The following is a 121,896-nucleotide window of genomic DNA, read 5'->3' as shown; positions in this document are numbered from 1 at the left end:
CACGTGATATCTCTGGGTCGTCAGCGTGGGAAAAAAAGGATAAATTGCTGAGATTGATGGTAAGTGCCTGGCAATGACTTGTTGTGAAGTAAATGCAATGGACAGGGGGAGGGAGAATGCAACATCTAATGACTGCATGTTATCAATGTTATCAATAGCACCTTTAAGGGACAGAGCAACATTTTTTTCTTTAGATTTCTGAAGACCTTTTTGTCCAATTCTCCAAACTATTTAAAATACATGTTCATACTGTTTGCGCAGAATCTTTGCTTTTCTAATGTAAAGCAGTAATAGACAGAACCCGACAGCAGAGGTGATAATCAACAGAGAACATCTACTGCCATAAAGTGTTCATTTATTTCACCAACTTGTTCCGCTTGTCCTCGCTCACTTCCACTCACAGATGTAATAGGTACTTGAATTGCCTAATGTCCCAGTATAATCACCGTGATATATTAAACATAACCAGTTATGCTAATGAGATAATTATTTAAGACAATTAGCGCATTCATTATCAAATAGTTCTCCGATCGACATACTTTATCTTCAAATAACACACGGGTGGTATTAATGAAGCATTGAGAGTAATAACAGTTGGCAGAAGTTGGAACAATTTATTTAATATGCACATCTATGCAGCACGGTGGAAATCTAATTAGACTGTCTACATTATGAATTGTCTATAATGCACTGCTATTAAGTTACTGTGAGAACAATGTCTATACAGAAAGACAAAGTAATGTCCCAAATATAACAGGAACTAAATACTTCTCCAAACAGTCAATTGGTTTAGATCTGTGACAGGAAGTGGCCTCGGACACACAGCGGGGAACAACTTTATAAAACAGAACACACTTATCTCTTTCTCTGCTTATCTGTATCTCGCCGATTCCCTCTGAGCGTAGAGGTCAACGGTCCTATCTTCATCCTAGCTGGGAGGCAGGTTCTGCGGTCCTGACTGAGGCACACAGGCTTGCTGATGTCATCCGTTATTGCCAAACTCATCAGATGACCCTTTTTTTTTTTTTACACAATAAAAAGTAGAAAATCAACTTGGATCTAAAAACCACCAAACACTCACACACTCATACACACACACACACACACACACACACTCGCATCCAAAAAAAACATCTGCTCTCATGTGATGAGAGTTTTAGGCTGGCAACGATCACTGAGGTTGAATGTAGGAAGGCAGTGCATGGAAAAAGGCAAACTGGTATCAAGGGGGTTGGTTAGGTGGACCTGCTCTCTGACTGGGACTCACTGTGGCTCACGGGGACGTCTTGTTGACTGACTTGTGCAGGGGGAGACAGTGTGTAGGGGGGCGGGGCTTCGTTTACGCTAATGGTGTCTCCCTCGGGAATGAACGGGGCGTGATGGGAGGGACGAGGAGCGTCGGCTTCGTCGCCGCGAGCACACTCGCTGTAGGGAGGGGGCTTCAGATCGTCCTCTGAAAAGGAAAGGAGAGAAGAGGTCAACCAGTTGATCAGCGGTCTAAAAAAATACATGCATTACCTCACAAAAAAACATCACAATTTCAATTCATACCTGCAATCTAATTTTTACTCCACAATGATTCTGCCATGTTTGCGCTAGCGTCATTGCATCAAAACAAACGGTCCCAATTTGTCCCTATAAGCTGCATCACCAAATGACACGTGTGTGTTACTCCATGAGACAAACAGTGTGCACAGGAAGAGAGGGGAAACTTTTACGTGTGGGAGCAAAATGTAGTGATAGAAAAAGCCTTTTAGGAATAACAGAAATGTCACAACCTCCGAAACCCAGTGATGGTGAGGAAGAACAGCTTATAAAAAAAACGTTTTCTGAGAAAACTGACCCCAGAGCAGTGGTATCCTGAGTCCTTCTCCGTCGCTCTCATCAAAGAAAAATGTTTGCAGCACTTCTGTTATGAACTTTGACGCCAAGTTGTTATCTTAGTCTTCTTACTATCCGCTCAACCATTATCCTTGTTCGCCGTACTCTCATTATGAAATTCACTCTCTTTTCACCAACTCTTGATGGTGTACCGTATTTTTTTTTATATATCCGATATCTCAAATGGTCACAGAACTATAATTTGATAAAGACACACTTAGGGAAGTGTAAGAAGCAATGCTGCAAAACCTACCCAACGGTACTTTTTATACATTCAAGCATTAACACAGTTACAATATTTATATTAAAGCAAACCCTGAGACTCCTTCTGGTCTCTTTGATAGGAAAAAAGATCATATGTGGGGGCGAGAATGAGATCATGTAATACAATTAGTGTTGAAATGTCACCACTCATCCACCCACTCTAACCACATCCTGCTGTCAGACAGGACGAGCACTTCAGATCAAATTAGATGCCATCTGTAAAAGACGAGACTCTGAATCTTAATGCAAAGACTCAACAGCTGATCTGGCTAGCTGGTGCCCTCTTTCATGAACAGACAATGACATGTTGAGAAACATAAATAGGGGAACACAGAATAAAAGGAACTCAACATATGGTAAGATCAGATTGTTCCCAATGCACCATGTTGAGTACACAAGCCTCTCTCAGTGGAAAGAGTTAGACTATGTTTTTTTTTCCCACACTAGCTTTGCTTCTGTCAATACAGCTAAAAACAGACAACAGAAATGAGTTCACTCTGACACATGAGCAGAGCACATCAATGCACGTCTGTCTGGTGTACAAAGAATACCTTGAGGCGGTTGGTTTCGTTATGATTAAGGAACTGACAACAGAGTGTACTTTGTCTTTTTAAAGCAAACAAAGTGCCCTGTGTGTGCACACATGTGAGAGCTCATTTAATATCAGAAGTACTGATAAGTACTGTACTCTAGAATAGCACTTCAAACTCCTCCTGGTGATAATTTGCAAGTTGTGGCAACAACCCCTTCAGTCAGTAAGGAACATTCATCTCCAAGCTGACAATCATTGCACTGACTCTGATGTAATAATAATGCTGGTTGTGTTAAGGATGGTGGTGGCCGTTTTTTGTCATGAGTAGTTCCCATAGACGGTATATAAGTGGACGTAGTCACCGTGACGTAACCCATTGGTTTGTCGACTGCCGTTTTGAAGCCTCGAGTTCGGCATTTTGGTCGTCACCTTGAATGTCTTGAGAACATATACTCATGTTTACAATGTTTACTGAGGTAATAAATCAAGAGAGAAGTAGGCTCATTTTCTCATAGACTTCTATACAATCTGACTTCTTTTTGCAACCAGAGGAGGCGCCCCCTGCTGGCTATTAGAAAGAATGCAAGTTTAAGGCACTTCAGCATTGGCTTCACTTTTCAAAACCAGAGGTTGCCCATTGGTAGTTCCAACCTGTGCACAACAAGTGCAGATAACTGGATTAATAAACTGCGCTCTGATCAGTGAAAGGTTTATGTGTGGGTTAGGTTGAAGGAGGAGTCGTTTTAGGCTTAAACTGGACTAATACTTCTGTGTTAAGGGGTTGCGCTGTACCCAAGGTGGCAACGTCCATAGGCCCTGTAACACTGTAGGCTACGACGTAGCTGACATGCACCTTGGGTTGCTCCTGTTTTATCTAAATTTCTAATGCCAGTAGAGATTGTTCAGATTAGAGTTGACCCCTCTTAGTTGACAAGATTTCTTTAGTGGATTAGTCGTTTTTTTATACTTTTTCATGCTGAATGTCTCATTCCCTCTGGTAAACACAAGATTTAAAGTGGTGCTTTTGTGTGATTCATTGTGAAGAAAGTCAGTTTTACTCATCTGTTGACTAATCGATTAGTCAACAAAATCGAGGGAGTGTTGGTCGACTAAGAATGAGGACAAGAGGACAGTACTATAGCAGAGTGAATACAACATGAAACATGTTGACACAAAGGCTTGGTTTTCTTCTCCTTTTTCAATAACACACATCTAGCAAAGCCATCTCTTCTGATAACCTTCTTCTCACAGTGATCTCTGCTCTGTATCACAGCAAGTGAAACTATGTAAATACAGCGACCGCAGGGAATAGTCTGTCATGAAACAAGCCAGACTTTCCCCCGTACCGTCTTGCTGTGGTTTACAGGAAATTATGAATGAAGAAGTAAGAAGGGGTAAAAATAAGAATGAAGCAATCTTTTATGGCTCAACTTTTCATCTTCTTGGTGAATGAGGAAGCAGCAGACGCATGGTACTGTGTTAAAAGTGTTTGTGCGTGTGCTACCTCCAGAGACTGCCTCATATGGTGGTGGCATGTCCAAGTGGGAGAAGGACGCAGCTGGTGGCAGGGCTGTGGATGGCTCTTCTATCGACAGGTCGTCCTGAACACCATACCAACTGGGCCAGACAGAGGTTTGCTACAGAGGGAAGGAAACACAGAGAGAGTTAAATGATATATACCAAAAAGCAGAAGAACACATAAATACACCAGTGCACACAAATTTATCAGCTAGAGCCAACAATGCAAATGTCAACACTATTAGGATACTAACTAAGCTAGTTTTAATGTACACATCTCTAGAGAGAACATTGCTGCGCGTTATGATAATATTGGTCTTCCTTTAAAGTCTTTGCTCGAGGCCTAGATTGACAGGCAAGTCTACGCTGAAGTGCATACATCATTAAACAAAGAGCAATATTCTTGGGAGGAATAAATGATACTGTAGGTGTTCTGGGCTGCCCGTATTACATCTCTTCTATGTGTTTAAACTGGTGTTTTCCAACGTTGGGGTGGAACGTTTTGAGCTTGAACCTGATGAACCGTGTCAACCTCCCATAAAGTCGTTTACACAAAACGCAGCAGCGAGACATCCACCAGTGAATCCCATAAATGGGTAGTGAAACACATTACGCCAGGCTGTGACACTCGCTGTGTTAATACCATTATTCAAGATATATTTTTAATTTCAGTCCCTTTTTATGATCAGTACGACTAGTTTGGTTCATCGGGTCCTGTCTGATGAACCAAACTAGTCGTTCTGATCTTATCTGACTATAATTGACCCTTCTCTCTCGTAAGGACTGAACACGCACACGCTCTCACACACCCATACATACATATATTTTTTGTATTTTACGTTTCTGCTTGATTAAAGTTGATTACTTTATGTTTGCTTTTAGATTTTATCTTTGCTTGTTTGTTTACTTCTGTTGATTTTACGTCTTTTGTATTTGCTTATTGAGGTGAGGTTCCTTCTATAAGCCTCTTGGTTTTTTATCTCAGTTTTTTCTTTAACTGTTGTATTTCTGTAGCTTGTTTTATTGTGCAAACAACAAATAAATCTCTCTAATCTCTCTTTAAATAAAGTAAAACTGAGATGATAGCCTACAGGATTAAAATCACACAAATTGAAACAGCGGTGAATTATTTTTTTCCTCTTGATGGCTCTAACAAAAGATGACAAAGAGAGCAAGTATTCACAGTACACTGATGAGTTAGAGGGGATTGTAAGTACATCTAAGGTTTGAGCATTATAATAACACACATGATAGCTATTTTATCTCCTTTACTGCCTGTGAGGAAGCTCTCAATGATTGATGCCTTTGCTGACTGGTTTAAATTACTTCAAATTTGCCATCCGGCTATTGTAGGCGTGATAGAGAGTGATGAAGAAAGATGCAGCACAAACAGACCACGCCAAGTTCAAGATAATTACTGCACTATAATAGTCACCTCTATTTCTGTAGGCTTAAAGAACTGATGAATAAGATGAAGTCTAATAATCTATAAACAATTAATCTTCCATCTCTCTCTAGGGCCTACATGTATCAAAAGTTTTTCCTCATAGCTCTTCAAGGTTCACTTTCTTCAGGTAGCCGTGAATAAGACTGTCCAAGAGGCTTAGTTAGTGAGTGATACTACATCAAGTCTCCCCGCCACACACTATGTTTGATTCATTTAAGCCCAGGACTCGAGTCGTCTTGGTGTTTCTCCAGAAAACTTTCAGGGTGCCGGGTTATGGATGACCGTGGGGCCTCCCTGCTGCACATTCCATTAAAATCTAAACAGGGAACATTATACACCAGAGACAGCAGAGGGAACAAAGGGGAGAGGAAGAGGAGCAGAAAAAAAACACGCAGAGGAGAAGGATGCAGGAGAGGATTTAGGAGCAAACAGAAGAGTTGTGGAACAAGGACAGATTAGGCACAGGAGGAGAGGAGGAATAAGAAGCAAAAATAGAAAAAGTGTGTGCGAGGAGGTAGGAAGGCTTCTGGGGTGGTTAGTGGACATTTAATTAGAGCCAGTATAAGCACAGTTGATGCCGTATATTTAAATACACCTGGGCTTAAGACATTCAAACTCAAATTTTCTCAACTCAACATTTATTTACTAGAACAAATTTTCAGTGAGTCAAATGTTTAAATACATGGTTAGTATTTGGGGACACTTGAATCAGCTTATGCCAGGTACACACTACTAAACTAGTACATTTAACATAAGTCGTTATGTGTTGGGTCTCCCACATTTTCAAAATCTGTTCAGATTTGAAAAATCTGTTAGTGTGGGCCAGCCTTTAGTGTAGCCATCCACAAGCTATATGGCTTCAACTGTATGTCTGATAAGACACAAAGAATGGGAGTTATAAACCGGATTGAACTTCCTCTAAAAATCAGACAAACATTTCAGATAGAACACAGGATATTATAACTAGCCTGGGGAAACCCGAGACCAAAAGTCCGGGCAACTCTCAGCTTTCAACCACATCATTTTTTTATTTATCTTTTTTACAACTGGGGCATTTCCTGTTGTGCAAATATTTCAAACAATGCTAAAAATATCACAGCCTGTGCCTCTTTGATGTAACTACTGCAATGATAAATATCTCAAAAGCTGGTGCAGTGTCAAGATTAACAGGAAATTGACTTTTTTTATGCAGACTTCCATTTAAATGAATCTTTTCTTAGAGAAATGCATTGATAACCTTTGTCTTTCACGCAGCATCTTTCGCAATAACTACCAAGAAGAAGTGGGTGAAGTGGGAGAGAGTTAGAAATTAGTTGGAAAAACGTCAGAGAGACCTGCTTTATATGATTCACAGAGCATATTTTGGGAAGGTACTGAATCATGGAGATGGCTTCCAGGTGTTTTAGAGAGGCAGTAAAGCAGAAAGGCCCAGGGGGGAAGCAAGATGGAATCGTGATGGCTGTCTAAACCTGTGGCACAGCCCACAGACAAGACTCCATACAAACTGATGTTGAGGAAAGACATTATTATTCAAGACATATGTCTGAAAACATCAACACCAATAAAACTACATTCAACTAGCACTTGAAGGCAAGAATAAAAGATAAGCCTGCATTTTGTAGCCAATTTCATAATATGTATAAAAAGCATGCGTGTCAGCAAAATGTAAGAAGTTACAAAGAAACCAAACAGAAAAACAACTATGAAGGTCACCCCAGTGATCAAATGACTTGTAAAAAGCAGCTCTATCTAACCACATACTATATTAATCACAATCTCAAGCAAATTAAACAGTAGAAGAGACCATCTTTATCCTCCCATATATCTTATGATTTACATGGGACAAGAGATAGAAACTGTGAGATTACAAAAAAACAAAATTGCGTGCAGCACAAAGAACATCAGTGACTGACAACTGGACTTTTTCAGATGTAGGGTGATAACAAGACCTTCGAAGAGGTGTACCTTGCTGTCTGTAAACCAGTCTACTCCCGCCTTGCTGTCTGTGTCTATACTGATGGTATTTGCACAAAAAAACTCACATGCATAGTTGAAATTTTACAAACTTGTTTAAAAAAAAGGGTCATGTCCCATTTTCTAAACCGACTAACTGTCAAAGCTGTGGCCTGACCCTTTCGACCTCTGCTGTCAACTAGGTCAAACAGAAAAATGTAAGCATACAAGTACATGCAAACCAGCAAACCAAGAGTGTGTTCCTATTTATACACATTCACACACTCGCTCAGTACGCCACTGAAAGTGAAATGTAGCCGTTCTCGTCATTCTACTCGAAGTGAAAGCGACTCACTGAAACCCGCATGTCCTCTTTAGAGAGCAAACAACTCCTCTGCAAAAATGTAACACAAGTGTGACCTTATTTGACTTTCTCTTACTCCAACAAACTCCAGTTGGATGGACAGTTCCGAGAACAGGGCCGGACTTCGCTTTGTGACGCACCACTTTGTGTGTATCTGCTACTGGGCCAAACAAAACTAGAGTAGTTAAAGAGGTACAAGAACTACACTGAATGTTTTTTTTTTCCAATAGATTCTTGTTGGCATATGATGGTAACATGATTTTTCCCGACAAAATTCATACTATGTGTAAAAAAAACAAGCCCTGCTTTTTCTGCTCAAAATTAGCTTGTATGCTTCTGCTTGGATTTGAAAGTTAGGTTCAGCTGAATTATCTGATGAAACAGACAAGACTCCAAGGTCTATTACGTTTGTTACGAAATAATAGATATTTGGGGAATACGAACAGTTATGTTTACTGCATGACTACGGCTATTGACTGACACTCGCCCACAAAAATCACACACTGGAGAGCCTCTCGTAGTAGAGCTGCTAGCCCAGCTACAACACAGGTACCCAAACAGTGACTCTCTCTCTCTCAAAGGACCATAAATGTGCTTCTAGTGACTGTCAAAGCTCCACCAGACTTCAAATCTCTGACTACCAGCTCTACGTCACTGTTCATGCGGCTGAGTGGTGGTCAGTCAGTGTCCCCCTTGTCCCCTGACCGTCCGTGTCACACACCATGTAGCCATACCTCCTACAGTCATAGGCTTCGTCCGAAATCACATACTATGCACTACATAGCCAATAGGTGTACTATTGTCCAACATACATTTGTAACCATAGTAACACGTGCCAACCTTATGTGACCAAAATGACAGTTTGTAAGAATCAAAGTCTGAATTAATTTAAAATATATATATTACGCCAAGCAAAGTTAAATCTTATACTTACAGTTAAATTGAAGCGTTGTTGATGTTACAGAGCTGTCTGTCAACGTCTGTTATGAACGTTGTCGTCACTACCGCATTTCATTGTGGGATATTTATGCCACTGTAATGTCCAGCGTTGCATATTGTAATATTTGCAATTTGCATGCAATTGGTTTCATATTAAGCTTTTGGAAATACTAAAAAATCTCACACTTACTGTTTTAGCGTACTAAACAGCATGCTAGTATGGAATTTTGGACACAACCAAACCCCTCCCCATGTAGATAAAAAATATTTTGATCCACACAAATCACAAGGGTGCCATATTTGTCATTCAAAATTGCAAATTTTGCCGAAAGGACACGAGTTTGCTGCTACGTTGCGCACTCTTTTTGCTCAGTGTACCCTACTCAAGTCTCTCAGCCAACATAAAGAGATTCTCTTTAATACCAAATCCTTATACTTAGTCTCAGCCATAATAGACATATCCTGGAGGCACAAAACCAATTCAGTGGTTGACAGCTAGATTACACGTTTCAAATGTAGGACATATGTGTGCGTGTGTGTGTGTGTACGTGGGGGTCTGCACTTACACTCTGTCTCTCACACATCTGATGAAGGTAGGCCCTTCCTCCAACAATGACTATCTGAGCATTGCGTGGGTTGCTCAAGTATGCTGCCAGTTGCCTCTGTCTTGATCGGTACCAGCACACATAGAAGAATATCTTGATAATGATGAATATAATAACAACTCTGTAAAGGAAAGAAGGGAGGGGAGGGGGAATGAGACAGGGATGAGCAGCTTGACACATCAGTTTTAAACTCCACTTTTATCTAAAAATTAAATGATATTCTTTATATAATTATTATATATAAATATATATATATATATATATATATATATATATATAAATAAAATAATAAATGTATATATATAAATAAATAAATAGATAAGATAAGATAAGGTAAGATGATGAACCTTTATTAATCCCCGGAGGGAAATTCAGGTGTCAAAGCAGCAACATCAGCAAACAGAGTGAAACACCGGAGAGGTAAAGGTATACACAAATTATAAAAACAATAATAGAGATATAAAAGATACAGAGTGAATGGGTGAACATAGTGTGTACAGTCCTTCAATAAATAAATGTAGTATGTACAATAAATAAATGTAATATGTACATATATGCAGTCTATAAAGTGGTATATAGGATGTATAGTGTAAAGTGTAAAGTATATATATATTATATATTATATATGATATGAAATTATACTCACATGTACCAGTACAGCTCCATGTTTGTGAGATGTCAATCAGTGAGTGGAGGCTCTCATAGCTGGGGAATAATTTCCTGATCCCTGACCAATACCACAATTTGCCCTGAAAAACAGTAACAATATAGAGTAATTACTCCCTCAGAGACTCTATTCATCACCTTACGTATAATAACACAGGTTATAATTAACTTTAATAAACCCTAAAGCATCTCATGGATTGAACTAGGCTGAATAAATAAATGTTAAGAGCACTTCTTCTTTCTGTAACTTAAAACAGATGGTCAGTTTAGCACCACAGCTCCTCCTTTAACTTAACTAACAATGGAAACACATTAATAGGAAGTTGAACTTACTGTATCGTGACAACTTGGCTTTGTGAGTTAGCTTGAGAGGTGTGCCATTTCCCTTTTCGTTTCGGGGATGTGATGTTGAGAAGAGCTCCAGGAACCAGCTGAGGCTAGCAGTTAGCTAGCAGTTAGCTAGCAGGCCACAACAACAACAACTACTCTTATTTACCCACGCTGCGAACAAAACAACTTAAATTAACCTGCTTTATGCCCGCACACCTCTTGGTATTATATATACAAAGGTTACTAGCTAGTTACTCGTTAACTTAACATTGAAGAAACAACTAAACTAGTCCCTACAGAGTCTCAGCTAACTGGCTTTAACGTCAACTGGCTTACGGTGAGTTCTAGTGATGGGAGTTCACGCTCGTTTTAGTGAGCCAGATCATTTAGCTGAGCTCACCAAAGAAGAGCCGGCTCTTTCGGCTCCCAAACGGCTCTTCGTTTTTACCACTTCTGCCTTTTTATAATTCAGCCAAATTTAGCGCCATTTGACCTATGATTAGTATATGTGCACATATATCACTTAACCCTCCTATTATCTTTGGGGTCAATTTGACCCCATTCAATGTTTAACGTCTCTAAATAAATGATTGACATCATTTTTTTTTGCTTCATATTTAATGACTTTTCCTAATTTAATGGGGACAACTGGGTAAACATAAAATTAAAATGATGATATGTTTTCATTGTCCTGTACACATGCTGTACACATCGGTGTTTTTTGGGGTCAATTTGATCCCAGGCTGTTTTAGCTGTATAAAACATATAAGAAATATCAACATTTTACACACATTTGTTTTGGATGATATTGAGGTCACTATAACATGCAACTTTATAATCTTCAAAAAGCTTTAGGGCCCTAACCTAACATAACCATAACTGTAGTAGTGCAAGAACCACTGATAGTTCACACGACATGGGGGAGGGGAAACATCATTCTCGCGAGAACTTTGATATTTCCCCGCGTTTTGGGGGCGGCAAAATATGGTTCCCGTGAAGATATTGATTTTATTTAAAGGGCTATTTAGGTAGTCAACAAACAAACATAAAGTACCTGACACATAAACTTGGTTAACAATTTTAATTATAATCATTTTCTGGAGGTTTAAATTGCTGGGGTCAAATTGACCCCAAGGATAAAAGATGTTAGTAAATTTGAAGGTAACAGGAGGGTTAAATTATTCAATATAATTATACTAAACCTTATAATTAGGTCACAACCTGAGGCACCACAGGCCAGAGAGCATCTCCTCTCACAGAGCACTACATGGTTTCACAACAGCTTCTTCCCAGCTACAATAATGGTACGTGTCCACAGGCTCCGTGCTTTCCACGCTCCCCATTCATTGTCTATGTAAGCAGCCGCGCAATGCATTCTGGCAGCATGGTGTCGCGATTTGAGAAACGGAGCGTCACGACGCCCGCTCCTCATTTGCATAAAGTGGAGGGCTCGTCTTCTTTATGCAAATCACGGACGTCCGACGCGACTCGCTGCCTCTCGAAACTCCCGAGAATCTTTTAAAATAAACGTTGTCGATCCAAAATAAAGACAAATTCAGCAACTGCACGGCTTATTTCTCGCCTCAAATGTTTTCAGAAACGCATTTCGGTGAACTATTTTCGTGAAATAAGAGAAGAAAGTTTCCAAACGACCCTCCATACTGGTTCCGGTTTGAAAGCTGGTAGCAGCAGCCAACGGCAGGAAAGTGTTCATCCAATCAGGTGGTGTCTAGTGACAGCCCACCAAGCGTCCAATGTTGGGAAGCGTCGCGTCCCCTCGCGATAAAAACGCCCCTGTGGTCACGTACCATAAGACTGGTGGCAAAGGACATTAAAGAAGGACACAAATACCCCGCACCTCACCTCCATACCATTATTGACACACAGTACACCTGAACTGAATGGACTGTAATGCTGTGCAATATGCTGCCTTCCACTGTGTAATTGTCTGAAATATATTAATTATTCTTTTTTTAAATATTTTTGAGAGTTACAAGTTCTTTTAACATAGTCATGGAGCATATATACTGTATATTTGTATTCTAGGGGTATCGTTCCTATGCAGAGGGTAGTTTAGTTTATTTATTGACTACGCTGAGGGCTTTTATATTTTAATAATTTAATTATTTATTGTGTTGAGTTGAATGTGCTACTTATTTTGTACTGTAATTACCTTGTGCCTTTTCTACCTTTTTTCTTTTCTTAAAGCTGACTCGGAAACTGCTCAGAATTCCAATGTACTTATAGGTGCAAATGGCAAATAAAACTCTTGAATCTTGAATCTAGAATAATTTCCAGAATACCATAATTTTACATGCTGCTTCGTTTCCGACTGTCACTCATCTTGTCTGCTATTCCCGCACCGCACTTCTCTCTCTCTTTCTCTCCTCCTCTCCCTCCTGCTCTGTACCTGTAGACTGCCCACCAAGCGTCCAATGTTGGGAAGCGTCGCGTCCCCTCGCGATAAAAACGCCCCTGTGGACACGTACCATCACAGTCAGTGCATGGAGTGCCCGGGGTGAGGAGAAGATCATCATATCATTCTGCCTTGAATTAATTAAAGTAAAAAGAAAAAAAAAACTCTCTTATCGTTCACTTAAAAGAGCCGGCTCTTTGAACCGGCTCGTTCGGGACCGACACATCACTAATGCGTTCAATGTTGCATTGGGTTTAACAGTGGGCGGTGTTCAGAGGACTGTTGCCTTTAGTGCTTCCCGTAAGCTGCTCCTCTCTGAACACAGATGCAATAATTACAATTAATGGATTAGTTTTTTGCGTTCAAGTGCTGTTGTTGCTGAAAATGTATTTCGATTTTTCTTTGTGACACATTGCATTAACTGCACATAGCTCGTAGGTAGGTTCATAGGGTTCAGATGTTTTAATTATCAAAAAAGGGTATAGCCCCAAGGAAAGTAACTTCAATTGTCAGAGTATTAAATAGCAATAACAAGTTATCAGCCCCCACGAAGATTACATCTCAGGAGCACAAAAAAAAGTGATTAAATAAGTGATCTTTCTCGGGCTATTGTGGGCGTTTCATTGAGGTCCATCATGAATGTTAATATTTCCGAGGGTCATGGAAGGTAGCATAGGTTGACAAAACAAAAGGATTACAATTGGATTAAAAATACAACATATCTTCATTAATAATGTCTTTATATTAAACATATATATCAATGTATTAACAAATACATGTCCCAAGAGGCGAATTTATTCCAAATCCCATGAAATAGGTGTTCATTGTTTACAAATCAGATGTTTAGTAAGTGTTTCTATGTGATACCTTCCGAAATGTATTGAAAAAACTATTCAAAATACCCATTAAAATACATATACAATGTAAAGGAATAATAAGATATAAAACTAAAGGTCATATCAGGTTGCTCCTATCTCTCCTCAACTCTTTGCCTCCATCTAGTGGTCATTGTTTTATAGTGCAATCTATCATTTCAAAAGGACAACCAAATACAGACTTTTACAGTAAACAAAGACTGAAAATGGTAAATTGAAAAGAAAAGCAGACCTATCAGAATTTACAGGAAGTGTGTGTGACTGAGGTAATTTCCAAGCAGAACACAAGGAATCTGCAATACTTTCAAGATCTCTACCTGACATAGCATTAAAAAAAAGACTTTACAGGTAAAAGCTTGTTAAAATAACTGCCAATGTCCCAATTAAACCATAAATCCAATTCAATAAAGCTGAAAGATCAATCTTGACATCCATACCATAACATTCTCAGAAAAAACAAACATTTACACATATAACAAACATTTTTTATTACAATCTAAAAGCATCTTTGATTACAGGTTATTTCAAAATTCACGTCATCCTGCAGTCTCTTAGTAAAAAAAAACCCAGATTTGTAGAACGTGTATTATTTATAAAACAATAACACATAAGAGCCGATGATCTTTCTTTGTGCAAAGCGCTTCACCAAATGCTCCATTGTTATGGCAAAGTTAAACTAAGCCCGAATTGTTGATGTTTAACATATCAGCTTTTAATATTAGTAAATCAGTAAATCTCCAGCAATTTGTCCAATAACACAAACACATTCTTTACATTTTCATGATGCTTTTTCAGTGAAGCGACAGTTTCTGAGTCCATTCTCTTTCTTATCGGTTATCTTCCACAATGATGGTTCGTCTTGGGTAGGTGTCTACTTCCACAAATATGTAACGAAACTCATATTTTCCAGTTTCAGGATTCTGTGAAATGAAAGTTAAAACAGTATCTCAATTTAGTGAATATCTGTATACACATTAAAAAATAACAGTCTAGTTTTCACCTCTGTACATTTAGTCTCTGGTGTCACATGTTAAATTACTTATGACTTACAGTATGTATAATTCTTAAATATTAGGATAGCTACACATGAGCATGTCAATTTGCTCATGTGTAGCTATTTAACAAAGGTAAATACAAACCTCTTTTGACTCCGAGTGTACAGTTCCTTTGAGACCTGGCTCAGAGCCTTCAATGTAAAACTTAAGTCTCATATACTTCAGTCCGTCCTTCAGGTACTCATGATGGCTAAGGTGGAAACAGACAGACACACATAAACAGAATAAATACTGTAATACATCAGCACTACAACCACACAGATCCTTCTGTATAATACAGTCTAGTCAACAGCTTATTTGGACGTAGTAACAAAAGTCCCACCTGACTTGCTGCCTCCTTCCTCGACGGGTAGTCTCCCCATAACACTTGATCGGCTCCCCAAATGCACCAATCACCTGCATTTTCAATAAACAAAAATGTTTTTTTCACTTTACTTTTAAACAGGAGATGACTTTAAGATTTGGTAGCAATACAATACAACATACAATACAATAATTGTTACAATAAATTCACGCATTCGGTGTTAACACTGCAAAATGTACAGTATAGTCGTGTACTATCAGATCTCATTCTTACCTCTGGGTCTAACCTGAGTATGTTGAAGGCTTTCCCGTAGACTTTATTTGGACTTGAGGAAGAAAACAGCTCCTGGAACACCACATATAACAGCCCGCCTGCACACAGAACAACACACGTTAGTGCCCATATCCATTATTTGACTTGAAAGGAGGTGATAAATCTGCTTGAAATCTTGAAGATGTAGTCACCCGTCACTCCAAGTCCAATCAGTACAACTATCAAGTAGGTGAAGTCTCTGCCAGCTTCTTTCACTGGAACATATTGAAAAGTAGGAGTGATTAGACAATCAGTCAACTGTTTGATAACTAACAGTTTGGTATTTTATCAAGTAGACTTATCAAACGGTTGCAGTCTCACAAATGCAAACAGGTGCTTGAATTATTCAATAAATAAATGCATTATTTGGCTCCTAGATCGGATAAGACCATTTTAAGACATTAGACTCCGGTCTCTTGTGATGATTTGTCACGACTCAGTTACTATTTATAGACTCAATCATTATAGTGATTGAGTCCATCACATAAAATAAATAGATGATAATCTATCAGTCCATAAATACGAGTAATAAAAAAACAATCTTGCAACCTCAACTAACCATGTTATGTCTTGAGCTGTGCATTTGGACAAATTCCACCTGTTTTGAATTTTTATGCAATACCCGTTTGACAGTGTGGACAATATGTTATTGCACTGCTGCTGTTATAATTGCATGCAACTTTTTTTTTTTTTTAAAACATGGGCATATCATCTGTCTGCCAATATAAATCCTACACACAGTACATATAGTATATAGACATGTATACATGTACATCCTGTACATAATCCAGTCCATGTATATCCATTCAGTATTTATGTCTTTGCACTATTTGTATTGTTTATACTTAAAGAACAATTGACTTATACATGCCGGTGTAAGCTCTGAACCCTATTTCAGAGCTTACACTGGCCAGCGCTGATCCAACCGGACTGGACAAGGCCTCAGACTTTGGACTGGAGTTAGAGGTCAGGGCAGAAAAACAGTTAGATTTAGGCAATAAAACTACAACTTCTTTAGGTTTAGGCAAAAAAAACCCCACTTGGTTAAGTTTGGGGAAAAACATGGGGTTTGGGGTTAAAATAATAATAGGAACACGACTACATATTGTTGGTTTCACAAGGGATGCGATCTCCAGTCTCCTGGGTGCACCTTTCATAATTCCTACGGTCACTAGAGGTCGCTGTCGTGTTCTTTTATACCTTCTTTCGGTGATTTACCATGTGATTAGATGATAAAACCTACTAGTGGGTGTAGTAGGCCCCTACTGACCCACATCTATGGGGCTTGACTGATAACGCCTAATTAATAGCCTGACAACAGTCTAATCGGCTGATAATACATACAGTACATGAACAGAAAATAATGTACACGTAGATGGTAAATACCATAAAAAGTGACATAGTGAGAAGAAAATAGGAAGTCGAATAATGACAGAATGTATATGTATATGAAGCAGGATTTGTTTACAAATAGAGGTCAGGCTAACCGGTCAGAGGTCAGTAAGTGGATGAGGATGTTTTCTATATATATATATATATTTATTGATACATTATTTATATAAAAACCTATTTCTCCACTAATTGTGTAATGTTTCATAACAGTCCTGTCTATTTCCTCACCTTTATTTGTCCAGCTTTGTTGTCTTTGTCCCTAGCTGTTTTTTTTTTTTTTTCTATTTCTGTCTTTGTTTAGAGAGATGTCTAAAAGCCAGAGTCAAATTCCTTGTATGTATGTTATTGGCAATTAAAGTGATTCTGAATATCTGTTCATGCAATTTAGTGCACTCAAATGAGAGTCCACAAGGGAGGACACTTGCTTACCTTTCTGTGTAGCTGAAGGCTTCGGGCTCCCACTCTGGTACCTGGAGACAGATCTGTCTCTGTCTTCGGGCTTGCTCTGGTTTCTAACCGCAGAGTCGAGCCACACACCTCTCCGTGTCCGTGTCTGTGTCTGTGACTGGATGAAGCAGCTCAGCACTGGGACCGCAGAGGAAGGAGCCTCGTCTCTCCTGAGGAAGCTCAGTCTGGCTACTGTTGACGCCGTCCTCTGCGTGTGGATGAGCAACCTGACATGTGTGAGTTTGCATTGCTGTAGATTCCGGTGCAGGGATTTCAGTATCTGCGTGTAAGCCATGATGTCCTCTGTGAGAGAAGTTACCTGCACAACACGCTAGCAAACCGAGTAGTTAAGCTGTAAAAACTGTCATATAAGCTACTGCAGGCTAAACTAATATAAAGTGACTTATTATACATACATTTCATATCATGCAATGCACAACAAACCACTAACTAACATACTCCTGTGCTATACATGGGCGGCCTCTGTCAAGAATCAAGTCGTGGTATTTGTGTTCATGAGGCGCACACGTTTGTCGTCACGCACCCTAGGAATCATGGGAGATTGAGTTTTTTAATTTAACACCATGTATGAGGCCCTTATAATAAACAGAAACACTCTACACACATTCACAGACTGGTAAGAATACATTCATTGTATTAATGATAGCTAATAGTAATATTTAAATGAAAGGTAGGCCTATAAAAACTTTTTTTTAACCCTCATCCTACTAACGTAGGCTATTTAACCTACAAGGACTACAAACTGGGGTCCTTGAGGACCTCAAGAAAAAAACAGGTTATTATAAGAAACAACCATCATAACAAAATGTTAAGTTATTTCTTCTCAAAAAATTATTCGTCAAAGCCAGCTGAAGAAAAGTAAAAAAATGATTATTATTATTATTTTGGGGAAAGTTACAGTTAAAGGGACTGTTTGTAACTTTTTAAGCGTATAAATGTAGCGGGTCGCCACACATGCGCGCTCGCATATGCGTGTTCGCGTGTGGCCGCTGCCTCTCCTCCTCTGCCTGCCTGCCTTCACTCAGACACCGCGCGCGCGTTCTCGCTCAGCTCGCGCAACATCTAGACGTGAACGCGCGCTCACTCCACACTGCAGAAGAGTTAGTAGCTCTGAGAATATCTAGTGAATGTACAGTGGACGTTTGTGCAGAAACAAATGCTGCAGCTCCTCCAGACCAACAGAGGTTTCCCGTGTCTTGTGAAGTGACGGAGCTCCTCAGCGAGTATCGTTATCGTCTTGTTACCTACCGGGTGCTGGTGTCTCCCTGCTCTCTCCGGCTGCAGGTGGAGTCCCAAATAGTCCCTTTAAAGGGATTGTTTGTAAGAATTAGAAATGCTTCTTAACAGCGACACCTGAGGCCGTTAAGTCAACGAAAGTCAGTGCTAAATGCTCCACTAAAAGTGACACTAAAGTGTAATTTTTTACATTTTATGTTTTCTTATGTTCTTATGTTAAATGTTCAGTTATATTTTCTGTAAATTTAACTTACCAACATAAATGGGGAGCTTCACTGCTATAGGAATTCTGGTGATGTAATACTAAAGCCTTTACTTAGGTATTTGTTTACTTGCCTAGCATTTTAGCATTTAAGTATAAAGTATACCTAATCTAGTCTAATCTTAGTCTAATAATACAGGGATCAGCATATAAAATATTCAGAAATTATTTAATATAAACTCCAGAAACCCAGATATTTAAAACCCACAAATTTCCCAGAAGAAATATTGAGTACATGAGGTCAGTATCCTCAAGGTCCCTGAACAGAGCAGAATAGAAAATATGATGTTACTGACAAAATAAATCATCACAATAAAATCAGTAAACATTAGTTTATTGAAAACATTCTGTCCAGCATTTTCTGTTATCAAATAAATATGCAAACGGGTTAAAAAAAACAAAACTACAATGAAATGAAGTTTAACAAAGACAAAGGAAGTAAATAATGTTCAGACATCAGTGAAAGTGTCAGTAAATAAACATTAGTTGATGGGTCAGTAGAATCATGTTTATGCACCCATTTGTGAAGTTTAACATGACTTTATTTCAAACATTCAGTTTTTTCATCTTCTCAACAAGGCTTTCTGTACTTGTCTGGATATAAAAACAACCTGATATTCTACTGTTTAGGAATGACATCAAAATAAGAAATATAATGTGAAATCAGCAGCTGAAATATGCAATTTCATATTTTGATGTTAACACGAAAATGATTTAAAAAACCTGATTCAGTTTTTTTTTTTCTCCAAGAACAACTTTACATTAAAGGTACTCTATTTAAAAAAAAAAAAAAAAGTTTCAGTCCCGTATCTGAAATTACTAGTGCTCCGTGTCAATCCCAGCCACTTGTGGAGCACAGGTATAGGGGGAAAATGCACCTCTGCGGTCCCGAAGCAAAGACGAAAAACTTGCACCACAAACTTTTTTTTTCTCATCACAACACTCTACATTGGTAAAGTTGCTCAGGGCAACAAGTTCACTCAAGATGCAAGGGAGAGAAACCTTAGCTCCGAATGCTGTCAAACGTGGCAAGATGCAGAGGAATGATGCATCTGTCTGATGTATCTGCAGAGAAATGAAAACACTATTACTTTGAGTCTGTTCTGGGCCCTACACTTTTCTCATCTGCTGCCTGGGCTGCTTGTGATCGAATTGATTCAGACTTCTTTAATTACTGAGCTGTCTGCCTCTATCTATATGCTGGCAGATGAGTTTGTGACTGTGTGTGTGTGTGTGTTTGTGTTCAAGAGAGAAGAGAGAGGAATGGTATTCGTGTGAACGCTTTTCGAATATCTATGACAAGTGTTGGCAAAATAATAAAACATAGAGACAACAGACAGACATGAGCGCAATGTGTGTATAGAAAAGAAACATTGTATTCATGTGCAGAAATATGGGTCTGTGTATGATTGTGTGTGTGTAGGAAAAGGGGAGAGCATGGATGTAAATAATAGCACATGATTCGACTGTTATCAGGCCATAGGCGTTATCAGTCGCTATAAGCGCCATAGATGGGGGTCATTAGGGGCCTACTACACCTGCTATGTTGTAAAAGTGAAAATGAAACTTAAAAGCAACACATTCTCACATGTTGTAAAATTTAATGAAACGTCACCTTTTAAATACAAACAAAAAGGCTTCTTTAGGTTTAGGCAACAAAACAACAGCTTCTTTAGGTTTAGGGGAAAAAAAAGTTAGATTTAGGCAATAAAACTACAATTTATTTAGGTTTATGCAAAAAAAAAAAGAAGTTAGGTTTAGGCAATAAAACTACAACTTCTTTAGGTTTAGGAAAAAAAAAAGTTAGATTTAGGCAATAAAACTACAATTTATTTAGGTTTAGGCAAAAAAAAAAGTTAGGTTTAGGCAATAAAACTACAATTTATTTAGGTTTAGGCAAAAAAAAAGTTAGGTTTAGGCAATAAAACTACAACTTCTTTAGGTTTAGGCGGAAAAACATTGTGTTTTGGGTTAAAATAATAATAGGAACACAACAACACATTGTTGGTTTCACAAGGGATGTGATCTCCAGTCTCCTGTGTGCACCCTTCATAATTCCTACGGTCACTGGAGGTCACTGTCGTGTTCTTTTATACCTTTTTTCTGTGATTTACCATGTGAATAGATGATAAAACCTACTAGTGGGTGTAGTAGGCCCCTACTGACCCACATCTATGGGCTTGACTGATAATGCCTAATTAATAGCCTGACAACAGTCTGATCGGCTGATAATACATACATAGACAGAAAATAATGCACACGTAAATGATAAATACCATAAAAAGTGTGGAATAATGACAGAGTGTATATGTGTGTGAATTGTTTGTCATTGTGCTCACAGCTGATCTACTATTCTTACCTTTCTTATATATATTGCAGGTTGTTTTTCCTACAAAAGCAGCCTGCCAACAGTGAGCGTTATTAGAGTGTGAGGCTGATCCGTCCCCTCTGCAGTATGTAAGGGGTTAATCTCATCAGGACAAGCACAAAAAGTCAATTATCTTGTCTGTCAGGTACCTGTGATTATTTGAACCGTTTGGGTCTCATTTTATTGTCCTGCTTGGTGAAACAAGTCCTTTTGGTTTCTCTAAAGCAAATCAGCTGCAACAAATAAACCAACATCTATATATTATGAATGTGAGACATGGACAGTTTGAGGACACACTAAAGGGACAAAGGGAATGTTGACCAAAAGCCAATAAAACAAAGAAAGAAAAGGTGAAGCTTTATTGTTATTTATTTTACAAAGCATCAGTAAAATCAGCCCTGAAAGATAATCTGAGTAACTGTAAAAACTGTCATCCTTTCAGTTTGCCCTACAGTATAAAAGTCTGTTTCAATACAAATATATTAAGCTCCTACAGTAGAAGAGAGTTAGAAGACAAACAGACTTGAAGTATTTGCCAAAATAACAAAACAAGTATTCTTTGTCCAAATAAAAATGCCTGTCCAAAAGTTATATTTAAAAGGGAGTTTTAAAGTGTTAAAATGAAAATGGTGAAATTCATTTGCTTAATTCTCTTTTACCTAATGATTTGCAACAACATGCAATGCAATTAATTCATTTTGAAGATGCTTCTATTTCACTACTCTTTATGTCCTATGACTTATGTATTAGTAGATTGGGGCTTTTCATATTTTAATGTTAGTATGTTAATGTTTGGATGGATATAAAAGAAGCATGCACAAACCACACAACTCGGTCTCAAACTGTTATCCAAATTAAACGGCTTCTGGTTATTCCAACAGCTTTAAATTTAATTAGGTTAGTAATTAATTCCAATTTTCTAATGAAATAAATCTTCCTAGATTTGACAAACAGCAAGCATCTATTATTTGCTATAAAATCATAATGTGTATGCTACTCATTTTAAAAATGCATGCTTAAAAATTAACTTGAAGATGTTTGATCACATTAATTTAGTTATCAGTGAGGAGTCTATGACAATGACAGATATGTTTCTGACTAACATCCCAAATTGAATGTTTAATAATGAATAATCATGATCATTCTAAAGGTCCATTTCTTTCCAGTGAGACAAAAAAAAATCTGGATTGTGTTCATCTCTTAATACATATTCTGTATCCTTTCGTCAAAGTGTCCCTTCATCATCATCATCATCATCATCAGCATCATGCTGGTGTAAATCTCCGCTCCGCTTTTTCATATGTCAGTGACGCCCGTTCGTACTGATCCAGGATTGCACTATTCTCAAGAAGTCTACATGATGGAGACAATGCAACATAATGTAGAACATAAGCAGACACACACACACAACAGGACAGCACATTTTTCACACTAAAAAGACAAAACAATAGGTAGCACTTTATGTGACTGCTCCATTATGTGCGAGCATAAAGCTGCAAGCGTGAACTTCTAGAGCTCTGCATTGAAAAGTAACTTTTTAACAAACAAATTCCTCTATATCTGAAATGTATTGATCTAATTGTTTTTATTACTGTATCATCATCATTGTGCTTATTGCAACCTCATGAAAGCACAGTCGTGGAGCATACACATGAACTGTTACACACAGGCATAACTACTATGCTTCACAATTAACCAAACACAAAATCAAATACTACAAGTGACAGAAACCATGCAAAACTACAGAGGAATTCAATATAAGTGTGTGGTCAGTAAAGATTTGTAAATTACAAAGAGATGTCAATCTCAATGTGCTTTCTTTAGTGTGTGCAAAAATCCCACTGGTCTAATGTAGATTGCATCTGCTTCACAATTTGTGCTTTTATGTGGACTTAAAGGAACAGTGCGTAGCATTTTGGGGGATCTATTAGCAAAAATAGAATATAAAATTCATAACTATGTTTTCATTAGTATATAATCTCCCTAAACTAAGAATCACTGTGTTTTCGTTAGCTTAGAATGAGCCCTTCATAGCTACATAGGGAGTGGGTCCTCTTCACGGAGTCTGCCATATTGCTATGTCATGTTTCTACAGTAGCCCAGAATGGACAAACCAAACAGTGGCTCTAGAGAGAGCCTTTCACGCTTTTACGTTACCTGAAGGCCACCGTAGTTCTCCGACACACTAGTGAAACTGCAGAAATATGAGCCGCACAGTGCAAAACCGTTGTACCGCCAGCCACCGTCTGACTTCCGTTGCTCCTAAAGTAGTGTTATTATGGTACGGATGGCCTCTGAGCAAGGCGGCTCAAGTTACTGCAGTCTTGGAAAGGGAGGAGTGAGCGGAGGGGTACTCGGTTGCAATCTGCAACCACACCACTTGATGCCGCCAAATCCTACACACTGTACCTTTAATAAGTGACTTTACATGATTGATATGAATTATTGTCTGTAGGCCTACTGGGAGAAAAGTGCAGAGGTTAGACATATCATTTGATAACAGCTTCAACTAAAGATGATTGAAAAAGTCCATGCTAATGAATATCCACTGAGTGAATGTATGTCCTCGGGAGGGCATACAGTAAACTTGAGCATCACAAAGACTTCAAACAAACTCACTGGGAGGACAAGATGGCCGCAAGCAAGAAAACCATCTTGGTGAAAAATGAACAAATAAAAAACATCAAAAAATATAAACCCGCGCAAAAATCACAGAAAAGGAAAAAAAGAACTTACATAGAAAGTATATACTGACTGGGCAAAATGATGACTACACAACAACATATAAAGATTGTGATTGTTGGATAAGGGTGCTTACCTTGAGATTGTCTCTTAGACCCTAGTTGTGTTGTACTCTGATTCATGTTTGCTCAAAGAGCCAATGAGGCAGAACCTGAAATGTCACGGCTCTTTCGTTTAATATCAAACTCCTTTTGCATAGAGAGGTCAGAATGCATAATGTGCTACACAACAGCAGTAAACTTCATTAGTGCTTTGCTAGTCTGTGGGAGCCTCGCATGCAGACTTGTAGAAAAATGAATAAACAGTCAAGAACACTCTGGAAAGAGCACATAGAAAGTGCATGCAGGAAAGTATTTTCTCCAAAAAATGTACCTTCACATAGTGTTTTTGTAAACATATACAGTTACTTTTCAAGCAGTCAAGGTGCAAATACACAGTAAAATACTTTTTTTTTTTTTTTTTCTAAAAAATCTTGTTCATGCCAAAATGTTGAGCTTGTAAGTCATATATTTTCAGTATCACAGTTAGGAGTAGAAATGCATATTTTATAATAATTTGCATCCATGTCAATGAAGTTAGTCGTCTCTATGAGGCACCGATTCAAGCCCTTGTGTTAACAGTCAAAACTGGACTGATTGAATTATTATCTTCAAAAAATGAGGTCTGTATTTGCTTAAAGAGCTCTGACAAAACCTCAAAAGTACAGTAGAGATTAAGCTTTTGAGGGCAAAACTAGCAGGGGGCGCTTGACATGTTCAAGGATGAGCATGCAAGAGAGGGCAAATTTCATCATAATTTAGCCCTTTGTGGAAAAAAAAAGTTTTTAATGATAAAAAAGGGGAGAAAGAACAAGGATCAATGCAAAAAAAGAAGCTTATCGTAATTTTAAAAAAAAGTAATGAGAGGAAGAACGCTAAAATAAGAGGAAAACAGAAATAAATGTAGGCCTAAGTATCCCACACACATTTCCCCATAGTTAACTCTACGGTTGTTGTTCTTTCCTCATCAGAAATCTATGGATACTGACCGCTGTACTGCCTTTTCGTGGCGTGAAAGCCGGTGGCTGGTGGTGGGAACTTCTTCCAGGTCGTCGTCCAGGTCGCACCCATTGTCCGCCGCCTCTTGCGAGTAGCTGTGCTTCATGACCAAGATGCTCCTGCGGTTTCCGGTGGACGGCAGCAACGGCCGCACTGCCATTGGCGGCTGCGGGAGGTCTGTGAGCAGCGTGGCGGCCGCCGCATCCCTGGCGGCGCTCAAGTTCCCGCGACTCCCTCGTCCACTGAGCGACAGCTGGGATATGTGGGCGGAGCCGGGGTTGGAGGAGGAGCCACAGTGGTGGTCGTGGATGCAGCGCGAGGAGGCACGGCGAAGGGCGTGGTAGTTCTCGAAATCTTCCGCCAGGTCGACCAAGTCGGCCGAGGCCCCGGCGGCTGTGGTGGCGCTCCGTAAAGTACACAGCTCGTAGTGAGGCGGCTCAAAGACCTCTTGGAACATGGTGGGGTCAAAGTCCTCGCGCCGCAGGATGTACTTCTTGCGCGGCTGCTTGATCTGGACGATGACGGAGACGATGAGGAGGATGAGGACGATGCAACAGGTGACACCGATTATGGTCCCGTTTGTGTTGTTCAGGTTGTCCAAGATGTTGGCTTTCCTCTTCTCTGTAAGGTGGTAGAGAGACAGCACAACAGAAAAGGAAACTTTAATGAGAATATTAACTACACGGACCAAGATGCCTTGCAGACACGTGTGGACGTAACTATCACAATGAGAAAACAGAACTATGATTACCAACTCTATTCCCAGAAAATTGGTCATTGACTAAACCGGTTGTGTCTAGATTGATTGAAGGGGCAAAGGGGTTATTGAATTGAATTTGTTAGTCTAGTCTGCCTGACTCATTGATCCTTTATCTGACTGAGGTTTGTGCAAGTTAGTAGCCTCCACCAGGCTTAGCAAATGGTCATAAAGATTTCCTTAGAAGCAGCTCAAAGAAGGAGATACCATAGCTCACATGTAAAGAAATCTCTTACAAATGGACCTCATCATATACAGTATTAAGGCCATGACTTTCATCAGCTATCAAAAAAATGGGCAAAAGGTCATATTGGGTCATAGGTATCGTCAATTCATCACAAGGGAAAACCACAAAGACTGACTAACAGCGTGTAGAGGGGCAATCTGTGGGGAGATCTGTGACATTTAAATGCTGGATGAACATGTAACGCAGCACACCGAGCTTCAATGACAGCAAATGGTTGCATTCAGAAGTGTAAAGGAGGAAGGAAAAAAACTTGACATTTTCCCACTAATGAGGACAAATGTGGGCACTGCGGTGGCACTATGCATTGCTACTAGAGCGGAGAGAAGGCGGAGGAAGACGGAGTAACGGGGCTGAGAAACATGGCCTCTTCTTGCTGAGTTCTGCACAATTTCAAATGCAGACTGTAGGGTGGAAAGGTATCTTAGTCTGAGTGAGGAATAGGCCATGCAGGATTTAATTAATTGATGCAATTTGTCATTCGCTCTGCTTAAGAGAGAGTTACAGTACTGTGGCGTCTCTGTGTGCAGCTTTTCTATCTGATCTAAGGGAGGGAGGGTAACTGTGGGGCTGGAAGAGAAAATGACAAATCTTAACTGCAAGCCAAGCACAACAGCGTAATGAACATCAAAAACACATTCTATTTATTGACGTGGGAGTTTCAATGCTAGAGGACTCATGGGAGCCACAGTATAGATCTCCTCTTACAGTATGCACTTGGAACACAGTGATGGCTCATGAAAGGTCGAGGAACAGAAGACTAATTAATTGGCGATATAATGCAGAAGAAATTCTGGCTCGTCCCCAGAGTCCTCACACATCTCAGCTAATTATTGGAATGGCATCATATAGCAATACGGAGATGCTGCAATAAGAAAATCTCAGTTCGAGGTGTAGATAAATTACGGAGCTGCCAGCAGCGAGACACTGGGGATCAATGTATAGATCCAGTGGCTTTAAAATTCAGAGTGCATAACAGATCTAACTACAGAGGAAATGAAAAAAATTGATGGTATCACAAAGTCAGGGAATACACAGGACCGTGCTAGCCTTAAGAAACAGCAAACATGATCAAATAAGACCAGGAAAACAAAGACCTGGACCAAGAACAGGATCAGTAATTCATATAGTGACTTGTCACTTTTCTAAATTATATATTTATTAAACATCACAATTATATAATTGTATAAGATATTAAATAAAGTATTGTTATTAAATAGTGAAAAAACAACTACAACTCGAAGTAATTCAGATTAAGTTAACTTGCTTTGTCAATCCAGGAATTTTCCAATTCAAAATACAAACACACTTCAAAGCTTGGCTTAACATTTTAAAGGGTGAGTCCATTATTTTTGAGTTTTTTTGAGGTTTTTACATTTATTATTTTCCCAAGCTCTTCTAAAAACTTGGGATCTGACATTTTTTTAGTGGCTAAAATATGTTTTTCTGCGGCTCCCATCCACAGCCGCTTTACCTTGCCATCAGACTGCCCTTTCTGACGGGTAACTGTCGTGGTCTTTAAGACCAGATCAGACTCTATTCACAACAGTCATTTTACCTCGCAGAACATGGGAATATACATACAACTCCACTTCAAAAAAATCCGATAGCATAGCTAACTTTGACTCAGCTTGTGCTAGCGTTGACACTATATACACATTATTCACATGAGTGGGCGTGTCCACACAACAAAATCATCAACAATCAGAGTTAAAAAGGTATTATATATTCAGAGTTTAACACACTTAAAAACTCAACTCAATAACAATAGCTGAATCCTGATTGGTGCGCAGACGTCCAATTAAGCCCCGCCCCCCTTCAAAACCAGTGAGAAGAGCAACAAGAAAACAGAAATCTCTAAATTAAATAACCAAAACTGTTCTAACTTTGGCAGAAAATAGTGTGTTCATGTAGGATCCCGTCACTAATAGTAAGAATCTGATAGAAGAAAAAAAAAAAATTCAGTGACTTTAAATAAAAAAGAATATTGCTAAAAATGGTATATAAAAAAAGAAAAACAACTAAGACTAACAAAACGCTGTGTAAAAACCATCATCATGTTTAATGCCTGAGTTTAAGTGGACTATATTTCACCTGGGGTGCAATATGTGTTCTATTGATAGGGCCTGTTGCAGTACCAGTGGTGTCATGGAGGCAATGCTAATAATGCCTCGAGTAATATTAATAGCAGACCCAGTAGTGACACAGGAAATACTAAAAGTACCTCTGTGTCACAGCACTGCATAGCAACTGCTATCTACTATAACTAACAGTAGTAGTGACAAGTAGTAGTAGGAGTGTATCAGGCTCATACCAGAAGTTCAGTACTGTTCAAACCCACTCTGTTTCCCTGTCGCTCTCCGTGGTGCTGAAACACTCAAACACACCTCTCCCAGTGTCTCTCTTCATGATGCTAAAAAAGTAACATCTCACCTTTGCATTGGTTCTCATCCCAGGGGTAGACACAGTTCTGCATGCCATTGCACACCAGTGTGTTGTTTATGCACATGTTGCTGTGGCAGAAGAAGGCATCTGCTTCACATGGAGCTGGAAAAGGACAGAGCAAATGAATTACAGAAACATACTGTAGTGCGTGAAACATTATCCTGTGCACTTCTACGCAATCTAATCAGAAGCCACAGTAAAAAGTTGGTGAATTTCTGCTCATTAACAACAGCAAACATGTAGGACACTTTAGATATGCTGCAGCACAAATTTACAGCTGAAGAGATGTTCTAGTGTGCCAGATTTTCAGGAAATAAATTTGGACGGGCATTACTCAAATCAGACCTGTCCCCTCCGTCCCCCGAACCCATCTGTTCTTCATGAATTTTCATCCTCCTCTTCAAACATTTGCAGAGACACAACTTCTTGTTGGATATGAATGAGTTTCTTGAAATGTGTGTGCCCTGTGTGTGTGCGCTTGTGTGAAAGATAGCCGTGACATTTCACAATCAATCAAGGCGTTGTTTATTATTTCTCCTTGGTGCACAGCCCCAACACAAATTCAAACCAGGCCATAAACATGAGCATGTCCTCGGACACATGATCCATCACGGCAACCTGTCCTCCCAGTTTGGCCCGGGACGCGGCACCGCCTTATAATGTCACAGGAGATAGAGCCACCCATCAGCGAGACATGACCGTAAAATCAGTGTGATAATAATACGGGCTGAATCGTACATATGACAATGGAGCTACATAAACCAAGTTGCCCTTTGCTTTCAACAACCAATAACACTAATACATAAGACAGCTGATTGGCCAATTCATACTGTCAATCACAGTGAGAGAGATAGCTATCCACATGCTAAAAGTTTGTCCTATTTAATCTACAGTGTAATTTTACTGTCACCTGCCAGATAAAAGTAGTTCAGAGTGCTCTCTCTCTCTCTCTCCTCTCACACACAACACTGGCACTGGGTACTAAAAGCAGCTTTCTAGTAGTATGGCAGAGCTGGGGACTATTTGACAGTGTTACCACTGTGATGCATGGCTGTTTACATCCCAGCACTCATCCCAGGTGAATAATAACACACCAAATTAGAGTGACTTATCTCTATCTCTCTGTATTCCATCCTGTCTGGGCCTTTGCCTGCCTTTCCTGAGTCATATGGCTCTCTCTGTGTGTGTTCTGATACTCCTCATTTTCTCCCCCTACCTCTGTTTCCCTCTTTCTCATCCTTTTTTATTTCATACACTATATGCCAAACAGTTTTTTTTTTCTGTTAATAGCCAGCAGAGGGAGCCCACACCTTCTCCTTCAGCCTCCTCCACACACCACAGGGTGAGACCAGGCGATGTAAGGAGCGAGATCCACACTAATCTCCTGCGAAATTAATTTCAAGACGTTCTGTAATAAAAGTGCCCTTTTGCCCACACAGAAGCATCCCCAGTCACTGCTGGAAGCATAAATTAACTCCTAAATGAGTAGCTGATGAAAATGTAGTCTGGGTTTCTCTGCAGAGATGCTTCTGCAGTGAAGTGCTAGAAGCAACACATGGTTATCATGAATGTTTCTAATCAAATAACCACTACAGAGCTGCATTTTTCTTCCGTAGGTGTGGAGTTCGGCTATTTCTAGGAGATGAGGATGATGGGTCTTTATTTTGTCTGATGTTGTTTTCCTTTTGCAATAATGAGCTTTTTTTCAGGGCTCAAACCTGCAGTGATATAATCTCTCATATAACTGTCAGTTGCTGGTTATGCACCACTGATTCTTGTTTTTAACCCATAATGATTGACAATATTCTTTGATTTTCCAGCCATCAGTGTCTAAATTAATTACCATGAATCTGGTTAATAATAAATATATAACTCTCTCTATGTGGGAGTCAGTCAGTCATCCCTATGTTGCCTGCAGCTACATCAAAATGCTCCCCACTGGTACCAAAAAGACAACATCTACTCCGTACTGGTCTCCCTTCACTGGTTACCAGTGAAATATAACTTTGTTTTTAAAGCACGGCCATAGACCGTTTATAAGAAATGGACGTAGTCACGTGACTTCACTCATTTGTTTGTGGACTACCATTGTGAAGCCTTGACTTCGGCATTTTGTCAGTTTGTTTTTTTTGCAACCAGTGACATGATAAGGTGGAGCTTAGCACAACCGAACACTGAATACGACATTTTCCGACACTTGAAACTAGAGATTGAGACCATAAACTCATGTTTACAATGTTTACTGAGGTAATAAATCAAGTCAGAAGTAGGCTCATTTTCTCATAGACTTCTATACAATCAGACTTATTTTTGCAACCAGAGGAGTCGCCCCCTGCTGGCTATTAGAAAGAATGCAAGTTTAACGCACTTCCGCATTGGCTTCACTTTTCAGACCCGGATGTAGCCCATTGAGCACTACATGGACTGGGACCAGCTTACAGCTCCAATCTCCTTAGTCCCCAGTTTACCCCTTCTCCTCTATTTATTACCACTTTTAAATACTGGCTAATAAACACCTTTTTTTATACAAAGGACCCTTAATTATTAATATAACTGTAAAATTGATTTAATTTGTCCTATTACTCTTATTTATCTATTTATTTTCATTTGAATGATTTAATTGTGTTTTACATTTTGTTAAGTACTTTGGTCAACACTTGTTTTTTAAATGTAATAAATTGACTTATTGTAGCAAAATAATATCATTTAGACAGAATGCTGTTGGCCCTCATGAGAAATTTAATATGTAAGTGTTACAATAGATTATATTGTATGTAGTATAAATACACTGGGTGAAAACAGTGGGCTTTATCAGCTGATTAAGTGGATTACATTTACTACATTTGTTATCATGCAACTAAATCCCAATGCATGGCATTTCCCAGACCCTGGATATTCAAAAATGCCATCCATCCGTCTATCCATCCATCCATCCATCGGTCTATCACTCCTTCTTATCTTACTGTACGTTGCTGTACAATGCTACAATCCAATCTAATCCTACTCTTTTTAATCCCAAAGTAACCAAGATAACAAGTGGGTAGAGACGATATAATCCGATCTAAGGCCTATAGCAAAGATCCATATGTTGGTAGACATTAGCATACTGTGTTGTTCTCAAAAGCTTTCAAGCATTCAGCAAAGAAGCTTTGCAAGAAACAAGAAGTGATGTGTGTAGTGAAGCCAGAGAAATTTCCATCTGCAACCCCGGAGACGGGTATCTGTTGATGAGGCGTAACAATGCTGACAGCCGAGATGTCACACGAGCACATTTATCACCTAAGACATAATTGCTTCTCGGGTAAAGATAGGCTTCACTTTCTTATACTTCACATTGGTAATCTAACACTGTAGTTCTGCATAGCAGGGAGTGTGTGAGTGTGAGTTTGTATATGTGTGTGTGACTGGAAACAGAGCAAGATCAGTAGTATCCCCAGGTGTGAACACAGCGCAAAACGATAAAAGTGGCTGTTTGCGTTTGGGAACGTTGCTCTCCCCATCGGAGCATCTCGCTGGGAGTCAGCAGCTGTGAATGGTTCTCTAAAAGCTGCTGGTCCCACTGGGAACCAGCAGCTGTGAACCAACATATAAAGGCTTGGGATCTGCAGTAGCAAGGGAGTGCTTATCGTAAAAAACTGCCCCATAAGCTGCAAATCCAGATAGTGCACCCGAAAGAGAGTACACACACTCACTCATAGTAGTTACACATTGTCTTCCTTTCACCTGAGGAGGGGAGTTAATTAACTTTTTTACAGTACTTCTGTAGTACACGGTGCACATAGTACCTCCTTACATTGTCCCTTCTGCCAACTGTACTCGCCTGCTCTCCATCTTTTCTAAGTTCACATATTTATTATTAACAGCATTAGCTTTTTGTTCAGTAAGCCACTTTTCAACTGCACTGGTCACTTCATTGAAACTTTATGTTGAGCAGCTGTGCTTTTTCCCTTTCTTTTAGTGTGTTATATAGTTTTTGTGTGCATGTAAAAGGTCCTCTCCCCCACAGAAACACTGCTCCAGAACTGCCTGAAACGCCTTGCTTGAAGTCCCGCCTTATCTTCCGTAACATGGTGATGTCATCATGTAATACATTTGCATAATACCTGCCCTGCGGCTAGTTTGGCACGCCCTCAAACAGAGCTAGTTAGAGCGGAGCTGGGGCGGAGTCCGAAGAGTTTGCTTCAGTTGACCAACAAGAACAGAGTGGGCCAGCTGACCAATCAGAGCAGACTGGTGTTTTTGGGAGGGGGCGGGGCAGGAGCTCAAACAGAGCGTTTCAGACAGAGGGTGAAAAGAGGTGCTGCAGCACAGCCTGTATGAGAAAAATTAAGCATTTTTTGAACATTAAATCATGTAAAACATGTTCTAGTAGAAACCCCTAAAACAATTATGAACCTGAAAATGAGCATAATAGGTCCTCTTTAAAAGCTTAATAATATAAATGTCAGGTGGCATCTTGTTCACTTAATTGAGTCATTAAAACGCTTTCCTCGCCTTTCAGTTTCTCAGGGAGCTGTGGTGTTAAATGTCATCTAATTATTTGTTTCTACTATTTGCACCTCAACAAATCATTTGTGATGACTGTCGCTTTTTTAAACACGAGCTTGTTTTACATCGTGAAATCAACAATGAAAAAACATTTGTCGAAATCTGTCAAAACCACGTATGTGATATTTACATGTCATTACATCTTGCACACAAATCTTAGAGAAAATGACGATACCCATTGAAATAAGCTGCCTTGCTCCACTATTACCAATGTACTACAGTGTGTTTTACTTTTTGAAAATACTTCAAACGAGTTGGTCTGCACCAGCAGTGAGTTCAGACAGCAGCACTAGACTGCATTACTTCTCTGGTGCACCTGTTCACTCACTGTTGACAGGGTTGGTGCAGTGCTGCTGAGCTGTGGTGGATGCTGCTCTAAAGGCTGAGGTCTGGCTGGGGATCGCCTGAGTGACTTAGGCAGAAGCGTTGCCCCGGCAACAGCACATCCTGGCTCTGCTTGGTGAAAAAGGCCTTACAAAAGGGGACACTGACTTCACAACACAAACAACTCTGCTGCTAATGCTGTCCCTTATTCTTTAGAAGCTGGTCGCTAAACTAATCTTATCACTACAATATACTCATACAGCCTGAATATAGACAAATGTGAGGAGTGATTGTCCTTCAGGGTCTAATGAGTCCTTAAGTATGGGTCTAGTTTGTGACATTCAATGAATCCAATCACCATGCAACATAACGGAAAATTTTGTTAAACTCACTTTTAAATAACCACTGACTTTTAAATACATGGATTTATCCATGATGAATTATGTCTTCTTTTCAATAGCCATAATCCTGATATGACGCAATATGGCAATAATAGAGCAATCTGAAAGGAAGCATCCGGCACGGTGTTTTTCCTTTTGCCATCATAAAAATAAAGAGCAAAGCACCTCTGAGTGGAACTGCAAATTATGTTTTAGAAACTCAGTGAACTGATTTATAAAAAGTTCTCATGCAACCCGTGAGTAGAGGTTACCAGCAATATCTCTGTCAATGTTATTGTTAATAAACATGAATATGCATCGATGGAAAGCTGAAGATCTTGCCGTTCTATAGGTGTATGGTAGGTGGTTGTCATTCTATCTTGAAAGCAAGGGGGTGAAGTTTGACCCTGAATTGACCATGCTCCTTTTATTTTTTATTTTTTTTGCGTTTTTATCAGGTTAAAGGCTTTTAAAAAGCAGGAAAGCATATCTGTGATCTTCTGATTTCTGATCTTATCATTCATAGCATATAAACCTACATCTGTGCCAAATGTGTTGCTTTTATCGCAAAATGCACAATTGTTATGAATATATAAGCCTAGCTGCCCCACTATTAACACACTGTATTATTTGAATCATGTTATAATATATATATATATATATATATATATATTTGTTTGGGGCAGCCCTTTATTGTTTTAATTTTTTATCTCGACCAGTTTTGCTGTGAGAGATATTCCTCTTCAAATTCCAAAAATGAAAATGAAAAGATTAAAGTTCAGTAGTGTGTGTGTGTGTGTGTGTGTGTGTGCGTGTGTGTGTGTGTGTGTGTGTGTGTGTGGCATTAAAAGGCGCCGAATGACACTGACATACTGTGTGCTCTCAAGCCTCAGACCCTCTTCATTCACCTCACTAGTACAAAGAATGCCCTCTGCAACCCCTGTCAAACTACAAGCTCCATCAATGAGGAGCCAGTGAATGAGAAAGAGGAATAGCTTGTGTACTGTGTGAGCGTGTGTGTGTGTGTGTGTGTGTGTGTGAATTTGAATCTCTCCCAGGTGTTTGGCTAAAAGAAAACGGGTAAATGTGAACACACTGTACCATCCTTTGTCTCTCTCTCTCTCTCTTTGTATCCATTTTTCTATCTATCTACTAAGAACAGTGCTGGTAATGCTGCAGCACTGAGCTAAAATCCACCAATACTGTCATATTCACGATAACCCACAGGCAATATTCCCTATAATGGAAATCACATTCCTTGGTTTCCTGCTTGCTGCTGTTTAAATGGTCATAAAACTAAATGGAAACCTCTGGCAGCACCTTTCCCACTAACGGCATCCAATATAAGTTGCCATAAACGTGGTCACTGTGCCTCCATCTTCCTTTAATGTCTACCACTAAAGACCAGACCTGTTTTTATTTTGGCATCGATGTCGCTGTCGTGGACTGATAAATAAAGCTAATCAGTTTCCCTCAGTAGGTTGGTCATGCAGCAGTAAACATCTTTATGATAAACAGCAACATGTGTGCGAGTATAGATATCTTACGCTCTTGGTAGGTGGTGAAAAGGATGCGGAAGCGGCTTTTGCGGCTGGCCTCGTCCGCCCACATACGGATGACGCCCAGCGTGGAAACGAGCATGATGTCGTTGGCCACCGTGGAGCAGAACTTGCTCTTCAGGTCTTCCACCGAACTGAGATGAGACAGGATGAGATAATATAGTTTATTATCAAGTAACATCTCTCTAATAATCTCACATTATTTAACAGAAGCCCAGAGCAGCCATCATAGTACTTTAAAGCGCATTATCATGTGATCACAATTTTATATTCAGGTTATCTCAAGATAACACATTAGATTGTTGGGGAGCTCATATTTGTTTAAAAGCATATTGTAGTTAATTGCACCCTTATCTCAAGATATCAAATATTGTTTTCTTTGATTGTGATTTTAATATCTCACGATCACAAGATAAAAAAGAAATTACAGTTTTGCAAGTGAAGTTGCCTAAAAATAGCTGTTTGGCTGTTCTATTAAAGAAATAGTTTGAAATACACTTGCTTTGTTGATGAGAAGATCATTACCTCAGTCTGTTCAATAGCTATTGCTAGCAGCCAAACAACAGGAAAAAGGTAGCTTGGCTCTGTCCAAAGGTAACGAAATCCACCTACCAGCACCTTTAAAGCTAACACGTTATATCTTGTTTGTTTAAAAGTTTAAAAACAAAGAGTTGTGGTTTTACGGGGTGTTATGTGCTTGATTATTTCTTGGCCGGGTGCAGTGGCCGCCTGGAGTCTCCACTGGTTGCTCAGCAACCTCATGGTGATGAAAAAGATTCCCTTTTCCCAGTCTTTGGCTGGCTTTGGCTACGCATACATAGACATGAGAGTGGTATCAAGATTTTAATCAAACTCTCAGCAAGACAGCAAATAAGTGTATTTATGAACATTTTGCACTATTCCTTTAACTATAACTGACAAAACACTTTGTCTTTAATAGAAAGTATGGGGCCATTATTGTAGCAGAACTATTTGTAAATGTGTGTGGAGAGATGTGTCACTATATCTCAATACGTGTGTGCGTAATTAGATTTACAAATGTGTAAAATAATCTTTAAATGCGTACTGAGATTTGTGAATGTGTACAGGAATCTGCAAATGTGTATTCAGAATCCGTGAGTGAGTAATCAGATTTGTAAATGTGTTGAAAGAATATTCCAAATGGTATTCAGATTTGCAAGTGTATTGAGATTTGTAATTGTGTAGACAAATCTGTAAATGTGTACATAAATCTGTAAATGTGTAGACAAATCTGTAAATGTGTACATAAATCTGTAAATGTGTAGACAAATCTGTAAATGTGTACATAAATCTGGAAATGTGTAGACAAATCTGTAAATGCGTACATAGATATTATTGGCTGCAAAGTCAAAGTATCTACTCCAAGGGCTGGAAATACAGACAAATCGTCAGTTACAACTCAATAGGCGTGTCAATTGGCCGTCTATTTACACGTGACTTTTGCTACACTTCTGACGTGGCAGAGATCTGAAAATGTGTGTGGAGATTTGTCTGTACACTCTGTCCACACTGTGCCTCAGTAGCAATACAGCCTACATATATTTCTCCTTGTGTCAGAAATTGATTCTTGTAAAGTCAAATCTGATCTGTTAATCAATCTTGATCTTTGTTTCTCAGTGTGTTATCCAGTAAGTCATGTGAGGTTAACCCGACATGGACAGACGAGGGTAAAGAAACTGTATCTTGTCAAAACCATTAATTTCTTGTCTCGACATGATTAAATATTTAAGTCTTCGCAAAAAAAAAGCACAATTGCAAGTTGTTATCTCAAGATAGGGAGATGATTAAGTCATAATCACAAGATAAAGGACCTTGGATGAACGAGTAAGACTCTGTATAATTCATCACAATGAGAGGTTAAAAATGTCACACCTGCCACCGTCGTACACCGCTACGAAGTTGCGCTTGCATTCGTTGGAATTGGCCATCTCGTAGTCAAGAAAACGCAGGTAGATCTGTCCAATGCAAGGAGGCGGAGAGGAGAGGAAATACAAAGAAAAATGGCAGAGGTTGAAAAAGGTGAATAGAATTTTTTTCAGCTCTTTCCTATTATTATGTCCCGTGCATCTTATTCATTCTCCCAGAGCCTGATATAGCAGCTTTGTAATGAAATAAGACTGACAGACTGCAGCTTGTACAAAGTCATTACATACGCATATCAAATGAGGACTCAGAGACAGACAGAGTCTATTAGCTTTAGACTCATTATCCATATCTGTTGAGATAAAGCATTACGCAAAAACCTACAACCTTGTTAAAGGGAGACCGTGGACATTTTTGCACGGTTACATTTTCCATTGAAATTCATGAACTCCAAACATACACAGTATATAACAAAGATTTTCAAACCGTGACAGATATATGGACTATTTTATTACCCTAACGATCCCTTGTTGAGTGAAATATCCACCTTGCTATCCACCTTGACTCTTCACAACAGCTATTCTGTGTGAAACTAACACTTCCTTATTGCCTCTGCATCATTGTCTGTCGCTCATTCATCAGGCTGAGATCGCCCAATCACAGTCCCGGTTCTGGTTGGCTGCACACGGCACTCGCCATCATTACGGTTAATGAGTGGGCCGCTCCCGGAACTGTGACAGGGGAATGTGACGCTTTCGGATGCCCAAAGACGAAAGCTGCAGATGGAGCAGGATAATGGACCTTGGAGTGTCAACTCGGCTTCAACAACATGACAAGTGAAATGGATCGGAGAGGGGGAAACAAGCTATCCAATCCAAAGGGATTTCATATTGGTGTCAATAATCTTCCATCTAATAAAGATTTATCAGCCACTCTTTTTGGTTTTTGTCACAAGAATCAGGGCATTTTTTTGCCTTCAATGCTGTGATACTGGAATTAAATACCGCTCAATGTCACTGCTGGCTTCACAATGCAAAGATGAATGCATACAGCACATAGGGAGTATGTGCCTTTCCTAAAATTAATGTGTATGGACTTGTATTGATATTAATGTCTTAATCCCTGCAGCAAGGGCTGGAAGATGGAAGAGGCTCTGGAGACAGTTTCTTAGCAGACGTCACTGTGGCGTGCTGTTGCAGTCTATCAAATAGTGCATGGATTTCCAAAACAGTGCCCTTTTAAATGTGACAGAAAGAGATGGTAGACATAAAATGTGGTTTCCAGGCAGGGTGGATGAACCATAGACTTTATAAAATAAGTGGACGTAGTCACCGTGATGTAACTCATTGGTTTGTGGACTGACTGCTGAAAACACATTGTGAAAGTTGTAAGACGCAGACGTGGACAACTCCCAGACCGGACAACACCGTGGTAGCAACCTGTCAGTCACAAGGTAGCCACGCCCTAAAGCATACCCTGCTTTATGGTCTATTTGACTCTAAATGGGACCATAATTTACTAAATGAACATCATGCTGTATTGAAGGAGACTTGAAACTAACGATTGAGACCATAAACTCATGTTTACAATGTTTACTGAGGTAATAAATCAAGTGAGAAGTAGGCTCATTTTCTCATAGACTTTTATACAATCTGACTTATTTTTGCAACCAGAGGAGTCGCCCCCTACTGGCTGTTAGAAAGAATGCAAGTTTAACGCACTTTTGTATTGGCTTCACTTTTCAGACTCTGGAAATAGCCCAAAGTGATGAGCTCAGAAAAACAAAATGATTAGGTCAGGGATCTGAGAGGAACCTCACTTGACATTGTAGAAAGTAACATAAATGCTGATATTTTTTTTCAGAAATATGAAGGATTTAGGCTCTGAAGAAAACTGTCAGCAATCACTTACACTTAACAAGTAAAGAACAAAGTAATTATTATGGGTGGATGATGTTTAAAAATGGCTCCATTCCATGCGGCATGTTGCCAAAGAAGACTGAATTTATGTGTTATTGTTAAGGTTATAGTCAAGGTTAAGGTTCAAGAGAGCAGTAATGGGGAAGAAAGCACCTATAAGCATGTTAATTCTGTCACTTGGCCCAGTCATTCTGTCGTCAGCCAAATTAGACATCAAGTGCTCCACCCACAGCACAAAGAATGCAGTTAACGCAGCAGTCTGTAACCATAAAAGCTAATTCTATCAGGGGGGACTAATTACAAATGCAAGACAAAGCTGATCAAGTGTACGCTCAACTTTTTGAATAGACTTCATCTGGTGGTAATGGCTGATTAAAGTGACGAACCTTCAATCGTTAAAGGGCATAATTCCCAACCACCAGCTTGACCATTATACAGTAACTGATTCTGGATGGAGTCATGACGTTGGTGGTAGTGTTGGCTTTTGTACACACATTTATGGTCCCCAGAAGATGAATACTAATGACTTTGTCGATCCCCTGATTTTTCATCTACCGCCGCCAGCAGGTCAAAGTTTCCATTTATCCTGTGAAATATCTCAACATCTACTGGATGGATTAGCCCATGATTTTGTACAGACATTCTTGGTTCAGAGACAATGAACCCTACTGACTGGGATAATAATTTAAACCTGGAATATAATGTCAGCCTGGCCCAATCTCCACACATTCCCAACAGGCCAGGTATACTGTAACCGGTCTGTTTTCTGTTTGTGCCAGAAATAGATCTTTTAGTTGTTGTTTCAAAAAAGTTAAACATCTTCACGACCAAGAGTAAGTCAAATGCACTTCCATAATAAAGTGCTCAAGGGATGATGGCCAACCAGGAAGTTAGCATTGCCCTGGGCTCCCTCGACAAAAAGCCAATGAGATTTTTCAATTGGCTTTTGGATTATTGTAGAAAATAAGCTCTGTGGCAAACAAACGTTTATGATACTTACACGTTTTGTTCAGCAAGATAATCTTCACAAATGACCAACACTTTTATATATAAGATAATATAAAACTATAAACAAACTACATCACAGTCAAATGAGCTTGAGTATACACAACGAGGCTGTAAAGGCGAATGTGGCGGCAGGATGATGTTTAGTCTCATTTAGCCACTTGTTAGCAACTGCCTTTCTTAAGACACATAACGGCTTCAAAATTCACGAGAGGGGTATTTATTGATGTATTTTATGTCGTAGAACAAAACGTTAAAATCTCTTCAGCTTGTCTTAACCACAGACCTTATTTCAGGCATCTAAATAAAAACCCATTCAAAAAAATCCATTGACTTACAGACGAGGGAACTGGAGCTGCTAAAATGCTATCTCAATTCCGGGTTTTAGGACTCATTCCAGTAGCTCTCTATTAAGGATACAGGAATAAATATTCATATATAAAATTTTTGTTTTTTACCTGGCATTTCCTCAGAGCTCTGACTGGACTTTGTGTTGATCATCATGAAGCTCTGAGAGCTTTGAGTAAAGTGGAGGTACAATTTCTGGATGAATTGCCATCAAATTTGGCACAGACATTCATGTCCCCCTCAGGATGAATTGTAATCACTTAAGGGATTTTGTGACTTTTCATCTGGCGTTATCATCTGGTCACAATTTTTAATTTGGCCAATACTTTGGTTTATGACTAAATAGTAAAAATCCAATGACATTCCCATCAGCCTCAGATGCACTTTGTGTTAAGTGCTGATTAGCAAATGCTAGCATGCAAAACTAAGATGGGGAACATGGTAAACATTATAACTGCTTAACATCAGCATGTCAGCATGCTGATGTTGGCATTTAGCTCAAAGTGCTGCTGTGCCCACAGTAAGTGCAGCCTCACAGAGCTGCTAGTGTGGCTGTTGACTCTTGGTCTTGTCATTATCTGTGACATACTACAGAGCTGCACTAATGCGCTAGTGCATTACTTGCTTTGAGTTGAGGCCATATACAGTATGATCTATCTGACAACACCCAAGGTCTTTTCACAGCTTATAGGATCTCTGCATTAACAACAATGATGAGTTGCATGATGATACTTGCTGTATCCCTCATGTTACAGCTATAGCTGATGGGTTTGTCCTACACAGGTCTAGTTTCCTGGATGGATAGGGGTTGTGGTGCAATGGAAGTATGACAGAGGAATGATAACTTTTTTATGTATTAATGCAAGGTAAACCAATCCAGCACTTGTACTATAGCTGGAAAAATAGCACATCTCACTGATCTTATTTATTACGCTCTTTATCTAGATAGAAGATAAGCACCACAGATGTACTACCGTATCTAAAAATGCAACTACTGTTGTCTCGCTGCCAGTGTGAACTGTAAAACCTGAAACACTAATGCAGGACAGAAGGAAATGCAGCTTCAGGACATGGCTACCATTGGAAGTGCTGATAGTTGCAGGCTAAACTTGAAAGAAACAAAAGTGTTTTCAATTATTGTTATTTGGCGGAGGGGGACAACATAGTGATAAAAGAAAAAAAAAGGTTTCACACCATGCGGCCACATACTGTACACCCTTTTATGTTGTAAAAGATGACAGCCTTATGGTCTTTGATGAGGACTGTAATGTTTTTATGACATGAAATGGTGGAAAAGGTACCAAAGACTGCAGTCGTTACCATTTCGCTCATGTGCTTCCTGCTGAGTTTAAGCATGGAAAAATAATAACTGCAGTTCTTCATGCCTGTGATATCTTTGCATTCACTAAAGTAAATGTCTGGTCGATGCTATAGTTTCTAGATTTGACTGGAAAGGCCATCAAGAAAGGCCTCATTATGTGAAAGAGACATGCACAAACCAACAGACCCATAAATAAAAGCTATATTTCTCTACAGCTCTCGTTGCTGAACTCTCCTAACTGGCCCGATGATGAAGAAAAATCAGACTGCAGACGGCATCACAAAGCCAAATGACGGCAATGGATCAGATAGATACAATCGGCAATTTGTAAGGCGAGAGATTGGCTCCAGCAGGAAAATAGGCTGCCTCCTCATTGATTCCACAGCGCCCAATAATGACGCAGAATCCATCACTGACTGGGGGGAAGAATATGTTCCCACCGTTGCTAAAAGGTGGCGGTAACAGCGTGCGTGCTGTTCATTACAGTCAGAATGAATGCCCATATTGTGGCCATTATCTTCATGAAAGGACGGGGAAGGTGTCAGATGGTGCAGGCAGGCGTGGTGGAAAAATACAGACGGTGTGAAACAGACAAGACACAAATGATGTCTGTGGAAAACGCAGTAGCTGTTATGAGTCAAAATGAGGCGACTGAAAATATTCTTCTGCAACTAACAGCTGTCAGCTGAATTCCGACAGCCGTCCAAACAGAAAAAGAAGCAGAAATGATATTAGAATAACACAGGATGCTTGACGAGAGTTGTCATATTGTGTATGTAAAAGGGGATGTTGCACAGCCGTGCCACTAACTGAATGTTGTTAATTTGCCAGTAAAAGCGAATTAATTGTTTTTTTCAAGGTTGTTTCTGCAAAATCTATTTATAGGAAAAAAAAAAAAATGACACATGGTGGTGTAAAGCAATCACATTATGGCATTAAAATTGGTGCATTGCTGTCACTCCTGGCAACAACACATGGTCATTATTGCTTACTTGCAATTATGTCTTTCAGCTGGCCTACCCCTTTCTAACCCCTAAACTTCCTCCCTATACATTTAGATCTTTAACAAAATGCATTATTAAGTATATCTTTCCCTTATCCCCTCCTTTCCCATTTTCCCTCCTCCTCTGTCCCCACTCTCCTCCCTTCTCTCTGGAGCGCTCCGGTGCAGTCTAATTAGAGCCTCCGGTATAGGATGTCATTATCTCTCTGCTGTTTTCTGGCACGCTGGGTACAGTGCAGTACTGTATCAGCACGGGGAAGTGAAAGCACGCGGCACATGCACGGTGAATGGGGTGGGTGGCATCCCCTGCATCCTTCACTGCAGTAGCATGTGTGTGTTTTAGAAAGAGAGTACAGTAAGTTTGAATTGAGACTAAACAGCGGTGGTGGGTGCGAGAGCTTCGGGACTGTGTGAAGATGGATTTGTGCTAAAAAATCTTATTTGCCGCCTTGTCCGTCAGTGCCAACGACAGTCAGCCTTTGGCCCGTGATTTGCCTTGTGAGACACTCCTGCAGGGCGAAATATGACACTGATTCAGACCAAGGAAAATACATCATACTGCCAGGCTCGATCACTCTGTCGCTTTTTCATGCACATACACGGCCTTGGCCTCACACACAAAATTGACTTATGGTCCTCTTTGGTGCTGTGGCCACGACGCACCGGCTGACTCACGCACTCCACTTAAGAGAGACTAAGGAATCAATGCTGCTTTTTCTGCATCGACTGTCACATTTAACCGGGTCCAGGGTCCCTCCTAATACCCATTTCATTTATTGTATGGTTCCACATGAGTGCTGATGATGGAGAGAATGGCTCTATAGGTGGATGACGCAGTCATATAGTTCCTGTGGCCTTGGGGTTTAAAGTAGCTGAATCCGAAGGACATTTCTGAAGGGAGGCAAGGGCGCTAGCGGAAAATATGCGACCCGAAGAATATTATGTCAGATAAGAGCTAAGCAACTGCTGTGGCCATGAATCACAGTCGCACCATTATTATCAGCCAGGCATATCATAAGTTGGTGTGTGTGTATAGTACAATAGCCTGCAGCGCGGTATGAAAAACCTGCATGAAAAAGTGATGTGGACCAAATCACAGTTTTCCATCAGAGAAGTTTAATAGCTTCCCTAATGTGGACTGTATGACTTTAAAAAAGATCTCTACGGTGGCCACAAAGAGGAAAGGATAACATCTTGTAACATTAACAAGTGCTGAATTAGTGAAACAAATAGTGACGGTTGAGCTGACATCGCAGCTGCCTTATCTAACTCCTGGGAGTAATGGGAGAATGCACACACTGAGAACAGAACCCCATTTATAAAGTCCTATATAGTAAGTAGGGATGGGCTGGGTATCGGTAGGCCTACTCAATACCTTTAAGGTATCGACCGAAATAACCCAGTACCAAGTAGTATCAAAACTTCTCCAGTCAAAAGATACCTGCAATCGATCCTTTTAGTAACAAAATCTAGAAAAAAAAACACCACTATTTGTATGGTTTTACTCGCAGCCAAACATTGGCCCACTACCGCAGCAGCTACAACCAATACAGCCGGGATTGCCTGCTGGCACACAGCTCTGAACACAGAGAGGGTCGGGGACGGCGTTACCAGCGGTAACCGCTGTATGAGCGCTCTGCAGTGCGGCAGCGATTAGCTAGCCAGTGGGACAGCTTCCATTCACATCATGATTGAAGTACCCTATTGGTATTGGTATCATTTTAAGGGTACTGGTATTAGTACTGGCATCGTCATTTTTTAAATGATACCCATTCCTAATAGTTAGTCACTATTTTGAATGTATTGACTTAATTTCTTGCAATAACCTTTATTATGGTTAAATTAGGTTTTTCTTCATACAGTATCTACATTTTTACATTCTAACATATGCTAAAATGACTGAAAGAAAATGTCAAACAAGCTTTTTGAACATCCTTTAAGTACTAATCTCAAAGATTTTCATCTAAATAAAGGTCTGTTAAGTCACTTTCAATTGCCAAATGAGGTAACACAATGGTGATTGAGCCTATAGCCCCTTGATCAAAGCCCCTTGCATTTGCAGTATTACGAACTGGATGTCTGTGGCGACATTCCCAGGAAAAATCACAAGCAGCGATCTCTGGGAAGTGAGATCCAAAAACACACCTTATCGCCATACTGTAGGTGCCACCAAAGAGAACAAAACGGGGATCTTCGAGATTGTAAGTTTAAGCCACTATCTAACTAGAAAGCAACGAATCTGTCTATCTGTGTGTCTTTCTGTATGTCCTTTGCATATCTCGAGAACCAATCATCCAATTGATTTCAAACTTGGCGGGTGTATTGCTGGGGACCCAAGAGAGTGCAGTGTGGAATGTGGTGCAATTTGACCAGATGGTGGCACTATTGCAATGAACTTTACATTTTGGCCTGTAACTTATGAACCTTAACTATCAGAAACATAATTCTTTTTTTTCCTGGATTCTGTTGGTCCAGACAAGTCTATCCAGATAAGCCTCGCCCATTTGTGTCTTGATTTTCTACCATTTTGAATTGTATCCAAATCAGATTTTTTGCTACTACTCCTACAGATTTCGAGCAATTGGCACCAGATTTGGTAGAGAACATCTCTGGCCCTCAACGTTAGCTCAAATGCTGTGGACAAACAATGTCATATCTCCTGAATGCTTTGTGCTATTGCGACCACATTTGGTGGACTTGTGAAGATATTATGTCTGAGAGACCATGACAAATTTGGTGCCATTTGGCCGACACGTGGCGCTGTACCAGCATCATCTACCTATAAAGGAAGTATTCTCTGTCTGTCCGTGTATGTATGTATGCATGTATGTATGTATGTATGTATATATGACCTCCCTTTGCATATCTCGAGAGCCATTTATCCAATCGACTTCACACTTGGCAGGTACAAACAGCCATACCACGGTTCTCGAGAACGCTGCAAGCAGCACTTCTGGGGGCCAAGCAATCTGCCCATTCCAGACAGTCACGAGCTCCGAACGGGTACTGCACTAGTGAATTGCAGGAACATTTTACCTCACCATTTACAATTACAGTATTATATATGAGGCCAAACCCCTTTACATCCTTAAAGTGCAGGCCTCGTAATATCTTTTGTCCTTGACTGAATTATTCTAAACATAAAAGTCCGTCAAAGTAAAAATGTGGCCTTATTCTATTAAATCAAGTCCAGTAAATGCACCCAGAAGAGAGCCAACACGATTTCAGGAGTAGATTAAGTGCAGTCATGGGTTGGACTGTGTGTGTGTACGTATATGGTCGAGCCATATGGATTCATATGAGAAGTTATAGCGTTTGTAAAATGTGGCCTTTTCCTGCACTGCTGCTCTACACCCTCGGGGAACTTTTAATCCTGTAGCATTAATGCAGCACGGGTACCTCTGGTAGATAAGGAAGCATGTCTAGTGCTTAGGTGTTAGGGGATGTAGCGAAGGTGTGTACATACCTGTGTGTATGTACGTCAGTGTTTGTATATGCATGCAGGGCGGCGTGGAAAACAAACGCAGGCTGTCGGAGGCCTCAGGGTCAAACTGCATGGCAACACTATTTCATCAGCACTAACGCTCCTTCTCTCTGTCCGTCCGGTCTACCTCCACTCATCTCCCTCTCTCTTTCTCCTTCCATCCCTCTTTTCCTCTTGGCAACAGCTTGCTGATTAAAAAAATGGGCCTGACCCCGAGTAAACCCTCTCTGCCTATCTGTCTGACCCTAGCAAAGGAACAAGTCCCCCCGCAGCCACAAACACTCACGTTGGGATACTGCTGACAGCTGCACACAAACCCACATGCAATATCAAAGCTTCCTGATGCAACCCTTGATCTCACTGCGTGTGTGAAGGAATGCTGAATGGAAACACCAAATTAATACGATAAAATACTCAACAAGAGTCTTGAAGTTGAAAATTCCTCAAGGAATGAAGACATATAGTGAACAACAGCCTTGCGGCATCTATCTTTCTTGATTTGTCGTCTGGCGTAACCGCGTTCTGCTGTCATCAACCCACGCTGATGGGAGCGCGACTTCATTTCCATTTTATCCTGTGTGACATTTCAAAATTGGGCAGTAAATCTAATTCACAGTTGGATGGGAGCGTAGCTTAGCGTCACTAACCTTGGAGCGCGGCGGAGCACGGATGTACCATTTACAGTCGACGGCCTCGGCGGCGCCAGCCTTCCCGTCTCTGGTGATCTGATGGGACTCAACGATACCTTCTGGGCCAACCATGTCATACTGACAGGCTGAAACACACGCATATGCATAAACACACACATGCACACATATATGCATGTGTGCGGTTCGAGCAAACACATGCACACACAAATACCACACAGGTACACACAAACTTTAAACAACACGAATAATACATATAACTGGAGGAACCACAGAATAAATAGGCTTTATTGAGGTAAAAATAGTGAATGTGAAAACAAGTGAGAGAAAAAGAGAAAGGAAGAAACAGAGGCAGAAAGAGAGAGAGAGGGAGTATACCTACAGGGCAGAGGTGGGGGGACTCCCATGTCTGCAAAGTCCGGATCTGAGGAGAGAGCAGAAGAGGGGTGGGGAGGGGGCATTCATTTTTAATACATGATTACAAAATCAGGATCCTCATAGAGGCAAAAACAAGCAGGTGTAACAATGTACAGAGGAACTTCCTGCAGAGAAAACTACAAATTGCTACCCTCACTCCTAAATTATTTTTGGCTTCTCTATACACTCTCGTTTGCAGTCGTCTTAAAGAGAACATGTTGGCTGCTGCCCATGCCATCTTCTGTCAAGTCCACAACTTGTGGTCAAAGGTCATGAACTCCAGAATGTGAGATTCTTTCTTGGAAGCTCCACTTTTGCATAATTGTTGCACTTTTTGAACACATATTTGCAATACAAATTTCACAAAATCCTCCTGATCTCACAAACCATAGCCAAGAAGACATCGTGTAACTATCAAACTAACTAACAAGAGGTAATTTGGCATGCGGATGAGAGGGCATTTCAACATTTCCAAAACTCTCTTACACACTTATCGCTAGTATGCCACTGGTTAAGCTGCTGCATGCCAATGGCGGCACGTGTGCCTTAGGCTGCCTGCCCCTGGTGTATATGGTAGCATACTGAGGTTACTGTTTAACCCAGAGGGTTACTTACTGCAGTTTGCTCGCCACCCATATTACGGCATACCTACTCTGCCTCTGATTGGCTAGTACTCGTAGAAGAGTTTAATGCTGATGAAAAGGCTTGGTGGAAGGCTGGAAGGGTTAATGATTTCAACTGAGATGTGGATGTTTTCATAAGGATGGGAGCCTTCTTTTATAGTGCTGTCATATATAATTACATTGTCCTGATTAACGGAGATTCTTTTTTTCTTCTAAATGTTACTACACACATTGATATATATAACTACTATGATATATAATCATAGATGAACTAATATCACAGATCTGTTGGAGATTTAACTTTTGATGTGGTGTCATAATTAAACTTAATGTAAACCTTAATGTTGATATGGCACACTGATTAACAAGAAAATGTAAATATGGCACTTCATATCAAAAAGGTTGCCGACCCCTGAAATACACAATGACAATGCTTATACACTGATATTAAGCAGGTACAATGTTAACCATGTTCACCTTCTTAGTTTAGCATGTTATCATGCGAACAACATAGCTAATTAGCACTAAACACAAAGCACAGCTTGGGCTGATTTGAACGTCATTTGGCTTTTCAAGTATGTGGCATAAACCAAAGTATTGGACAAGTTCAAATTTGACCCTGATGATGGCGCAATATGAAAAGTTAGAGGATCCCCAAAGTTATTAAAATGGATCATGAGGGGGGCATTGATGTGTGTACTAAATTTAACGGCAATCTTTTTGATAGTTGTTGAGCTATTTCAGTCCGGACCAATTTGGTGATGCTAAAACATCACCCCAATGTGACATGTTGCATGTGTACTGTATGCATTTAATGGAATAATTAAACCTTATATCACTTTGTATATGTATGCAAACATCTATGCCAACCATACAGCATGTGAAGTCTGTGGAAGTACAGTGCATAAACTGAATTTCTCCCCAAAAAACCTAACTCTAAAATGCTCTCACTCTAACCAAATGAAGAGAATGAGCTCGCCACAGTCTCCCACTCTCCTGAAATTATGTAAAATACCCTCATTATAGCTATATTTGTCAAAATCTAGTATCAACCAAATTTACTGGCAATTAAGGCTTTGCAAGCAAATTTAGAGGATCAAGGTCAAACTCTTGTGCAGTGGATGTTCTCTCGGGGTTTCATTCAACATGCTAATCACTAGAATACGCAGCTGTCTTTTACAGCAACTTTGACAGTAATTTGGTATAATTAGGTTTAGTATAATAAGAACAGATACATTTTCTTAAACAAAGTAGCAGTGAAAACCACGTTTTCTGAAGGAATACCATCCAGTCTAACTAAAGGCACATGACAATATGGTCACTGTCACGTCACTATTGACTTACAGGAACGATAACACTGTTGGTTTCAATAAGAATACACCAGGGATAAGGTTTTTTTGTTTGTACTGACACACTGAATATGAGTAAAAACTCCTTTGAGCTCACCAAATAAGTTTAAGTCTCATCTTTGTTCCCTTTTGCAGTGTCAGAACAAAACTGAACTGAAGCTTAACAGAGATAAATGAAAGAGCAAAAACATATCCTTATAGAAATATCCTTTAGAAAGGTTTCAGAAAATTTTAGCAGACCGTTGAGGACGTAGGGGTATCTAATCCTTAACCAAACTTTAACACACTGAGAGTAAAAAAAAGAAACTTTAACAAAGCTGAGGCCGTACGTTTTTATCAGCTAAATAAGATAAGGGAAGCGCCTGGTAAAGTTTTGAAAGTCAGCTTGAAGCGAAAAGGTCTTAAACACTTTTTTCTGTATAATGTTGCAATAAATTACATCAACAGGCCCGACCTCGCTGAGGTGAGTTACCTCGTCTTGCTAGTGAAACATCACAGACTTGTCTCGTATCCCCATAGATTCAATATCGCTCCTCAGATGACTTCACACAAGACGGAAAATTGACTCTTGAAAAATCTCTAGTGTTTCTTCACGTCATCATTTCTGTGCGTGTGCTGTGCAGGGATGTTTTATCCACCATGCTCTGGCAGAATGTCAGATATATCTGCTTCTAAAGCATAAATGGCTTTGAAATTAAGATAAATTATAATCAGAATTCACTTTTACAAACACAAATTAATTATTTATTGGATTTGAGTTATGAGCCTTCCTGTCACTTATTACAGGCTGTTCTCATACACCGTTCAAAGCTATACCTACGAAAAGTAATGTGCTGTAATTCATATACATCCCACAAAATTAATTTGTATGAACTCCACGTAGTCGTGAACCAGGAAGTATAAAGAGCAAAAGAATGCTGTGTAGGGAGGTCGGGGTGGATAAGTGGGTCAAAAAACACTGGACTTTCGCTCAGAAACCGGTGTTTGTACCCCGTGTGAAACCAGAAGTCAACGTTGACGTATTTGTCACGTAACTTAAGTTATCGATCTTTTCCTAAACCTAACCAAGTAGTTTTGTTGCCTAAACCCAACTAAGTAATTTTGTTGCCTAAACCTAACCAAGTAGTTATGTTGCCTGAACCTAACCAAGTAGTTTTATTGGCTTGACCTAACTTAGTACTTGTGTTGCCTAAAGCTAACCAAATCAATCTTTTCTTAAACCTAACCAAGTAGTTTTGTTGCCTAAATCTAACTAAGTAGTTGTGTTGCCTAAATCTAACTAAATACTTTTGTTGCCTAAACCTAACTAAGTAGTGTTGTTGCCTAAACCTAACTAAGTAGTGCTGTTGCCTAAACCTAACTAAGTAGTGTAAGTATCTGCAAGTATCTAAGTTGTTTCCTGTGTTGACGGCAGTATATTTCGATAAGACTGGAGCGGAAATCGTCACGTGTTGCTGGACATTCACAGGAAACTGCATGAAAAATGAGGGATAACTTTTCGTACGATATCATACAAACCGTTGTATGAGGATACGTTGCTTACTTAAAATTTATATATAGTTCTGTCTCATTTTTCAACACCATAAAAGGAAATAATAATGAAAACCATTAAAGTAGTCACAGGATAATAGTTCTCGGAACAATTTCTGAGCCAGAATTCCACTATAATGGCACGGCATATCACCTTGTCACCATGCTACGACATGCCGCATTGTCTTTGAAATAAAAGACTCCTCAGCATTCAATACATTCCTGCCAATGCCATTTTATTCCAGCCTTGACGGAGCAGTTGTGCTTTCAAAGATATCCACCGTTAGCTGTGAGCTCTGGGCTGCATTCATTTGAGGACAGAGCCTGCGGAAATATGAAACACAAAAAAGGCTTCACATTAAATCTGATTGTTCCTTGCCAAATCGAGACATGGCTACCACTGGCTGAGCTCAGTGTGGAAAAGGAGGTCTGATTGCACAGCGGGAACACCTTACCTAAATGTCACTTCTTTTTTTTGTCTGTATGTATGCCCTAATTTTTCTGTCTAGACATGAGGCATGAGGAACAAGTCCCTTATACCTGGCAATGCTGACAGAAAAGAAAAAGTCAATGAAATGGAGGGGTGAGGGAGGATGAGCATTCAGTGTGTTTGATGATGACACTTGCTGCATAAAACCAATAATCAAAGGAGAGAGATTCTTGGCCCGATTTCAGCGGCGCTCTAGCGGGGATTCAGAAGAGGTGAACCTCCACTTATATGGTGAAAAGAAGAAGAGCCCGTTGAATGCCTGTAACAAATCTAGCAAGGCTGCAGAAAACCCTCTCTCCTTGGCGCTTTCAATACCAACCAGGACATAGTAAAACATTCATGCGAACACAAAAACAGTCAGGAGAGGTACTTAGAGACTACTCAAGAGCTTCTCCTGAGGCCTTCAATTCCCTCCCGATTAATTGTTGCTTTTCAACTAAGGCTCAAATGATTCGATATATAAAAAGCTGAATGGGTACTACGGTGCAATTTAAAAATACAGGTGGCTCCTTTGGCCTTGGATAGCTAACCGGTAGTGAACAACTTTTATATTCGTCTTTGGGGAAAGCAATGCTTTGCTTGTACAGTTCTAACAAACCCACCCACATGGCCACTCTCCATCTGGAGAGGTGGTGAGTTGTAAACATTCTTTCAAGGGCAAAACGCAGACATCTCCTGCTATTTCTTGTCTATTAGTTCCCACAGTGAAGTGAATGAAAGCTGTCCAGCCTTTTGCTTTATTCAGACAATACTGACGTCACTCACTTGTAAATGTGACTTTATGTTTTAATAAGATGGCACATACAGTAAGCCACGGTTCGGGCTGCACCTAACAATTATTTTCATTATCGATTAATCTGCTGATTATTTTCTTTATTAATATTTTTGTCTATTAAGTGTCCAAAAAAAGTGCCCATCACAGCCATTCCCTAAGGCTAAGTTGACAATTAACTTGTTTTGTCCCATCAACAGTCCTCCAAAACCCAAAGATATTCAATTTCCTCCTATAAAAGATCAAGAAAACCAGCAAATATTCACATTTGAGACGCTAGAACCATTAAACAAGTTGGCAATCTAGCATAAAAAATAACTTCACTTGCGATTAATCGATTATCAAAAGAGTTACAAATTAATTTCCTGTCGACAAAACGATTAATAGCTTCAACTGTGAACGTTTTAAAGGAATAGTTCAACATTTTGGGAAATCTTATTCTCTTTTCAGCTGAGAGTTCAATGAGAAGATTGATACCACTCTAATGTCTCTATGATAAATATGAAGCTAGAGCAAGGACACGCTAGCTTAGCCTAGCATTAAGATTGGAAACGAAGGAAAAAGCTAGTCTTGCTCTGTCCGAGAGTTTAAAAAAATAAAATAAAAAAAACTCTACGAGCACCTCTAAAGCTCGCTAATTGAACTGTTTTGTCTTGTTTTCTTAATCTGTCTGGCCAAGAAACAGTCCAGCACATCATCCCCCATAAAACCACAACTTGTCGAAACACAATGAGTTCTTCAAAAGGTTCCTAGTTCCAGGGGAAAGTTCCTGCGGTGGAAATGGGGCTCTAGAGTTGCTGGCAGGTGGATTTTACCTTTGGGCTAGCTGTTTCCAGTCCAAGAAAGTAAGCAAGGTGTATTTCCCAAGAATGACGAACTATTCCTGTTAGTTTATTTGCACCATATACACAAGCCTCCTTCTATATTCATGTCGCCCTCCAAGGGATGCTTATAGGTGTGTGTAGCGAGCAGGTAGGCAGGCAGGGAAGAGACAGCAACGAGGGGATGAGAAAATCAAGGTGGAAGACAGTTAATGAAACGGTGACCTTCAGGTCATCTGCGCTGGTTGCGCCAGAGATTTATTATTGGGCTTTGGCATCACTCAACCCACCGCGATCACAAGGCCAAGCAACCTCAGAGGAATAGATGCAGGATGTATGCAGGCACACATACATACACTTTTGATAAAGGCTATTCTTAGCATGGCAACAAAGGTCCCGCTAAGAGGCTGCAGTGCCTATAAATGCCTCTTGTGCGACCCTTGACCTTTTTAGACTCTGGCTCCTGAATTTCAATCAGGTGAGTTCCATCCCCTCCGCCATCAATCACCCCCTCTCCTTTGCTGCCGTCCTTGATTAATCGATTCAATCAATTACGTGGATTGATAAAATGATTGATGAACTACATAAAGTGCGTGTACTCTTTCCACAGTGCGTGATTTAACCTTGTTATTTAGAAGCCAGACGCCTCGGCTCGGTCACGCTTCGTAATATTTGATTACAGGGTGAAACATGAAACAAAAGCGTCGCTGTATGTTTCTAGGACAAATAATAAATACCGTAACATAGAAATTCACCACAGCATACAGCATGTGCTGACATGTGGAATCTGTGCTGCCATTGTACTCACACTGCAGCTTCTCTATAGGGTTCGCTCTCTCCACTGCATTGTATGCCAGACTGAGCTGAATTCAGAGCACATCCACACGGCCACACCCCTTCCTCTCTTCATAAAGCTCAACTAAGAGTGTAATCTTCTGGAGCTTACTGTATTTACCCTTTGCAACACAGAAAAATGCTCACTCTAAAGCCCCGGGGCACAGACTTTAAGTTGCCCTGCAGCACTGTTCATGCACATGTCAAGCTCCTCAAAGAGCAAAACGCTGTCATCGATCGACAACACACACAAAAACAAGACGCGGTCAAAAACGGGTATATGGCTGGACCATGTATGGTCAGTCTGGGAATTTGTGGATAAATTGTTATACAAATAGTCAGTGGTCATGTTTATAATGTTAAATCCATAGGTGCTCCACTGAACTGGCTGTTCAAGGGGTGACGTACCCTATCGTTGAATGTACGTGAGGTTTTTCTGCTTGCCGTTTCAAACAGGAAACAACATGGCGGGCCTGCTCGTAAACTTATTCCGTCTAAACAATCCACCAAATCTACTTCTGAAAACATTTTAAGTGAGAAATAGGCTATGCCACTGCTGAATCTCATTTCATTTTAGAAGTAGATTGCCAAGTTTGACAGCTTGGTCCAAGTTTCATGAGCCAGACGTGGATAAAGGACTGTACCCGCCTTTTCGTTTTGAAAGAGCAACGGCCAGTGAGGAAACTCCAACGCTCGGCCGACCAATCATGTAACTCCATCACTCATTCACTCACTCAGTGAAAGACTTATGTGCAGCAGGTATACACCTGTGTGTGAAAGCTTTGCTAGCAAAGTGAGAGAGACGCACAGAGACTTGAATTTACACAAGTTGTGCGCAAACGCCCCCAGAAGCACACATGAGCAGCTTGCGAATGCCAGCTCAAATTTGCTCATCTCATTGCTTCAAAAACATGTTTATAATGCTAGCAGCGTGGCGGCAGTAATTCAGTTTGGCAGCCAGACACAAAAATAATCATTAGGAATTTGTTCTTGTAAAAAATTCTGGAACAAAATGATGAGTAGGCCCTGATTAGCTCTGTTTGGCTGTGTAGTGGGAAATGTCCTTTATTGAGAAAGCACAGACGCACACACACAAATGAAACAGGACTGTCAGGAGATGTAAATTTCTAGTAACTGTACGTTCCCAGAAGTATTGTACTGCTCTTCATAACACAGGCACAATGTTTTATTAATGAGACACACTACAGTACGTTTCATTTGGAATTGAACATTAGGCTCCGCTGCCTCCCTTCAGTAATAGCTGCTGAGATCGATGTATGTTAAACAGCATATGAATGAGGCTCTTGGGTTATCAGTGTATGGCAATATTCCCGGAACCAAAGGACACAAACATGCACAAACATCATCAGCCCACACACAAAAACTCAATTTCCCAGTGGCCTCATTTCCTCTCAGCTGCTCGGCAGTGACATTTAAATAAGCATCTGATTAATAATCTTGGCTAAAGTGGTTGATCAAGCTAATGAATGGCTGCCATTAATCACACCATGGCACAGCTGTGGATGGAGTTTGGAGAGACAGGCAGGAGGAAGAAGAGGTAACGGGAAAGGACAGATTTTCCATAGTTTGATTACTTCCAGCCCTTTCAATCACAACTAAAGCACAATTTTGGCAGAGGTGATTGTCACATCTCCACATTCCCTCTATTGAGTCTGCAGTTTTCAATCCAGCAGGTCGCCCAGCTTTCAACTCCCAAAACAAACATATATACGTGCTACATACTCGACTATTCAAAAAACACTGCCTGAGCAAACAAAAGGCCATTGTGAAAACCCCCTTTTCGATCAAACGGCGCTGTAAAGATTAGCTATATAGCTAATACCCACTCGACAGGGCTTTGTTGACCCTGCGGATGACGAACCACAACTACACAGAACAGTAGCTGTGAAAAGAGGAGGCCACAGGATCTGCCGAGGGCTGATAGGATTCACCACACCCTGGGTGTCATGGCCAGTGAGCCGGGTCTGTGCCCCGGACAGCGATTAGCGGCGATGTGTGTACCCCGACGTCACGCCACAAGCAGCACCAGCTACACACCAGCGATCCTGCTAAGAACTGTACCGAACTGGTCTGCAGAGGAAAACGAGAGAAAGAAAAAAGTGTCTCATGCTTATGGTGCACAAAGTGTCATGAATTACAATGCTTCTGTTGTTTATTCAGGGAAGCTTAACTCACTCTGCTTCACATTAATACCGCCTGCCCTTGACCTGGATTTATCACAGCAACCGCCAAAACTACACAGTTAAGGGGGCTTGAAATCTCAGTGGAAAAAAAAAAGCTGCTGAGTAATCCCCATCCCGATCTCAACCATCGATGGCTCAAGTGCCCTTGAGCAAGGCACTTAACCCCAATACTGTACGTCCCCATTGGCGGTGTCCAGATGTATCAGTTTCATCTGTCGGAGCTTGGAGGACGGACTGTCACGGCATTTCAGATAGATTACAAGAACAGTGTGATCTCTGCCCTTGTCTGTGCACTAATGATTCATGAAAATACATTATTGATCTCCATAAGGGAAGCAGCTACAGGGCAGATCGTGAAGCAGATATGGATACAGTGTCTTATGGTCAAGGCCGGGCAAACACGTGACACTCAGAGTCATCTGGTTCATCTCTAACCTCTAAAGCAGTCATTCCCAACCTGCTTTAGTCTGATGTACCATCATGGCTCTGGCAGATGAACTAAAGTAGCCCTTCATCAACACCAAATGTATTTATTATGTAAAAGTGGAATATACAGTAGTTACATCCAATGGGGTCTGAAAAGTGAAACCAATGTGGAAGTGCCTTAAACTTGCATTCTGTCTAATAGCCAGCAGGGGGCGACTCGTCTGGTTGCAAAAAGAAGTCTGATTGTATAGGAGTCTATGAGAAAATGACCCTTCTTCTTACTTGATTAGTAAACATTGTAAATATGAGTTTATGGTCTCAGGTCGCTACCACGGCGTTGTCCGGTCTGGGAGTTGTCCGTGTAATCGTTTTACAACTTTAACCCTTTCGCAGTGTGTTTTCAGTTCATGAAAGTTAATTTTGGACGCCTAAAAATGTGTTATTCAACGTTCGGTTGTACTTAGCTCCATCCTCTCGTGTCACTTCTCGCAAACAACCAAGATGGCGACGGCCAAAACAACAAACTTAAGGCTTCAAAACGGCAGTCAACAGACCAATGGGTGACGTTACGGTGACCATTCTTTCATACAATTGAACGGCCAGCGTTTAATTCAGTTCAGTCATGTTTGCATTTGTACTACTACTACTACTTTGAGTGACACAATCTTTACATAATTTATTTAAATCTTTTAATTAGCTTTTGTTGATCTATTGCTTTTCGAAAAATTGCGATCAGAATAGTCTCTACATTATTGTGTGAACTTGAAAAGTAGCCTACTTGGTAGATATTCAAGAGTCAAGTCATAACAGGGGTCTAACTTTAACTTTTAAAGCTCAAGACAAGTTTGAAATGACATGGCTCTTAGGTCTGACTGGTTCATTCTGACTGCTGCTGTTTGCGGTCTTGAGAATGGTGGGTAATACTAAATGGAAGAACAGAGTTGTTGCCTTGAATATAAAGTCTGAAAACCGTGCCATTCATCATGTTAACAGCCTGGATTAGTTAATGACTTTCTTCTGGACTTCTGACCTGTTCGGAGGATCAAACTAAAAATAGTGTTAACAGATGAATCTTTTTAATCAGAACGTGATAGATAGGCAAGGTTGACAGATAAAACTGGAGTCAATCAAAGGTGTCTTTTCAGTATTCTCTTTTCTCTCCCCCCCTGTGGATGCATCTGTCTGTATGTCTGTCTGTCTGTCTGTTGCTATGGTTACGGAGTCACAAGCCACACATAGAGCGGAGACGTTAATTTATAATAACCTAACAAACATATATTTGATTAAGGTTGGATAGTAAAAAATACTTTCAGATGTAACACATGCACAGAGACTTGACTGCCTGGACAGATGTTTTCCACATATTTGTTGTTTAAATGTATGATAGCATAGTTCATTAAAATACATGCCAAATATAAATAAACTGACACATATGAATTTAGACTTTTTTTTTATATATAAGAGATATATTGGTATAACATATATGTCCATAAATTATTATTTTTCAATTTTGAGTATGGACATATATAGTATTCTGCTATATGCAGATATGACAATTTCATAAATGCACATATACTAGATTTCCATATGGGCACATTACATTGCATTCTAAAAATACACTGATGTAATGCCCTTAATTGAGTGTTTTGTTCATTTACTCACTTAATTAGTTTTGATTTCATTGACTAAAATGTCACTCCAGCCCACTGAGCATATTGGTGTAGCAGGAGAAAACCTCTTACTTGTTAATTAATCTGCTCATTTGTCCATTAATCCATCTCTCGGTCCACACATCCCGCTATATTCTGTTCCTGTAACATTTACTGTTGGAGTATGGTACATACTGCAGCTACCGATACACTCACAGTGTATATGCCACATCGAATAAAAGTGTCCATCAAGATTGTTGCTGTGAGAGGACAGCAGGGAATTTGGTCGCTGGGATGGAGTTTCACTTCATTTTGCACCTTTATTCACAGTGATGGATTTGAGAAATCTGTTTATGGCTGTGTGTGTGTGTGTGTGTGAGAGCTCTTCCATCTCTTCTATTGGCCAAACTGCTAACTGCTCTCCTCATTCTCTCCTTCCTTTCTCCCAGAAAGCCGCTGGGAAACAATGACAAGGGCACAAAGCAACGCTACTCCAGCACCTTGCGAACAATGTAACCTATCATGTGTGAATGTGTGTACGTGCATCAGTAGAGTATACTGCAGTGGTGTCTTGGTATAGGTGGATATGCTGCGAAGCTTTTAACTATCTTACTGTTGGGTAGTTTTATTTGCAACAGTGCATGAATTATCATATGTTTTGTTTGTAGTAATTTTCCATGATTGATGTTTTCATAGGCCAAATAGAGGAAGGACCAGCTTGCTTGTTAAGAGATCTTAAAATCTCAGCAGATGTTCGGGCAACAGTGTTATGAATGGCATTGAACACTTGTGAAAGCCTTCGGTTCAGCGGCTGCCAGTACAGCGTTGTTAGCTAATGTTCCGTCGGAGTCATCGTCTCCATCTGGGGATGCTTCTTCCTCTAGCTTATGACTGTTGCTGGTGTGTCAGACAGTACTTTCTTTTTGATGGACATTAATAATGTGCTTTGGCTTAATATTTGTAGCTGTGCATATGCAGGATTAGCTAGTAGTGCTCGTGTTTCATACTGTACCTCTCCAAGGGACTTTTGTTCCATGTGGTTATTCAGAAGACAGCGTTTCACCGCACCATTGACTGAAAGGAGACACTGACTTAAAGACTTTAACTCAAGGAACATAAATCTCTGTAGGACCCATAGACTATATATAAAAAGTGGATGTAGTCACCGTGACGTCACCCATTGGTTTGTGGAATGCCGTTTTTGGCTGTTGCCATTTTGGTTATTTGCAACTAGAAATGACATGAGAGGGTGGAGTTAAGTACAACCAAACGCTGAATAAGACATTTTTAGGCAACCAAAAAGGTTATGATTAACTTTCATGAACTGAAAACACACTGTGAAAGGGTTAAAGTTGTAATCCGAAACACGGACATCACCCAGATCGGACAACGCCGCGGTAGCATCCCGTCAATCACAAGGTAGCCATGCCCTACCCTGCTTTATGGTCAATTTGACTCTAAAAGGGACCATAATTTACTATATGAACATCATGCTGTATTGAAGAAGACTTGAAACTAGTGATTGAGATCATAAACTCATGTTTACAATGTATATGAGGTAATAAATCAAGTGAGAAGTAGGGTCATTTTCTCATAGACTTCTTTTTGCAACCAGAGGAGTCGCCCTCTGCTGGCTATTAGAAAGAATGCAAGTTTAAGGCACTTCCTCATTGGCTTCACTTTTCAGAACCGGAGTTGCCAACTGGTTGTATCTTTAAAGGGGAACTCCGATTTTACACATCAGAGTCTGTTTACAGGTCTTACGGAGTAGTGAGATCACCAGACCTCCGTAGCCTGCTCCTCATCTCTGCTTGAGGCTAGCGGCTCGAGGCTACATTACCCGCTAGAAGCATAACGCACCCAAATGTCAGTGGTAAAATTGCATTGTGGGTAATGAGTAAACCAGATTTTGACAGGGAAGAAGAATTTGTGGAAGAAAATAGACGATATCTCTGGTTCTGCTGCTTCGATTTTGACACAGTTATTTTTAAACTGTCCATTGTGAGTCTGACATGATACATCTATAAAATACTGTTTTAATGCAATAGATTATTTATACACACCACTACACCTCTGGCATACTGTATATATGCAGCTACATCAACGACTGTGCAGATCCGTCAATGCAGAGTGCACGTTTTGTTTTGAATGCATTCGATTGTGCTTGTGTGTAAAATCCACTGATGGCTCAGACGGGAACCCATTCCTGATGGAGCATTTAGCTGTCCCTAGGCATCACAGGTGTTTCTGTCTAAGTGACGTCCCAATGACAGACACATTCCATCCAGGTTCCATTTGGGCAACCATGCAATAAATCAACACTACATCGCCACTCTGCCACTCATTACTGCACACAGAGAGTGTCTGAGAGGCAGAGAGGGAGAGAGAGAGAGAGAGGTACAATGACATAAAGGGACAGAGCGAGGACAGTTCTGCTGATCTGCAAACAATGCACCCCCAAGAAAGGTAATTTGAGAGTCTGATTGCTTTCTTGAGATACTGTTTCATTTCGCTGTCATGGAATTATGAGAGGTAGCAGATTCCTGTTTCAATTTTCAGTGCCGCTCTGCATCTGTTCCAGAGGGCCCAGGGGGGAATCAATGGCTCACGGACTTTGCTATGCCAACAATGGGCTACAATTTGACCCAGTGGGGTGATAAACTGCAGCCAAACACACTTTAGCTAGTGGCCAATACAAACACAAGTGGATTTAATGGAGGCAATTCAGAACGTTAGTGCAGTAACGGTTATGGTAACATGGTTTAAGATTAGAAATAATGGGATTTCAAGGTGAAATTGTGTGTAATATTAGCCTTTAATAAAAGGCTGAATCAGTGAGCAAAGCAAAAATAAAGGAGAGTGAGGGGAGAAGCATTTCAATCTGTGGTTGCGGAGAGAGAGATTATGAGAGAGAGATTAAGAAACAAGGAGAAAGATGCAGATTGAAACTTTGGCCTCAGAGCTCCACGGTTTCTTTCCCTTTTCCATCACTAAAGTGATTGACAAATTGTTGGAAATAGCCGTAAAAGGATTTACAGCTGCATTAAGAATATTACACCAGCAGTGCAGCTGTGTAGCACAACAAGAGCTCTAAAGGGAACTGGTCATTAGACCAGAGGCAGAGCAAACTATAAAACCCCTCAGTCCTGGCATTTCCAACATTCATGTTCCCTTTGAGAACATAATCCCTACAACACATGGGCTACTATAACAGCTACTTCTGATATCTGTTTGTGGAAAACAAGGCTGTCGGTATGGAGTGCAGTTTATTACGGTAGTACACGAGGGGGGCAGTTATAGAGTCATGGATTTCCTTTGAGGAATAATCGAAGAGAGATTTTGAACATTGAGCACTTGAGAAAACAGCAAATACCCCAAACTGAGACTCACATTTTTGTAATAAAGAATGAGCTAAAACGAGATTAGACAGTGGCTTTGTAGAAAATCTTGTTTAAAATCTGCTTTTATGACAGCGGTGAACAAATTAATGAGTATTCTAAAGTATTTGAGACATGCAGCAGTGGATTTCACTTCAGCACATACCAATGTTTACAGTCAATTATAACATTTAAAGGGGAACAAAAAGGGGGATCAAGTCTGAGTAAATAACCCATGTTATGTCACCAGAAAGATGTGGATGTTGACCAGGCAGGAAAGGACCATGGGAAAGTTTGGAAAGAAGTTGCATTATTGGAAGTGGAGGATCCAATGATTTTGGAGCTTTACCCATTCTCAGTACTAAAATGCAGGATATCCTGGCCTCTACAGCATTCATTTGGACCATTTTTTCTAATGTGTTGCAAGACACCCAACCTTTGCAATGCTAAATAACTAATTTGGTATCCCTTTAAACCTGCACTAACTGCTTTTTGGTCAATAGTCCAATATTCACTCTCTTTTAGTTTGATTTTGCCCTCCATCCACTCTCTTTTTAGCTTCTAACTTTCTGACTTTGTCTTGGGTAGGTGTTGGCCAGGTGGCGTAAAGTAGTTTTTAGAGCTTTTTTGCTGAAAACAACTGTCTGCTGTGACGAAAACGACGCTATTAGAGCACTGAGACTGAACCAACAGTCCCCAGAATAAAATGTTGGCATTGTACGTTTCTGCAAACCAAGGATACGTTGAATCTCATATCGATAGTGTTTTAACCTCTTGTGGTGCTTTTGAGGTGCTTTTGGTGTTTGAAAACTGCATTTTCAATTACGTTTAAGTTTAGGCAACGAAACTACTTGGTCAGGTTTAGAAAAAGATCATGGTTTTGGTTCAAATAAGTACATTACTTTTGGTTTCTCATGGAACACGATCAGCGGTCTCCTGGGTGAAAGTCCTGTGTTTGTTTGACCCATCCATCCACCCCGACCTCCTCCCTTTGCAGACTTTGTTTAGAAATGTATTTTGATATGGCAAAAACAAACCTAATCTGGGTGAAAATACGTTCCCTCGAAACGTAATTGACAGTGCAGTGTCTTTGTCTGGGAACATAACTATTAGGAGACCAGACTGGAACCAAAGCAGTAAAGTTATGGCCTAGAAAGCCAAAACAAGAGCAGAAAGACGCTAAAATGCTCTGTAGAACTGAGGGGAACTGCAGAATATGTGCGTTTATCACTACCAACGACCCCTATACTGTACATACACTTAGTTATGATCAATTGTAAAATATTGATTATAGCAGCTTTAAGTACTAAATCCAACTGGACCTATTGCTCATCCCACTACATCAAAACAGGGCTAACATCTTGTGTGTAGCTTGCGGCTTAATATCAGTCCCACCTCTCCCTTTGGCTTCTTCCCACCTGATTAGATGTTAAGCTGCAAGCAGCGGATGGCTCACAACTAATAGCCACCACACTTTCTTCACAGACGTCAGCAAGCCGCTGCTTTCAGTTGTCACCACGGAAATGCAGCTTATTTTAACGCCCCAACACTGGCCTCTCTGACCACACAACACAACACTGCAGGTAACCACGCCAAGTGAGCACGCCACGGGGAAAGATCAAGTGAACCCTGACGTGCACAAAGCCACAAGCTTCGATCTCCTGTCTTCTTTACTCTGACCACTGTCTGCAGGGATACGCCAAGGTGTTAAATTGGCTGAATCACAATGGAAATATTCAGTGTGGTGGGCTACCTGTGTTAGGTCTGACTGAGTCTCTCTCCACTGAGCCCAGAGGATAATCCATGCAGGGCTGGTGTCTCCTCAACCAGTATTGGCAACAGCAGCTGTATGGGGACACATAAGGCCATTTTTGACCAATTCATTCCACATTTGATCAAACTGAACTGGCTTTCTTTCCTCTTTCATGTACAGTATCGTTTGCTCATGACAATAAAAGTAGGTTTGATCAGTTTGAATTGGATTTGTCGGATTAATTTACTCCCTAAGTTTATAATAAAAGTAATATACTCATTGTTCTATGTGTCATTGCCTCTCTTTAACTCCTTGCTATTACCCTCCCCAACTCTCTCTATGCAGTCTATTTTCAAAAACACTTTTCCAGCTAAATTTAGCCAACCAATCCTGATTGCGCGTTAAGGCCATAACAGGCAGAACATATTTACGCCAGTCAGCAGATTTATCCTTGGAGAGACTGCTCGACACAGTGACTGGCAGCAAACTGCCGAAATCTGGCTTCACACCAACCGGAACGCTCATTTCATTGGATGGTTATTTGGAGAAAAAAATAAGATTCACTTTGTTTACATCAACGATTGTGTCAATTCTCCCAAAAATGTCACATTAAATATGAAATCGCATGAAATTGCCAGGTAAGTAATCACCCAGAGTGGTTAAACATAATGACGGCAAATGCCCAGGCTGAGTGCTTTCCTTGCAGCATAGCATATTTTCAGGCCACGGCCATTACATCCAAATAAGTAAATGCAATCAACAGAGAGAGAGAGGGAGGGAGGGATGCTGGGGAAGGGCAGGGTGATACTGTACGCACATACTAATGGAAATGAAATGTCTATATGCACACTGAAAACTGCATTTACACTTGCAACCTCAGGTTTTAGTGTTCCAAACAACTCCCAGCAGAGCAGACTAGAGGGTAATGGAGGGTGACCGCAGTGTTGGACTTCATTTCGCCAACGATTTGGGAACAATGAAACAGCTGAAATGCCTTAACGTTGAATTGAAATGGGGGTGCTTTAGAAATCCACACCCTTAAGTATTTCAATCATATGAACCTTTCTATTATTTGCATTTTATTCTTTGAAATACTAGTATTGATTGACAAAAAGACTTGATCATCAAATTTTTAGTGCAAGAAAAGGTAAGGAACCTTTCTTGTTTCACCTTTCTGTAGACATCCTATGTCCCCCAGGCAGCTTTCAGAGCAAACGCAAGCACTCAATCATGCATTCATCATTTCATAAATTCACTTGAGATAAATACTGTATGTGCAAAATATCCACCGAGAGCCAATTCACGTCACACAGAAGCTAAAAAAATTAAGAAGCAACTGCAGAAGTCATACATTTTCACACGCTTTCTTAGCTGTTGCTTCATCCCCAAGAGGACCTGAAAATCCTGCAGGTGTTTCTCAAGGAAAAAAAAAAAGAAACGCAGAGGGAAAAAAGTCTTCTACCGCAGCTGCTACTGTGTGTAAAAAAAAAAGCTGAGTAAAGCATTTCCTACCTGGACTCACAGCAGAGCAGAGCAGGTCAGAATGTTTGAGTATCAATTCTTCTATCACGCTGATCCAGGTTGGAAAAACTCAGCACGTCTGTGCTTTTACACTCGTGGTTACTCTGCTTTCATCTTAGACTGCGATCTCACTTATTGATGGTACTGGAGCCAATAATCAATAACGCTTCACTGAGATATCAGCACTTCAAAGCCAGTGTGTGCACACCTGCACACATGCATAAACACATAAGTACGTGTCGTGATAATCACAAATGTGTAGGGTTTTATGCAAGGTGCAAATGTGTATTTAATATGTTTTATACATTAGTAAGTTACAGAATGCATGAATGTAAATGAATTTGTTTGGTTAATCTATCCAACAGCTAGTATAAAAAACAGAATATTAGTTTAGCATAGCATAAAGATAGCATGAATACAGGGGCAAACAGCTAGCTTGTGTCCAAAGGTAATGAAATCTGACAAGCAGAACCACTTAAACTCACTTAACACACATATTGTTTGGTTAATCCATCCAAAAACTGTAACAGCATTTCCCCAAAATGTCCAACTGTTCCTTTAAATCAACCCCCTCACAGGAGAAAAGACTTCAGGTCTCTTTACTATACAACAAAACAAGATGTTAAATCCATCTACTTTCTCACACGGACATAAATAGGTATGCCCACATAAATATACCTCCACTCACTGCAGTGACACTTGATTAAGTCCCTGTTGGCACAGCAACAAATATCCGCATGCACATTTAACAAGTGGTGAACTATAAACTGGAACCCACCCACACTGCTGTGTCCGTCTCCTGCAGTCTCACCACCATCATGCTAAAAGGGAGAGCTGCTCCAGTGTCACACAATAAATTTCAGTACACCCTCATCCCGGGATATGATTGATCACTGACAGATTTCATTGAGTGGAGGATGAGATATGAGCTTGTTATTGTGTTGTGGTCAATCATACTGTGTCTAAGAGAGGGAGAGTTCATGCAGGACTCTCAACTTATCTGCATGTGTGATGTGTAAGAGTATGTGTGTGCATAAATTAGTACCCACGCTACATGTGTAGATTAAAGATTAGCATGCATGCTCAGCTTTCAGCATCCAGATGTTCCATTTTGTCGCACTGCTGCCACTTGCTTTTATGACTGTTCTGACATGCTCCCATATGGACACCTCTTTGGCTCATTATTTCAGTCAGCGAAGGACACTAAAAAAATGCTTTCTAATAAAGACTGGACCGCTGCCATGCAAAGCAAAACACATCCAACAAATTCTCCTTTAATTTCTAAAGAAGTTTTCATATCGCTGGTGTTATGCAGAAAAATTCATAGCGCATAATGAACAGCTACAACGCAGGGCAGGGTTTAAAGTCGTGTGTCCGCATGAAGGTCAAGGCGCTGATGATTCAAGCTTCTTAAGATGCGCTGTTCTGTTGCTGACCCTACACTCTGACCTCCATGTAAATGAGGAAAAAGAACAAAAGCATAAAACCTTATTGGAATAAGCAAGTGAGCAATAAATTAGAATACATACTAGAGTCCTCAATGAAATGCAGAAATAACTACATGGATATATCTTGCTATATAATACAGTTTTCTTGTGTTACAGTTTGAATGTAACAATTTTAGCCACTGGTCGGTCCAACGCTACACTCCAGATTGAAAAAGCTCAACAACTGTTGGCTGGCTTGCCATGAAATTTGGTACAGATATCTATGGTGCCCAGAGGATGAATCCTAATGACTTTGGTGATCCTGTGACTTTTTTTTCTAGCGCCAAAGTAAGGTCGAGATTTTTGATTTTCAGTGAAATGTCTAAACAGCTATTGGTAGGATCGGCATGGAATTCGGTACGCACAAGGGCTTCAACTAACCATAATTTTCATTGTCGATTAATCTGTTCATTTTTTTCTCGATCACTCGATTAGTTGTTTGGTCTATAAAATGTCACAAAAGTGTAAAAAAATGTTGATCAGTGTTTCCCAAAGCCCAAGATGACGTCCTCAAATGTCTTGTTTTGTCCGCAACTCAGCAACTTAGCGTGGTGGCATGATTCGAGAGACAGGGCGTCACGTTGGCCATTCCTCATTTGCATAAAGTTGAGGTCTAGGGTACTTTCTAAAAATCAAAGGCCACCGACACAACTCATTGCCTCTGGAAACTCCCGAGAAACTTATAAATTAACTGTTGTCGATGGAAAATAAAGACAGATCCAGCAACTGCGGGGCTTATTTCTGGCATAAAATTTTTCATTTTTCAGGAACACATTTTTAAGAACTATTTTCGTGACACAAGAGAAGAAAGTTTCCTAAACTAGCCGCAATGTTGGTTCCGGTTTGAAAGATGGGAGCAGCAGTTCACAACGGTAAGCGTTCGTCCAATCAGATGCCAAGTGCCTTGTGTCAAGTGGCAGCCCATCAAGCGTCCAATGCTGGAAAGCGAGGCAATCCCTTTGCTATAAACACCCCATGTGGGCATGTACTGTTAGTCTTGTTTCCACATTGGAAGCAATGTCAAACAATAGCTTGTAGTGAGCATTTTCAATGAGCAAAAGTGTATAGCTGTGTATGAATGTAAAACATAGTGTCACTGAAAAAGAAAAGAAAAATGTGATTAAAAAAAGTGTAAAAAGTAGTAGTCTCTGTGGGACGCCGTGATAGCATTTGGTTAAATATTCACTATAATCTTGACTGTGACTTTAGGAAGTCTCCTGTGACACTGTCCCCTTCCATTGATATCCTTAGTCGATGCAGGAGCAGAACAGTCAAGCTGAATCTATAATCAGTCAGCACCAATGGGCTCATTGTGAGACTGCCCTTGAGGGCTAATCTATATGTGTCCCCAGTGCTTAGGATGTCCATGAGATGTAGCGACTCCAAGCCTGGACACTCAGAGGCGTGAGAGCAAGGGGGAAAGGTCTAATAACTGAATTGTTGCTCTGTCTCTTTTGGATCTTATTCATATCCTGTTTCATTTTTTTTATCCACCCCTTCTTCACTATCCATCTATTTTCAATTCTATTGTAAGCCACTGCACTCAACCCCCCCGCCCCCGCCCGACACCTCACTGAAATATCCGCTTCTTTTACGGATAAAAGGAGAGAAACTGTTGCAGTGGCAATCAATATAGCAATCTGTTTGTACATATACATTACGATTACAGATTTTTTTTACTAAATCCTATACTATATATAAAATGGATGAAAAAAATGTTGGTCTCTAGGCTGTATTTTGTTGTTTTTAGATTTCTTTTAAACCCCTATCAGCCACAAACTAGTTATTTATCATCCACACTTTGCAGTAAATGTTTGAATGATTTTAATCTGGAAAACAGTGGGGAAAAAAAGATAATAACCCTCGCCTGATCCTCTCTACAGGCTCTGCGTACTTTCAGCTTTTTGATGGCTCTGCCCTCTATCAGCTCCTGCAGTACACTCCTGCCACAATAACATTTTAACAATGCTCCTCAGGGAACTCCGGCACACTTTGCATCTTAGAACGTAAATAGTTCACTTGTCAAAGGTGACGGTGTTGACGGGGGAACCTACTTTTTTTTAAACAAATTATGAGGGAAAAGAGCCATACACCTGACCTCTGACAGGTCTTAGACAGTGTAGATCTTGTGTGTGTGTGAGAGAGAGAGAAGCTGTCAACGTGCCAGCCCCTCTCTCTCCTGTCCTGTCAAACTCTCCCCGCTTGTGCTTTCTATCCCATGGTGCAGAACAGAAAGGGGTTAGGAAAGCCTCTCTTTCCCTCCCTCTCCTTCATCTTCCAGCCTTTGCCCATCATTCTTGAGTTGGAAACGTCAAACAGGCCGTCACTGAACCATTATATGACACACTGTCAACATTTCCGCCCATCAAATCGAGTGTCCGAGGCACAAGCGCTGTATTGGCGACTGTTTAACATCCGAGCCCTATATCCTGGAGTTCACGTGTTGACATAAACAGTGTCGGCGTATGCGTTGCTGGATGTGTGGTCTCTGTGCTTCGCTGTCATTGTGAAGGTCTAAAGGTCACTAGCCTTGGACTCATGAGAGCGACGACAGCCCAGAAACAAGGAAACCAGACTCACACCCTGAGGTTTGCATCATTTTGACATGTCACATACATGCCTGGCATCACTTTACATCAGGGATGCTGAGTGTTTCATTGTAATGGGACATCTGTGTCAAGAGAACCAACTTGATGGGCAACAATGTCAGAGTGATACACAAGGTTGCAATCGCTGTTTTTTCTAAGTTTAGTCATACATACATTCACTTACACATCAGCTTGTATATGAAGTTGGATCACAAAATGTGGTACAGCAAAATAAAGTTTTCATAGAAAACTTATGATGTAAATGTTTCAAAAGTTATTATTCTCTTTTTAATTTTAATATCAGAGCTCTGTATTGTCATTAACTCTCTAAAGCTTCTTCTCAAACTGAAACTACTTCTTTTGTAAATAGAGGGGTAGCTGTCTGTCACTACCATTACACCACACCAAGGTGTTAAGTAGAAGTAGGTGTTAAGTATTAAGTTCAGAATGATTCAAAGGTGCCCAGTGGAGTTTTCTTGCAAACAAGCTATATTAAAGGTGCTAAACGCGAGATTGGGAGCATTTCTGTTGCTTCCGCACAGCTCTCAACATGGCAACAGGCGAGCCAACGGCTCGTAGGTAATGGTGTTAATAGCGCTAACAGTGAAAACAAAGGCAACACTGCTGACTGAGCTAACATGGTTAACCTGAGGGGAAACGGAGGGTGGGTGCTATGCTTACGCAACAGCGCCGGCGATCAGTACGGCATTACCAGCTGTAACCGCCGTATGAGAGCATTGCAGAGCGGCGGCCGTGAGCGAGCCAGTGGGGCGCACTCACATGCACGAACTTGCACTAAAAAGGCACGTGCAACCGGCCCGGATATGACAACAAAGGAGGAGAAGCTCAGATTACATAACACACACTGAGGGAAAGTGACTTCATTCTCTGCACAGGTAGATATTACCTGGATATTGTATAGAGCACCTTTAACATTCAGTGTTACTCACCAAAACCCACTGTGTGTCCTTGAGGTCTAACAAATGTGTTGAATGCATTTCCTTCTAACATTTGCAAAGCTGTTTTGTTTTTTGATTTCAAAATTGTGAATTGTTTATATTGTTTATATTCATGCCACCAACTGTTGATCAGCGAAATAGCGTGTGTGTGTGCGCAAAACACAAACAAAAAAGGGCCCCACTCATAAAAAACATTGTCTGTAAATGGGGAGACTCGTGGGTACACATAGAACCCATTTCCATCCACATATCTTGAGGTTAGAGGTCAAGGGACTCCTTTGAAAATGGCCATGACAGTTTTTCCTCGCTAAACTTTAGAGCGTTATTTAGCCCTCCTTCCTGACATGTTAGCATGACATGGGCACCAATTGGTACCAATGGATTCCTTAGGTTTTCTAGTTTCATATGATATATTTAGCTTCACTCTAGCCCTAAAACTGAACCTGCTAGAGCCTCTGACATTGTCTCCACAGCGTTATAAGTGGTCAAAAACTCCACAGGGTGCCTTTAATTTATCAGCCACAATCATTTCATCATGGCAAACAGATGAATTGCAGGCCATGATGAATTGTACACAGAAAAAAAAATGGAAATAAAATTCAAATTAAGGCATGTGGTTTTTTCTTTTTCACATTTGATATCTCCATTCTCCATATTCGCCACACTGTAAAAGTGTTTTTTATTTGAGTCACATACTTCCCGCTGTCAGATGTATGATTAAGATGACGATCAATAAAGCTGAATCAAAGCTGGTGAGTAGATTACGGCAACAACACGGTTTTCAAATGACCTTCTAAACCACTTAGACTCTTCTACAATGCCTTCAGGTCTGTATAACTTTATCTCAGAGAGAGTAGACATGATCTTTATCACATCATGTTTTTTTTATTGCAAACTACAGAGTGGCACTATCACACCCTCTTGTCAAAACCAGATGGCAGCTTAATATGATGTAAGCCATTAAGATGTGTTGAGCTTGTTTTTTTTTTTTGCACAAAGTTTCACAAAGGATAGAACTTAACTTAAAACGTAAATTTTGAAATGTACAAACAATGCATGACGACTTGCCTGAAATGCCTCAAGTCTCATGTAATGGCAAATTCTACCCGTCTCTTAGATCAAACAGATTTCTTATTACTATTTCTCCACGTGTCTTACAGACCAATAAAGTCCTCCAAGACGTATCAATATGAGAAAGATATGAGTACTCTTTCACTTCATAAAATTTTCATCACAGAGTGTAAATGAACAACTTTATATTACTGTTTGTTCATGAGTTTGCATCATGAGATTTATGAGGGCGCATCTGTGTGCATTTAAGTACATACAGTGTGCATACACACTGGCTGTATAGATAAGGATGTTTAGTACATAAATTGACTTTACTAGTATCCTTGTACAGTATGTGTGTGAGTATCCATTAAATGCATCCCCAGCTCCCCTTGCCTCCGCAGGGGAGATCAACACTAGCTTGAAGTTTAAGGTTTTCCTCTCTGAGCTTGCCGAAAACACACAAGAACACCTTGTGCACATTCACTGGACCTGCACTGGAGAGATCCCGGGGGGAACTATTTGAAGTTAAAAAAACATTTATAACCTCCTCCACTGAGAGAGACACACATTTTTATCATTACTAACACAAGATCTGCAAATCTGTCAGTGCAGATTCTCATGCAGTTTCTGAAGACAGGCGCTCCTCTCCTTGTGTGTTTTACTGCAGGTGTGTGCAGTAGGGTGTACAACAGAAAAAGAGAAGTGCAGCCATTTGCCAGTTGAGAACAGCTAATGGGCGAGTACAACTGAAGTGTTTTTCCTCCTTAGGCTTTCTTGAACATTTGGCCAACAACATTCATGAATTCAAATTTGGCTTATTTTCCTCTTACTGTCTGGGAAGTCCAATTTGTTAAGAGTCACTATTTGAAGTAAGAGCTCATCCAAGCTTGGAGAACACACACAAGTAAACTTTACTTAAAGCTAGGGTTGGTAATTTTCTTCAACAACATGTTTTGCTATATTTGTTGAAATTATCTTTACATTCCGACATCAATCAGTAAATCAATGCTATGATAAACAATGAAACAATCTGGTACCTGTGGCTCTTGCAGGACTATAATAAGCCTGTCCAACCATTTAATTCGGCTCAAATGAAATTACCTGTCTACCTACCTGCGCTGTCTCCTAAAAATTCCGTTCCCATACAACAAAACTGCTTTGTGATTTACGTTTCAAGGGAAATGTATTTTGTCACTGATTATTTTAATTCTGACGTATCACATATACAGAGACTCAGGAGGTTGCCATGTCAGGTGTGAAACTAAAAGTACAAATTCACTTATAGCTTAGTAATGTAACAAAAGTAGTAATTTTAAGCCAAACCATGATTTTTTTAACTAAACCTAACCAAGTAGTTTTGTTGCATTTTTTTTTTGTTTTGTATTGTTTTCAACTTATTACGTTAACCACTCCCTCGAAACGTAACTGAGAATGCAGTTTAGTTGTATGGGAACGTCATTTTGTAGGAGACAGGGTTGGCCTGCTTGCGCATACTCAGCCCGTGCACTCATTGCGCGTCACCGGAGTCTTCTACAAGTTGTTAACTTGACATCTGTGAGTACTAACTAACATGTTTGTTGTTTACGTTTATTATGATAATTTTGGAGGAGTGGCTTTTGGAGGGAGGCTTGAACGGATGGACTGTCAGTGTTGCAGACTTGGCGATTTCCTTGTTAGATTTAAGGACTTTCATTAGTGAAGAGTTGACAACACTGGGCTGGGTTTTTTAGTTGGATAATTTTAAAAACCTAGCATACGCTTGCTAATTTCTCAACATTACCAACCCTAGCTTTAACAAGTGTATAATTTGTAAACAGAATTCGATTGTATGGATTTTCAAGAAGAAAGTGACTTGTTGAAAGTTACAGTTTAGCAACAAATTGAGTTTGAAGGAGTTAAAATGTTCTCCAGCCTCGTAAGCAGTGATCGTGCTTTTTTTCCAAAATAACACTTGCAGCTTTAAGGAAGGATAAGGCCTACTTGGCAGTGGGACTCTCGCCTGCCACCAGCACAATAAGAAGGCAACAGGAAGCTAGCCAAGCACTAGCTCTCAGCACTAGCTGTAGGGGTCTAAGCGGCAGGGAAGCTGTACCGCAACATAGCTTTCGCTACATGCTTGCCAGATTCGAGCATGAATAAATAAACACAGCAAGATCTGTCCAATTTTCCCTCAGCCCTGGGGCTTTAAACCAGAATACTTCTGACACCTGCTATGATCATTCATTATCCTTTCCTCACATGCATTATTTCACAGGTGCCAAGTTAAAAATAGTTCTATCCATTTTTGATGGGTTCCGACGAATGAGTGAAATAAAGCCCACTTGTGCTTGACACAGCAACATCGTGCCAGATGAGGAGATTACTGCTTGTTAAGCTGTTGCAACTGTGGTTCCCACAACTAAATTACTCAACAGGTCACAGTTCACTTGTTAGAAAACAAGGGAGCCTTCTGGGAAGACGCCTAAAACATAATTTACTGCCCCATCAATGGTCAAGTTTCACAGAGGCTGTTTAATAAGGAGTTTTATCCATGCAGAATGTCTCAGGAGTAACATAATTTTGCTGTGTGCATTGTGTTTGTGACTTCATTAAAATCTCACTTATGCTGCATTAGGGAGCTTTTCTTGCGTTAACTGCAATTTGTAAAGTATAGTGTTCAATATTCATTTGAATTCATTACAAAGCTCAAATTCCCCCTGCTTATTTCACCAAAAGCAATGTAATGTAAAAAAAACCCCCCAAAAAAACTCAGTGTTTTCACTCCTGTAGCCTAACCCGCTCTCGTGCTAGAAACATGCCTATTCAACAACCCAACAGAAATCTATCCATATGTTTGTCATAAATCACGAAGCGGCTTTAGTTGAGCATAAGATAAAAAATGTCAAATACACCAGAGTAGTGCTCAGTAACACCTTGCTGAGCCAAGTGAAAGCTACACCTGAAACTGTGTGTGCCTGTCAAAAACATGCCAAGCAATCAGCGACTCGCATCCTGGTGGGAGGACTACTGAGACATACAGTACAGTAGCTACTCAGTGCAACTTATACCCTACAATATGGACAAATTATTTTGTAGTCACATGAAATGGAGAAATGCAATGAAAGCTCGAAATTTAAAATTATGTGAGGCGATTCCATTAATGTTCTGGACAAAAAAAACAACATATATGGTTATATCAATCCAGGCTGTTCTCATGCACTGTTTGTAGCTATACCTACGAAAAGTAATGCACTGTAATTTGTATTTATATATATCCTATGAAATCAAGTTGTATGTAATCAACGTAATCCTAAACAAGGAAGTATAAAGAGTGGATCAAAGAATGCCGGACTTTCATCCAGATGACCGGTGTTCGTACCCTGTGTGAAACCAGATGTCAACGTTGATTTATTTGTTAAGTTAAACCACTTCCAGTGTTAGTTTATCCCAAACTACGATCTTTTCCTAAACCTAACTTAGTCGTTTTTGTCACGTAACTTCCGTAACTATGTTACGCTACTTCCAGTGTTATTTTAACTCAAACCACAATGTTTTCTGCTTAAACCTAACCAATTTTCCCTGTGAAGTTTATTTTGAAAAGACTGGAGCAGAAAAAGACAAATGCGTCACGTGTTGCTGGGCATTTGTAGGAAAACACATGAATAATTAGGAATAACTTTTTGTAAGATATTGTACAAACCATTGTATGAGGATACGTTGCTCTCAATGAAAATAGTTCATAATGAAGTCTTTGGATTACAGTATCCTGAGTAATCGGAATATTGTTTCTAGAAAGAGACATCACTTTTTCCAGTTTCTTTCTTCCACCATGTTCCTAGCTATCAATCTTAAAAATATGTTTCATTTTTCTGAATATAAAAAAGAGGATGATGGTAGGAATATTTGTGTAAGAACAAATAACAAATGTGTAAGATGTTTTCACAATCACACCCTTCCTTTAGATACTGTATACAGGTTAGAGTTGAGATTGATTAGTCGATCAATTGATTAGTCGATCACCAGAAAAATGAAAACGGTAACATTGTTGATGATCGATTGATTGTTTAAGTCATTTATGAAGGAAAAATGCCAAACATTCTCTAGTTAAGACGACTCAAAAGTGGAGATTTGCTGCTTTCCTCTGTTTCATATGATTAAAAACTGAATATCTTTGGATTTAAGACTCTTGGTTGGACAAAACAAGGGGAATTGAAGATGTCTCTTTGGGGTGTAGACATGTTTGCGAGCATTTTTCAACATTTCCTGCCATTTTACAGACTTAATTAATTGCTTTATGGAAAAAAATAATCAACAGATTAACCAGTGATGAAAATAAGCGTGAGTTGCCTCTCTAATTTAGTAAATAATCAGAAAACAGTCATGATTTGTAGGAAATTATTTCTCAGAGTGCTCTGAACTATAATGAAGTTTGGCAACAAAGCAGCAAAAAGGAAGACGGAGCGTAGCTTTGTAAATAATCTAGTAGCACACACAGCCAGTTCCAACCAAGGATGAGTGGTAAGTCAGCGAGACGCCCAGCTTGCTGCTAAGAGGCGGAGGCAGGGTACAACCTGTCCACTGCAAAATGGCAGGAATAACAGGCTGACACACAAAGACTGACACGGAAAGAAAAATTGGCCCTGGCTGTCGAGAAAGTGAGACAAGGAGAGAGACAGAGACATGGAGGTTTTTTTTTGGAGTAGAAAGAGAATAAAGAAACAGCAGGATGTGGAGAAATGGCAGGGGCTGGAGAGAAGGACGGAAGTGAAAGAATACACGCTATTAAACAGTATTGAGAAATGGGAAAAGCAGGTGATGGGATATGGGCAAAATAGACGCTGACAGAAGCAGAGAGAGATGGGGGAAAAAGACAAATGTGAAGGACTGCAAGCTGTCTAAATTCAAGCAAGAGAGGCAGGTGATTAGTAGTGATGTGATGACTTGAGGTGTGTGTGTGTGTGTGTGCATGTGGCTGATGATGAAGGATAGCCATCTATAGCAAGAAAGGGAGAGAGGCAAAGGGGAGAGAGGAAGGCCACCAGCCAAGTGGTCTAGTAGCATCCTGGGAGAAGCAGCATCCGTCTCAGCAAAATAGAGAGCAGCGATCAATAACTATACAGTTAAGGTGTGTGTGTGTGTGTGTGCATGTGTATGTGTGTCACTGGCGCATTGGCCTTTGCAGTTTGCTTACACTGCATCTACACTGCTGCGTTTTGATAGAAATATATGGTGAATGATATGTGAGCAGGTTTGTCTTGACCAATACTGGATTTTTAGGGATGATATTGATGTCTATTAGTTGTTTTTAAAAGCAGATAACAATATATTGGCCAATAGTATTTTTATTATTCTATAACATAAATAAAAAATGTTGATATGTGTACCATATGGATACATAAGTGGGACATTTTACTGTTGAAAAATCAATGTCAGCAGTCTTTGGTGGACAAAGTAATGGTGACACTGTTTCTAAATGGCATTTGTGTACTGCTATTTCTTGATATTTATTGGGTGGCATATACTGTATACCAATACCAATATTTACTACTGGATGGATTGCCATGACATTTTGCACAGTTCATTCGTGGTCCCCAGCAGATAAAATCCAATTGATTTTTTGGTCCTCCCCTGACTTTTCCTCGGATGCCACCAAAAGCAAGGTTGACATTTTTGGCTCTCGGTGAAATATCTTGACAACCATCGGATGCATTGCCGTGAAATTTCTGAATCCAAATAGAGCGGTGCAGTGATGACGTATTTTTGTAGGCCAAACCAGGAAGTTAGCATCGCCCTGGTTCCCTTGTCAAAAAGCCAATGGGATTTTTTCCAGTTAACGTTAGGCTATAAACGAAACTACACCGCGGTCGCATGAACGCGAATATACACAACGAGGCTGTAAAGGCGGATGTGTCAGCGTGATGACCACTTGTTAGAAACCGCATTTTTTAAGAAACGTATAAGCTTCTAAATTCACGAGTGGAATATTCACTGACATATTTTTATATCGTAGAACAAAATGTTAAAATCTCTTAAGCTTGTGTTAACCACAGACCTTATTTCAAGTATCTAAAAAAAACAAACATAAAAAAAACATTTGACTTTGATACAAGGGAACTGTAAGTGCTAAAATGCTAACTCATTTTCTGGTTTTAGGACTCATTCCTGCACCAATCTATGACTTTGGTGATCCTCTAACGTTTTATGTAAGGCCACCATCAGATCAAACTTTTCACTTATCCTGTAAAATATCTCAACATCTGCCGGATTTACTTTGTATTTAGGGCTAATTAGCTAACAAATAACTAATATGGTGAACACGGTATATTTCTGCTAAACATACACGTTGTATATTGTGCACACGGCTGTAGATTGTGCACACAGGTAAATTAACCTCTTTCATTATGAGGCATCGTTGACCTGCCTATTCATATGCTGATTTCTAAACACTTTTAGGAAATCATTTTAATTGATCAGGACATTTTACATTGCTTCTCGTCAAGGCTGTGCAGTTTCCTGCTCCACTCGTGGGTACAAACTGAAAGCACTATGGTCAATATGGCCCCTTTTATCTCATCTGCAACCTCTCCTTTCACAATATTACAGCCCATAAATACACCCGAGAAGAGGGGAGGGCTGTAATCTCATGGTGCAGCAGCAGCATAATACCAAAATCCATTTCTATATGGTGCCTAGTCTTAACTAGAAAGCTCCATTTAAGAGTGGCAACATATGGCTGAAGATGATATGTAACTCCGCAATTCAAAGTGAAGCATGCAAATAGCTGTTTCTGTGACCAGCGGAGAATGTAAAGTGCAATTCGCATAATGGATTTTCATCCCTTACATGGGTTTACTGTGCAAAGCGTTGATGCTTTTTAATCATAAAAAATATACTTTCATTTATCACTGCAGGGAAAGTATGCAAACATTACTCTACATGCAAACGGACACACGCACAACACACACAGATTCGTGATGGATTAAAGTGTGTCCGCAGCTATCACGAAGATGAATATATATACTGTATATACACTGCATTTATTTCTGCGTGTAACCTTTGAAGTCGAATAAAAAATGGGGAGAAACACTCTGATCTCCCAGAGAGAATAACCCTGTTGGTCAGATTCACCGCAATCAAAAGGACCGTCTGTTTCTCAATGCGTGTCAGGGGGAATTAAGACCCCTGAATGAGAAATCAAATCACACAGCATTTCCTTTCATCTTCTCTTGAATCGATAGCATGTCATAAAGTATGTTGGAGCAGACCTCGCAGCATTCTGGCATAATTTACTGACCGCTTCTTCATTCTTTCGCACGCAGTTTCACACAGAAAGGAGCTTCTTGCGACACCTTTGAGCTAACTTCCCCCGAAATTTCGGGTTTTATCACAGTCACATTGACACGCTGGGATTAGACCTTCATCAGAGTATTTGTCCTTACAATGGAAACATTTCCGTCATCCAATTTAGTCAATTTAGGCTTTCCCCTGCCAGGGTGTTTGATGGATGTCCAGAGTAGTTGGCAGTGGAGAGGATACTGGGCTTTGATGTTCAGGCCCAGACTGTTAGAGTATTCAGGTTGACTTTGATAAACCCCATTAGAGTGTTGCTACCTCTCCCTCTCTCCCTCTCTCGCTCTCGCACACACACTTACAAGCTATGAGCCTCAGAGGAACGGGGCGTGAGGGCAAAAATGCAAGGTTGCTCCGGCACTGTATAGATCAGACCGTCACATACGGGTACTTCGCACAAAAGTCAAGGCCGCGCCCCCCTTCCGGAGGAAAGAAAACCGAAGATCCCATAGATTTCAATGCAATTTGACGTATGTTTGGATTGTAATTTTGACAAAATTTGTATGCATTCATCTTTGTTATACAAATGTTAGTTTTATACACATGCCCAATAATTATTTTGCGACCTTGCCTGAACGTGAGCGTTCGCGATACCTTAATAAATTAAGGTTGATCGCCATCATGTCCCTTCAGTCTTCCCCCATCCAACACAGTGGCTGGAAAGTACTTATGCAGACATCTGTACATATTTGATTGAATCACGTTAGGCTAAGTGTTGTCTGTAAACAACCAGACTGTTAATAGCCGACTGTTTGATCTATAGGCTGAGATTTAGTTGGAGCCAACAGTCTTATGCCGCTATAACATTAATGTACGATTTAGGGCTGTCAACGTTAACACGATAATTATAATAATATTAATGCATTTGTTTTAATGCCACTGATTTTTTAAATGCATTAACGCAATCAATCTTTCAGAGGTTGTAGCGGGCTCAGTCTTAAAGCTAGAGTGAAGGAGGCTAAATAACGCTCCAAATGTACACTAAAGTTTGGTGGAAAAAAACTGGCATGTCCATTTTCAAAGAGGTCCGTTGACCTCTGACCTCAATATATGTGAATGAAAATGGGTTCTATGGGTACCCACGAGTCTCCTCTTTACAGACATGCCCACTTTATGATAATCACATGCAGATTGGGGCAAGTCATAGTCAAGTCAGCACACTGACAGCTGTTGCCTGTTGGGCTCGAGTTTGCCATGTTATGATTTGAGTATATTTTTTTATGCTAAATGCAGTACCTGTGAGGGTTTCTGGACAATATTTGTCATTGCTTTGTGTTATTAATCGATTTATAATACTAAATATATACATATATTTGCATAAAGTATGGACAATTGGGTGATTAATCGCGATTAAATATTTTAATCAATTGACAGCCCTAGTATGACTGTATTACTGCCTCACAAGCATCATTTAGCCATTTACCACACTGACAGTGAATATTCACGTATCGTATGTGCCTTAAATCTCAGTGTGAAAGCCTGGGTTAACCTGCTACACAACAGCTTTTCAGCGTTTTCCATTTTCTCCCCTGTGACAGCGAGTTTCTTTCCTCCAAAAGGGAGCGCAGCCTTGGCGATGACGCAACGCTGGACTGGTTTATAGCTTGGAGCCATAAAGCCCCTCTATTATATCTGTTTCAGGACATGGCAGGGAAACAAATTGGAGATCAGAGAATTTTGATTTATTGCTGGTACAACCAACTACACAGCAACTCTTGGACACAGCGTTATTACAATTACTGGGTTGTTTAAAGTAGAGGTTTGCAGACATGTGTCAACTTCTTCTGTTTATGCTGTTACCGTCTATGAGGGACGTGGGATTGTTTTCCCCCAAAAGGGGGCGTGGTCATGCGAACCTACTCTGGGTGACTTATTGCCGGTCTGATGTATAAAACCCGGGTGAGTTAAGAAGTGGATGACGGAGAAGATAAATAACTGGCATTTGCTTACATAAAGGGAAAGCAAATTGATTGAGATGACTCAGAATGAGTGAAAAAAAATCAGATAGTGGCACAGGATTTTGTTATAAAAGATTTACATATGCAATTTCAGGCTTTAGTCACCATAAAAGATTGAGAGATGTGTATCTCCATGTCACCGGAGACAGCTGGTTCTTTGAATGTGAATCCGGCAGAGCTGCAGCGGACGAGCGCGAGCTTGATCATAAAAGGATGAATGATTCGTCAAGAAGTCTGGCGGAGGTCGTACTCTACATGCAACGCGACGCCCCATTCACCGCTCGGCACTATCTAAATTGAAAAGAGTATTTATACCAACTTAGGGATCAGAAGTTAATGGAAGCAGTCATGCATCAATTGAGTTACATAAAAATGTCCGTTGGAAAACGGGTGAGATAACTACATCCTTTTAAAAGATTTTTAATTTTCTCAAATTGGCTTTTTGTGTCTGATAGAGGGAGTGTGTGAGTGAGTGTGCGTGGGTGCGTGGGTGGGGGTTGTAGGCACATTACTGTGAGAGTTTTAATCAGACATCAGAAGGGGTATTAACGGGGGAAATGTGCAAAAAGAGTAGGATCAAAAAAGATCTCACTCCAATGTAATGAAATGCTGCTCTTTGGTGAGCTGGCTAATCATGCCGGCCAAGTTGCAGCACAGATTGCTCAGAGCAAAAAAAAAAAAAGGGTGCAATGACAGAGGTGGGAAAGTGATTAAGATGGAGTTTGTACGGTCTCTCCTTTACAAAGCGTCTAGAGAAACCTTTAGCACGAAAGAAAGGCTCATTGGTGGACGTGCCATGCCCTCTTTTGTCCCTCGGTATCTAATGCCTCTCTTAAAATCCCATCTGTTACTTTATAGGAGGGAAATACCATCATTTTTGTTGCTTCACACATCTGAACCCCAGACAAACTTGCCTCCAGCTGATGAAATCCCTCTCACATTTAATGAAATGAGAAACCCCAATCCCAATCTGGATTGCACTGAGAAAACCCAAAAGAGATTTTGAGTCGTGTTGACAAAACACAAGCCGTGCCAAAAAAATTAACAGTACTTTCACTGATACAAAATATAATTTCATTTTGCCACAGGAAAGCAGCAGAGGCTCTAACAAAAACTCAACTGCCACCTCAACAACTGCCATCACTGCCGTAGATCATATGGTAACATAATTGTGATTGCCCTCACTGCTGAAGAGGGCAACAATGTGTGGAACGTTATGGATTTAACCTTCAAATAAAACTTTATAAGGGGCACATGGAAGACATAGTTCCTGGCAGCAAATCTCAGGCTTAACTGCACATTTCAACAAACGCAACTGATTGTGATCACATGTTGGGTGAGGGATCGTGTACATGCTGGTTAGTTGAGGTGCCTTCTTGTACAGAAGGGGGGTATCTTGATGGTTAGTGTCAACTTACTACATATTGCCTGGAACCACAGACTGTAGCTATATAAGAAGTGAATGTAGTCACCATGACGTCACCCATTGGTTTGTGGACTGCCGTTTTGAAGCCTCGAGTTTGGCATTTTGGCTGTCACCATCTTGGTATTTTGCAACCAGAAGTGACACAATAGGGTGGAGCTAGGTACAACTGATTGCTGAATAAGATATTTTTTGGTTACCAAAATGTTTAACTTTCATGAACTGAAAACACACTGTGAAAGGGTTACTTGAAAGACTTGAAACTAGCGATTGAGAGCATAAACTCATGTTTACAATGTTTACTGAGGTAATAAATCAAGTGAGAAGTAGGCTCATTTTCTCATAGACTTCTATACAATTGGACTTCTTTTTGCAACCAGAGGAGTCGCCCCCTGCTGGCTATTAGAAAGAATGCAAGTTTAAGGCACTTCTGCATTGGCTTCACTTTTCAGACCCGGAGTTTACCCACTGCCTCAAACACTAGATGCACAACAGTCATTCATTGTGAATTGAACCTCAAAATAACATCCTAGACTCAAAAGTGTGGGAGTGACAACCTATCACTCTTGTTTTGATACTCTCGGGAAAAGGAAGCACAGCTGTTTTTTATTCCAACTCAACTCTGTAAAAGTGTAAAAACTGTGAAAAAATTCTGTTGTTGTGGCTTCCCCATTCAACATGATAGAGCTCTACCGAGCTACAATTCCTGCAAACACATCGTCCAGGAAATTTACTGCAGTGTGCGCCAGTAGAAAAAAAAAATCCAATCAGAGCTGAGTATATCATTTACATGCACAACTACAACTAACACACCCGCAAGCTTAAGGCTCGTGAGAGGCAAGAGGGAGGCCTTCCTTAATGGAAGAACAATAAATGTTTTGCAACTCAGCACTAAAATGCCAGATTTTTCTTAAATCACCTTTGTCTCAGCCGAAAGGGCAAAACACAGATGTTTGACAAGTAGTGTGTCAAGAGATCCACCGCTAGGAGCTAAAACCTCACTCCACAGCTAGTGCCACCAGCAAATGAATATTTAAGCCACACCAAAGCCCTCCTCCCCACACACTCAATTTAGGCATTTTCACTGAGCTCTTTCTAGCACAATCTAAGTTTCCACAAAGCCTCGCCTCTTCAGAGGCAGAGCACGATAAAAATCAATGACTCAGACTTCCCTCCTGATCGGTCAATCTCTCCTATAAGCTACAAACACACAATGAGTTTTTTTTTTTAGGGGGATTTAAACCTAATCCTACCACCATCTCCTACCCCCCACTTTTCTTTATTTCTATGCCTGATGTATGACCCTGGGATTCAGTTTCGGGCCCTCTTACCTTGCTCTGTGCTGAGGTGAAATAAATGCTTTGGCAGTGGAGATTAGTTCACGGATGTGTGATTACAAACACAATAAACTATGCTCCGTGTGTGTGGTGGAAAGGCCTGCAATGGAGTAATTGTACAGCATTTTGCTCCGTGTCAAACACCAGAGTCGAGCATGTCAAAAGGTCTTTGAAATGATAAGTGAAAGACATTATTTTCCTCTGGTATTAATCAGCCAGCAGACATATTTTCAGCTCCTGTAACAAAGAGTCAGAGTTAGAGAGAGACTGTGAAATGTCAACTAAATCCAAAGGTAAAGTTGGCAGACTTTTTGAAATACAAGGAAATAAAGCGTTGCCCAGAGGGCGACAGAATTCTCAGCCGAGCCCCACAGATTCAACCTAATCTTTTCTAATTTAAGAAAAAGAAAATGATGTCCTTGTGGCACACGGCTATCTAGGGAAGGGATGGCGATTTCAATCTCACTTGAATTCTACATCTTGCCAGAAGAGCCCCAGAAGGATTATGCCTGAATATTTAAGATTGCTGTACATGGCGAGGGTGGTTATGAATAAGTATTTGGAGGGAAACAGACATTATTTGCTCTTCCTGAACCAACATCACCTCTACAAACAAACAGGAGTTAAAAATGAAAAGGACTTTTTGATCTGAGGGCTCAGATGCAGCTGCTCAGCGGAGGTCCAGTGTGTATGTTTGTGCGCGGGGATTAGTAGTAGAGCAGCATACAGATTTGAGTACTTTCCCGCAGCTAGAAGCCAGCTCAACTTGGATGAGAAATGTCCTCTCTGCACATGAGGACACAAAAATAAGAACAGCCTTGGATTTTTTGCATTTACACGATGCCATACATGTACCAGTGAACTGCTAAGGCTTTGACACACCAAGCCGTCAGTCTGTCTTCGATCAATTTTGTGCGTTCGTTGAGTTTTGAGTTTGAGTTTTTGCAGTGTGTCCTGCACCGTTGGTGAGATAAATTGCTCTAATTGGCTGTTCATCTTAAACGAATCAGTGCACAAGAAGAGATACAGAACATACGTGCTAACCAGTCGTTGGCTGTAGTCTTTGCGGTGTGTCCAATTGCAACTTGTTGGCCAAGAGACAGACGACTTGAAGCGACAAACAGGCGACGTGAGGCGACTTTCGTCGCCGCTAGTTCTTTGCAGTGGTGGAATGTAACTAACATTAACTCAAGTACTGTACTTAAGTACAATTTTGAGGTACTTGTACTTTACTTGAGTATTTCCATTTTACGCAACATTATACTCCACTACATCTCAAAGGTACATTTTGTCCTTTTTACTCCACTACATTTGTCTGACAGCTTAAGTTACTTTTTACAAAATCAGATTAATACAAAATATAACTAATATTCAGCAGCGATCAACTAATACATTATTATGTACTACTATAGATTGAGTTACCTGGCAGTAAAGTAAGACGAATGCAGCTCCACCTTTACCAGCTACAACATTAGTGATGCTTACATATTAATGAGACAATAATTATATTCTAATAATATAGTATTTTTCATTCTGAAATGGACCTGAAATTCTTCATTGCGACTACTTTTATTTTAAGTACTTCAATAATGGTTTGATGCTAATGATTTTGTACTTTTACTTAAATCGAATTTTGAATGCAGGACTTTTATTTGCTGTGGTATTTGTACTTTTATTCAAGTAAAACATCTGAGTATTTCTTCCAACACTGGTTCTTTGATGTTGGTTTGGTGTGTTTGGAACTTGTTTACACAGACAGACTAGCTGATCATTGCAAGATGTTGTATCTGCAGATTTTCCAGAAAACAGATTCACACTCAGTATTGTCTTCAAATAATACTTCTGTCCTGTGCAATATCACAATCGTATAAAAGTTACTTTACTTTAAACCAGACTTTCCAGGATCATAATTGAATAAAAATTACACAAATGTGCTTAATGGATGAATAATCTACTTTTCTGACAAACTGAAGGAAAACAATTTGATCCCCCCGCTGCAGATCTGATATTTCATTATACAAAATGAATAAACAATCACAGTGCATGCATGAGAGATAAAGTCAGCACGTCTCAATTTCAATCCCGGAGATGTAAAGCGACTGTCACAGAAAAACTGTTATCTAGTAATGTGTTTTTCATGCACGGAAATACAGAGAGCAAACGCTTTCAAGGCAAGGAAGTGCAGAAACGTGTGTGTGTGTGTATCATGAAGAGTCGTTTGTATGCATGTTAGGCACAGAGGCTTATTAGTGGCCACAAGGTAAAAGCCAATTGGCATCCTTTTATAGACGGTGGCGAGAAAAGCCAGTGTCAGCTCAATGAATATTCAGATAGAAGCACAGCCTTGAGGGGACATGGAGCAGCCCCAATCTTTTATCAGTCTTCCTCACAACGCGGATGTAACCTATTCACAGCAATCCAAATCTCCCTTTTGTATCGCTGGATTCTTCTTTCCTTTCTTCTTTCTTTGTCTCTCTGTATCGCTCATATACTGTATATACAGCACATGCAGCAGCATAGCTGTGGTGTTCTTTGCTCTTTCTCCACCTCAGCTTCCCAGAGCTGTACATTTTCCAGCGTAGGGGAATAATGAAAGCCAGCGACGGTGGGTGGCCATGTGCGTCGCATTGTATAGGAGTGCTGTGATTAATCGAGCTTGCCAAATGGAAAATGAAATGCCGGCAAGGCCATGCTGTTCAGCAGGCTGTTAGTGTTTGTTTGAGAGAGAGAAGAGAGAGATGAACACACATGATCGACTTCCTGACTTTTCCAGGTCTTTGCTCTCGGCAATCTGCCAGAACGACTTCAGACGCCCAATGGAGGACGATGGTCTTAATTGACTTGCTGGACTCCGTTGGCGTACGGCCGACGGTCTGTGGAGGAAATAAAAATGTTCCGTCGCACCCTCCTGCACCTCAATAATCACAGATGGATGAGCAATTTGAGCTTTGATGGGAAGGATGAAAGAAGACGAAGTATGCGAGAAAAAGCTGATGGAAACCAACACCTCGCTAAGAACGTGTTGTACGTTTGTGACACCGTCATTCCCGACAGTTCTTTCAACTCTCAAGGTTTCAGAGCCAAGCAAATGCTTGACACCTCCGGCAAAGCGAACTGAAAACAACTGCAAAGAACATCGCGCAATCAGTTTCACACCCCGCAGGAAACCAAATGTCACACGCGCTTTTAGGACGACAAACAGTAAGCATTCAAATTTAACCTGGTCTTTCCTGTAGGAGCTGTTTAGCAGCCCGCGAGCTCACATAATGGATCCTCTGGGTGCAATAGTAATCCTTCACACGGACGGGTGGAAGACTGGGTGGGAGGCAGGAGAACCAAGCAGGTCTTTCTCTGGAAAGCCTTGGCCTGCCTAGAAATTATGCCATTATTGTTATAAATGAGACATTCAAGCACCTCTCCAAACCCAGATACAGACTATTCTGTTCTGCTTTGTATCCAAATTTTATTCCATTATTATTACACTGAATATTTCTTCCTTGGTTGAACCTAGGGAGCCCTAGAATAAATAAAATATGATGGACTGAGAGGAGCCAGAGAATTGCAGTCAGTTTGTAAACCATAAACCACTTGTCATGGCTTTCCTATAAGCCTATCAAACGGTAATGATATGCATTAACCCAAGCATATGACCCAAGCTGCACTTTCATTTCACGAATCAACTCATTTTTTATTGTGATTTCCTATATGGGAGTATTATATATTGTCGTGGGCGTCTGCTTGAATCTACATTTGTTTTATTATTCTGTAATGTTGTGAGCATTACTCAAATTCCACATTTCATAATCCCATCATGATCTTGCCCTCCTTTGTTGTTGAACGTTGACATCATTCTCCCAGCGGCAAAACAAAAGCTTGCCATTACCTATTAGATTACCCTGATGCCAAATGTGATTTAGGTCCCATCGGTATCAGATATTTGCCTTAGATGATAAGCTGGGAGTCCAATCCACTGCCAAAAAAGGATGCAAGAAGATGGGGGAGCGACGTGATGAAAACAGACCATTCATCATTCATACTCCTTTTGAGGCAGTTATTAGACTTTTTTTTATCCCTGTATATTAATACAGGAACTCCCCTAAGGAAGCATCCCCCTGATGAGGAGATGAAAACAAACTTGCCAAGCATGGAAAGCAATCTGCTCTGCGACGTCCTTCGTAAAATCAGAGGTACGAATCAAGGTGCGGTGGGCAAACACAACATTCACCTTCCAAAGATGAAAAGACCTTTTCAATCAACTCTTAAGAGAGTAATTCTCCAAGACATCTTCAATGGGTCGAGGCCTTAATGTGTGTCGAGATAAAACACACAGCTCAATCTCCCTGCTGCCTAATACAGCATAATGGAGAGAGTTAGGCTCTCAGCATGACAGCCAAGGGTCCACCACGGCGATAGCCTAATGAAACAAAGAGCCCTAGGCAAGCTGTTATGCCTATAGAGCATGGGAGCAGGGGGAGAAAAAGCACACTTACAACCACCCAGCTAATTTCCAGTGCAAGTTCTGAGAGCAAAGACCATATGCATCGTTGTGTACAATGTAGCAAACACAGTGTGAATACACAATAGGTCGCTCTATTGTGGATGTAGAGGACACAGCGGTTTGAATAGGACGGCAGCCAAGATCCCGCTACAGATTGTGTAGACAAACACACACACAAATACACATGTTCCAGCGTACTGTATGTACACGTGGGTATTGATACATATGGTGTGTGTGTATACACTAGATACCCACAATCCCTTCACTCCAAACGCCACAAATAAACCCCCACACTCAGCGTACTGCAGTCTACAACAGAGCGGTGCCCTGACCCCCACAGCATCTGTAACTGAACAGCAGGCCTGGCTAACAAACTGCCACAGAGGATGGAAGCAGGAGGCAGGCTGAGCCGCTGATTGATCTGCTGGGTAATTGGCTAGGAGCGGCTGAAACAGCCGAAGGACGTAAATATCAGCCATCCTGTCGGATAGTGAGTTAAGTTCCACGGGGCGAAAAAAAACCCTGACTCGATGTCCCCTGAGTGAAGGCTCGTGGCCTGATAAGCTGGTGAACATTTTGTGCCGGGACTTCTATAGCTGCTGAGCAGGGTTTGAAGCAAGGTGTGATGTCAGAGGAGGGAGAGGAGAGGAGTAAAGTGGGCCTGGAAAGAGAATAAAGAGGCCTAGACACTCCAGATACAGCGAAATGCATCCACGCGTCTTCGCAAAGTGTGTTGTTTCAGAAACTTAGTGATGTACTGACAAGTCGCAGGTCTAGTTGGTAAACCACTGTAGCTGGCCAGCAAATTGGGAACATGCTATTGTTAGTCAGTCATAATCATAGGCTGTATATAAGAAGTGGGCATAGTCACCGTGACGTCACCCATTGGTAATTGTTGTGAAGCCCCGAATTTGGCATTTTGGCTGTGGCCATCTTAGTTTTTTGCAATCAGAAGTGGCACAAGAGGGTGGTGTTAAGTACAACTGGACGCTCAATAAGACATTTTTATGCGACTAAAATGTCACAATCAACTTTCGTGAACTGAAAACACACTGTGAAAGGGTTAAAGTTGTAAGACGAAAACATGGACGATGCTGTGGTAGCGACCTGTCGATCACAAGGCGGCCAAGCCCTAAAGCATACTCTGCTTTATTACATATTTTACCTCCTCAACTGAAGTTATGTGTGGAAACCACAACTTGTTTGCATTTCCAAAATGTTAATGATACCCATTTCAAATCAAATTGAAAACTGTTGCTCATAGAGATGTGCATTTAAGTAAATTAGCTCAACATATGCAGGAAAACATTCACAAGATGATGCCCATTTTCTCCTTTTTGGCCTCGTCATTGTGGCTGAGATTCCATGCCCCAAGAGGGAAGATAAGCGCTTACTAGGAGGATAGTCTGAATTCCTGTACTGTTTTTCCTCCCCTCTAATGTCCCTCTCTTTGCGAGTGTATCGACTGAAACAACTTCATATGAGTGTCATCTCAGAGGGGAGGAAATCTACTTAAACAGAGATGAAATGCAGGATTTCAGGTAGGATTTGTATTATGTATGTCTTCAACGACATGCAAGATATCCCTCTTTCACATAATGTAGCTAATGTACCCCCACATCCATATTTTCCAACAACTGTGGTAAGTATGGTTTGAGTGAAATGGGAAGTCAGATCTTTCTCTATGATGGATCTTTATAACAGAACATTTTTAAGTACAGTGTTATTACTGCAGATAGAAATGATGATCAATTCTATAAAAATAAGAACCAGGTCTTGATAAACTGGAACTATCCTTTCATTGTGGAAATTGGGGGGTTGCATAGCTGTATTTCCTATAGCTCCACAGAAAGCACGTAAAAGATGTAAGCCAAGGAGAGTGAATGGGACACCTCGCTTCACATGGATCTGGTGCACAACACATAGAAAGCATGAGCCATGCATGTCAGAGAGAGAAAGAAGAGGATGAAAAGAGGTAGTGTTAGCTGAAAAAAAGAGAGACAGAGAGATGAGTGAGGAGAGCGAGGGTGAGACCGCCCTCTTCCACAGCTGCAGGAGGTGTGCCTGCAATGCTAAACTCACTCCATCCATCTCGCTTTGCTAAAACAGAGGCGGTGTCGAGGGGAAGGGTGTCTTCAGCTGAGCTCAAACGGAGCGACTGTCATTCTTCCTCACCCACATACGAGCACAGGAGATTCTTTTGGAAATGAGATTGATGTGGGCAGCCAGAACTAAAAAAAAAAAAAGGGGGCTACACGGGAAAATTAAAAAAGAGAGAACCCATTCTCCAATGTAGAAAACTATCAGCTTTGTTCTACATTGAAATGAGTCATCAGAAGAATAAACACTTATTTTCTCTTTGCCAAAGCCCCATTCAGCTGATAGCATTACGGGAGAAATTGCATTAGTCACAATGAGCATACCATACGCTGTGAGTAATGTACACCTACACATTTCCCTAGTAGAGAAAAGACAGACTCATAACAGTCACAGAAATAGTAGGCAGCACTGAACAATCTGGGAGAAAACTCCCAGAGAGCTGTAGGGAGTACTGATGACAATACGCATTAGAGCAAAACATTGGGACGCTTTTTTTTTTTTTTGGTTTAGCGATTCATGAGGAGTGACTATATGCAAGCAGTTCATTCAGGGAAACACACTTCACTGAGATCTCAGCAGAATTTGCACCACGAGAGATTTCTCTCTCATGAATTTCATCTACCTTTTCCCTCTGTGCTCCTTTTGTGAATCTGGATCCCTACCAGTGTTGGGTCATGGAAAATTAAATCTTACTCGCAGTGCCTTAGGCGCTATAGCAGCGTGGGGCAAAGTGTCTTTATTGGATTTAGGTTGAGAGGTATCGCACTAGAAAAAGCCAGACCACAAATCACAGGCTCAGTTTTCACTATGAGACATTTATTTGGACTACTATACATGTCATGATTCCACAGCTGCATGGCCGGGTTCTCACCAATTATTAAGTTTAACCTCTTCTATTGACCATTTACCCAAAGCTTGAACATCTGCATCTTCAAAATAAAGGCCGTTACACATCGGCGGCATTTTTCTTTTTCTTCGTGCAATTAATTCGCACATCAACATATTTTTTCAGACTGTTGTTTTTGTCATGGGTACTTTCACACAGAACGCATATTTTACGTGGCGAAAAAGCAACGTCATTGTTTTTGGGATGAGGTTTATTTTCTGAGCTTTCGCACCCCGAATAAAGGTATCAACCAATCACAATGTGCGGAACGGGTTGAGTGGGAAACAACAACACGGAGGCCCAGTAGAGTCCGAACCTGGATGGCAAACTTTATAACTCCTTTCAACTTTGACAAAGACAGCACATGCCAGATCCACTTCTTCAGTTCTTACCTTTCACAATAAAAGCCCTAAACATATAATATTCATAGGCAAGTATTTTGCATTTTCTCCCCTGGTGTGTAAAGACCTTAAGAGCCCCAGATCTAACTCTCATCATCTCCTCGGCCATACTGCAGTCCATGTTTTGGCCAAATTCCCTAAAGTTACTTCCTGTCCCATCATGTTACATACAGTAGGTTGGAGAGTGTGTCCAATTCTGTCCTAAAATGCAGTAAATGATAATTATCATGATTAATAGTATGCCTCCTGCCAATCTGGTGAATGGCCATCATTCTGTGAATGATGTGGATGCAATTGAACAAAAAAAGCGACTCAAACATGTAAATGTCAGGTCTTGCCACTGGCAAGCAACTTTGGAGGCAGATGTGAAACTGGGAAGTCGCCGCAACCTCCTGTCTGGCCCCGGCAATGGCGCTGCCAAAGTCGGTTCCCTCCAAGAGCGAAGGGGTCGATCTCTACGGTTCAATTTTCAATTTTCCAGTTTGAGGTTCAATCTCATGGCCCTGCCTCCTTTATGATAGGCCCATATATCCTGTTCCAGCTATAATCTTAAATGCCATTTGACTCATTCTCAGTCCAGTTGGAGCTTGGTGTGGGCGATAAGGCGCTTAAATCAATCAGTGTCATCTTCATCATATAGATACATCCGTCATGGCCTGAATTGTTAATGGTAGAAAACATACAGTGCTACTGAAGGTGCCTCGGGTAATATGGGAGGCTGAATGGCATGCTGACCAGTTTCCATTTGACTATTTCTTTCAACAAAGGGGAAAAATAGAAATATGTTTGTATTTACTATAGTGAATATGAGTTTGCGTTTGGCACAAATTAGCACAATATTCACATTTAAAATACAGATATTTGAGTGAAGGTCATCGAGCATGTCCACACCTGACAACATGATAACAAAATACACTAAAAAAATGCATTATATACTCAAAACTACACGAATCCAATTAATTTTTCTCAAAGCAACACAGAAACATCTTCATATTTCATCTTTAAATGTATTCACACACCTACAAAACACATCACATCTAAGAAGCAGATGAAAAATGTATGTCTTTTTCTCTCTCTACGATAGTTTCAATGAAAGAACAGCATATCACCGGTCCTTGGGTCAGGGAAAAACACAAATACTGCCCGAGTCTCCAGAGCAGCTTCTACCTTGGCTCTGCACACAGCCTGCGATCAGAGCGCAGGGAGCAAGAGGGGGGAGAACTTGCAGCTTTTATTTGCTCTGGCTCTGGCTTAAGGTGCTGAAACACCACTTAATCTACCAGTCCACAGGGTTCTAAGGTCACGGGGCCCTAGGACGACCTGAAAAGCAGAACGCTGCTCAAATCCCCCAACAGCCTTGCAAACGGAGAAATATACCACCCGTAATTTCCCCTGCTGCACACGCTGTATTCAACTACTCTACGTGCAATTTTACATTATGTGAAAGTACTATAAGGCTGCCTGTCACAATTTAACACCTTGGCTTTGGCGCGGACCTCCAGAGATGATGCAAATCTACGGGAGGCAACTTCACATGTGCTATGAAGCTCTTCTGGCTTTTTTTGACTCATGCCTTGTTCTATCTTTATCCCCATTTGACAGTTACTCAGTGCACTTTCATTTTAAAGTTGCCACTATTTCAAAACTAAATTATTGTTCCGCTGTGAAGATATTTGCACAGAATGATGACAGACGGGATGAAACAATAAAAATAGAAATCATCCAAGGAGTTATTTAGCTAATTCAAACACAGCCTTGGCCTGAGGCTACCAGTCCTTTCCCTTACTACTCCCCTACTCCACCTCTATCCCAGGCTTCTCTCACTTAATGGATTGAACTGCCTTTTATATGTGGACTTGATTGTGGTGTAGTAGAACATGATGACTCCTGCGATACACTTACAGTAGGCTATGCAGCACTGCTCCAAAATGGCCTTGGGATAATGTGTCAAGGTTAAGTATACTGCATCTTGGCATTTTTTAAGAGACTCACTAATGGTACGCCTATTCATTTTCATGCCAAAAGCAAGATGAGACGATAGAAACCACTTCCATGTCTGTGCAGTAAACATGAACAGCCAGTTAGCTTAGCTTAAAGCTAAGACTGGAAACAGAAAAACAGCAAGTCTGGTTTGGTCTAAAAGGCCCCGTTTACACCTGGTGTTAACATGTGATTTATATCTGGATATTGACATCCAAACCACAGGCCTTTGCATTTACATCTGTTATTATTAAGCGCTCTCATTATCTTGATTCTTCCCGTGTTGTGATCAGATCTCAATATGCTAATTTTGGTCAGACGGGGCTTGTAGAATTGTCGATAAACATGGCGTGTCCCAGTGTCAAGGGAAGCAATGAAACGCTTTGTTTTTGAGAGGGAACACTTAATAGCTAGTGATAGTACTGTAACTTTTTACCAGGCTTGCCTGAGTGAGCATGAAGAGGAGGAGTGAGGTGGATGGCTGATCCAATCACACTCTGATCCCTATCCGTGCATTGACACCTTGCGTTAACATGCGTTTTTCCTTATACTGATCAAATATCCAGATACAGATTGCACGCTAATGCAAGGTGTCAATGGGGTGCAAATCTTGCTACTTAACATGTTATGCCTTGTTTGTTTAATTGGTACACAAACTGTGTAGAAATGTTTTTACTCTTTGTACAAATTATACAAAGGACCACATACCTGTTCCTTCCCTCCCTTCACTGTATGCCAAGGCAACATTAATTCAGCACCCTGTTAATGGACAGCGACTAATAGTAAATAGAGTGCCCTCCTAATCAGTAAACAGAATATGAAACTCATCACTATAAGACAGATCCAGGGATGTACCGAATAGTTGGAAGCTTCATTCATAACGTTGACCTTCACATTTGTAAATCAACATTTGAGTGCTGCGCTACTTTTTTTTCGTCTATTCATTCTGTTTATTTATACACAGTTGCAGATAAAGATTAGGTTACATTAATGTTAAAAGTATTATGCTATTTGTAGAATTAGATTCCAGTGGTGGCTGCGTAGGATTGTTTCTTTGTGTGATCCAAACATTTCCAAAATCGCCAGAGCATTCTTAAGTCCAAAAATCTAAATTTATTGAAGAAAAAAAAAAAGTTTGCAATATGTTTTTTTTTCTGCTTCAATCCATATTTGTTGGTATTTAGCTTTAAAAAAACAAGGCAAAAGTGAGCATGGCTCACATACCCTCGCTCACTGCTTGACTCCTACTGAAGTAGGGGAGTAATCAAATGCTCAATGTGCAGCTGTAAGTCGAAAAAAATCACAGTTTTTGGCCAAAATTTCAAAAATGTTGGGCACCCTGGACTTTTAACCCATAAAAGGCACAACTAGACCGCACTGTCAACCATCACACCAAATTTGAAGTTCCTAAGTGAAATAGTTTCTGAGTTCTGCACCGGAAACGAAAGTGTGACACGCGAACGGACAGAAGGATGGACGGACAGACACATGGAGCACTATATACCCCCGACTACATTGTCGCGGTTGTATAACAAAATTTTACTGCAGAAAACCGCTCGCCAATTTGCAGAATCCACTAGTTAGATAGCAATGCACCAGGTGCAGGTGCATCTGGCTTTTAAATGGAATGGGAGATAACACTGAATGGTTAAATTCATGTTACACCCAAAATCCCTTTGCCCCTTGCACCTTAATTTGCGGCGAGATTATGCACAGTTTAACCAATAGCAACAGTTTAAGTGGAGTTGGATACGCCCTTAATGCACTTGCGCCATGCACTTTAGACCATGTGCTATACTGTAGATCTTTTAAATAGGGCCCTTAGAGTCATCAGTAGGCAGATTTTGTAACTATTTGACAGAGCCAGGCTTGCTATTTCCGGTCTTTATGCCAAGCTAAGCTAACTTGCTGCTGGCGCAAGCTTTATATTTACCATGCAGATGCAAAGTGGTATCAATCTCTGCATCTAACTCCAAGCAAATAATAAATTTCCCAAATGACTATGACTCATCTGGGAGCCCACGTGTGTTTGGTAAGCAAAGTATAGTGTAAGTACTCCATCTTTCACTATTGGGTAAGATACGTTCATTCAGTCAGGGAACTGAAGTGAGTCACACATGCAGCCCATTGAAAAGGGTTCAAACCCTTGAAAAAAACAAGCTACAATGCATTTTGCAGAGGTAAAAAACAAAACAAAAAGACTGCTGTAAAAGTTCTGTGACGCAGGACCAAGCTTGAGGCATCCGGGTGTAATTTGTTTGACAAACAAATTGCGCGTCACATCACTGAGAGAGCCAAGTTAATTTACTGACTGTTGTGAGTGAATCTCTAGTGTCTGTTACACCAGCATCTCTTACGTCCTCTGATGCCACATATAAATTAAAGACATAGCATCTGCAGACTTTAAGTGCTTCACTCAAGTGCCTCAACATTTAATATGACTGGATATTATGAGATTCCAGTCACTGCTTGTTCATCCACGGGCTGCTGTGCTAACCGCATTAGTCATCAGGAGCACCAGGCTCTGAGAGGACAGGATGTGAAGGAGAGGCACGAGAGTTTTTTATCTCTCCGCTCCTAAAATGACTGAGGGAAAAGAGCGTAAGAGGAGCTGATTCATGTCACCTTTGTTGCCTCTTTTTTTTCTCTCTCTTTTTTCTCCCATTCATCAGAGAGAGGCTGTGTGAATTAGCATGGTTAGCAGAGCAGCTGCAGATGTGAGACACTATTCAACATTGCCAGATTTCAGAGTATCAAGTCAAGTGAATTCGGGACTTTTATCTTCTTTAATTATGTAAATCATATGCCTCAGATATTTCCTATCAAGTCGAGAGAGAGGCAGGGCTTTTTTTTTTTTTTCCTCTCAGCAAATTTTCAATGAGACTCCCAAGAGATGGCAGGCAGAGGAAACAATACTTCAATTGCACATTACAGAAAATGTGGTCTTGGTGCTTTATCTCTGACTATCAAGGGCTGAAAATAGAAAAAATTATCTTTCCTGTGTGTCTTTTGAAGTATTTTTTGTCGTAACGTTTCTTGCATAAATATGTACTATACTTAGATACGAAGACAATTTTGCAGACTATTCCTTACCCTACTACATCAGGAAACACCATGTAATGTAGATGTCAACATAAAAAAAATACAGTTATATTACATTTTGAAAATGTTGCTTATTTGCTTTCTTGCAAAAATAACACAAAAGATCAATACAACTGTTTGTACGATGAATATGAAGCTATGCTCCCTGCAGTTTGGTTGGCTTAGCCGGTTAGCCGAACTGTGGCGAAGATGTGTCCGCGCTAGAAACGTTTCACCTTGAGCGGAAAAAAAAAACATGCTTTTCCTGAGGCTTTGTGAGTATACTTTCTAAACATACATACGAAAGGAAAAAGGAGATCAACTGGAGGGAAATAACAGAAAGGGAAAGAGTTCTGAGATCATATGCGCGGCACCACAGGGGACCATCCTGTCACCTCTTCTGTTCGCTTTTATACACCTTTTATACAACTCTGCAGAAATGTGCAGATGACTCTGCAGTAGTTGGGTGTATTAAAGGAGGACAGGAATCGGAATACAGGGACGTGGTGGCCAGCTACGCCTACTCCTGAACGTCACCGAAACCAAGGAGATGGTCACGCACTTCAGGAGAACAAGGACTGCTGCTGATCCCATCAGTATTCTGGGAGAGGAAGTGGAGGTGATGGACAAGTACAAGTATCTTGGAGTTCACCTTGACAACAAACTGCACTTGAAATGCACAGGAAAGGCCAGAGCTGACTCCACTTCCTGAGGAAACTTTGGTCTTTTAATGTGTGCAACAAGATGTTGCAGATCTTTTACCAGTCTGTTGTTGCAAGCACAATTTTCTTTGCTTTAATGTGCTGGGGCAGTGGCATCAGAGCCGGCGATCAAAACAGAAAGGCCGGCTCTGTTCTGGGAACCACCTTTGAGCCATTAGACATCAGTCACAGGCTGAGCTGAACACATAAACACACACACTAGCTTACACATGGTCCGTGCGTACATTTCTAGCTAACATCTGTGCAGCTGGTAAATGGGCTCTTTAGGGGGACTCAACATGGACTGCACACAAGGTCCAATAACGCAAAGTAAAAATTTGGTTTGCTTTCTGTCTGGTGGGCAGATTCTGTTACCATTTGTTACTTGACAAAGCCCAGCTAGCTGTTTCCACCTGTTTCCTGTCTTTGTGCTAAGCGAAGCCACCTGGCTGCTGTCACCAGCTTCAATTTTACCGTACAGACATGAGTGATATCAATCTTATCTTATCTAATCCAATAGAGTGGTGCAGGGATGACGTATTTTTTTAGGCCAACCAGGAAGTTAGCATCGCCCTGGGTTCCCTTGACAAAAAGCCAATGGGATTTTTCCATTGGCTTTTGGATTATTGGAGAAAATAAGCTCTGTGGCAAACAAAGTTTTATGAAACTTAATAATCTTCACAAATGAACACCTCGTTTATGATATTTGAAGTGTAAATGCAATTGCCAGAAGTAAAAAGCCAACATTAGGCTATAAGTGAACTACACCACGGTTGCATGAGCGCGAGTATACACAACGAGGCTGTAAAGGGTGATGACGTTTAGTATTCTCATTTAGCCACTTATTAACTTTTTTTAGACACATAAAGGCTTCACAATTCTCAAGTGTATTTATTGATGTATTTTATATTGTAGAACAAAACGTTAAAATATCTTAAGCTTGTGTTCTAACTAACATCTAACTAAAAACACATTCAAAAAACCCATTGACTTCTAGGCGAAGGGAACCGGAAGTGCTTAAATGCTAACTCATTTCCAGGTGTTAAGACTCATTCCTGTAGCACTCTATGTCTGGTAAATCTTTAGCTACTCAACTAGCCTTGCAGATGAATAGCACCAAGTATGCAAAAAATGTCTTAACAGTAAAACTTAAAATTGAAGTTGATGTGTATAACACAGCTGCAGGATAAGAGATCCATGCCTCAGCAGACAGCAATCTCAGTAACGCAGAACACATCCAAGCATGACGCTCTATCTCACTCAATCTATCGATTCATATTTTACTCCTTTCTGCATGAAAACTATTGTATCTGACAATGTAACACTCTGTAGCTTTTACGCTGAATGCATTGAGCTACAGCAGCTTTACCTCAGTGTAGTTTTACATAAGCAATTTGACTTCTGCTAAAGTGGCACTATTTCTGCTTAACAACCCATGGTCCTTCACTTTATTCCTCAGCAGATCTCATTCTTACTGACTGCACTTCTCCACTGCAATTTCCGATGAAGAGGTTCACCATTCGAGACACACAAAGCCTGTAGAGATAAATCTACGGTCCATCTACACCTTGATAGCTTTGTTTTTTAACAGCCTGAGAGCTAGTAGCATGTTCTTCGGATGAAAGGTTGACGTACTGCATAAGTGTTCATCATATAAACAATTACACATTTAAATCTCCGATGGTAAAATACCCCTGAAGGTGCAGTGGATGTGGAGACACATACTGCTCGTGCTTCCTGGCACTGTGCCTTTCAAATGCTCAAACTGAAAAAGTTGACAGTGTTATTAAACCCAGTCGAATGTACGTAGGTGAGGGAATATTAAATCGTGCTTATGCCCTGATTTCCTTGTCATCAACCCTCACGCTGTTTCAGTAATGCAATCTCAATCAATGATGAAGCAAATTAAGACACCGTAATTGCCACGATTGTGCTCGACAACACCGATTAGTTTGCTACACGCTCTCTCGGCTTTTTCCAGCCCTGTAAACTGAGGAGTCTTGCTGCTGCTGAACTGAGTTAAAATCTGACACTGCTCCACTTCAGTCCAGATATATATAGAAAGAAGGAATAGCAGTCTATAGCCAGTCACAAGAGTGCCCCAGCCAATGACAGTATATTGCCAATGGAAATACTGAGTGTGTGCAGACAGACAATCAATAAAACTGCAAGAGGCTCCCACAAGGGCGAGTTCCCTGGATGATGTTTGTTATTCATTTGGAGCATTGCCGTTAGAGCTATAAAGCACGGATACGCTCGCAAGGAAAGAAGTGACAAGAGCAGTAAGAAAGCAGAAAAAAAAATGGTACCTGCAGTGAAGTTGTAACTTGCTGAAAATCCCACCGCTTCCAGTTCACCATCCGTAACAAATTTTATCCACAGATATCGGCCGCTACTCCTGATATCGGGCGGGCTGTGCTGACCACAGTAGCGCCCGAGAATCGGGGAGAAGCCAAACGGTCCATCCCGAACCTCGATGTTGTCAAATTTACATTCCCAAGAGGACTCGATTGAATAATTCTCCTCGAAGTGCAGATCAATACACTGCCTCGGGGGTGCTGGAAGACACAATTGGAAATAATTACCACTATAAGACACAGCAGGGAGTGAAATATTAGTCATGCTTTCATTGATGAACCGGTTTCATCATGAGCACGCCCACATGCTCAATACCTCCAATCCTGGCTGTTAGTCAATTTATCTCTAAAACACCTGAGTTATTAGCCTCTACGTTCACTTTGGTGCTTTTTATTAACCTGATTATCTGCACTGATCAATCAAAGACAGCCTCCTAATGTGAAAAAATACCAGCCTGTCTAATAAGCCAATACATCTCATCAATCCCTACTAAGTTACTGTGATTCCCCCCTCCAGCATAACCCCAGGAATGCTTCAGCTTTACAGAACAAATAGCTGAATCACGTTGCTTATTTAAAGAGAGTTTTTTACCTTCAAGGATGTAAACACACTCTGTGTCTGGGGGGTATTTGTTTGGGTAATTGGGAGAAGTGAACAGCCCTCCTTCTGGTTCTTTCACCCACGTTCCACATTGACCTGCAGGCTTCACTCCTGAGTTGTTCTTCGCTATAAAATACATAAGAGAGAAGAAAAAGTGAGTGATTAAAGCTTTGAAGAGAGGATTTTAAAGATGTGCGGCTGCTGTGATGGAGATTACCTGCTGTATCCTTCCTCGTTGCCCCAGACAACCCAAGTATGAGAAGACTTGCAACAACTGGAAGAACATAAAAGACAAATACATTTTTTTTGACGGAAGACTGCGACATGCATACAGTATATTGTTTTTGTTCTGTGATTTAGTTGGTTTTGTGCACAGCTTGAGTTCAGCTGAGGGAGCGTTGAGTCAGCAGGGAACCCATTTCAGGTTCTGGATTTCCTGTGCTGTACATCAGCATTATGCTAACTAAACCTGTGCCTGACTGTGACCTTAAAGAATCCCCAAAACAGCATGCAATACCTAACATAATTATAAAAGACCATTCTTGGCATCTTATCAGTTATGAGGATTTATGCATTTAATATAAATAAATGTGCAGCTTTTATAATGCTAATCCACATAGCTCAGGAACATAACATCTGGCCTGTACTGTAACTTTGTGCAAACACATAACCTGAATGACTCCTATTTAAAGTCTTTGGTTAGGGCTTATGGCTGACAAAGTCCTTAAAAAATAATGGATTATACTGGGTAATTTAACAAAAAAATTACTAAAATTTGACCCAAAAAATGACTGAAATTATATTTTTTAAAAGTAAATAATGACCAAAAAATTACTACAAATTACCAAGAAATTACATAAAATGATCACAGTAATTTAAAAAAAATATTTAAAATGATAAAAAATAACTACCAAATAAATAACAATTACCAAAAAAGACTTCAAATGAAAAAATAACATAAAATATTAAACAATGACAACAAATGATAAAAATACCAAACATAATGTCAAATTACCAAAACAAATTGAAATAAAATGATCAAAGTAATACAAATTATAGAAAAAAACTACAAAGGACTACAGATTACCAAAACATTTTAAAAAATTATCAAAGTAACTCAAATGATAGAAAAAAAAACTACAAAGGACTACAAATTACCAAAAAAAATACTAAAAATGAAAGAAAATAACTAAATAATATACCAAAAATGTACAATTAATGATAAAAATAAGAAAAAAAGATTGACTACCAAAACATCTACATCATGAGTTGTCACTAGTCACAATTTTCTTAATATGATAATTTCCTCCCAAAAAGAAAAAAGAAAATCCTAATATAACTTACAGTGTGACCTTCAAACAGTGAGTTTACAAGCTGTAGGATGCAGTATCATGACAGGCTATTTGTTTTATCACCATGCTCCTATTTGGAGTTGAATCTGTTGCTCTGATTAAAGGATGACTACACTTCTCTTTTCGTTTGGGTACAAGCAGCAATGAGAGCTTTTGAGCAAAGTGTGCTTCAGCTCCAGACGTGCATCTTACCGTGATGGAAGCTGTGCCCATGTACCATGTCTGTTCCTTTCACAAACGTCTTCAGACTCAACTAATTCCATTTAGATTTAGGAATACTTGAAGAGAAAAAAAAGATTGAGATGAGAGTTTCTGAAAATTTTACTCCGGGAAACCTCTCACACCATTTAGACTACAACCTTTCCAACAACAGAAAAGCAAATTTACTCCTCAATAAAAATCTTCAGTGGGAAAAAAAACAAAAATCCTTCCAGATGAACTAATCACCAGTTTCATATAAAACCAAAAACAGTTCTAAACACTCGCCCGATTTCCATCCAAGCGTTTCTTCCAAAACCCTTTGGTGCTTTTGATGCACTGAAAGGATTAATAGTCCCGTCATCAGCCCTTCTCTAAGCGCTCCACCTTTGCAATCTTCTTTGGGGAAAATACCATGGACAGCCTTTTGGTTTGTCCTCTTTTGGTCCCTTTATCAGGAGAGTGGATCCTTCAGGAGAAGCATGGAAAACCACGCAACACTCATCTCTGCAGCGTTTTCTGCACTCTTTATAGTGGTGCGTAAAATCCCCTGGAAAACACAAAAACACCAAAAATCAAGTGGCTTTTCGTTTGGGTTTCATTGGTCGCAGCTTGTCAGTGTTTTCTCTGAGTGCATCCTCCTCTTGTCTTGTCTTCTTCTATCAACTGGAGAGTCCCCCTGCAGCCAGCAGAGGAGTTAATGCATGATCTCCCTCCTCCTTCCTGCTCATCCAACACCATGCGCTGCCGTCCAATGCGCCACAATCCTTACGCACTTCTGAGGCACGCAGTGAAAACTTCTCCAGCACACGACTTCACACTCACACCAGGAATAGTAGAGAGAGAGAAAGGAGCACTTATATGTGTGTGTGTGTGTGTGTTTATGAGTGTGTGCTGCTGCAATGGGGGGAAAAATGGAAAGGTAAGCAGAGGAAAGGAAATGAGATATGAAATGGGAATAAACAAGCAAAATACGCATACATGTCAGAGAGTGAGTTCTATCAGCGTGATCAAACAGCTGCAGACTAAGAAATACATGCATTGTTATGTACAAACATCTGGAAAGCATCATCTTACATCCTGATTCTTCTGCACATTCACAGTCAGAGCTTTGCTTCTGGTTAAAAACCATCTAAAAACTCTTGCTAATACATGCCACCCCACTTCAAGGTTATCATGACATCTCCAGATTTCCCCATACCTCTCCATGATTCCAATTCCTACAAGAAATGGAGAAGAAGGCAATGCGATATGAAATTGAATAAACAAGCAAAATACGCATACGTACATGTCAGAGAGTGAGTTCTATCAGCTTAATCAAGCACCTGCATAATGAGAAATACAGCATTGTTATGTACAAACATCTGGAAAGCATCATCTTTCATCCTGCTTCTTTCTGCACATTCACAGTCAAAGCTTTGCTTCTGGTTAAAAAACCCATCTAAAACTCCTGCTAATTGTAATGGAAATTCTGTCAATATTCCAAGATGAGTCCTAATGAACGTTGAAATAAGGATCTCAAACAGATGAAATGTCTTTTTTGTATTGTACTCTTGCAAGAAGAGACGACTGGTTATACAGAGTCACACAAAGTCTGCAGAAGAGTGCACTGCAGGAGATTATTACAACGTGATTATATAGAAATTTACAACATGGGACTGTGAGAAAAGGAGTTGTTTTGCACAGATGAGTTGTTTTACTCAGACAGTGTCCCAGTAAAAGTCATCACTCTACTCAGTACTTTCCCACTACATGAGACGAAGAGCACACAGACAGTAACTTTCCACTGTTGCATAAAGAGACATTATTACATACAATGTAATTTTCCATTACATTATACAGCCTCCCAACTTCAAGGTTATCATGACATCTCCAGATTTCCCCATACCTCTCCATGATTCCAATTTCTACAAGAAATGGAGAGGTAAAGTGAAGTTTTCTTTCTCTATTTGTCCACAGAAAAGTGACAAACACCCAATACTTCCCTGCAGGTGTGTGAGCATCAGGATGTACTGTATTGTGTGTAACCACTCTCACACCTGATGACAAAGCTGATCAGAGGGTGCTCAGGGAGCAAGTCAGGGGGCTCGGGCTCCCAAAATAGTCTTGGCACCCGGCAGACAATATCCATCTTCAGATACTCCTGCTGCAGAGGCAATCTTGGACTCAGTCCCCTTCCAACTCTCTCTCTCTCTCTCTCTCTCTCTGTGTGTGTGTGTGTGTGTGTTAATGTTGCTGGTTTGGATTAGCTTAAAATATACAGTTAATGAACCACCCTCCTCCACCACTTGTGTTTTTTTTTCCAAACCCTCTTGAGATTTCCAAGATAAAGACGTACTATCGTCTCCAATGTCCTCCTCTTAATTACATCCTGTCCCAAAGATTGGGCCTGTTATCGCTCTGCTCTAAAAGTGCTTGGTTTTTACAGCAGGTAATGCAGACTTCTGCAAGGAGCCACGCCGACTTCGAAGAATACGCGTGGGAGGAGTGGGAAATCTCAGAACTCTTTTCAACTAATAGGCTCCTGCTAATCTGTTATACAGAGTGATTTAATGGACTTGGGATTTAGACCCCCCATCCCCACCCTTCCAACAGAAGAACTGAAGCTTAGCCAGTCACTTCCTTTCTACTGTACAATGAACTCCCATGAAGCCCAAAGTGTAGCTGAGCTCGCTCTTCAAAATTTCACATGACTGAAAAGAATTTGAAATGTCAATTTTCCTCTGCAAAGCCTTTTATAGATCTCCCAGTCTGAAGGGGGGGCGTCAATAATATCTGCGCCAAAATACAATGCCCGAAGCTTGTTATTGATCAACAGTGGTGCTGTGGTGTTGGACAGCTTTACAAGCACACATGCCACACGTTTCTGACTCTGAGATAAAAGCAGCAGAGCTATATGGGAATTATTCAAATGAGGCTTATCGGGAGCCCACTGTATGCAACAGTAGCCCTGGTGAATTTAACAGCAGCCTCTGGTTTAGCTCTCCGGCGTGTCTGTTTGACTGAATGGCCCCGAGGCAGCGGGTGCATCTCGGAGAAATAATTCATTCAACAGCAGCCTCCAAAGTCTGCCATTTTTAATTAAGGAAGTCTATCATCTGGGCCGAAGATATCTGTTGTGCCGTGTCGGACTAACCTACATTTGTAATTGTAATCAGTTTGGGGGAAATGGGACATTCAATGCAGGCCGGGAACCATACGTTTAACATGCAGCACACGGCTACACGGACAGGTAAACACATCGATACGTTACACATCCATTTGCGGTTTTATCTTCATCTCATGATTGCTCATTGTCCAGCTACCACCTGTTTCCCCAAACATCAAGGCTCATAAGCTTCACTTAAAACAAGTATATTATCCATATGTACACAAAGTAATTCGTGATTGCAGCCTGTTCATTTGGCTCAGACCTGATGAGCAAATTGGGCATTCACCTTCCACTTTGTGTCGTCCTAACGACACTGCCAGCACTGTTTCTTTTTGTCAGTCTAACAGGGGACAGCGCTAAAGCGGATAAACACTTAGGCTAATGCCTCCAGCCCGCTGGGACTCAAATTAACCTTATTAGTGATGCATTGAGCAGTTTGTTGGCCTAAAAAAAACACCATTTATTTGTCATTCAAGGCGCCTTGTAGTTCATTAAGCAGGACCCAGTTACAAGAAAAGGTCGCTCCGACCGAGGGCAACATTTTGAGCTGCTCTTTATGCTACATTAGCTGTCTGGGTCTCTGGTGATGGACTGCCTTTATCCCGGCCCTGCACCTGGAGCCAGCTGGGAAAATAATTCCATCAGATGATAGCCCATAAACTACCTGTGGCTTCGTTTTTGTTGAGGTGCTTTTGTTAGTTTGCAATGCAGCATGCCATTATAAGCCTGCGAGCTCTCTCTCTCAAAAATGCACCTTATATTGTGCAAAATGACACATGGTTAAAGGAAATTATAATGGACACAAAAAACGACTCAGAGTAAAAAAATATAATGTATTTGCCAGTGGTGCAACAATTATGTCGAAAAAATTACATTATAGTAGGGCTGCTAATGATTATTTTCATTATTGATTGATCTACCCAATTAATTTTAAAATTAATCAATCAATTGTCTGGTCTTAAAATGTTAGAAAATAGAGAAAAATGCTCATCACAATTTCCATAAGCCCATGCTAATGTCATGAAATCACTTGTTTGGTCCGATCACCAGTATAAAAACTTAATTATATTCAATTTACTATCAAAGAGGGAAAAAGTCCAGCAAATAGTGACATTTTAAAAGTTGGACCAGATACATTTTTGCACTTAAACATGCTAAATGTGAGGAAGCATTTCTATTGCCTCTGGACGGCTCTCAACGTGGCGACGGCTGAGCTTAACAATACGCTTCTGCGATGGCGCCGTCGGTCGGGATGGCGTTATCCAGCCTGTTCTCATTCCCAGGGCGTCAAATACCAACGCTTTGGTATGATGGTTGGCGTTAGATACCGACGCACAAGGCCCCCTTTAGCGGTGGTATGAGAAGCACCGGGCTTTCCATTAACAACAATGTAAACCCATCTGCGTCAATATTAACGCTCAGGGAAAGCGCGGCGGGAGTGTGGTGATGTAGCTTTAAGAGCGAAAAGACACACGCGGGGCGGGCGGAAGTGGAGGTGGATGCGCCAAACAAACTCAAGGCTTTCATCCAGCAGACCGATGTTCGTGTCCTGTGCGTCACGTAATCAACAACCCTAACCCTCAGTCTGTGTTTAAACAGTCCATATGTGTTATGGAACATCCAGAAGGTCATACTGTATGGGCTTTGTTACCCTGCGAACGCTATCGCATTTAAAGATGGAGTCAACAAGAGCTATGACCTTCGGGGTGAACAACTTAAGAGGCAAGGACACAACACACAATACTGTGTACATGTGTTGGATAGTTGGATAGCTCGGAAGTATCACTGTCAATAGAACACTTAACAATGCGTGGTTTGAAGGCACAGACGTAACAAAACCTTGGACACCTGGGACATCTATAAGTCGCCCAGTGTTGCTAATGCTTATGACTAAAATCACATTTTGCAAGATAAACTCCAAACGTTTGGTTGTAGCATACTTTTCTTTTGAGGAATTCAAAGTGTTCGATGCTAACATCACTTTGAACTGCTTCACATTCATCTCTCTCATGTCTCCTAAAGGCTGCAACTCATCTGTCAATCACTGTGGCTTTATCCATCCAGCAATTAATCTCAGCCCAAGAGGGGCAGCTGCACTGTCTATGAACCTAAACGTCTGCCGAATTGCTACGCCTGCTCTGCAGATTTCTGCTCTAGTTACAGTTTGGAGTGTAGTTATATGAGAGGGCTAATTTTTGTTTTCATTTTTCAGCAGATCTTTTGTCCTTGTGTTTCCTCTGCATGTCCGCCCCCCTGTCTATATGATCAGGCATAAAGGAAGCAGTGACTTCACAGGTGTCCTGGATTTGGGCTACCATACCCTCTGCAATCTGTTCTGTGTATGAAGTCCCAAGCCTCTGGGTTAAACTGACTGTGTAATTCCTCATTTGACCTCATTAGCCACTTGGTAGGGGTGCCATAGACACTGTGGAGTGACACTCTGTGGGCCATAACACCCCTGATGGGGGAGTTAGAATCACCAATGTCATACTGTCACCAAAACGCCGACTTTCTTTTTGGATTGAGGTTGAGCGAGTGAAGCCAGAATCACAGCCGACACTGATTGTTTGTTTGTTTATTTACAGCATCTGATAAACCACGGTGCACACTACATGCATTTCAAAACAGTTCGCATGCAATTAATTGAATTTGCATTTATTAGAAAAGCTATTGCAATTCACCGCTAAACCCCACCCCTAAATAGCAACTGTCCAATCATAGCTTAGAAACCATAACCAGGCACAGCAGGCCTTCGGATTCCTTAGAGTAGCTCTAATAAGAGCGATATTTCACATCTGAAGACCCAATAAACAACAGCTAAAGTGTAAGGAATGGATTCAACTTTGTTTAGTTGCCCTAACATAAGCTGCATATGTTAGCATACCCAGCTTACTACCTACAGTAGTGTTATTTCCAAAGGCAAGGGGACATGTCATTAGCCAACTACATTTCATGGGGATACAACTTTCGTTTGAAAAATACTGGAACATTCAGCCGGTGGGAGTAGAGATGCGAGTATATCAGAGTTACAGTTTGTCTTTAGATGACTTTGCCTTAATTTGTTTTAATGCTTATTTAGCTTCGAGTTACCAGTGCTTTTGAATGCTGCTGCTGGAGGGACATCTTGTCAGGCCGGAGCAAAAGATGGCTTCCTAAAGATAGTGGCTAGAAGGTAAGACGCAAATTGTGAAACTCTCACGAGATGGTTAAGGTTAGGCATTGACCTTGAATAGTTAAGGTGAGTTTTTACAGTGAGTTGGTCTGCATAGCGAGCAACGATGGGAAAAACCTGTTTCAGTCTTTCACTGGTGAAGCATAGTGATAAAGTGCTCCGCATTCTTCTCCACCTTTCATCTTTAACATTGACCTTGAATTGTTAAGGTTAGGCATTGACTTTGAATAGTTAAGGTTAGGCATTGACCTTGAATTGTTAAGGTTAGGATAGGTCGTCGGACAGCGAGACTCGCAAGAGTTTTTGCAGATTTCAGATCAGAGTACACAATTTGCGGGTTACCTTCTACCTATAGCGCTTAAATACAGAAAAGGGGCCAATCAGAATGTACCAAGTGCCCACCACATCACGGGGGGATTGGGATTTATAGTTTAGAGATTTACCTCATTTCTTCAGACTATGTTGATGCTTTCGTTTTGTTTAATTGCTTAAATATTTATACTGTGACTAATTATTCAGTTTTGTTTTATTTGTAGATTAGGTGTTCGTCTTTGTGCTACCCCTTTGTTTAAAGGGGGGCAAATAAAACCCTTTTTTTGTAAATCCACCTGTGTGACTTTTTACATGGATGAGTAGCTGGTGAGGATGCTGCTGTTTTGTTTACCTGGGACCTGTTAGCTTTAGCGTCAGTCTTCTATCATTGTGTGTTATTCTATTATTTATTTTGGAGACAGAGTTTTCAACCAGCTTGTGGAGTTTCAGCGTCGGCATTACTGTAGCTTACACTAGCTACTGAGGCCACAGCTGATCAAATCTGCTAGAGATAGTCATTTCAGCTGACAAAATCCACAGTCATTGGCTATAAATAAGAAGCCTTTTTGTTTACTTGGTCTTTTTCTTTTTTTAACTCTCATACCCGCCCTCCCCTCTGTGGAGGTGTAAAATTGTTATTTGTCCTGTGTTCAAGGAGCCCGACTGCACACTGGCATGGATAGAGAGTGTTTCCGCTGAAATGCCAGGTGGGCTCTGTGTAGTGGTGAGAGATGACCTTTTATATTGGCCCCAATGTTTGAAGACACGGCTCGGCTTGCTGAGGTCCTCTCACCCTTAAACATCCACATTGTCAGGTTACCTCCGTGTTTGTGCATGGTACATTTCATCCAGTTGAACTGCAGTCAAGTGATCTCGAAAATGTCACAGTGAAGAGTGCGTTCACTTTGGGCGAGCAAGTCAGGATTATAAAGGGTTGTGAGGAATAAAAGTCAGTGGGGTTGATTTCTTTCGGCACTATAACATACAATCTACATTCTGTAATTTTTCAGTTATGTAACATAACTTGACTTTCCAACAAGAGCTTTTCTCATCTTCCTTACAGGCACTGCCGGGGTAGAAGCTGTGTGATGTGAAAAATTCCTGACCTACTCATTGATATGTGGAGTCAAGTCATTGGTGTGTGACGAATTCAGTTTTTCTGGGGCACAGGGCAGCAGTTAATGTCTATAATGGAAGAAATGATTTTGTCTAAGTGAAAGGGGAAAAGTTTTATACGAACTTTGAAGTTTAATCTCACAAGTTTGATTTTGTAGAGAAGAATATCTGGGCCCCGTACACAGCAGAAGGCGCCGAGGTTAAAAAGCCATTTAGCTATCGCTGTTGCGGATGTTATGTTAATCTTTTGTGTTACCTGCATTTATAAAAGCAGCTTTTCCTTCCAAAAATAACCACTACTGGCAGAAATGCAATTTCTCAGCTTACGTTCTAAAGTCTTCATGCATCATGAATCATAACAAACAAATTTGGGACACAAAAATGAGAGATATCTCAAATCTACAGTCATTTTCTCTGACACTGCCTGTTGTCATACACCAGCCCTGTCCCCTAAAAGTGACATTTATACAAATGTTTTGTCAAATATGTTTTGAGGCAAATATGATTGCTGCTTTGATTATATTCAGTCAAAGAAGTGCAGAGAGTTAAACACACCTCACTTAAAAGATGAAGTTGGCCTTTGTGGTTTTTACTGGAAGCTATTATTAAACTGTATATAGTCAGACCATAGATATGGTAAAAATTAACTAATCTAGTACAGTAACAAGGAAAACTGTATTCACAATACATGTCAAATTAGTTAGCCCTTGTCCCTCATGGCGGCAAGTCTCAAAGGAAGTACATCACAGCAATTAATTAAATATACACATAGTCCACGAGAGTAATTAAGTGGAAATGAGTAAAATATGCAGCAATTGTCGTAACAGTATTAATATGCATTAGCAATATATTAGCCTCAGGCAGCTATAGTTTTCTGACTAACTTGATTAGCAGTAAACTGATCAAACTAAATTAACAAATCACAAAACAGCTAACAATGTAAAGATGATGCTCCAACTATAGTGCATTTGGGGAGTAGATTGAACATTATTCAGGCGGCGTAACGTTTCTCTCAAAAACACATCTCCCTCTGCAAATTAGTATTATATTAATGAACAGATTGTGCATAAGAATGCAGAATCTGGCAGTAATCTGGTAGGCAACGGGACTAAATCTTGGGCGTTTTGTCTCTGTTTGTAGTCCTAGTAGTAGCTACTGACCAATCCCGTTCGAGCAGGCTGTGGTTGCATGCATGTAAACGGTCCGTGTGGAGAGAAAAAGAGGCAGAACTCATTGGCCGAAATGCAATCTGGAAACCCACCGGCTATCGTCTGACGATGATTTCGCTTTTTATTCGCTTAAAATTTGCTTGTCAGTCTGTAAACAATGACTGGCGCACAAAAGAGTCTTGGCCCGGATATCCGTTACCCGTTATCGGATATGGTTACATCGGAACCCCAGAAATATTGGCTGTTGCCCCCAGAAGGCTAAATCGGCGTCAAACTAATAGCCGATTGGGTTCAGAAATGGGTATCATATCAACATAATCTTTAGAAAACTGGGTTACACACACAGCTGCATTCCTTGGCTGCCTGCAGACGGTAGCATGTGATGTAATAATAGTGAATGTAAACAGGCGGCTTTTACAGTAAATGTTTCCACTGAGCTGAAACCTGGATTTCTTGAAATGCATTTATTTCTAACTAAAAGAAACAAAAGGAACATATGGATTCATGAGTGAATCATAGGCCTGCGCAAATGTTGCAATATGGCGGTTAAATAATTCATCTCGGAGGCGGCTCTTGCCATATTGCCCTAATCTCATACCATGTACACTTCATGAGATGCTGGTAAGAATTATCTTCCTGTGATCTCTCATTTGAATTAACAGATTCTTTTTTTTTTTTTACATTTTCTGTACGGTAGCACATCTGTTTGTTGACAAAGAGGTTGGATATGTGTACTGGACAACATTTTAATCTGCAGCCTTTTATTTTTTTTTAAGACTTAGATCATAAAAATGTAATTTAAAACATATATATATATGTTATATTCTTGGTGTAGATGGTTTATAGCACTTTCTGGTTAACAGTGTTCCACAGCAGTGTAGCAGCACATTATCTGCATAATTTGTACGTACTAGGTTCTTTGTCAACTTTATTGCATTCTCGCCATTAGGCCTGTTGGTGTTATCTCATCACTGCAGCTCTGACACAACCACTGGAGCACCAGGCAGCAGAAGAGAGAGGGGGGAAAGATAGTGTGTAGAGGAGGAAAATAAAGGAGAGGATGTGGGGGAAGGGTATAGAGAGTAGAGGAGAGAAGAGGAAAGGGAAGGAGAGGAGAGGAGAGAGATGATTAATGATGACTGTAGAGAAGATGGCCAAGGTGGTTAGTGAAATTAACAGAGGCTTAGCCAGCAGCAGACCACAGGGAGTAGAAGGTGCTTCACACGCGCATACCAACTCCGATCCATCTTGTGTGTTTGTGTCGATGCAAATACAAATACATATGCAGTTTACAATGATACAAAATGTCAGATTTACCACTCTGAATTTTAAGTAATCTTTTAAACAAGGCGTCCTTGATTTCAGGCAGTAACAGGATTCTCAATTCTAGCAGGCGATTTTGACTGTCACTCGCATATTTCATTGTAGCTAACTAGCTAATTATCGTTAGCTCCAAGAGTTGGTTGAAAACTCGGAGTCCTTGAGACAGAAAATAAATGTACACTTGACTTGGCTTACATATCACGCTTAAAGAGTGAGGCTAAAGCTGAAGGTTAAGTACAGCTAAAGGTTAAGTACAGCTAGTAGAGCTAGTCAGCCCAGGAACATGCTTTATTCAGAAAGGCGGATGAAAGAAATGCTGAAAGAGAGACTGCATTTGTCACAACTAGGGTAACACAGGACTGGACCCAAATGCAGACAAAGCAGGCAGACAGGGTCAGTTAGTGATTTATTGAAGGTATATATAGGCTTACTGGCAGGTGCAGGACTCATGAGGTAAGCAAGGCTCAAAACTGAGAAGGCAGTCGAAACAGGCAAGCAAATACGACAAAGGTCAGGCAAGGGAAGGAATCCAAAGAGTCCAAAGATCAGGCTGTGGTTCAAACAGACGGGCAACACATTTCAGAATTCAGGTTTCCAGTAAAAGAAAATGGATTACAGAATCCAGAAAAGGATTGGTAAGAAGGCTTTGACCAACTGGCACCCATTGGTTCGTGGACTGACATTTTGAAGCCTCGAGTTCGGCATTTTGTCCGTTTCCATCTTGGTTTTTGGCTGCCGCCATCTAGTTTTTTTGCAACCAGAAGTGACACGAGAGGGTGGAGCAAAATACAACTGAACGCTGAATGTTTAGCTGACAACAAAGGTTATAATTAACTTTCATAAACTGAAAGAACACTGTGAAAGAGTTAAAGTTGCAAGACGAACCACGGACTAACTCCCAGACCGGACAACGCTCTGGTAGTGACCTGTCAATCACAAGGTCGCCACGCCCTAAAGCATACTCTGCTTTATCGTCAAATTTATTCTAAATGGGACCCTAATTTACTAAATGAACCTCATCCTGTATTGAAGAAGACTTGAAACTACAACATAAACTCATGTTTACAATGTTTACTGAGGTAATAAATCAAGTGAGAAGTAGGCTCATTTTCTCATAGACTTAATCTGACTTCTTTTTGCAACCAGAGGAGTCGCCCCCTGCTGGCTATTAGAAAGAAGGTAAGTTTAATGCACTTCCACATTGGCTTCATTTTTCAGACCCGGAGGTTGCCCACTGCTCACAATAGAGCAGACAAACACTCTGTTCTATCCATTTTTTACACTTTAGCTCTTGTATTTTTGGTTTTGGAAAGGCTAAAAGATAAGACACCACCAGCTTCTTACTAAAGTTTGGATTGGTCATGTGGATAAATGCAAGTCGTGACAGTTTTTTGCTTTTTCATGTTTAATGAGTCTAATGTAAAAACTGCCCTTACATGGGTGAGGTGTCATCACACCAAAGCTTCAAATCAATTGAAATAATCAACCAATTGGAATGGACAAACAATCAATGAGGACAGAAATCCCCTTTAGCCGCCCTCCAGAAAATCAATGTTTTTAATTGTGCTGCGAGACACATAATTCTGGTGTTTTAATCAATCTTTTCAGCATTCAACGAAAAGCTCATCATGAAAGCCACTGAACCCCAACGGACTGGAGGAGGATAACGCTGTGTCAGTAACAGATACGATTTTTTGCTCGCTAATAGAAGACATTAATTGCTCAGAGGCTACTCTGATGTTAGAACAAAACGTTTATGTTGTAACCCACACATCGGGGAACTAATGAACATCTGAGCAGTTAAGTGGAAAACATTATGTTTTTAATATAAGAAGGAAATTATTACAATACACTATTACACTCTGAAAATGGTAGCACAACTCTCTGATAAACTAACAATAAATGGTTTCCCCCATAAATATAAGCTATAAAAAGTAGATTTTTATTTCAAATTACTTCATTGAAAGTTTATCTACATAGGGGCTTTAGCATTTTAGAATAAAAAATGACTTTTTACAAATCTCATCCTCACTGATTACCATATTACTCTTATAATTTCTTCTGGTTTGGATTTTCCAAGTACAATTCATTAACCCAATGCCACAGTGCAGCAAGTAACAGTAAATTTCACACTCAAGAGAGCAATACCGAGTAATGTATTTACCATTTGATTTAAGAGTTGGTCCTAAATTAATGTAAAAGGTTATTTGTTAATTGCTGATTTGGGCTGACTGTTGCTGTTTCGTCCCTCATATTGACAGCTCAGAACCCAGGAGACAGCAGCAGCGGCCTTGGTGGTCCCCAGTGCTGCCTGTCTGTAATGAATTGGTGTCACTTAAGACTGAATGTTTCCAGTTGTCGAATACTGATAGATAGGTCAGGCCACAAGCCTGCGCATGCCGTTGGGGACTCTATGTGATTATCTGGTGGCAAGTTTCTAATTAAATGTTTAGGCATAGACAAACAACCTGTTTACTGCTTAGTTAAAGGAGTGCTTAACATTTCGGGGGATCCATTAGCAGAAATGAAAAATATTCATAACTATGTTTTCATTAGTGCATAACCACCTGAAAGTAAGAATTTTTGTGTTTTCGTTAGCTTAGAATGAGCCCTTCATATCTACATAGGGAGCAGGTCCTCTTTAGGGAGTCCACCATGTTTCTCCGCCAAGTTTCTACAGTAGCCCAGAATGGACAAACCAAACACTGGCTCTGGAGAGAGCCTTTCACGTTTTTACGTTACCCGAAGGCCACCGTAGTTCTCCGACACGCTTGTGAAACTGCAGTAACATGAGCCGCAGAGTGCAAAACCTTGGTACCGCCAGCCACCGTCTGACTTCATTATGGTAATGACGGCCTCTGAGCGAGGCGAACGGCGTCACCATGGTTTTCAACACAGCGGCTCACGTTACCGCAGTCTTGCAAAGGGAGGAGTGAGCGGAGGGGTACTCAGTTGGTTGCAGTCTGCAACCACGCCACTAGATGTTGCCTATAATAGATGGTACCTTTAATTCATTGCCTTAAGTGGGGGGTTGTGGGCACCAAGCACATACCATTGTCTCAGATGCCACTTTTGGCCCGGCTGTTCACAGACACTGACTCCAGCATTGGCAGCAGGTACACGGGACACAATAGAACATCTGGAAACACACACACACATACACACGCACACACACACACACACACACACACACACACATTTCATAGGTATAGCTATGAACAGTGTATGAGACCCGCCAGCAGTGTGAGGTAATTCCTATTTCCAGACTGTGTACAGCCAGCACCCAATAAGCTCCATAAATAAAATGGGAAGTTTTATATTTATGTTACATTAGAGATTGGCAGTGCAGGTATAGGCTTACATCTAGTTTTCTGACATCTTAATTGCTGGGAGTTATACACAGTGAATAAACGCTGCCTGAGAAGCCTACTTGAGAAGCCCTATAGAGACTGGTAAGTTAACAGAATGTAGGAAAGTTGATTTGTTTTGGTCACTGTTGATTTTATTTGACTCAGATTAGTTCTGAAATGGGTCATTTTAGGCAGAAATGGAAGATAATTGGTAGAGTCTTCCTAACAATTTGACAATTACAGACTTTGGCAAATAATGCACAAATTCCGAAAACCGGAGATGACACGATAACAGATTTCTGGAGGTGAAGTAATATGGCTAGGGAAGAGAAGGAAACACATAATGAGAGGGGAAGCGATACTTCATGTGCAGCCACTTTTCTAGCACTAAGATTTCATGGATTCTTTTTAAGGCAAAGTACACAGAGCAAGATTCCTGACATTTTTACCTCCTACATGTCAGACCATAGACCAGTCTCTTTCCACATGCAGGTTAAACTACAGACCAAAGGAGAGCAGACCTTATTTAGCTACAGTACAGAAGGAGCCTGGGTCCATTTCCGGCTTGAATATGTTTATTCAGTTCTGGAGACTGTTTGGCTGTAATCAGCTTGCATAAATCTCTTTGATGATAGCCACTAGAACATCTGCCGGAGCAATAAAAAAAATCCAGGGAGGCAATAAAATGTCTGGCTGAACATATGCTAATGGAAATGTGAGTTGTTCTGAAAAGTTTGTCCCAAAGTAATTGCCACAATGTGACTATGGTATTTATGAATTCATATAAGGATCATATTGAATGTCGCAAAGCTAATGTTTTTACCCCTGTTACTGCGGCGTGATGATCAGCCCAAAGTGTGATGAGGTTACCTACCTAGTTGAGGTTGCTGGAGTGCTGAGCCAGCTTTGTCCTTCCCCGAGTCTTTTTCCTCTCTCTCTGTCTTTACCTCTCCTCCAGTACCTCTCGTTTCTTTCACTGCAAGCACAAACACACAGGTTCACAGTGCGCTGTGCGATGGATGATTGCACGCTCTTTACCTTTACCTGCAAGATCAGGGTTGAAAGCTCATCAGAGGTGTGAGTGTGTGTGCAGATTAGTTTGTCTTACTTGAAAGCTATAATCAACTACTCAATGGCAAAAGTGTAGTTACATTACCTTACTTTTGTTACTAAAACCAGCTCCATCAACGGCATCACATATTCTGTATTTAAAACATGTATAAATAGAAAACAGGACGAAAAAGCTAACCCCCAAATTGTCAAAGTAACGGAGCAATACTGTGATGTGATTACTGAATTTGAAATTGTAACCTCTTACACTACTTGAAACCAGGAGATCCACTGATATTCAACACATAAGAGAAGATTACTCCAAAGAAATGACAGAGACATTATTCCAGGCTTGGGTATAAACTTGCAATTACCATTATCATCAGTTTCAAGTTGATATGTTGAACTTGTTTGCAAGCAGTTACAGAGCAACATTATCATTCATTTGGAGTCGTGTTTTTGGCCACCTGGTGAATGTAAGTCCAATATTCATTATCTTTTAGCTCTGTTTTGGTCTCCACCAAACTGGTCTCTTTTCCTGAGGGAAACATCTGGCTCTTCAGCTAATTCTCCAACATTATGAGTGTGTTGAGAGTGAAACAAAAACAGGAAAGTTGCAGGCCGGACAGCTAAAGAATGAGCTAAAACTCACTCTAAGACACCGTTGATATGGGATTGAGGCGGCTAACCAAAATAGGACAAATGAGATTCCAGCTAACTTTGAAGTTGTAGTTGTTTTTTGTTTTTAGCTGGCTTGCTAACGTTCATCACTGATAAGCTACATTCAGGATTCATCCATCTGTTTCTGAGTGATGCTGAAAGCATGAGACTGGAACAATGCTGTAATTTTTTGGAGTAGCCTACTGAAAAAAGTAATCACATTACTGTAAGGTGTTACTAAGTATTGTGTTACCCAACACTGATCCCTATCAGGATGGCCTAAACAAAGAAACCTTCAGTGTACTTCAGTGTTTGTGTTTTTGTGAAGGAAGTGCCATCTCATGGTGACACCCTGCAGTTGAATGAATGGGCGTGTTTACAGTGGAATATAGATACGCCTTGTCAGGAAACAGGAGGGCGGGGAGACTCCTAGCGGCTGGAAGTTGGCTGGGAACTGGCTGGCAACCGGCAAGCAGTTGGCTGGGAGGGGAAATTCTGTGTGGCTGCATCTGTATGTGGGTGTGCGTTTTAAATGATTGAACCCAAACTGAAGGCCATGCTCATTACCCAAGAACCTATGATAAGAAAATGGCATTTCCTCGCATTTCTTTTTCTGTTTGTTAAAGAAAATAAATCTCATGTGACAACACTTTAATAACTAGGACAAGTTGAGCCAAACCTTATGACACTGTCTAATCTAAGGCTCCATGAAATGTCTCCCTGCTTGCCTCAGTGTGTCCTCACAAAACAGCAATTAAAGCAACATCATGTTCTCTGTCAACCTCATGAGAAGAACCACGGGGGCAGGGGTGCGTTCACATTCAGAGCATATCACTTTGTTACGAATATGACTTATGGGTCAATGCTGGAGACGTCTGTGCAGACAACTCTGCATCTAAGTCTCGGATTTTTACTCATGTCTAATTAAGTCCAAACGGTTTGTCAGATTCCTACATTTGCCAGTCTACTGGTACAACATGAGGCAACCACAGATGGGCTCTGTTGTGATTGAAGCAGAGCAGTAGTAATACAGAGAAAAGACAGATTTGTTATTTTTGGAGAAGGTTGAGAGGGTATGCATTTAGATCGATTTTACAACTGAGGAAGCTGTTCCCAAATCGCCAAGTCCCTCTTGTCATGTGTCAGGCCCAGTTAATTGTGTGAGAGTGGTGTGGATGGGTGTCTGTGACTGGATAATTGATCCATTTTGTGGGTGTGAAAGCCACCCGCTGAGCAGGGCGAAGATACGGCTTCAGAAAGCATACACAATGCTGTAATCTCCCCCCTCTGCTAGCCACGGCGTAGCTGTGGAATTTCTGCCGTGTAGCAGCAGAAGCCCTGCTGAGGGCTGAGGAACAATTTGGATGCCTTGCTTTCAATTTCAGCCTGAACTCTCTCAAGGGAACTGCCAATGCGTCTTCGTACAAGACATCTGGAAAAGAATAAAAATAAATAAGAAAAGCCTTTTCCGTTGTTACCTAATCCAGAACAATTCATGGAAATGCAAAAGGTGTTGTGCAAATTGTGGCTCTGTCTTGTGTGAATTATTAATTCGCTTTGTATTTCACAAACACAATGCAATCACCTCCCGCGACATGGAGGTCGCCTCTGAATGTGTGCAGTATTTCTTTTTGCTGAAATTTATTTTCTAAATTTCAGCTGGGCGTTCATCAAAGAGCGTAGCAGCGTTGTGTCAGTGTGCCCTGGCTCAAACAGGAGATTTTGCTTCCATGCGTTTAATGTCTCTGCCACAGCAAGCTCCCACAGTGGAGAGTTCTAGAGAGAGAGTGTGTGTGTGTGTTTATAATTCTGTGTGAGAGACAGCAACAGAAACAAAAGTACCGAGTGGGAGTGTGCAGCTTTCGCGCTCGGGCTTGTGTGTGAATGAAAAATATGTCGGGAGAGAAAGACGGGGGCAGATAAATAATTGTGTGTGTGTGCACATGTGGCTGTGTTTTGCTGGAGAGCTGCAGACAGCGGTGTAATAGATGGTTGATTAGGGAGGCAGGAGGGGAGACTTTGGATTACTCACTGACACTCGCTGACTGACAGTGTGCTAGGCAGCCTCCCAGCTCCATGTCCTGGTGCCAGCTTCGGAGGAGTAACAGAATGAGAACCTCATGTACCGAAAAACCAAAAATTACCCATTTGATCTGCCAATTGACACTACAATTTTCTCTGGGGATGTTCCTCTCTTGTACATTTCAGTAATTTTAGCTCAGCGAGCCATAAATCTGCCTAAATCTGTAGGGAGATCTCTTGTGTTATGCAGACATCTCCACAGGTGCACACAAACCTGACTGTTTATGCCATTAAATTATAATTTTTTCCCTCATTCTTGTTTACAGGCTGCGGTTCTATTTTATCTGTTGTGGCATATGTGCTGTGTGCCAACCTACGCACCACCGTCTCAAATTCCCACTAACACGCTGATTTGCTCGAGGGGATTCTCAGATTGATTCAAACTTATCCGGCATGGGTGTTGTGTGTTTTAGTGACTTGTGTGTGTGTGTGTGTGAGTACAGTACGTGTGTGCACACATGCATATTTGAGCCCATTCCTCTGCATGCCGGTCTCAAGGCCACATCATTAGAGTAAGAGGGCTGTAATTAGTGAGTCCATGCATATTAAACAGCACCCCGCATCTCCAGACCCGGCAGCCTTGAAAAGCTGCACTCTGCTGTCACTCGCAGCCAATAAGCCACTGTTTATGTCCAGAAGGTTGCACATATTACCCACGGAGCACTGAGGGTGATTCGCTACCAAAATCAGTAGTCAGGGATTCTTCCTTTAGCCCTTCACCTCTTATTGCTATATCTCATTATAAATAAAAAAAGAGCAAAAGGTAAAGAAAGTCCTCTGATAGCTCGTGTTAAAAGCAACATAGAGCAACCTATTTTCCTTGAAACCCTTGTATCCAAGAAAAGCAGAGCCCCCCCCCCCCACCCCCCCTACCCCCACTGATATTATAACCCTAAAAATACATTTTAAATCCTTGAACAAAATCCTCAATTTGAATACATATATTCAGTATATTAATCAACGTCTTGACAGATTCGCCAAGCGAATGCAGATACATAATGATGTTTTTTGTAACAACTTAATTAACTTACAATAATAGCATTAGAGCCTAAAAATATTTTTTTTGTTTTTGTGGTTAAATAAATGTAATTTATGGTGTTGTTAGATTGCTGCTAGACCGCCCCGTTAATACAGGTGCATGCCTCTTTGTGTGCGTGAAGCGGGAGAGCAAAAATATATCTTTTTAAATAGTTTTATATACAGATTGTTGTGGAAATTATCCGGTAAGTGTGTTATTATAGGGCTGTACGGTGGTGCAGTGGTTAACACTGTCGTCTCACAGCAAGAAGGTTGCAGGTTTGAATCCAGCTTGGGGCCCTTCTGTGTGGAGTTTGCAAGTTTTCCTTGTGTCTCCCACAGTCCAAAGACATGCAGGTTAGGTTAATTGTGGACTCTAAATGTGAATGTGAGCGTGGATGGTTATCAGATAATGAATGAATGTGTTATTATGATTTTAGTTCTACATGAACAACCTCAAAGCAGACAAATCCTGGCACACCCCATGTGATGTGCCCGTAAGGGTCGTACTGTAAAGGACAGAGGTTGTCATATCCTGTACAGATTGTAAAGTCCCCTGAGGCAAGTTTGTGATTCGTGATTTTCGGCTATACCAATAAAATTGACTCGACTTGAATCTTTGGCGCCCAGACCCCAGGTTGGGAACTAGTGACTTAGAAGAGTGTGTGAGTGAAAGCAGAGACTGCAGAAACAGCAATCAGAAGGTGCTGTCAGTGTGTCAAGTCATAGCAGAGGTGCATCAGTCTGTGCTCTGTTTTCTGTCTCCAGCTGCACTCAACAGAACGTAGAGGAAATGAAGAGGCTCCACTTTTGTCTTGATGCGTTTCATAATAACAAGGTGACACACTGGCGTCCATTTAAAAGCTGATGGCTAGGAGACAACGGATAAAATAAATACAAATGCTTGTGCACTATACTTATGGCCATGTGGGAGACAAATTAAAGCTGGGATTGAGCTGTCGAGTGCTTGCTCGTTCAGACATTCATGTTCGAGTGTCCCCATCCACATTTCTTTCCCATGTTTATCACCTCCGCAGACCTTCGTGTTGAGCGAAACAGCCACACAATCAAACTCAAATTATTGGGGCCAAAGGATCTGGAGTTGGGGGCCACTTGTAATTTACAAGCACAATGGTACATATAACATGTGCATGCACACACATACTAGCCACTTGGGCTTATTTCGTACATATAAAACGACACGTATACAACACCAAGGAGTAGCAATCAGTACAGCAGCTATATGGCTATACGACAGATATTTATGACTTCACAGCATTCATTTCTTGTGCAGTGGCATCTCTCTGCGTGCAAGGGGTTACCATTTCTACTACAGTTCTGCTTCATTGTCCCTTCAGCATGTGGAATTTACTGCATAAGTTATCATTTTATTATAGATATAACTATATTAGGGGTTTTCACAGATGTCACATTTGCAATTATATCTGTTGAGACAGAAAAAAGTTATTTGTGTTTGTTGTCATTGACTGCTATATTGATGTATTTAAGCCATCATACAAGCACATGGTACAAAACAAAAGCATTAATTAGCATCAGTTTGACGACAACTGTTGGTTACTAAACAGCTCCGTTTTAAAGAGAGATTAAATACACGTAATCCTCTTCACCATGTCTGCTTATTGTATGTCTTCTAGGTTTTATTTTATCATCAACGTGAAGGCGATGACATCTCACAAGCAAATGAATGCACCAGAAATCTCAACAGTGTTGCCACATATTGTTAAAAAAAAACACTGACTAAAGTAAAATAATATTTACTCTAATGTGTTATTGTGACTCAGCTAAGTTTCGAGTATCAGCAAGTTCATTTTCATAATACTGTACTAAAATGAGTGGAAACCAGTGGCCTCCTGGAGCAGGAAATACACATCAAATAAGTGTTTTTTGGTAATATAAAGGATAAGTGATCTGCAGGGTAAAACATGTAAACTGGTTATGTAGGCAAAGTTAATTTCAGTGAACTATCGTATCATTTGGAAAGAACAATGCCTCCTCTGGAATATAATTAATAAGGAGCAAATAATCTGCATAAAGGACATTATGTGTGTGCTGAACAAGTTGCCTTTGCTTTCGTATAACCTGCCTGTAAAGGCGCTGTATTGTCTATTGCTGCAGTACTTAATCACGTCAAGTTAATGGGTGAACTACAGTAAGGTGGAGGGGACCCATGTTTGAGACCTACATTGGTGTCACACGCCGATGTTTTGTTTTGTAAGTTACGTTAGTGACTTGTTTTCCGTACCTAGTTTACATACTCATTTTAAGTCCAACCATGACGCTTTTCCTAAACCTAATTTAGTGGTTTTGTTGCCTAAACTTAAGTGGGTGGTTTTGTTGGCCCCTGCTGGTACCGCACCTTCATACACGCGTGTACTATTCACGCCTCGGCGAGGCAAAACACATTCTCATCCCAACTTGTCCCAACTCACCATTTGTCAGATCCCTTGGTTTCACTTTTGAGTCGCAGTAAACACGTACTTTACATTGTTAATTAAACAAAAAACACTTGCTTAAGTTTAGGCAACAAAACCACTTGGTTAGGTTTAGGAAAAAAACAAACATGATTGGGCTTAAATTTACTACG

The 121,896-nt window shown here is 40.6% G+C and overlaps 3 protein-coding genes across 6 annotated transcripts; all 3 read right to left on the bottom strand.

Annotated features, from left to right (window-relative positions):
• Positions 1-588: 588 nt before the first annotated feature.
• Positions 589-10,951, bottom strand: si:dkey-118j18.2. The gene is made up of 6 exons (XM_037756768.1): positions 10,503-10,951; positions 10,150-10,252; positions 9,465-9,624; positions 4,182-4,314; positions 1,268-1,453; positions 589-1,014 (listed from the first exon to the last, which is right to left on the bottom strand). Exons 2-6 carry the CDS (start codon positions 10,167-10,169, stop codon positions 983-985), a joined length of 531 nt encoding a protein of 176 aa, XP_037612696.1. The 5' UTR covers positions 10,170-10,252; positions 10,503-10,951; the 3' UTR covers positions 589-982.
• Positions 10,952-14,253: 3,302 nt separating this feature from the next.
• On the bottom strand, positions 14,254-17,840 carry timm21 (translocase of inner mitochondrial membrane 21). Its single transcript, XM_037756767.1, has 6 exons — positions 17,283-17,840; positions 15,614-15,676; positions 15,423-15,520; positions 15,168-15,241; positions 14,930-15,035; positions 14,254-14,710 (listed from the first exon to the last, which is right to left on the bottom strand). The coding sequence occupies exons 1-6, from the start codon at positions 17,593-17,595 to the stop codon at positions 14,618-14,620; spliced, it is 747 nt and encodes a 248-aa protein (XP_037612695.1). The 5' UTR covers positions 17,596-17,840; the 3' UTR covers positions 14,254-14,617.
• Positions 17,841-19,136: 1,296 nt separating this feature from the next.
• Positions 19,137-101,726, bottom strand: neto1l (neuropilin (NRP) and tolloid (TLL)-like 1, like). Of its 4 annotated transcripts, none has more exons than XM_037756764.1 (12): positions 100,884-101,725; positions 99,557-99,613; positions 99,331-99,465; positions 98,691-98,939; positions 47,217-47,258; positions 46,835-46,962; positions 37,117-37,199; positions 35,212-35,357; positions 28,401-28,514; positions 24,957-25,587; positions 24,006-24,080; positions 19,137-19,884 (listed from the first exon to the last, which is right to left on the bottom strand). In XM_037756764.1, the coding sequence occupies exons 1-11, from the start codon at positions 100,909-100,911 to the stop codon at positions 24,020-24,022; spliced, it is 1,674 nt and encodes a 557-aa protein (XP_037612692.1). In that variant the 5' UTR covers positions 100,912-101,725; the 3' UTR covers positions 19,137-19,884; positions 24,006-24,019. The 4 variants fall into 4 exon arrangements, with proteins under 4 accessions (XP_037612692.1, XP_037612693.1, XP_037612691.1 ...); XM_037756763.1 differs by lacking the exon at positions 19,137-19,884 and adding an exon at positions 21,533-22,540; XM_037756765.1 differs by lacking the exon at positions 24,006-24,080 and having other exon boundaries at positions 100,884-101,726.
• Between the last annotated feature and the right edge of the window lie 20,170 nt (positions 101,727-121,896).

Source organism: Sebastes umbrosus, chromosome 21 (assembly GCF_015220745.1).
Source record: "Sebastes umbrosus isolate fSebUmb1 chromosome 21, fSebUmb1.pri, whole genome shotgun sequence".
In the NCBI taxonomy this organism is placed as follows: Eukaryota; Metazoa; Chordata; class Actinopteri; order Perciformes; family Sebastidae; genus Sebastes; species Sebastes umbrosus.
The sequence above is the reverse complement of the archived record's forward strand: the minus strand, read 5'-3'. Positions and strand labels throughout refer to the sequence as shown.

Excerpts from the sequence above, each read along its gene's own strand:
- si:dkey-118j18.2 (XM_037756768.1), bottom strand. The coding sequence starts at position 10,169 with ATGGAGCTGTACTGGTACAT. Across the intron at positions 4,315-9,464 it reads AGATGTGTGAGAGACAGAGT|CAAACCTCTGTCTGGCCCAG; the intron begins GTAAGTGCAGAC and ends TTCCCTCTGTAG. Across the intron at positions 1,015-1,267 it reads AGACGTCCCCGTGAGCCACA|GGTCATCTGATGAGTTTGGC; the intron begins GTGAGTCCCAGT and ends AAAAAAAAAAAG.
- timm21 (XM_037756767.1), bottom strand. The coding sequence starts at position 17,595 with ATGGCTTACACGCAGATACTGAAATCCCTGCACCGGAATCTACAGCAA. Across the intron at positions 15,677-17,282 it reads GCCTTCAGCTACACAGAAAG|TGAAAGAAGCTGGCAGAGAC; the intron begins GTAAGCAAGTGT and ends AATATGTTCCAG. Across the intron at positions 14,711-14,929 it reads TACACTCGGAGTCAAAAGAG|AATCCTGAAACTGGAAAATA; the intron begins GTTTGTATTTAC and ends TTCATTTCACAG.
- neto1l (XM_037756764.1), bottom strand. The coding sequence starts at position 100,911 with ATGGTACATGGGCACAGCTTCCATCACG. Across the intron at positions 99,614-100,883 it reads TGGGCACAGCTTCCATCACG|TTGTTGCAAGTCTTCTCATA; the intron begins GTAAGATGCACG and ends ATGTTCTTCCAG. Across the intron at positions 46,963-47,216 it reads AGTCCCCCCACCTCTGCCCT|CCTGTCAGTATGACATGGTT; the intron begins GTAGGTATACTC and ends CGTGTGTTTCAG.